The sequence below is a fragment of the Coregonus clupeaformis genome, chromosome 13 (assembly GCF_020615455.1).
Source record: "Coregonus clupeaformis isolate EN_2021a chromosome 13, ASM2061545v1, whole genome shotgun sequence".
In the NCBI taxonomy this organism is placed as follows: domain Eukaryota; kingdom Metazoa; phylum Chordata; class Actinopteri; order Salmoniformes; family Salmonidae; genus Coregonus; species Coregonus clupeaformis.
The window spans coordinates 6,233,234-6,377,412 of NC_059204.1; the positions used below are offsets into that span (position 1 = coordinate 6,233,234).

Sequence of the window (144,179 nt, forward strand, 5' to 3'; positions counted from 1 at the left end):
GAAGTGTCGAGTTTATTGATATCTCTCTTTTGCTATCTCGGTTGCTATCTCTACTTGTTTTTTTGTTTGGAAGAATGCTATGTGTAGCTAGTGGAGTCAATGGAATGGCATCAAACACATCAAAGCCGTGGTTTCCATTGACTCCATTCCAGACGTTATTATGAGCCGTCCACTGGTGTAGCTACAGTGAATGAGTGTATTGTTGCTTCACTTAATTAAGTGAAGTGGTATGAAAAAAAAGTTTTTGTAAAATATGTACATTATGTCTATATGTGTTTATAGAGCTTCTGTTTTTCTGCTCGTTAAGAAGAACGAGATTTGAGTCTGGAGGATTTGATGTGGGTGTGTCATGTTCGCTTTATCGTATTGGAACATGTTTACATCTACATCATCAGCAAGCTGTCAAACTATCAGTAAATAAAGCACAAGCTGCTACAAACTGTTTATCAGTCCCCAAAATCACTAGCTAGCTAAGTTCCATCTCTGTGTTTGTCAATAACGCTAGCTAGTACAAGTAGCAAGCCCGTTAGCTAAATCAGCTTATCAAGTCACTGGTGAGTGGCGAAGTGTGTCCTTCGGTGCCGTTTTGTTTTACAACTTTCTCACTATCTATTACCAGAGTGTGTCAGTCTGGCATCAGTGTTTCATCGGGAATCATATTACTAAACAGTCTAGCGGCGGGACCAAAGATGCACACAAATGGGTTTTGAATTTTCAAATATTGACAACTGGCAGTTGGGAGTGATCACTATCAAACACATCAACAAGTCGCCATGCCATAAACAGCCTAGGGGCCAAGTGGATCAGACCCTTTTTTTCAATTTTCGCATAAAATGACATACCCAAATCTAACTGCCTGTAGCTCAGGACCTGAAGCATGGATATGTATATTCTTGATACCATTTGAAAGAAAACACTTGGAGGTTTGTGGAAATGTGAAATGAATGTAGGAGAATATAACACATTAGATCTGGTAAAAGATAATACAATCAAAAAACATGGGTTTTCTATTTATTTCTTTGTTCCATCATCTTGACCGCATAGAGAAAGGCCACAATATATTATAATATATAAGGCGCAATTTAGATTTTGGCTAAATGTAAAAAAAAAAAAAAAAGATTTCAGAGGTTTAAAAACGGAACAACATTATTGGAAAATAATTTAGGTTCCATCCCCTGTGGTGACGTGTGTCCTTCGGTGCCGTTTTGTTTTTACAACTTTCTCACTATCTATTACCAGAGTGTGTCAGTCTGGCATCAGTGTTTCATCAGGAATCATATTACTAAACAGTCTAGCGGCGGGACCAAAGATGCACACAAATGGGTTTAGAATTTTGGAATATTGACAAGTGGCAGTTGGGATGAAGCACCCATCGTCTCAATTCTCATTTTGCCCAAAACAGGCAGACTGGAGTGATCACTATCGAACACATCGGCAAGTGGCCACTCCATAAACGGCCCAGGTGCCAAGTGTTCTTTCAACATAACATTGGTATTGTGTTGTTTTATGTTAACAAGTCCGAGGCGCTGTGTGATGGGCAGGTCTGGAGGTTGGCAGCTATGATGGGATAGAGTGCAAACAGCGCTTTGCCCTTTTAAGTCATAATTAAAAAGCCTTCATAAAACCTTAACACATTACTTATAATCAGCAGCTGTCAAAAAGTACTTCTACAAAACTCGGCCTAGACCCCAAAGACCAAAGCAGAAGCAGGAGCACAGTGGCCAGGAACAACTCCTAGGCCTAGAGGAAGAAACCTAGAGAGGAACCAGGCTCAGAGGGAGGCCCGGGGCAGTTGTTTGGGAGTGCATATTACTATAATAGCATCACACTATATTGTTGCTGTCCATATAACCATATGCTACTAATAAATTAGTGCTACTCTCCTGCACCACACACACCCTTCGTTCCTTCTGGTCCCATCTCTCCTTCAGCAGCCCGCAAAGCAGACTACAGACAGAAATTCTCTCTCCCTCCGGTAGGGTGGGGCCAGAGACCAGGGTGGCAGACGGTGCTCGGGTTGGGGTGTGGGGTTTTAGCATAGACTGAAGGTAGGGAGGGGCAGTTCCTCTTGCTGCTCCGTAGGTAAGCACCATAGTCTTGTAGTGGATGTGAGCTTCAACTGAAGCCAGTGGAGTGTGCGGAGGAGTGGGGTGACATGGGAGACTTGGGAAGGTTGACCACCAGGCGGGCTGCAGCGTTCTGGATACGTTCCAGGGGGTTGATGGCACAAGTGAGGAGCCCAGCCAACAGCGAGATGCAGTAGTCCAGAAGGGGAGAGGACAAGTGCCTGGATTAGGACCTGTGCCACTTCCTGTGTGGGTATGGTCGTACTCTATGGAGTCACTGGTTTGACGTCTGAAGAGAATGACAGGGTGTTGTCCAGGGTCACGCCAAGTTTCTTTGCACAACTGTGATGGAGATGGCTTTGAGCGGGTAAGCCTTCCCCGGGAGGAAGAGAAGCTCCGTCTTGTTGAGCTTGAGGTGGTGGTGGGTCAGTGTCATCTGCATAGCAATGACAAGAGAAGGTAGAAAATAGTTTCCTAGGGTTAGAGCCAAAGCTTGACATTTAGAGTGATGAAAGTGGCTTTAGCAGCGGACACAGAGGAAGAGAAGGTAGAGGAGTGAGTGAAAGGATGATAGGTCCTCCGGAAGTTTAGTTTTTCTCCATTGTCACTCAGCTGCCCGCAGCCCTGTTCTGTAAGCTTCGCAATGATCACTCAGCCACGGAGCAGGAAGGGAGGGCAGAGCCGATCGGGAGGAAAGGGGACAGTGCGAGTCATACGATGTGGAAAGGGAGGAGAGTAGGATCGAAGAGGCAGAATCGGAGACAGGAGGAGAAGGATTTAGCAGAAGGGGAGAGATGATAGGATAGAAGAGGAGTGAATAGTGGGAGAGAGAGAGAGACCATCTGGGTAGGGGCTGAGTGGTTTGGGTTGAAGGAAGGGAGACGAAAAGGCAACAAAGTAGTGATCAGAGACCTGGAGGGGTTGCAGTGAGATTAGTAGGAGAACAGCCTCTAGTAAAGATGAGGTCAAGCGTAATGCCTGCCTTTGTGAGTTGGAGGTGACTGGAAGGGTGAGGTCGAAAGAGGCAAGGAGGGGAAAGAGTGAGTTGGAAAGAAATGAATCGAAGGCAGATATCGGGAGGTTGAAGTCTCCAAATACTAGAGCGGTGAGCCATGAAAATGATCTTATCAAGGTGTCCAGATCATTGAGGAACTATCTAAGGGTACCTGGTGGGCAATAGATGACAACAATTTCAAATGAGAGATGGACAGGTGAGAGAGGGAGAAAATAGTAAATCTCCACTTAGGAGAAATGAGTAGTTCTGTGCCACCACCGCGACGACCAGATGCTCTAGGATTATGAGAGAACACATAGTCTGATGAAGACAGAGCAGCTGGAGTAGCAGTGTTCTCTGGGGTGATTCAAGTCTCCGCCAGCCAAAGGTTAAGGGACTATTAACTCAGCATGTAGGGAAAATGTGGGGGAAATGCGCAACACAACTTCCAGAAAAACAGTTGCTTTCTAACTAGGGATTTCATGGCTAATTGAGGTAAAACAGTAATTCTGATCATACAGTAGATTATGCATTTGTAGAACTACACATTGACATATCCAACCCAAAGCAGGAGACTTTAAAATTCTTAGTAGTCGCCAAAGAGAATGTCTTAATGGCCCAGCTCAAGACTGTGCTGTTGTCACGAACGTTGACTGATGACTCGTGGAACCAAGGCGCAGCATGATAAGCGTACATTTTATTTAGTACACAACACACGAACAAAACAACAAAACGAACTATACGTGAAGTCCTGAGGTTAACAACACAAACTTTACGGAACAAGATCCCACCCGACTAGTGCCAAACAGGCTGCCTAAGTATTGTCCCCAATCAGAGACAACGAGCTACAGCTGCCTCTGATTGGGAACCACCCTGGTTAACATAGATCTAAACGATCTAGAACTAAACATAGAAAATAAAACATAGAAACTCCACACCCTGGCTCAACATTTAAGAGTCCCCAGAGCCAGGCGTGACAGTCCCCCCAAGCGCGGACTGCGACCTCGCCACACAAACACAACAGGTGGGGCCGGGTGGGCATTCCGCCTCGGAGGCCGCTGGCCGGAGCTGGACTGGGCACCGGTGGAGCGGTTGTTCTGGCTCCGGAGTGGATCCGCTGACTGGAGTTGGACCGGAACCTGGTGGAGTGGATTGCTCTGCGACGCGCACCACTGGCTTGGTGCGAGGGGCAGGAACAGGCGGACCGGGCTGGCGACGCCACCACTGGCCTGGTGCGAGGAGCAGGAACAGGCCAGACCGGGCTGGCGACACCACCACTGGCTTGGGTGCGAGGGGCAGGAACAGGTCTGACCTGGCTGGCGGCACGCACCACTGGCTTGGTGCGAGGGGCAGGAACAGGCCGTACCGGGCTGGCGCGTCACCACTGGCTTGGTGTGAGGGGCAGGAACAGGCCGGACCCGGGCTGGCGGCCGCGCACCACTGGCTTGGCGCGAGGGACAGGAACAGGCCGGACCGGGCTGGGAACACGCACCACTGGCTGGTGCGGGGAGCAGGAACAGGCCGGGCTGGACTGGGAATCACGCACCACTGGCTTGTGCGGGAGCCGAGCGGGCCGGGCCGGACTGTGGAGCGGACTGGAGGCCTGGAGCGAAGAGCTGACACAACCCGTCCTGGCTGAATGCCTACTTCCGGGCTGTGCACTCTCGTACTGGCGCTACAGCACGTGGCACTGGCGCAGGATATACGGGACCGAGGAGGCGTACTGGAGACCACGAGCGTTGAGCCGCACACGCCGTCCTGTTTGAATGCCCATCTTTGCACAACACGTGCGTGGTGCTAGCACAGGGCGTACAAGACTGTGCCGGAACACTCGCGGCATAGTGCCGTGGCTCCGCATAACACGGAGCCTGCCCAGTCACACGCTTCCTAGCCTGAGTACGGGGAGTTGGCTCTGCTCTAACCCTAGGCTCCGCCAACCCCCTTTTAGCCCCCCCAAAAAAATTATTGGGGCTGTCTCTCGGGCTTCCTCCTAGGCCGTACCCTCTGCGTTGCCGCTGCTCCTCTCTATACGCCTCCACGTCTCCTCCCAAGGACGGTGATCCATTCCGGCCTGAATCTCCTCACAAGTCCAGGATCCCCTCCCGTCCAGGATCTCCTCCCAGGTCCAGGCTGTCTGTTCCTGGACACGCTGCTTTAGTCCTCTTTTGGTGGGATCTTCTGACTGACGTTGACTGATGACTCGTGGAACCAAGGCGCAGCGTGATAAGCGTACATTTTATTTAGTACACAACATACGAACAAAACAACAAAAGCGAGCGATACGTGAAGTCCTGAGGTTAACAACACAAACCTTTCCGGAACAAGATCCCACCCCGACTAGTACCAAACAGGCTGCCTAAGTATGGTCCCCAATCAGAGACAACGAGCTACAGCTGCCTCTGATTGGGAACCAACTGGCCAACATAGATCTAAACGATCTAGAACTAAACATAGAAAATAAAACATAGAAACTCCACACCCTGGCTTAACATTTAAGAGTCCCCAGAGCCAGGGCGTGACAGCTGTTCAGAAAAGGACCTCTATTAATTCAGGTCTCATGTCCTCCTGATCTGACGACACCTGTATATAGCTTTGTTTGTTCTCTGTGTCCTATGTTCTCTGTGTTTGGATTGCTTTCATTATTTATGTATTTTTTTAACAAACGTTTTGCACCTTGGGTGTGAGAAATGCAAATGAATTATTATTATTACTACACTGCTCAAAAAAATAAAGGGAACACTTAAACAACACATCCTAGATCTGAATGAATGAAACAATCTTATTAAATACTTTTTTCTTTACATAGTTGAATGTGCTGACAACAAAATCACACAAAAATTATCAATGGAAATCAAATGTATCAACCCATGGAGGTCTGGATTTGGAGTCACCCTCAAAATTAAAGTGGAAAACCACACTACAGGCTGATCCAACTTTGATGTAATGTCCTTAAAACAAGTCAAAATGAGGCTCAGTAGTGTGTGTGGCCTCCACGTGCCTGTATGACCTCCCTACAACGCCTGGGCATGCTCCTGATGAGGTGGCGGATGGTCTCCTGAGGGTTCTCCTCCCAGACCTGGACTAAAGCATCCGCCAACTCCTGGACAGTCTGTGGTGCAACGTGGCATTGGTGGATGGAGCGAGACATGATGTCCCAGATGTGCTCAATTGGATTCAGGTCTGGGGAACGGGCGGTCCATAGCTTCAATGCCTTCCTCTTGCAGGAACTGCTGACACACTCCAGCCACATGAGGTCTAGCATTGTCTTGCATTAGGAGGAACCCAGGGCCAACCGCACCAGCATATGGTCTCACAAGGGGTCTGAGGATCTCATCTCGGTACCTAATGGCAGTCAGGCTACCTTGGCCGAGCACATGGAGGGCTGTCGCGGCCCCCCAAAAGAAATGCCACCCCCACACCATGACTGACCCACCGCCAAACCGGTCATGCTGGAGGATGTTGCAGGCAGCAGAACGTTCTCACGGCGTCTCCAGACTCTGTCACGTCTGTCAAATGTGCTCCAGTGTGAACCTGCTTTCATCTGTGAAGAGCACAGGGCGCCAGTGGCGAATTTGCCAATCTTAGTGTTCTCTGGCAAATGCCAAACGTCCTGCACGGTGTTGGGCTGTAAGCACAACCCCACCTGTGAACGTCGGGCCCTCCTACCACCCTCATGGAGTCTGTTTCTGACCGTTTGAGCAGACACATGCACATTTGTGGCCTGCTGGAGGTCATTTTGCAGGGCTCTGGCAGTGCTCTTCCTGCTCCTCCTTGCACAAAGGCGGGAGGTAGCGGTCCTGCTGCTGGGTTGTTGCCCTCCTACGGCCTCCTCCACGTTTCCTGATGTACTGGCCTGTCTCCTGGTAGCACCTCCATGCTCTGGACACTACGCTGACAGACACAGCAAACCTTCTTGCCACAGCTCTCATTGATGTGCCATCCTGGACGAGCTGCACTACCTGAGCCACTTGTGTGGGTTGTAGACTCCGTCTCATGCTACCACTAGAGTGAAAGCACCGCCAGCATTCAAAAGTGACCAAAACATCAGCCAGGAAGCATAGGAACTGAGAAGTGGTCTGTGGTCACCACCTGCAGAACCACTTCTTTATTGGGGGTGTCTTGCTAATTGCCTATAATTTCCACCTGTTGTCTATTCCATTTGCACAACGGCATGTGAAATGTATTGTCAATCAGTGTTGCTTCCCTAAGTGGACAGTTTGATTTCACAGAAGTGTGATTGACTTGGAGTTACATTGTGTTGTTTAAGTGTTCCTTTAATTTTTTTGAGCAGTGTATTATTATTCAATCAAATCAAATGTTATTTGCCACATGCGCCAAATACAACAGGTGTAGACATTACTGTGGAAATGCTTACTTACAGCCCTTAACCAACAATGCATTTATTTTTTAATAAAAAGTAAAATATAAAAACAACAAAAAAGTGTTGAGAAGAAAAGAGCAGAAGTAAAATAAAATAACAGTAGGGAGGCTATTGTCACGAACGTTGAGAGACGGTCGGACCAAGGTGCAGCGTGAAAAGCGTACATGTTTATTAACTCAAATAAACATACAACAAGACAACAACGTAACGTGAAGTCCAAAGGGCTATACACATACCAGCCTAACAGGAACAACATCCCACAATGCACAGCAGGCAATGGGCTACTTAAGGATGATCCCCAATCAGAGACAACGATTGGGAATCACACCCGCCAAACCTAGCACTGCAACATAGAAATAGACTAACTAGAACATAAACATAGAATATATAACATAGAAACTCACGCCTGACCAAACCAACTAAAGACAACAGGCCTCTCAAGGCCAGGGTGTGACAGTACCCCCCAAAGGTGCGTACTCCGGCCGCACCAACCTGACTCATTAGGGGAGGGTCCGGGTGGGCTTTCAACCTCGGAGGCGGATCCGGCTCCGGGCGTGACGACCTCTTCCTCTCTGCCTCCCCGTTGCGCCCCTGGTCTAGTCTGGACCTCGGCGCGATGCTTCCCCCTCTCCCTTCCTCCCACGATGCACCAAGCCATGTCTGGACCCTGGTGTGGGAGACCCCGAATCTGGAGAGGGGCTGACGTCTGGGCCTGGATCGGCAAACCTCCCGCGATGAACCAAGCCCTGTCTGGACCCTGGTGTGGGAGACCCCGAACCTGGAGAGGGGCTGACGTCTGGGCATGGATCGGCAATTCCCCCACGATGCATCAAGCCCTGTCTGGACCCTGGTGTGGGAGGCCCGACCCTGGAGAGGGCTGACGTCTGGGCCTGGATCGGCAATCCCCCACGATGCGCCAAGCCCTGTCTGGACCCTGGTGTGGGAGGCCCCGACCCTGGAGAGGGGGCTGACGTCTCCGTCTGGAGTGGAGCCGCTGACCGGAGCTGAACAGGACCCCGGTGGAGCGGAATACTCTGACTCCGGAATGGAGCCGCTGACCGGAGCTGGATCAGGCACCGGTGGAGCCGGATTGCTCTGGCTCCTGAGTGGAGCAGCTGACCGGGGGCTGGACTGGGCACCGGTGGAGCGGACTCTCTGGCTCCCGGAGTGGAGCTGCTGACCGGAGCTGGACTGGAACCCGGTGGAGCGGAATGCTCTGGCTCGAGTGGAACCGCTGACCGGAGCTGGACTAGGCACCGGTGGAGCGGACTTCTCTGGCTCGGAGTGGAGCCGATGACCGAGCTGGACTGGACGCCGGTGGAGCGGAATGCTCTGACTCCGGAATGGAGCCGCTGACCGGAGCTGGATCAGGCACCGGTGGAACAGGCCGGGCTGGACTGGGGACACACACCACTGGTCTGGTGCGAGGAGCAGGAACAGGCCGGGCCGGACTGGGGACACGCACCACTGGTGTGGTGCGAGGAGCAGGCACGGGCCGTGCCGGACTGGATACACGCACCACTGGCTTGTGAGGAGCACTGGTGACACAGTGCGTAGAACCGGAACAGGATATACTGGACCGTGGAGGCGTACTGGAGGTCTGGATTGTACAGCTGGCACAACCCGTCCTGGCTGAATGCCCACTTTTGTACGACACGTGCGGGCGCTGGCATAGGACGCACTGGGCTGTGAACGCGCACTGGCGACACAGTGCGTAGGACTGGCGCATGATATACTGGACCGTGAAGGGCGCACTGGAGACCAGGAGCGTTGAGACGGCACAAACCGTCCTGGCTGGATGCCCACTTTTTGTACGACACGTGCGGGGCGCTGGCACAGGAAGCACTGGGCTGTGAACGCGCACTGGCGACACAGTGCATATCTCCGCATACCTAGGTTCTTCTATGAACACACGTTCCTTCTGTTGCCTGACCAGCTCCTCTCTCCTTGCCTCCACTACTTCCTTCTCACTTTGAGCCTGATGTAGCACCTCCCTCTGAACGGATAACTCCTGCTCCCTCTGATCTAACAGCCCCGTAACGTGGTGGCCTCCTCTCTGACTCTCGATCTGCAGGTCTTGGAGGACCTCGAAAATAGCGGCCTCCTCCTCACTAGTCAGCCCCTTTCCCGGCCTCCTGCTGCCTCTTCGTCCACCCCGTGAGCCCCCAAAAAAATTATCTTGGGGCTGCTTCTCGGGCTTCCTCTTCGGCCGGCACCCGTTGATGTCGCCCGTTGATCCTCTCCTACCCGGGCTTTCTCCTTCATTGCCCTAACGTAACGGACAGCCTCCTCCTCGTGATTTACCCCCAACCGAGGAGGACATCACCTCCCGAGTGGCGCAGTGGTCTAGGCACTGCATCGCAGTGCTAGCTGTGCCACTAGAAATCCTGGTTCGAATCCAGGCTCTGTCGTAGCCGGCCATGACCGGGAGACCCATGGAGCAGCGCACAATTGGCCCAGTGTCGACCAGGGTAGGGGAGGGAATGGCCGGCAGGGGATGTAGCTCAGTTGGTAGGCATGGCGTTTGCAACGCCAGGGTTGTGGGTTCGATTCCCACGGAGGGCCAGTATGAAAAAAATCTAAATAAAAAAATTACGTATGCACTCACTAACTGTAAGTCGCTCTGGATAAGAGCGTCTGGTAAATGACTAAAATGTAAAAATCTACCAACTTAGCCTCCCGCTGTGTCCGGGGTGTTTGTTCCTCCTGGCCACACGGCTTGGTCTTCGTTTGGTGGGATCTTCTGTCAGGACGTTGAGAGACGGGTCGGACCAAGGTGCAGCGTGAAAAGCGTACATGTTTATTAACTCAAATAAACATACAACAAGACAACAACGTAACGTGAAGTCCAAAGGGCTATACACACCCAGCCTGACAGGAACAACATCCCACAATGCACAGCAGGCAATGGGCTACTTAAGGATGATCCCCAATCAGCTGGTAGAGCATGGCGCTTGTAACGCCAAGGTAGTGGATTCGATCCCCGGGACCACCCATACACAAAAAAATAATAATATGTAAGCACGCATGACTGTAAGTATATTTGGATAAAAGCATCTGCTAAATGGCATATTATTATTATTATATTATAAAAACAACAGGCCTCTCAAGGCCAGGGCGTGACAGCTATACACAGGGGGTACCGGTGCAGAGTTAATGTGCCGGGGGCACCGGCTAGTTGAGGTAGTTGAGGTAATATGTACATGTGGGTAGAGTGAAAGTGACTATGCATAAATAATTAACAGAGTAGCAGCAGCGTAAAAAGATGGGGTGGGGTGGGGTGGGGCAGTGCAAATAGTCCGGGTAGCCATGATTAGCTGTTCAGGAGTCTTATGGCTTGGGGGTAGAAGCTGTTGAGAAGCCTTTTGGACATAGACTTGGCGCTCGGTGCCGCTTGCCATGCGGTAGCAGAGAGAACAGTCTATGACTAGGGTGACTGGAGTCTTTGACAATTTTGAGGGCCTTCCTCTGACACCGCCTGGTATGAGGTCCTGGATGGCAGGGAAGCTTGGCCCCAGTGATGTACTGGGCCGTACACACTACCCTCTGTAGTGCCTTGCGGTCGGAGGCCGAGCAGTTGACATACCAGGCGGTGATGCAACCAGTCAGGATACTCTCGATGGTGCAGCTGTATAACTTTTTGAGGATCTGAGGACCCATGCCAAATCTTTTCAGTCTCCTGAGGGGGAATAGGCTTTGTCGTGCCCTCTTCACGACTGTCTTGGTGTGTTTGGACCATGATAGTTCGTTGGTGATGTGGGCACCAAGGAACTTGAAGCTCTCAACCTGTTCCACTACAGCCCAGTCGATGAGAATGGGGGATATGAGTTGTCTTGATGATTCCATATACCAAACAATGACATAATTCTAAACACATCACTTCCCTGTGTTATTCAGGTGAGTGTTTTGGCCCAAAGTGTTTGGCCCAGGTGTGTCCATCCCTGTGGGAGAGAAAGTCTCCATCCTAGTGGTGGAGAAATGCTACTACAGCTGTAGGATCTTAATTTAAACCAGTCTCCTACAGCATGAAAATTATCCTGCAGCAAAAGGAAATGTGAATTATTATGTGGATGAGGTGATCCAATTAAGATCCTAAATCTGGACATGGACACCTTTATGTCAGCCCACCCCTCCATGATGACTTCACCATAGAGATCCTATTATTATACCGTATTATACATGTCATTCAGTGTTTCAGTGTTTCCCAAAGTGTCAACAACATTTTGTTTTTTGCCCTGATTCATCTAATCAAAGGCTTGATGATGAGTTGATTAGCTGAGTCAAGTGTGTTGTTGCAATAACTAAAATGTGCATCCCTTTGGGTCCCGGGACCAGGATTGGGAATCACTGATGTAACTCTATTGGCTCCACTAATGGCCAGCAGGTAGAGATGTTGGAGTATATAAGCCTGTTGTCTCTGCCCAGGTACTCACAGTAGACGTGGGCTGTCAGGTCCACCATATCACCTGAGGAGGTGGGTTCAACTTTACATCCGTTACATGATAAACAGTGGCTTTAGTAGTTGACGGTGTTGATGGAGTTGTTGACATTCTGGTATTTAGTTTGATGTCTGAAGTGAGTGGTTTAACCCTTTTTTAGCAGCTGGTATCGAATGTGGTAACATTTAATAAAGTAAAAAAACAATTTAAATATAAAATGCATTTATTTTATTTATATTTAATTATTTTTAATGTCGTTTTTGATTAACTTGGATAATTCTCTTTGCACTAACGATGCTTCAATGATGCTTGTGTCAACAGGGGAATTAATACACAGTTATGAATGTCTTTATTTTTATAATAATGTATTAATTGATAATGTATTTCCCCAGATTACTACCAGCCAGAGGGAACCGTTACCACCACCAGTCAGGATGAGCTCCCTGACCTCTGACGTTAACCAGACAGAGAACATCAACACCATCATCCGACCCCCTTACTTCTTCATCAGTGGTTTCATAGCCATCCCCCACATGAAGTACTACTACGTCTTCCTCTGTTTTGTATACATCATCTCTCTGGTTAGTCCATAGCTCTGGTCCAGGGTGTTACTAACTAGCTCTGGTCCAGGGTGTTACGTGCGGCTAGCATCAGCTAGTTGGTCCAGTTGATACATTCGAAAGTTGTTCACTTTCCTATAGGAGTAAAACTTAAGAAAACCTAATATACATTTCAGCTGAACTATGTTGGGGCCCGTAGCACAACCCATAGTCACTGGCCTAATGCATGTACCTGTATTTCCATTTTGGTTCATTTCTGCTGTGTGTGTGTGTCTGTGTGTGTGATTGGGTCTAGGTGAGCAACGCCTTCGTCATGACTGGCATCTACGTGGACCGTAGTCTCCACAGGTAATCAGACCTCTTTTATCTCTTTAACATACTACAGTATAATACTTCCTTTATAGACATGTGTGGGAACACGTCCTACTCCCCAATCTCCTTTACATGACATTTATATTAATATTGTTAGATATTTATGTTATGATCTTACCTTACAGCCCCAAGTACATTGCTGTGTTCAACCTGGCCTTCACAGACGTGTGTGAGAGCACGGCCCTGGTCCCCCAAGCTGCTGGATATGTTCCTGTTCAGCAGACAGCTCATCTCCCTACAACCAGTGCCTCACTAGCCTCTTCTTCATCTTCCTCTTCCTCACCATGCAGTCCTTCAACCTCACCATCCTCTCCTATGACAGGCTGGTGGCCATCTGCTGCCCACTCAGGTCTCAGATAATAAATCAAATCATTAACTAAATTAAAATTCAAAAGCCTACATTATGTGACCCTTATGGGATAAATAAAGTATTTTTAATTGAATGATTTGATTTATTTGACAATTTATTCAAAACTATTTTGTAAATGTATTAAATAAAAAATATGTTTTAACACACCATATGTATCCATATGGATACACTGTATTTAAAATATATAGAAGGATATAGTTACCTGGCAGCGGAGCCACCTTCATCACAGAGGTTTACCCAGGGTGAGGCTTGGCCATTGCACTCGGGCCGTGCTGACTCCTGCAAGTTCCCCAAATGTGGGAATCTCGACTGAATAATTATAAAACCATTGAGGATAATAACACGATAAAGTTGAACATATTATTATTTCCCACAGAGATCCTGTTAAATTACTAGAGGGGCTATGTCATCAACCCTCAAAGTTCCATTCTAGTGTTCTTTCCAGGTACCACATGATGGTGACTCACAGGTCCATGCTCCGGCTGACTGGGGCTGCCTGGACGTTTGCTGTGTTGATGGTGTTGATCTCTGTGGGCCTCATCACCCGCCTCTCTTTCTGTAGGTTAGTATGTACCATGTTGTAGTGCAATGACTCTACAGCAAAGCATAGCTTCTGTGAATATAGCTTAATCTGATAAATCAAATCAAACTTTAGTTCAAGTGAATTTAAAATTGCAAAACACTTCACAGTAGACCAATCAAATAAAGGAGATAAAAATAAGAATGTGATGTTGTTGTTGTCATCTGTCAGGTTGTTGTAAAGGTTAAGTTTAAATGATGTCTTTGACTCAGTGCTGTAAAAAAAAAAAAATTTACTCAGTTCCTCTTGAATGTGAGACTAATTCCAACAGATAAGGAGGTGAACCTGTAGCCGAAAGGTCACGGGTTTGTAACCCTGGAGAAAACATGAGCAGAAGACACATTTCTGTTGTTCGCTCTAATATCTGTATAATGTATTGTATTGTAGGTCTCTGGTGATCAACAGCTACTTCTGTGACCATGGTCCCCTGTTCTATCTGGCAGCCCCCTGTTCTGATGTGTTACCTAACCTGATGATGGCGTATATCAATCCCTGTATAGCCCTCTATCTCCCCATGGTCTTCATCATATCATCCTACATCTGTATCACACACGCCCTGTTCACCATCACATTGCCCCAGGACAGGTGAGAAGTAATCCTGATTGGTATCAGTAAGTCAAGTCAAGACATTAAGTAGCCTTGTCCAAGCCAGAACGGCCTATATACTGATTGGTGTGAGGTCTCAGAAATATGTTGTTAGAGGGATGGACTTGTTAGAGCGATAAATACTGGGAAATATTGAGAATACAATTAAACTTACTGGATAGATGATCACATACGGGCGGCAGGTAGCTTAGTGGGTAAGAGCGTTGTGCCAGTAACCGAAAGGTCGCTGGTTCTAATCCCCGAGCCGACTAGGTGAAAAATCTGTCGATGTGCCCTTGAGCAAGGCACTTAACCCTAATTGCTCCTATAAGAGCGTCTGCTAAATGACTGTAAATGTAATACTGTACTGGTACACATTCTCTCACTCTCTCCCTCTCCACCTCTCTCTCCTCTCTCTCTCTCTCTCTCTCTCTCTCTCTCTCTCTCTCCCCCTCTCAGACTCAGAGCCATTAAGACATGCAGCTCACACCTAATTCTGGTGGCCATATTCTACTTGCCTGTTATTTTAACATACCTCCTCCAATCCTTCATACCAACCAACGTCCGGATCATCAACCTCTCCCTGACCTCGGTACTGCCACCCATGCTCAATCCCATCATATACGTTCTGAAGACGGAGGAGTTTAAGGTATCGGCCAAGAAGCTGCTCAGAAGAGGGGCCCAGAGAGCTGTGGCGCCGGTGAAATTAACATGAAGTACTTGAATTATTTTTCTTCAAAATAAAATATTTATATTATGTCTATAAGCCTTTATAGCCATTAAGAAATAACAAATATCAGTGTGACATCATGATTTAATGTATTTATTTAATGTATATTTAGATATTCTTATATTTAGAACAGTGGCGGTCCATGCTGTTTAAGATGAGGGAGGATGATTATTTATTTATGAACATGGCCTTATTTCTATTACAGCGTACAGGATGACTGTCATTCATATTCCATTTACCCAGATCAATGTAACATCAATAGGTTTAGGCTACTACATGATACTCAAATATTTCCTATACCCATCATGAGGTTGCTACAACCTAGCCTACGAATGAAAGTTTACAACGCAGGTGCACAGGTCGAGAGAACATTTTGAGTAATCAGTGGTTGAGAGAACATTTTGAGTAATCAAGGTGACCGACAGTGACACATTCAATACCTCCTTGCACACTCTTGCCTGCATCTAGCTGATCTAGGGTGTAATCATTAGTCCAACAGTTGCAACGAGAGTTTCTATTGGACAAATTCAGGTATGTTTATCCCGTTTCGTTCCGTTTGCTTCCGTTTAAGAAATGTTTTTCAACAGAATCGGCGGAATGAATACACCCTAATCACACGCAAACACAGTTCACTTTCATAGCAGCCACATACAAACAGCATGATCACTTTGCTCGTTGTAGAATTCGAGCACACACAGCCTACATCGTTGTCACCATATTAGCTAACGTTATAGTCAAGATAGCTACTAGATCTAACCCGTTAGTGAACCTGCTACAATCATGCAGTACAGTGTACAGTCAGCAGGCAGTTTAGCAGTTACACCAGTGGGCCCCCGGTGGCAATAAATTAATAAAACCAAAAGCCTTACCTTGACTTGGAAGAGTTCCAGTGTTGGATAGCCACTGCCAGCTAGCTAACATAGCATACATCTAGGTTTGGTATTGAAGTCAATGTACCCAGAGGTGGACGGAAACTAGCTGTCTTCCGGCTACACCATGGTGCTACCCTACAGAGAGCTGCTGTAGACATTCATTGCAAAACAGTGTGTTTTAATCAATTATTTGGAACGTGAAGTTTTATCTAAAAAGGAGGATGGTCATCCCCTTCCTCCTCTGAGGAGCCTCCACTGATTTAGAAGTACTTGAAGTGTCGAGTTTATTGATATCTCTCTTTTGCTATCTCGGTTGCTATCTCTACTTGACTTTTTGTTTGTTTTTTGTTTGGAAGAATGCTATGTGTAGCTAGTGGAGTCAATGGAATGGCATCAAACACATCAAAGACGTGGTTTCCATTGACTCCATTCCAGACGTTATTATGAGCCGTCCACTGGTGTAGCTACAGTGAATGAGTGTATTGTTGCTTCACTTAATTAAGTGAAGTGGTATGAGAAAAATGTTTTTGTAAAATATGTACATTATGTCTATATGTGTTTAAAGAGCTTCTGTTTTTCTGCTCGTTAAGAAGAACGAGATTTGAGTCTGGAGGATTTGATGTGGGTGTGTCATGTTCGCTTTATCGTATTGAACATGTTTACATCTACATCATCAGCAAGCTGTCAAACTATCGTAAATAAAGCACAAGCTGCTACAAACTGTTTATCAGTCCCCAAAATCACTAGCTAGCTAAGTTCCATCTCTGTGTTTGTCAATAACGCTAGCTAGTACAAGTAGCAAGCCACGTTAGCTAAATCAGCTTATCAAGTCACTGGTGAGTGGCGAAGTGTGTCCTTCGGTGCCGTTTAGTTTTACAACTTTCTCACGATCTATTACCAGAGTGTGTCAGTCTGGCATCAGTGTTTCATCGGGAATCATATTACTGAACAGTCTAGCGGAGGGACCAAAGATGCTCGCGAAGGGGTTTACAATTTTGGAATATTGACAAGTGGCAGTTGGGATGAAAGCACCCATCGTCTCAATTCTCGTTTTGCCCAAAACAGGCAGACTGGAGTGATCACTATCAAACACATCGGCAAGTGGCCACTCCATAAACGGCCCAGGTGCCAAGTGTTCTTTCAACATAACATTGGTATTGTGTTGTTTTATGTTAACAAGTCCGAGGCGCTGTGTGATGGGCAGGTCTGGAGGTTGGCAGCTATGATGGGATAGAGTGCAAACAGCGCTTGCCCTTTTAAGTCATAATTAAAAAGCCTTCATAAAACCTTAATACATTACTTATAATCAGCAGCTGTCAAAAAGTACTTCTACAATAACCCGGCCTAGACCCCAAAGACCAAGCAGAAGCAGGAGCACAGTGGCCAGGAACAACTCCCTAGGCCTAGAGGGAAGAAACCTAGAGAGGAACCAGGCTCAGAGGGGAGGCCCGGGGCAGTTGTTTGGGAGTGCATATTACTATAATAGCATCACATATATTGTTGCTGTCCATATAGCCATATGCTACTAATAAATTAGTGCTACTCTCCTGCACCACACACACCCTTCGTTCCTTCTGGTCCCATCTCCCTTCAGCAGCCCCGCAGCAGACTACAGACAGAAATTAGCTGCTAGCTAAATCTGGTCAAACACATCTTTCTCTCAAGTGTACTGAGACTAATGTTTGTGTTATACATTGTCCCTGCTCAAATAAACCTAATAAAAATATATAATAATAATATTAACTGTCAGGAAGGCAGAGTGTCTGTCATCGTTTAAAGAGATTCGCCAGTGCTTTAGTTTTACTTTTTAGCCAGTCGTTCTAAAAGTAGTGCCCACGAGCCAAAAGGGGTCCCCGGATATTGCGCACTACGTCACATCCTGTATGTGCAGATATGTGCACCACGTCACTGGTCTTTCTCTCTCTCTCGCTCTGCTGTGGGTGCATGATGTGCCTCTTGCTAGATGTCACTCATATGGAGAGTGGCTGAAGCTCATTGGTTGAACTCGAATCGAAGCGCTGGACCACGTGGAGGAAAATGTACATTTAACATTTTAGTCATCTACCAGATGCTCTTATCCAGAGAGACTTACAATTAGTGTATTCATCTTAAGATAGCTAGTGGAACAATCACATCATAGTCATAGTAAGTAAATGTTTCCTCAGTAAAGTAGCTATCAGCAAAGTCAGTGCTAGTAGGGAGGGGGGATGAGGGTGGGGGGTTGAGGGGTGGGGGGGGTTGAGGGGGGGACTGCCCTCCGGTAGGGGTGGGAGGGCCAAGAGACCAGAGGTGGCAGAACGGAGTGCTCGGGTTGGGGTGTAGGGTTTTAGCATAGACTGAAGGTAGGGAGGGGCAGTTCCTCTTGCTGCTCCGTAGGTAAGCACCATAGTCTTGTAGTGGATGTGAGCTTCAACTGGAAGCCAGTGGAGTGTGCGGAGGAGTGGGGTGACATGGGAGAACTTGGGAAGGTTGACCACCAGGCGGGCTGCAGCGTTCTGGATACGTTCCAGGGGGTTGATGGCACAAGTGAGGAGCCCAGCCAACAGCGAGATGCAGTAGTCCAGAAGGAAGAGGACAAGTGCCTGGATTAGGACCTGTGCCACTTCCTGTGTGAGGTATGGTCGTACTCTATGGAGTCACTGGTTTGACGTCTGAAGAGAATGACAGGGTGTTGTCCAGGGTCACGCCAAGTTTCTTTGCACAACTGTGATGGAGATGGCTTTGAGCGGGTAAGCCTTCCCCGGGAGAAAGAGAAGCTCCGTCTTGTTGAGCTTGAGGTGGTGGTGGGTCGAGTGTCATCTGCATAGCAATGACAAGAGAAGGTAGAAAATAGTTTCCTAGGGTTAGAGCCAGAAGCTTGACATTTAGAGTGATAGAAAGTGGCTTTAGCAGCGGACACAGAGGAAGAGAAGGTAGAGGAGTGAGTGAAAGGATGATAGGTCCTCCGGAAGTTTAGTTTTTCTCCATTGTCACTCAGCTGCCCGCAGCCCTGTTCTGTAAGCTCGCAATGAGTCACTCAGCCACGGAGCAGGAAGGGAGGGCAGAGCCGGTCGGGAGGAAAGGGGACAGTGCGAGTCATACGATGTGGAAAGGGAGGAGAGTAGGATCGAAGAGGCAGAATCAGGAGACAGGAGGGAGAAGGATTTAGCAGAAGGGAGAGATGATAGGATAGAAGAGGAGTGAATAGTGGGAGAGAGAGAGAGAGACCATCTGGGTAGGGGCTGAGTGGTTTGGGTTGAAGGAAAGGGAGACAGAAAAGGCAACAAAGTAGTGATCAGAGACCTGGAGGGGGTTGCAGTGAGATTAGTAGGAGAACAGCCTCTAGTAAAGATGAGGTCAAGCGTAATGCCTGCCTTGTGAGTTGGAGGTGACTGGAAAAGGGTGAGGTCGAAAGAGGCAAGGAGGGGAAAGAGTGAGTTGGAAAGAAATGAATCGAAGGCAGATATCGAGAGGTTGAAGTCTCCAAATACTAAGAGCGGTGAGCCATGAAAATGATCTTATCAAGGTGTCCAGATCATTGAGGAACTCTCTAAGGGTACCTGGTGGGCAATAGATGACAACAATTTCAAATGAGGAGATGGACAGGTGAGAGAGGGAGAAAATAGTAAATCTCCACTTAGGAGAAATGAGTAGTTCTGTGCCACCACCGCGACGACCAGATGCTCTAGGATTATGAGAGAACACATAGTCTGATGAAGACAGAGCAGCTGGAGTAGCAGTGTTCTCTGGGGTGATTCAAGTCTCCGCCAGGGCCAAAAGGTTAAGGGACTAATTAACTCAGCATGTAGGGAAAATGTAGGGGGAAAATGGCGCAACACAACTTCCAGAAAAACAGTTGCTTTCTAACTAGGGATTTCATGGCTAATTGAGGTAAAACAGTAATTCTGATCATACAGTAGATTATGCATTTGTGAACTACACATTGACATATCCAACCCGAGAGCAGGAGACTTTAAAATACTTAGTAGTCGCCAAAGAGAATGTCTTTATGGCCCAGCTCAAGACTGTGCTGTTGTCACGAACGTTGACTGATGACTCGTGGAACCAAGGCGCAGCATGATAAGCGTACATTTTATTTAGTACACAACACACAAACAAAACAACAAAGCGAACGATACGTGAAGTCCTGAGGTTAACAACACAAACCTTTACGGAACAAGATCCCACCCCGACTAGTGCCAAACAGGCTGCCTAAGTATTGTCCCCAATCAGAGACAACGAGCTACAGCTGCCTCTGATTGGGAACCACCCTGGCCAACATAGATCTAAACGATCTAGAACTAAACATAGAAAATAAAACATAGAAACTCCACACCCTGGCTCAACATTTAAGAGTCCCCAGAGCCAGGGCGTGACAGTCCCCCCGGGGCCGGGTGGGCATTCCGCCTCGGAGGCGGATCCGGCTCTGGGCGTGACCACCACTTTCTCTCCACCTCCCGTTGCGCCCCTGGTCTGGTCTGGCACCGCTGACTGGAGCTGGACCCGACGACGGTGGATCGATCTGTACAGGCTCCGGACTGTAGCCGCTGGCCGGAGCTGGACTGGGCACCGGTGGGAGCGGATTGCTCTGGCTCGGAGTGGATCCGCTGACTGGAGTTGGACCGGACCCTGGTGGGCGGATTGCTCTGGCTCGGAGTGGAGCAGCTGACCGGTGCCGGACCAGGCACCGGTGGAACAGGCACGGGCCGTGCCGGACTGGACACACGCACCACTGGCTAGGTGCGGCGAGCAGGAACGGGCCGGACCGGGCTGACGACGCCGCACCACTGTCTTGGTGCGGGGAGCAGGAACGGCCGGACCAGGCTGACGCGCGCACCACTGGCTTGGTGGGGGAGCAGGAACAGGCCGGACCGGGCTGGCGACGCGCACCACTGGCTTGGTGCGAGGAGCAGGAACAGGCCAGACCGGGCTGGCGACGCGCACCACTGGCTTGGTGCGAGTGGCAAAAACAGGTCTGACCGGGCTGGCGACGCGCACCACTGGCTTGGTGCGAGGGGCAGGAACAGGCCGGACTGGGCTGGCGACGCGCACCACTGGCTTGGTGCGAGGGGCAGGAACAGGCCGGACCGGGCTGGCGACGCGCACCACTGGCTTGGCGCGAGGGACAGGAACAGGCCGGACCGGGCTGGGAACACGCACCACTGGCTTGGTGCGGGAGCAGGAACAGGCCGGGCTGGACTGGGAACACACACCACTGGCTTGGTGCGGGGAGCCGAAGCGGGCCGGGCCGGACTGTGGAGGCGGACTGGAGGCCTGGAGCGAAGAGCTGACACAACCCGTCCTGGCTGAATGCCTACTTCCGGGCTGTGCACTCGTACTGGCGCTACAGCACGTGGCACTGGCGCAGGATATACGGGACCGAGGAGGCGTACTGGAGACCACGAGCGTTGAGCCGGCACACGCCGTCCTGTTTGAATGCCCATCTTTGCACGACACGTGCGTTCCTGGACACGCTGCTTGGTCCTCTTTTGGTGGGATCTTCTGTCACGAACATTGACTGATGACTCGTGGAACCAAGGCGCAGGCGTGATAAGCGTACATTTTATTTAGTACACAACACACGAACAAAACAACAAAACGAACGATACGTGAAGTCCTGAGGTTAACAACACAAACCTTTACGGAACAAGATCCCACCCCGACTAGTGCCAAACAGGCTGCCTAAGTATGGTCCCCAATCAGAGACAACGAGCTACAGCTGCCTCTGATTGGGAACCAACCTGGCCAACATAGATCTAAACGATCTAGAACTAAACATAGAAAATAAAACATAGAAACTCCACACCCCTGGCTTAACATTTAAGAGTCCCCAGAGCCAGGGCGTGACAGCTGTTCAGAAAAGGACCTCTATTAATTCAGGTCTCATGTCCTCCTGATCTGACGACACCTGTATATAGCTTTGTTTGTTCTCTGTGTCCTATGTTCTCTGTGTTTGGATTGCTTTCATTATTTATGTATTTTTTAACAAACGTTTTGCACCTTGGGTGTGAGAAATGCAAATGAATTATTATTATTACTACACTGCTCAAAAAAATAAAGGGAACACTTAAACAACACATCCTAGATCTGAATGAATGAAACAATCTTATTAAATACTTTTTTCTTTACATAGTTGAATGTGCTGACAACAAAATCACACAAAAATTATCAATGGAAATCAAATGTATCAACCCATGGAGGTCTGGATTTGGAGTCACCCTCAAAATTAAAGTGGAAAACCACACTACAGGCTGATCCAACTTTGATGTAATGTCCTTAAAACAAGTCAAAATGAGGCTCAGTAGTGTGTGTGGCCTCCACGTGCCTGTATGACCTCCCTACAACGCCTGGGCATGCTCCTGATGAGGTGGCGGATGGTCTCCTGAGGGTTCTCCTCCCAGACCTGGACTAAAGCATCCGCCAACTCCTGGACAGTCTGTGGTGCAACGTGGCATTGGTGGATGGAGCGAGACATGATGTCCCAGATGTGCTCAATTGGATTCAGGTCTGGGGAACGGGCGGTCCATAGCTTCAATGCCTTCCTCTTGCAGGAACTGCTGACACACTCCAGCCACATGAGGTCTAGCATTGTCTTGCATTAGGAGGAACCCAGGGCCAACCGCACCAGCATATGGTCTCACAAGGGGTCTGAGGATCTCATCTCGGTACCTAATGGCAGTCAGGCTACCTTCGGCGAGCACATGGAGGGCTGTGCGGCCCCCAAAAGAAATGCCACCCCACACCATGACTGACCCACCGCCAAACCGGTCATGCTGGAGGATGTTGCAGGCAGCAGAACGTTCTCCACGGCGTCTCCAGACTCTGTCATGTCTGTCAAATGTGCTCAGTGTGAACCTGCTTTCATCTGTGAAGAGCACAGGGCGCCAGTGGCGAATTTGCCAATCTTAGTGTTCTCTGGCAAATGCCAAACGTCCTGCACGGTGTTGGGCTGTAAGCACAACCCCCACCTGTGAACGTCGGGCCCCTCATACCACCCTCATGGAGTCTGTTTCTGACCGTTTGAGCAGACACATGCACATTTGTGGCCTGCTGGAGGTCATTTTGCAGGGCTCTGGCAGTGCTCTTCCTGCTCCTCCTTGCACAAAGGCGGAGGTAGCGGTCCTGCTGCTGGGTTGTTGCCCTCCTACGGCCTCCTCCACGTTTCCTGATGTACTGGCCTGTCTCCTGGTAGCACCTCCATGCTCTGGACACTACGCTGACAGACACAGCAAACCTTCTTGCCACAGCTCTCATTGATGTGCCATCCTGGACGAGCTGCACTACCTGAGCCACTTGTGTGGGTTGTAGACTCCGTCTCATGCTACCACTAGAGTGAAAGCACCGCCAGCATTCAAAAGTGACCAAAACATCAGCCAGGAAGCATAGGAACTGAGAAGTGGTCTGTGGTCACCACCTGCAGAACCACTTCTTTATTGGGGTGTCTTGCTAATTGCCTATAATTTCCACCTGTTGTCTATTCCATTTGCACAACGGCATGTGAAATGTATTGTCAATCAGTGTTGCTTCCTAAGTGGACAGTTTGATTTCACAGAAGTGTGATTGACTTGGAGTTACATTGTGTTGTTTAAGTGTTCCTTTAATTTTTTTGAGCAGTGTATTATTATTCAATCAAATCAAATGTTATTTGCCACATGCGCCAAATACAACAGGTGTAGACATTACTGTGAAATGCTTACTTACAGCCCTTAACCAACAATGCATTTATTTTTTAATAAAAAGTAAAATATAAAAACAACAAAAAAGTGTTGAGAAGAAAAGAGCAGAAGTAAAATAAAATAACAGTAGGGGAGGCTATTGTCACGAACGTTGAGAGACGGGTCGGACCAAGGTGCAGCGTGAAAAGCTTTCAACCTCGGAGGCGGATCCGGCTCCGGGCGTGACGACCTCTTCCTCTCTGCCTCCCGTTGCGCCCCTGGTCTGGTCTGGACCTCGGCGCGATGCTTCCCCTCTCCTTCCTCCCACGATGCACCAAGCCATGTCTGGACCCTGGTGTGGGAGACCCCCGAATCTGGAGAGGGGCTGACGTCTGGGCCTGGATCGGCAAACCTCCCGCGATGAACCAAGCCCTGTCTGGACCCTGGTGTGGGAGACCCCGAACCTGGAGAGGGGCTGACGTCTGGGCATGGATCGGCAATTCCCCCCACGATGCATCAAGCCCTGTCTGGACCCTGGTGTGGGAGGCCCCGACCCTGGAGAGGGGCTGACGTCTGGGCCTGGATCGGCAATCCCCCCACGATGCGCCAAGCCCTGTCTGGACCCTGGTGTGGGAGACCCCGACCCTGGAGAGGGGCTGACGTCTGGGTCTGGAGTGGAGCCGCTGACCGGAGCTGAACAGGACCCCGGTGGAGCGGAATACTCTGACTCCGGAATGGAGCCGCTGACCGGAGCTGGATCAGGCACCGGTGGAGCGGATTGCTCTGGCTCCTGAGTGGAGCAGCTGACCGGGGGCTGGACTGGGCACCGGTGGAGCGGACTGCTCTGGCTCGGAGTGGAGCTGCTGACCGGAGCTGGACTGGAACCCGGTGGAGCGGAATGCTCTGGCTCCGGAGTGGAACCGCTGACCGGAGCTGGACTAGGCACCGGTGGAGCGGACTTCTCTGGCTCCGGAGTGGAGCCGATGACCGGAGCTGGACTGGACGCCGGTGGAGCGGAATGCTCTGACTCCGGAATGGAGCCGCTGACCGGAGCTGGATCAGGCACCGGTGGAACAGGCCGGGCTGGACTGGGGACACACACCACTGGTCTGGGTGCGAGGAGCAGGAACAGGCCGGGCCGGACTGGGGACACGCACCACTGGTGTGGTGCGAGGAGCAGGCACGGGCCGTGCCGGACTGGATACACGCACCACTGGCTTGTGAGGAGCACTGGTGACACAGTGCGTAGAACCGGAACAGGATATACTGGACCGTGGAGGCGTACTGGAGGTCTGGATTGTACAGCTGGCACAACCCGTCCTGGCTGAATGCCCACTTTTGTACGACACGTGCGGGGCGCTGGCATAGGACGCACTGGGCTGTGAACGCGCACTGGCGACACAGTGCGTAGGACTGGCGCATGATATACTGGACCGTGAAGGCGCACTGGAGACCAGGAGCGTTGAGCCGGCACAAACCGTCCTGGCTGGATGCCCACTTTTGTACGACACGTGCGGGCGCTGGCACAGGAAGCACTGGGCTGTGAACGCGCACTGGCGACACAGTGCATATCTCCGCATACCTAGGTTCTTCTATGAACACACGTTCCTTCTGTTGCCTGACCAGCTCCTCTCTCCTTGCCTCCACTACTTCCTTCTCACTTTGAGCCTGATGTAGCACCTCCCTCTGAACGGATAACTCCTGCTCCCTCTGATCTAACAGCCCCGTAACGTGGTGGCCTCCTCTCTGACTCTCGATCTGCAGGTCTTGGAGGACCTCGAAAATAGCGGCCTCCTCCTCACTAGTCAGCCCTTTCCCGGCCTCCTGCTGCCTCTTCGTCCACCCCGTGAGCCCCCCAAAAAAATTATCTTGGGGCTGCTTCTCGGGCTTCCTCTTCGGCCGGCACCGTTGATGTCGCCGTTGATCCTCTCCTACCCGGGCTTTCTCCTTCATTGCCCTAACGTAACGGACAGCCTCCTCCTCGTGATTTACCCCCAACCGAGGAGGACATCACCTCCCGAGTGGCGCAGTGGTCTAGGCACTGCATCGCAGTGCTAGCTGTGCCACTAGAAATCCTGGTTCGAATCCAGGCTCTGTCGTAGCCGGCCATGACCGGGAGACCCATGGAGCAGCGCACAATTGGCCCAGTGTCGACCAGGGTAGGGGAGGGAATGGCCGGCAGGGATGTAGCTCAGTTGGTAGAGCATGGCGTTTGCAACGCCAGGGTTGTGGGTTCGATTCCCACGGAGGGCCAGTATGAAAAAAATCTAAATAAAAAAATTACGTATGCACTCACTAACTGTAAGTCGCTCTGGATAAGAGCGTCTGGTAAATGACTAAAATGTAAAAATCTACCAACTTAGCCTCCCGCTGTGTCCGGGGTGTTTGTTCCTCCTGGCCACGCGGCTTGGTCTTCGTTTGGTGGGATCTTCTGTCAGGAACGTTGAGAGACGGGTCGGACCAAGGTGCAGCGTGAAAAGCGTACATGTTTATTAACTCAAATAAACATACAACAAGACAACAACGTAACGTGAAGTCCAAAGGGCTATACACACACCAGCCTGACAGGAACAACATCCCACAATGCACAGCAGGCAATGGGCTACTTAAGGATGATCCCCAATCAGCTGGTAGAGCATGGCGCTTGTAACGCCAAGGTAGTGGATTCGATCCCCGGGACCACCCATACACAAAAAAATAATAATATGTAAGCACGCATGACTGTAAGTATATTTGGATAAAAGCATCTTCTAAATGGCATATTATTATTATTATATTATAAAAACAACAGGCCTCTCAAGGCCAGGGCGTGACAGCTATACACAGGGGGGTACCGGTGCAGAGTTAATGTGCCGGGGCACCGGCTAGTTGAGGTAGTTGAGGTAATATGTACATGTGGGTAGAGTGAAAGTGACTATGCATAAATAATTAACAGAGTAGCAGCAGCGTAAAAAGATGGGGTGGGGTGGGGCAGTGCAAATAGTCCGGGTAGCCATGATTAGCTGTTCAGGAGTCTTATGGCTTGGGGGTAGAAGCTGTTGAGAAGCCTTTTGGACATAGACTTGGCGCTCCGGTACCGCTTGCCATGCGGTAGCAGAGAGAACAGTCTATGACTAGGGTGACTGGAGTCTTTGACAATTTTGAGGGCCTTCCTCTGACACCGCCTGGTATAGAGGTCCTGGATGGCAGGAAGCTTGGCCCCAGTGATGTACTGGGCCGTACACACTACCCTCTGTAGTGCCTTGCGGTCGGAGGCCGAGCAGTTGACATACCAGGCGGTGATGCAACCAGTCAGGATACTCTCGATGGTGCAGCTGTATAACTTTTTGAGGATCTGAGGACCCATGCCAAATCTTTTCAGTCTCCTGAGGGGGGAATAGGCTTTGTCGTGCCCTCTTCACGACTGTCTTGGTGTGTTTGGACCATGATAGTTCGTTGGTGATGTGGGCACCAAGGAACTTGAAGCTCTCAACCTGTTCCACTACAGCCCAGTCGATGAGAATGGGGGATATGAGTTGTCTTGATGATTCCATATACCAAACAATGACATAATTCTAAACACATCACTTCCCTGTGTTATTCAGGTGAGTGTTTTGGCCCAAAGGAGTGTTTGGCCCAGGTGTGTCCATCCCTGTGGGAGAGAAAGTCTCCATCCTAGTGGTGGAGAAATGCTACTACAGCTGTAGGATCTTAATTTAAACCAGTCTCCTACAGCATGAAAATTATCCTGCAGCAAAAGGAAATGTGAATTATTATGTGGATGAGGTGATCCAATTAAGATCCTAAATCTGGACATGGACACCTTTATGTCAGCCCACCCCTCCATGATGACTTCACCATAGAGATCCTATTATTATACCGTATTATACATGTCATTCAGTGTTTCAGTGTTTCCCAAAGTGTCAACAACATTTTGGTTTTTTGCCCTGATTCATCTAATCAAAGGCTTGATGATGAGTTGATTAGCTGAGTCAAGTGTGTTGTTGCAATAACTAAAATGTGCATCCCTTTGGGTCCCCGGGACCAGGATTGGGAATCACTGATGTAACTCTATTGGCTCCACTAATGGCCAGCAGGTAGAGATGATAGAGTATATATAAGCCTGTTTTCTCTGCCCAGGTACTCACAGTAGACGTGGGCTGTCAGGTCCACCATATCACCTGAGGAGGTGGGTTCTACTTTACATCACGTTACATGATAAACAGTGGCTTTAGTAGTTGACGGTGTTGATGGAGTTGTTGACATTCTGGTATTTAGTTTGATGTCTGAAGTGAGTGGTTTAACCGTTTTTAAGCAGCTGGTATCGAATGCGGTAACATTTAATAAAGTTAAAAAAACAATTTAAATATAAAATGCATTTATTTTATTTATTTTTAATTTACGTTTTTGATTAACTTGGATAATTCTCTTTGCACTAACGATGCTTCAATGATGCTTGTGTCAACAGGTGAATTAATACACAGTTATGAATGTCTTTATTTTTATAATAATGTATTAATTGATAATGTATTTCCCCAGATTACTACCAGCCAGAGGGAACCGTTACCACCACCAGTCAGGATGAGCTCCCTGACCTCTGACGTTAACCAGACAGAGAACATCAACACCATCATCCGACCCCCCTTACTTCTTCATCAGTGGTTTCATAGCCATCCCCCACATGAAGTACTACTACGTCTTCCTCTGTTTTGTATACATCATCTCTCTGGTTAGTCCATAGCTCTGGTCCAGGGTGTTACTAACTACCTGGTCCAGGGTGTTACTAACTAGCTCTGGTCCAGGGTGTTACTAACTAGCTCTGGTCCAGGGTGTTACGTGCGGCCAGCATCAGCTAGTTGGTCCAGTTGATACATCTCGAAAGTCGTTCACTTTCCTATAGAAGTAAAACTTAAGAAAACCTAATATACATTTCAGCTGAACTATGTTGGGGCCTATAGCACCACCCATAGTCACTGGCCTAATGCATGTACCTGTATTTCCATTTTGGGTCATTTCTGCTGTGTGTGTGTATTGGGTCTAGGTGAGCAACGCCTTCGTCATGACTGGCATCTACGTGGACCGTAGTCTCCACAGGTAATCAGACCTCTTTTATCTCATTAACATAATACAGTATAATACTCCCTTTATTGGACATTCTATATTTTTGAAGTTCCCTGGCCTTCAGAGACATGTGTGGGAGCCCTTCTCCCCAATCCCCTTTACATGACATTTATATTTTATATTAATATTATTAGGTATTTATGTTATGATCTTACCTTACAGCCCCAAGTACATTGCTGTGTTCAACCTGGCCTTCACAGACGTGTGTGAGAGCACGGCCCTGGTCCCCAAACTGCTGGATATGTTCCTGTTCAGCAGACAGCTCATCTCCTACGACCAGTGCCTCACTAGCCTCTTCTTCATCTTCCTCTTCCTCACCATGCAGTCCTTCAACCTCACCATCCTCTCCTATGACAGGCTGGTGGCCATCTGCTGCCCACTCAGGTCTCAGATAATAAATCAAATCATAAACTAAATCTCGACTGAATAATTATAAAACCATTAAGGATAATAACACGATAAAGTTGAACAGATTATTATTTCCCACAGAGATCTTATTAAATTACTAGAGGGGCTATGTCATCAACCCTCAAAGTTCCATTCTAGTGTTCTTTCCAGGTACCACATGATGGTGACTCACAGGTCCATGCTCCGGCTGACTGGGGCTGCCTGGACGTTTGCTGTGTTGATGGTGTTGATCTCTGTGGGCCTCATCACCCGCCTCTCTTTCTGTAGGTTAGTATGTACCATGTTGTAGTGCAATGACTCTACAGCAAAGCATAGCTTCTGTGAATATAGCTTAATCTGTTAAATCAAATCAAACTTTAGTTCAAGTGAATTTAAAATTGCAAAATACTTCACAGTAGACCAATCAAATAAAGGAGATTAAAAAAACTGTCAACCTGTTTGAGTGTGTCAAGAACTGCAACTTACTGTTTACTTAGTTACATTTTACCAAATCACTCCAGTTACATAGATTTACAGTGGCTTGCGAAAGCATTCACCCGCCTTGGCATTTTTCCTATTTCGTTGCCTTACGACCTGGAATTAAAATTGATTTTTGGGGGTTTGTATCATTTGATTTACACAACATGCCTCCCACTTTGAAGATGCAAAATATTTTTTCTTGTAAAACAAACAAGAAATAAGACAAAAAAACCAGTTAGTGTCAAGAACTGAAACGCTGCTGGGTTTTTCACACTCAACAGTTTCCCGTGTGTATCAAGAATGGTCTACCACCCAATGGACATCCAGTCAACTTGACACAACTGTGGGAAGCATCTGAGTCAACATGGGCCAGCATCCCTACTGAACACTTTCGATACCTTGTAGAGTTAAATCATATCAAAACTTTAGTTCAAGTGCATTTAAAAATCGCAAAACACTTTACAGTAAAAACCAATAAAACAAAGGAGATAAAAATAAGAATGTTATGTTGTTGTTGTCATCTGTCAGGTTGTTGTAAAGGTTAAGTTTAAATGATGTCTTTGACTCAGTGCTGTAAAGTTGATGGCTCAATGTTGTCATTAACTCAGTTCCTCTTAAATGTGAGACTAATTCCAACAGATAAGGAGGGTGAGCCTGTAGCCGAAAGGTCACGGGTTTGTAACCCTGGAGAAAACATGAGCAGAAGACACATTTCTGTTGTTCGCTCTGATATCTGGACAATAAAAATGTTGTATAATGTATTGTATTGTAGGTCTCTGGTGATCAACAGCTACTTCTGTGACCATGGTCCCCTGTTCCGTCTGGCGGCCCCCCTGTTCTGATGTGGTCCCTAATCTGATGATGGCGTATATCAACCCCTGTGTAGCCCTCTATCTCCCCATGGTCTTCATCATATCATCCTACATCTGTATCACACACGCCCTGTTCACCATCACATTGCCCCAAGACAGGTGAGAAGTAATCCTGATTGGTATCAGTAAGTCAAGTCAAGACATTAAGTAGCCTTGTCCAAGCCAAAACGGCCTATATACTGATTGGTGTGAGGTCTCAGAAATATGTTGTTAGAGGGATGGACTTGTTAGAGCGATAAATGCTGGGAAATATTGAGAATACAGTTAAACTTACTGGATAGATGATCACATACTGTACTGGCACACATTCTCTCTCCCTCCACCTCTCTCTCTCTCTCTCTCTCTCTCTCTCTCTCTCTCTCTCTCCACCTCTCTCTCTCTCTCTCTCTCTCTCTCTCTCTCTCTCTCTCTCTCTCTCTCTCTCTCTCTCTCTCTCTCTCTCTCTCTCTCTCTCTCTCTCTCTCTCTCTCTCTCTCTCTCTCTCTCTCTCTCTCTCTCTCTCTCTCTCTCTCTCTCTCTCTCTCTCTCTCTCCCAGACTCAGAGCCATTAAGACATGCAGCTCACACCTAATACTGGTTGCCATATTCTACTTGCCTGTTATTTTAACATACGTCCTCCAAACCCTCGTACCAACCAACGCCCGGATCATCAACCTCTCCCTGACCTCGGTACTGCCACCCATGCTCAACCCCATCATATACGTTCTGAAGACGGAGGAGTTTAAGGAATCGGCCAAGAAGCTGCTCAGAAGAGGGGCCCAGAGAGCTGTGGCGCCGGTGAAATTAACATGAAGTACTTGAATTATTTTTCTTCAAAATAAAATATTTATATTATGTCTATAAGCCTTTATAGCCATTAAGAAATAACAAATATCAGTGTGACATCATGATTTAATGTATTTATTTAATGTATATTTAGATATTCTTATATTTATAACAGTGGTGGTCCATGCCGTTTAAGATGAGGGAGGATTATTGTTTTTTTATGAGCATGGCCTTATTTCTATTACAGTGTACAGGATGACTGCCATTCATATTCCATTTACCCAGATCAATGTAACAGCGATAGGTTTAGGCTACTACATGATACTCAAATATTTCCTATACCCATCATGAGGTTGCTACAACCTAGCCTACGAATGAAAGTTTACAACGCAGGTGCACAGGTCGAGAGAACATTTTGAGTAATCAGTGGTTGAGAGAACATTTTGAGTAATCAAGGTGACCGACAGTGACACATTCAATACCGCCTTGCACACTCTTGCCTGCATCTAGCTGATCTAGGGTGTAATCATTAGTCCAACAGTTGCAAACGAGAGTTTCTATTGGACAAATTCAGGTATGTTTATCCCCGTTTCGTTCCGTTTGCTTCCCTTTAAGAAATGTTTTTCAACAGAATCGCGGGAATGAATACACCCCTAATCACACGCAAACACAGTTCACTTTCATAGCAGCCACATACAAACAGCATGATCACTTTGCTCGTTGTAGAATTCGAGCACACACAGCCTACATCGTTGTCACCATATTAGCTAACGTTATAGTCAAGATAGCTACTAGATCTAACAGCGTTAGTGAACCTGCTACAATCATGCAGTACAGTGTACAGTCAGCAGGCAGTTTAGCAGTTACACCAGTGGGCCCCGGTGGCAATAAATTAATAAAACCAAAAGCTTACCTTGACTTGGAAGAGTTCCAGTGTTGGGATAGCCACTGCCAGCTAGCTAACATAGCATACCTCTAGGTTTGGTATTGAAGTCAATGTACCCAGAGGTGGACGGAAACTAGCTGTCTTCCGGCTACACCATGGCGCTACCCTACAGAGAGCTGCTGTAGACATTCATTGCAAAACAGTGTGTTTTAATCAATTATTTGGAATGTGAAGTTTTATCTAAAACGGAGGATGGTCCTCCCCTTCCTCCTCTGAGGAGCCTCCACTGATTTAGAAGTACTTGAAGTGTCGAGTTTATTGATATCTCTCTTTTGCTATCTCGGTTGCTATCTCTACTTGTTTTTTTGTTTGGAAGAATGCTATGTGTAGCTAGTGGAGTCAATGGAATGGCATCAAACACATCAAAGCCGTGGTTTCCATTGACTCCATTCCAGACGTTATTATGAGCCGTCCACTGGTGTAGCTACAGTGAATGAGTGTATTGTTGCTTCACTTAATTAAGTGAAGTGGTATGAAAAAAAGTTTTTGTAAAATATGTACATTATGTCTATATGTGTTTATAGAGCTTCTGTTTTTCTGCTCGTTAAGAAGAACGAGATTTGAGTCTGGAGGATTTGATGTGGGTGTGTCATGTTCGCTTTATCGTATTGAACATGTTTACATCTACATCATCAGCAAGCTGTCAAACTATCGTAAATAAAGCACAAGCTGCTACAAACTGTTTATCAGTCCCCAAAATCACTAGCTAGCTAAGTTCCATCTCTGTGTTTGTCAATAACGCTAGCTAGTACAAGTAGCAAGCCACGTTAGCTAAATCAGCTTATCAAGTCACTGGTGAGTGGCGAAGTGTGTCCTTCGGTGCCGTTTTGTTTTTACAACTTTCTCACTATCTATTACCAGAGTGTGTCAGTCTGGCATCAGTGTTTCATCGGGAATCATATTACTAAACAGTCTAGCGGCGGGACCAAAGATGCACACAAATGGGTTTTGAATTTTCAAATATTGACAACTGGCAGTTGGGAGTGATCACTATCAAACACATCAACAAGTCGCCATGCCATAAACAGCCTAGGGGCCAAGTGGATCAGACCCTTTTTTTCAATTTTCGCATAAAATGACATACCCAAATCTAACTGCCTGTAGCTCAGGACCTGAAGCATGGATATGTATATTCTTGATACCATTTGAAAGAAAACACTTGGAGGTTTGTGGAAATGTGAAATGAATGTAGGAGAATATAACACATTAGATCTGGTAAAAGATAATACAATCAAAAAAACATGGGTTTTCTATTTATTTCTTTGTTCCATCATCTTCGAAACGCAAGAGAAAGGCCACAATATATTATAATATATATAGGCGCAATTTAGATTTTGGCTAAATGTAAAAAAAAAAAAAAAGATTTCAGAGGTTTAAAAACGGAACAACATTATTGGAAAATAATTTAGGTTCCATCCCCTGGTGGTGACGTGTGTCCTTCGGTGCCGTTTTGTTTTTACAACTTTCTCACTATCTATTACCAGAGTGTGTCAGTCTGGCATCAGTGTTTCATCAGGAATCATATTACTAAACAGTCTAGCGGCGGGACCAAAGATGCACACAAATGGGTTTAGAATTTTGGAATATTGACAAGTGGCAGTTGGGATGAAAGCACCCATCGTCTCAATTCTCATTTTGCCCAAAACAGGCAGACTGGAGTGATCACTATCAAACACATCGGCAAGTGGCCACTCCATAAACGGCCCAGGTGCCAAGTGTTCTTTCAACATAACATTGGTATTGTGTTGTTTTATGTTAACAAGTCCGAGGCGCTGTGTGATGGGCAGGTCTGGAGGTTGGCAGCTATGATGGGATAGAGTGCAAACAGCGCTTGCCCTTTTAAGTCATAATTAAAAAGCCTTCATAAAACCTTAATACATTACTTATAATCAGCAGCTGTCAAAAAGTACTTCTACAATAACCCGGCCTAGACCCCAAAGACCAAGCAGAAGCAGGAGCACAGTGGCCAGGAACAACTCCCTAGGCCTAGAGGGAAGAAACCTAGAGAGGAACCAGGCTCAGAGGGGAGGCCCGGGGCAGTTGTTTGGGAGTGCATATTACTATAATAGCATCACATATATTGTTGCTGTCCATATAACCATATGCTACTAATAAATTAGTGCTACTCTCCTGCACCACACACACCCTTCGTTCCTTCTGGTCCCATCTCCCTTCAGCAGCCCCGCAGCAGACTACAGACAGAAATTAGCTGCTAGCTAAATCTGGTCAAACACATCTTTCTCTCAAGTGTACTGAGACTAATGTTTGTGTTATACATTGTCCCTGCTCAAATAAACCTAATAAAAATATATAATAATAATATTAACTGTCAGGAAGGCAGAGTGTCTGTCATCGTTTAAAGAGATTCGCCAGTGCTTTAGTTTTACTTTTTAGCCAGTCGTTCTAAAAGTAGTGCCCACGAGCCAAAAGGGGTCCCCGGATATTGCGCACTACGTCACATCCTGTATGTGCAGATATGTGCACCACGTCACTGGTCTTTCTCTCTCTCTCTCGCTCTGCTGTGGGTGCATGATGTGCCTCTTGCTAGATGTCACTCATATGGAGAGTGGCTGAAGCTCATTGGTTGAACTCGAATCGAAGCGCTGGACCACGTGGAGGAAAATGTACATTTAACATTTTAGTCATCTACCAGATGCTCTTATCCAGAGAGACTTACAATTAGTGTATTCATCTTAAGATAGCTGGTGGAACAATCACATCATAGTCATAGTAAGTAAATGTTTCCTCAGTAAAGTAGCTATCAGCAAAGTCAGTGCTAGTAGGGAGGGGGGATGAGGGGTGGGGGGGTTGAGGGGTGGGGGGATGGGGGTTGAGGGGGGGACTGCCCTCCGGTAGGGGTGGGAGGGCCAAGAGACCAGAGGTGGCAGAACGGAGTGCTCGGGTTGGGGTGTAGGGTTTTAGCATAGACTGAAGGTAGGGAGGGGCAGTTCCTCTTGCTGCTCCGTAGGTAAGCACCATAGTCTTGTAGTGGATGTGAGCTTCAACTGGAAGCCAGTGGAGTGTGCGGAGGAGTGGGGTGACATGGGAGAACTTGGGAAGGTTGACCACCAGGCGGGCTGCAGCGTTCTGGATACGTTCCAGGGGGTTGATGGCACAAGTGAGGAGCCCAGCCAACAGCGAGATGCAGTAGTCCAGAAGGGGAGAGGACAAGTGCCTGGATTAGGACCTGTGCCACTTCCTGTGTGAGGTATGGTCGTACTCTATGGAGTCACTGGTTTGACGTCTGAAGAGAATGACAGGGTGTTGTCCAGGGTCACGCCAAGTTTCTTTGCACAACTGTGATGGAGATGGCTTTGAGCGGGTAAGCCTTCCCCGGGAGGAAGAGAAGCTCCGTCTTGTTGAGCTTGAGGTGGTGGTGGGTCGAGTGTCATCTGCATAGCAATGACAAGAGAAGGTAGAAAATAGTTTCCTAGGGTTAGAGCCAGAAGCTTGACATTTAGAGTGATAGAAAGTGGCTTTAGCAGCGGACACAGAGGAAGAGAAGGTAGAGGAGTGAGTGAAAGGATGATAGGTCCTCCGGAAGTTTAGTTTTTCTCCATTGTCACTCAGCTGCCCGCAGCCCTGTTCTGTAAGCTCGCAATGAGTCACTCAGCCACGGAGCAGGAAGGGAGGGCAGAGCCGGTCGGGAGGAAAGGGGACAGTGCGAGTCATACGATGTGGAAAGGGAGGAGAGTAGGATCGAAGAGGCAGAATCAGGAGACAGGAGGGAGAAGGATTTAGCAGAAGGGAGAGATGATAGGATAGAAGAGGAGTGAATAGTGGGAGAGAGAGAGAGAGACCATCTGGGTAGGGGGCTGAGTGGTTTGGGTTGAAGGAAAGGGGAGACAGAAAAGGCAACAAAGTAGTGATCAGAGACCTGGAGGGGGGTTGCAGTGAGATTAGTAGGAGAACAGCCTCTAGTAAAGATGAGGTCAAGCGTAATGCCTGCCTTGTGAGTTGGAGGTGACTGGAAAAGGGTGAGGTCGAAAGAGGCAAGGAGGGGAAAGAGTGAGTTGGAAAGAAATGAATCGAAGGCAGATATCGGGAGGTTGAAGTCTCCAAATACTAAGAGCGGTGAGCCATGAAAATGATCTTATCAAGGTGTCCAGATCATTGAGGAACTATCTAAGGGTACCTGGTGGGCAATAGATGACAACAATTTCAAATGAGGAGATGGACAGGTGAGAGAGGGAGAAAATAGTAAATCTCCACTTAGGAGAAATGAGTAGTTCTGTGCCACCACCGCGACGACCAGATGCTCTAGGATTATGAGAGAACACATAGTCTGATGAAGACAGAGCAGCTGGAGTAGCAGTGTTCTCTGGGGTGATTCAAGTCTCCGCCAGGGCCAAAAGGTTAAGGGACTAATTAACTCAGCATGTAGGGAAAATGTAGGGGGAAAATGGCGCAACACAACTTCCAGAAAAACAGTTGCTTTCTAACTAGGGATTTCATGGCTAATTGAGGTAAAACAGTAATTCTGATCATACAGTAGATTATGCATTTGTGAACTACACATTGACATATCCAACCCAAAGCAGGAGACTTTAAAATTCTTAGTAGTCGCCAAAGAGAATGTCTTAATGGCCCAGCTCAAGACTGTGCTGTTGTCACGAACGTTGACTGATGACTCGTGGAACCAAGGCGCAGCATGATAAGCGTACATTTTATTTAGTACACAACACACGAACAAAACAACAAAACGAACTATACGTGAAGTCCTGAGGTTAACAACACAAACCTTTACGGAACAAGATCCCACCCCGACTAGTGCCAAACAGGCTGCCTAAGTATTGTCCCCAATCAGAGACAACGAGCTACAGCTGCCTCTGATTGGGAACCACCCTGGCCAACATAGATCTAAACGATCTAGAACTAAACATAGAAAATAAAACATAGAAACTCCACACCCTGGCTCAACATTTAAGAGTCCCCAGAGCCAGGGCGTGACAGTCCCCCCCCAAAGGCGCGGACTGCGACCTCGCCACACAAACACAACAGGGTAGGGGCCGGGTGGGCATTCCGCCTCGGAGGCCGCTGGCCGGGAGCTGGACTGGGCACCGGTGGAGCGGATTGTTCTGGCTCCGGAGTGGATCCGCTGACTGGAGTTGGACCGGACCCTGGTGGAGTGGATTGCTCTGGCGACGCGCACCACTGGCTTGGTGCGAGGGGCAGGAACAGGCCGGACCGGGCTGGCGACGCGCACCACTGGCTTGGTGCGAGGAGCAGGAACAGGCCAGACCGGGCTGGCGACACGCACCACTGGCTTGGTGCGAGGGGCAGGAACAGGTCTGACCTGGCTGGCGACGCGCACCACTGGCTTGGTGCGAGGGGCAGGAACAGGCCGGACCGGGCTGGCGACGTGCACCACTGGCTTGGTGTGAGGGGCAGGAACAGGCCGGACCGGGCTGGCGACGCGCACCACTGGCTTGGCGCGAGGGACAGGAACAGGCCGGACCGGGCTGGGAACACGCACCACTGGCTTGGTGCGGGGAGCAGGAACAGGCCGGGCTGGACTGGGAACACGCACCACTGGCTTGGTGCGGGGAGCCGGAACGGGCCGGGCCGGACTGTGGAGGCGGACTGGAGGCCTGGAGCGAAGAGCTGACACAACCCGTCCTGGCTGAATGCCTACTTCCGGGCTGTGCACTCGTACTGGCGCTACAGCACGTGGCACTGGCGCAGGATATACGGGACCGAGGAGGCGTACTGGAGACCACGAGCGTTGAGCCGGCACACGCCGTCCTGTTTGAATGCCCATCTTTGCACAACACGTGCGTGGTGCTAGCACAGGACGTACAAGACTGTGCCGGAACACTCGCGGCACAGTACGTGGCTCCGCATAACACGGAGCCTGCCCAGTCACACGCTTCCTAGCCTGAGTACGGGGAGTTGGCTCTGCTCTAACCCTAGGCTCCGCCAACCACCCTTTTAGCCCCCCCCAAAAAATTATTGGGGCTGTCTCTCGGGCTTCCTCCTAGGCCGGTACCCTCTGCGTTGCCGCTGCTCCTCTCTATAGCGCGCCTCCACAGTCTCCTCCCAAGGACGGTGATCCATTCCGGCCTGAATCTCCTCACAAGTCCAGGATCCCCTCCCGTCCAGGATCTCCTCCCAGGTCCAGGCTGTCTGTTCCTGGACACGCTGCTTGGTCCTCTTTTGGTGGGATCTTCTGTCACGAACGTTGACTGATGACTCGTGGAACCAAGGCGCAGCGTGATAAGCGTACATTTTATTTAGTACACAACATACGAACAAAACAACAAAACGAACGATACGTGAAGTCCTGAGGTTAACAACACAAACCTTTACGGAACAAGATCCCACCCCGACTAGTGCCAAACAGGCTGCCTAAGTATGGTCCCCAATCAGAGACAACGAGCTACAGCTGCCTCTGATTGGGAACCAACCTGGCCAACATAGATCTAAACGATCTAGAACTAAACATAGAAAATAAAACATAGAAACTCCACACCCTGGCTTAACATTTAAGAGTCCCCAGAGCCAGGGCGTGACAGCTGTTCAGAAAAGGACCTCTATTAATTCAGGTCTCATGTCCTCCTGATCTGACGACACCTGTATATAGCTTTGTTTGTTCTCTGTGTCCTATGTTCTCTGTGTTTGGATTGCTTTCATTATTTATGTATTTTTTAACAAACGTTTTGCACCTTGGGTGTGAGAAATGCAAATGAATTATTATTATTACTACACTGCTCAAAAAAATAAAGGGAACACTTAAACAACACATCCTAGATCTGAATGAATGAAACAATCTTATTAAATACTTTTTTCTTTACATAGTTGAATGTGCTGACAACAAAATCACACAAAAATTATCAATGGAAATCAAATGTATCAACCCATGGAGGTCTGGATTTGGAGTCACCCTCAAAATTAAAGTGGAAAACCACACTACAGGCTGATCCAACTTTGATGTAATGTCCTTAAAACAAGTCAAAATGAGGCTCAGTAGTGTGTGTGGCCTCCACGTGCCTGTATGACCTCCCTACAACGCCTGGGCATGCTCCTGATGAGGTGGCGGATGGTCTCCTGAGGGTTCTCCTCCCAGACCTGGACTAAAGCATCCGCCAACTCCTGGACAGTCTGTGGTGCAACGTGGCATTGGTGGATGGAGCGAGACATGATGTCCCAGATGTGCTCAATTGGATTCAGGTCTGGGGAACGGGCGGTCCATAGCTTCAATGCCTTCCTCTTGCAGGAACTGCTGACACACTCCAGCCACATGAGGTCTAGCATTGTCTTGCATTAGGAGGAACCCAGGGCCAACCGCACCAGCATATGGTCTCACAAGGGGTCTGAGGATCTCATCTCGGTACCTAATGGCAGTCAGGCTACCTTCGGCGAGCACATGGAGGGCTGTGCGGCCCCCAAAAGAAATGCCACCCCACACCATGACTGACCCACCGCCAAACCGGTCATGCTGGAGGATGTTGCAGGCAGCAGAACGTTCTCCACGGCGTCTCCAGACTCTGTCACGTCTGTCAAATGTGCTCAGTGTGAACCTGCTTTCATCTGTGAAGAGCACAGGGCGCCAGTGGCGAATTTGCCAATCTTAGTGTTCTCTGGCAAATGCCAACGTCCTGCACGGTGTTGGGCTGTAAGCACAACCCCCACCTGTGAACGTCGGGCCCTCATACCACCCTCATGGAGTCTGTTTCTGACCGTTTGAGCAGACACATGCACATTTGTGGCCTGCTGGAGGTCATTTTGCAGGGCTCTGGCAGTGCTCTTCCTGCTCCTCCTTGCACAAAGGCGGAGGTAGCGGTCCTGCTGCTGGGTTGTTGCCCTCCTACGGCCTCCTCCACGTTTCCTGATGTACTGGCCTGTCTCCTGGTAGCACCTCCATGCTCTGGACACTACGCTGACAGACACAGCAAACCTTCTTGCCACAGCTCTCATTGATGTGCCATCCTGGACGAGCTGCACTACCTGAGCCACTTGTGTGGGTTGTAGACTCCGTCTCATGCTACCACTAGAGTGAAAGCACCGCCAGCATTCAAAAGTGACCAAAACATCAGCCAGGAAGCATAGGAACTGAGAAGTGGTCTGTGGTCACCACCTGCAGAACCACTTCTTTATTGGGGGTGTCTTGCTAATTGCCTATAATTTCCACCTGTTGTCTATTCCATTTGCACAACGGCATGTGAAATGTATTGTCAATCAGTGTTGCTTCCTAAGTGGACAGTTTGATTTCACAGAAGTGTGATTGACTTGGAGTTACATTGTGTTGTTTAAGTGTTCCTTTAATTTTTTTGAGCAGTGTATTATTATTCAATCAAATCAAATGTTATTTGCCACATGCGCCAAATACAACAGGTGTAGACATTACTGTGAAATGCTTACTTACAGCCCTTAACCAACAATGCATTTATTTTTTAATAAAAAAGTAAAATATAAAAACAACAAAAAAGTGTTGAGAAGAAAAGAGCAGAAGTAAAATAAAATAACAGTAGGGAGGCTATTGTCACGAACGTTGAGAGACGGGTCGGACCAAGGTGCAGCGTGAAAAGCGTACATGTTTATTAACTCAAATAAACATACAACAAGACAACAACGTAACGTGAAGTCCAAAGGGCTATACACATACCAGCCTAACAGGAACAACATCCCACAATGCACAGCAGGCAATGGGCTACTTAAGGATGATCCCCAATCAGAGACAACGATTGGGAATCACACCCGGCCAAACCTAGCACTGCAACATAGAAATAGACTAACTAGAACATAAACATAGAATATATAACATAGAAACTCACGCCCTGACCAAACCAACTAAAGACAACAGGCCTCTCAAGGCCAGGGTGTGACAGTACCCCCCCAAAGGTGCGTACTCCGGCCGCACCAACCTGACTCATTAGGGGAGGGTCCGGGTGGGCTTTCAACCTCGGAGGCGGATCCGGCTCCGGGCGTGACGACCTCTTCCTCTCTGCCTCCCCGTTGCGCCCCTGGTCTAGTCTGGACCTCGGCGCGATGCTTCCCCTCTCCTTCCTCCCACGATGCACCAAGCCATGTCTGGACCCTGGTGTGGGAGACCCCGAATCTGGAGAGGGGCTGACGTCTGGGCCTGGATCGGCAAACCTCCCGCGATGAACCAAGCCCTGTCTGGACCCTGGTGTGGGAGACCCCGAACCTGGAGAGGGGCTGACGTCTGGGCATGGATCGGCAATTCCCCCACGATGCATCAAGCCCTGTCTGGACCCTGGTGTGGGAGGCCCCGACCCTGGAGAGGGGGCTGACGTCTGGGCCTGGATCGGCAATCCCCCCACGATGCGCCAAGCCCTGTCTGGACCCTGGTGTGGGAGGCCCCGACCCTGGAGAGGGGCTGACGTCTGCGTCTGGAGTGGAGCCGCTGACCGGAGCTGAACAGGACCCCGGTGGAGCGGAATACTCTGACTCCGGAATGGAGCCGCTGACCGGAGCTGGATCAGGCACCGGTGGAGCGGATTGCTCTGGCTCCTGAGTGGAGCAGCTGACCGGGGCTGGACTGGGCACCGGTGGAGCGGACTGCTCTGGCTCCGGAGTGGAGCTGCTGACCGGAGCTGGACTGGAACCCGGTGGAGCGGAATGCTCTGGCTCCGGAGTGGAACCGCTGACCGGAGCTGGACTAGGCACCGGTGGAGCGGACTTCTCTGGCTCGAGTGGAGCCGATGACCGGAGCTGGACTGGACGCCGGTGGAGCGGAATGCTCTGACTCCGGAATGGAGCCGCTGACCGGAGCTGGATCAGGCACCGGTGGAACAGGCCGGGCTGGACTGGGGACACACACCACTGGTCTGGTGCGAGGAGCAGGAACAGGCCGGGCCGGACTGGGGACACGCACCACTGGTGTGGTGCGAGGAGCAGGCACGGGCCGTGCCGGACTGGATACACGCACCACTGGCTTGTGAGGAGCACTGGTGACACAGTGCGTAGAACCGGAACAGGATATACTGGACCGTGGAGGCGTACTGGAGGTCTGGATTGTACAGCTGGCACAACCCGTCCTGGCTGAATGCCCACTTTTGTACGACACGTGCGGGGCGCTGGCATAGGACGCACTGGGCTGTGAACGCGCACTGGCGACACAGTGCGTAGGACTGGCGCATGATATACTGGACCGTGAAGGCGCACTGGAGACCAGGAGCGTTGAGACGGCACAAACCGTCCTGGCTGGATGCCCACTTTTGTACGACACGTGCGGGGCGCTGGCACAGGAAGCACTGGGCTGTGAACGCGCACTGGCGACACAGTGCATATCTCCGCATACCTAGGTTCTTCTATGAACACACGTTCCTTCTGTTGCCTGACCAGCTCCTCTCTCCTTGCCTCCACTACTTCCTTCTCACTTTGAGCCTGATGTAGCACCTCCCTCTGAACGGATAACTCCTGCTCCCTCTGATCTAACAGCCCCCGTAACGTGGTGGCCTCCTCTCTGACTCTCGATCTGCAGGTCTTGGAGGACCTCGAAAATAGCGGCCTCCTCCTCACTAGTCAGCCCTTTCCCGGCCTCCTGCTGCCTCTTCGTCCACCCCGTGAGCCCCCCCCAAAAAAATTATCTTGGGGCTGCTTCTCGGGCTTCCTCTTCGGCCGGCACCGTTGATGTCGCCGTTGATCCTCTCCTACCCGGGCTTTCTCCTTCATTGCCCTAACGTAACGGACAGCCTCCTCCTCGTGATTTACCCCCAACCGAGGAGGACATCACCTCCCGAGTGGCGCAGTGGTCTAGGCACTGCATCGCAGTGCTAGCTGTGCCACTAGAAATCCTGGTTCGAATCCAGGCTCTGTCGTAGCCGGCCATGACCGGGAGACCCATGGAGCAGCGCACAATTGGCCCAGTGTCGACCAGGGTAGGGGAGGGAATGGCCGGCAGGGATGTAGCTCAGTTGGTAGAGCATGGCGTTTGCAACGCCAGGGTTGTGGGTTCGATTCCCACGGAGGGCCAGTATGAAAAAAAATCTAAATAAAAAAATTACGTATGCACTCACTAACTGTAAGTCGCTCTGGATAAGAGCGTCTGGTAAATGACTAAAATGTAAAAATCTACCAACTTAGCCTCCCGCTGTGTCCGGGGTGTTTGTTCCTCCTGGCCACACGGCTTGGTCTTCGTTTGGTGGGATCTTCTGTCAGGAACGTTGAGAGACGGGTCGGACCAAGGTGCAGCGTGAAAAGCGTACATGTTTATTAACTCAAATAAACATACAACAAGACAACAACGTAACGTGAAGTCCAAAGGGCTATACACACACCAGCCTGACAGGAACAACATCCCACAATGCACAGCAGGCAATGGGCTACTTAAGGATGATCCCCAATCAGCTGGTAGAGCATGGCGCTTGTAACGCCAAGGTAGTGGATTCGATCCCCGGGACCACCCATACACAAAAAAATTAATATGTAAGCACGCATGACTGTAAGTATATTTGGATAAAAGCATCTGCTAAATGGCATATTATTATTATTATATTATAAAAACAACAGGCCTCTCAAGGCCAGGGCGTGACAGCTATACACAGGGGGGTACCGGTGCAGAGTTAATGTGCCGGGGGCACCGGCTAGTTGAGGTAGTTGAGGTAATATGTACATGTGGGTAGAGTGAAAGTGACTATGCATAAATAATTAACAGAGTAGCAGCAGCGTAAAAAGATGGGGTGGGGTGGGGTGGGGCAGTGCAAATAGTCCGGGTAGCCATGATTAGCTGTTCAGGAGTCTTATGGCTTGGGGGTAGAAGCTGTTGAGAAGCCTTTTGGACATAGACTTGGCGCTCCGGTACCGCTTGCCATGCGGTAGCAGAGAGAACAGTCTATGACTAGGGTGACTGGAGTCTTTGACAATTTTGAGGGCCTTCCTCTGACACCGCCTGGTATAGAGGTCCTGGATGGCAGGAAGCTTGGCCCCAGTGATGTACTGGGCCGTACACACTACCCTCTGTAGTGCCTTGCGGTCGGAGGCCGAGCAGTTGACATACCAGGCGGTGATGCAACCAGTCAGGATACTCTCGATGGTGCAGCTGTATAACTTTTTGAGGATCTGAGGACCCATGCCAAATCTTTTCAGTCTCCTGAGGGGGAATAGGCTTTGTCGTGCCCTCTTCACGACTGTCTTGGTGTGTTTGGACCATGATAGTTCGTTGGTGATGTGGGCACCAAGGAACTTGAAGCTCTCAACCTGTTCCACTACAGCCCAGTCGATGAGAATGGGGGATATGAGTTGTCTTGATGATTCCATATACCAAACAATGACATAATTCTAAACACATCACTTCCCTGTGTTATTCAGGTGAGTGTTTTGGCCCAAAGGAGTGTTTGGCCCAGGTGTGTCCATCCCTGTGGGAGAGAAAGTCTCCATCCTAGTGGTGGAGAAATGCTACTACAGCTGTAGGATCTTAATTTAAACCAGTCTCCTACAGCATGAAAATTATCCTGCAGCAAAAGGAAATGTGAATTATTATGTGGATGAGGTGATCCAATTAAGATCCTAAATCTGGACATGGACACCTTTATGTCAGCCCACCCCTCCATGATGACTTCACCATAGAGATCCTATTATTATACCGTATTATACATGTCATTCAGTGTTTCAGTGTTTCCCAAAGTGTCAACAACATTTTGTTTTTTGCCCTGATTCATCTAATCAAAGGCTTGATGATGAGTTGATTAGCTGAGTCAAGTGTGTTGTTGCAATAACTAAAATGTGCATCCCTTTGGGTCCCCGGGACCAGGATTGGGAATCACTGATGTAACTCTATTGGCTCCACTAATGGCCAGCAGGTAGAGATGTTGGAGTATATAAGCCTGTTGTCTCTGCCCAGGTACTCACAGTAGACGTGGGCTGTCAGGTCCACCATATCACCTGAGGAGGTGGGTTCAACTTTACATCACGTTACATGATAAACAGTGGCTTTAGTAGTTGATGGTGTTGATGGAGTTGTTGACATTCTGGTATTTAGTTTGATGTCTGAAGTGAGTGGTTTAACCCTTTTTTAGCAGCTGGTATCGAATGTGGTAACATTTAATGAAGTAAAAAAACAATTTAAATATAAAATGCATTTATTTTATTTATATTTAATTATTTTTAATGTACGTTTTTGATTAACTTGGATAATTCTCTTTGCACTAACGATGCTTCAATGATGCTTGTGTCAACAGGGGAATTAATACACAGTTATGAATGTCTTTATTTTTATAATAATGTATTAATTGATAATGTATTTCCCCAGATTACTACCAGCCAGAGGGAACCGTTACCACCACCAGTCAGGATGAGCTCCCTGACCTCTGACGTTAACCAGACAGAGAACATCAACACCATCATCCGACCCCCCTTACTTCTTCATCAGTGGTTTCATAGCCATCCCCCACATGAAGTACTACTACGTCTTCCTCTGTTTTGTATACATCATCTCTCTGGTTAGTCCATAGCTCTGGTCCAGGGTGTTACTAACTAGCTCTGGTCCAGGGTGTTACGTGCGGCTAGCATCAGCTAGTTGGTCCAGTTGATACATTCGAAAGTTGTTCACTTTCCTATAGGAGTAAAACTTAAGAAAACCTAATATACATTTCAGCTGAACTATGTTGGGGCCCGTAGCACAACCCATAGTCACTGGCCTAATGCATGTACCTGTATTTCCATTTTGGTTCATTTCTGCTGTGTGTGTGTGTGTCTGTGTGTGTGTATTGGGTCTAGGTGAGCAACGCCTTCGTCATGACTGGCATCTACGTGGACCGTAGTCTCCACAGGTAATCAGACCTCTTTTATCTCTTTAACATACTACAGTATAATACTTCCTTTATAGACATGTGTGGGAACACGTCCTACTCCCCCAATCTCCTTTACATGACATTTATATTAATATTGTTAGATATTTATGTTATGATCTTACCTTACAGCCCCAAGTACATTGCTGTGTTCAACCTGGCCTTCACAGACGTGTGTGAGAGCACGGCCCTGGTCCCCAAGCTGCTGGATATGTTCCTGTTCAGCAGACAGCTCATCTCCTACAACCAGTGCCTCACTAGCCTCTTCTTCATCTTCCTCTTCCTCACCATGCAGTCCTTCAACCTCACCATCCTCTCCTATGACAGGCTGGTGGCCATCTGCTGCCCACTCAGGTCTCAGATAATAAATCAAATCATTAACTAAATTAAAATTCAAAAAAGCCTACATTATGTGACCCTTATGGGATAAATAAAGTATTTTTAATTGAATGATTTGATTTATTTGACAATTTATTCAAAACTATTTTGTAAATGTATTAAATAAAAAATATGTTTTAACACACCATATGTATCCATATGGATACACTGTATTTAAAATATATAGAAGGATATAGTTACCTGGCAGCGGAGCCACCTTCATCACAGAGGTTTACCCAGGGTGAGGCTTGGCCATTGCACTCGGGCCGTGCTGACTCCTGCAAGTTCCCCAAATGTGGGAATCTCGACTGAATAATTATAAAACCATTGAGGATAATAACACGATAAAGTTGAACATATTATTATTTCCCACAGAGATCCTATTAAATTACTAGAGGGGCTATGTCATCAACCCTCAAAGTTCCATTCTAGTGTTCTTTCCAGGTACCACATGATGGTGACTCACAGGTCCATGCTCCGGCTGACTGGGGCTGCCTGGACGTTTGCTGTGTTGATGGTGTTGATCTCTGTGGGCCTCATCACCCGCCTCTCTTTCTGTAGGTTAGTATGTACCATGTTGTAGTGCAATGACTCTACAGCAAAGCATAGCTTCTGTGAATATAGCTTAATCTGATAAATCAAATCAAACTTTAGTTCAAGTGAATTTAAAATTGCAAAACACTTCACAGTAGACCAATCAAATAAAGGAGATAAAAATAAGAATGTGATGTTGTTGTTGTCATCTGTCAGGTTGTTGTAAAGGTTAAGTTTAAATGATGTCTTTGACTCAGTGCTGTAAAAAAAAAAAATTAACTCAGTTCCTCTTGAATGTGAGACTAATTCCAACAGATAAGGAGGTGAACCTGTAGCCGAAAGGTCACGGGTTTGTAACCCTGGAGAAAACATGAGCAGAAGACACATTTCTGTTGTTCGCTCTAATATCTGTATAATGTATTGTATTGTAGGTCTCTGGTGATCAACAGCTACTTCTGTGACCATGGTCCCCTGTTCTATCTGGCAGCCCCCTGTTCTGATGTGTTACCTAACCTGATGATGGCGTATATCAATCCCTGTATAGCCCTCTATCTCCCCATGGTCTTCATCATATCATCCTACATCTGTATCACACACGCCCTGTTCACCATCACATTGCCCCAGGACAGGTGAGAAGTAATCCTGATTGGTATCAGTAAGTCAAGTCAAGACATTAAGTAGCCTTGTCCAAGCCAGAACGGCCTATATACTGATTGGTGTGAGGTCTCAGAAATATGTTGTTAGAGGGATGGACTTGTTAGAGCGATAAATACTGGGAAATATTGAGAATACAATTAAACTTACTGGATAGATGATCACATACGGGCGGCAGGTAGCTTAGTGGGTAAGAGCGTTGTGCCAGTAACCGAAAGGTCGCTGGTTCTAATCCCCGAGCCGACTAGGTGAAAAATCTGTCGATGTGCCCTTGAGCAAGGCACTTAACCCTAATTGCTCCTGTAAGTCGCTCTGGATAAGAGCGTCTGCTAAATGACTGTAAATGTAATACTGTACTGGTACACATTCTCTCACTCTCTCCCTCTCCACCTCTCTCTCGCTCTCTCTCTCTCTCTCTCTCTCTCTCTCTCTCTCTCTCTCTCTCCCCCTCTCAGACTCAGAGCCATTAAGACATGCAGCTCACACCTAATTCTGGTGGCCATATTCTACTTGCCTGTTATTTTAACATACCTCCTCCAATCCTTCATACCAACCAACGTCCGGATCATCAACCTCTCCCTGACCTCGGTACTGCCACCCATGCTCAATCCCATCATATACGTTCTGAAGACGGAGGAGTTTAAGGTATCGGCCAAGAAGCTGCTCAGAAGAGGGGCCCAGAGAGCTGTGGCGCCGGTGAAATTAACATGAAGTACTTGAATTATTTTTCTTCAAAATAAAATATTTATATTATGTCTATAAGCCTTTATAGCCATTAAGAAATAACAAATATCAGTGTGACATCATGATTTAATGTATTTATTTAATGTATATTTAGATATTCTTATATTTAGAACAGTGGCGGTCCATGCTGTTTAAGATGAGGGAGGATGATTATTTATTTATGAACATGGCCTTATTTCTATTACAGCGTACAGGATGACTGTCATTCATATTCCATTTACCCAGATCAATGTAACATCAATAGGTTTAGGCTACTACATGATACTCAAATATTTCCTATACCCATCATGAGGTTGCTACAACCTAGCCTACGAATGAAAGTTTACAACGCAGGTGCACAGGTCGAGAGAACATTTTGAGTAATCAGTGGTTGAGAGAACATTTTGAGTAATCAAGGTGACCGACAGTGACACATTCAATACCTCCTTGCACACTCTTGCCTGCATCTAGCTGATCTAGGGTGTAATCATTAGTCCAACAGTTGCAAACGAGAGTTTCTATTGGACAAATTCAGGTATGTTTATCCCCGTTTCGTTCCGTTTGCTTCCGTTTAAGAAATGTTTTTCAACAGAATCGGCGGAATGAATACACCCCTAATCACACGCAAACACAGTTCACTTTCATAGCAGCCACATACAAACAGCATGATCACTTTGCTCGTTGTAGAATTCGAGCACACACAGCCTACATCGTTGTCACCATATTAGCTAACGTTATAGTCAAGATAGCTACTAGATCTAACCCGTTAGTGAACCTGCTACAATCATGCAGTACAGTGTACAGTCAGCAGGCAGTTTAGCAGTTACACCAGTGGGCCCCGGTGGCAATAAATTAATAAAACCAAAAGCCTTACCTTGACTTGGAAGAGTTCCAGTGTTGGATAGCCACTGCCAGCTAGCTAACATAGCATACATCTAGGTTTGGTATTGAAGTCAATGTACCCAGAGGTGGACGGAAACTAGCTGTCTTCCGGCTACACCATGGTGCTACCCTACAGAGAGCTGCTGTAGACATTCATTGCAAAACAGTGTGTTTTAATCAATTATTTGGAACGTGAAGTTTTATCTAAAAAGGAGGATGGTCATCCCCTTCCTCCTCTGAGGAGCCTCCACTGATTTAGAAGTACTTGAAGTGTCGAGTTTATTGATATCTCTCTTTTGCTATCTCGGTTGCTATCTCTACTTGACTTTTTGTTTGTTTTTTGTTTGGAAGAATGCTATGTGTAGCTAGTGGAGTCAATGGAATGGCATCAAACACATCAAAGACGTGGTTTCCATTGACTCCATTCCAGACGTTATTATGAGCCGTCCACTGGTGTAGCTACAGTGAATGAGTGTATTGTTGCTTCACTTAATTAAGTGAAGTGGTATGAGAAAATGTTTTTGTAAAATATGTACATTATGTCTATATGTGTTTAAAGAGCTTCTGTTTTTCTGCTCGTTAAGAAGAACGAGATTTGAGTCTGGAGGATTTGATGTGGGTGTGTCATGTTCGCTTTATCGTATTGAACATGTTTACATCTACATCATCAGCAAGCTGTCAAACTATCGTAAATAAAGCACAAGCTGCTACAAACTGTTTATCAGTCCCCAAAATCACTAGCTAGCTAAGTTCCATCTCTGTGTTTGTCAATAACGCTAGCTAGTACAAGTAGCAAGCCACGTTAGCTAAATCAGCTTATCAAGTCACTGGTGAGTGGCGAAGTGTGTCCTTCGGGTGCCGTTTAGTTTTTACAACTTTCTCACGATCTATTACCAGAGTGTGTCAGTCTGGCATCAGTGTTTCATCGGGAATCATATTACTGAACAGTCTAGCGGAGGGACCAAAGATGCTCGCGAAGGGGTTTACAATTTTGGAATATTGACAAGTGGCAGTTGGGATGAAAGCACCCATCGTCTCAATTCTCGTTTTGCCCAAAACAGGCAGACTGGAGTGATCACTATCAAACACATCGGCAAGTGGCCACTCCATAAACGGCCCAGGTGCCAAGTGTTCTTTCAACATAACATTGGTATTGTGTTGTTTTATGTTAACAAGTCCGAGGCGCTGTGTGATGGGCAGGTCTGGAGGTTGGCAGCTATGATGGGATAGAGTGCAAACAGCGCTTGCCCTTTTAAGTCATAATTAAAAAGCCTTCATAAAACCTTAATACATTACTTATAATCAGCAGCTGTCAAAAAGTACTTCTACAATAACCCGGCCTAGACCCCAAAGACCAAGCAGAAGCAGGAGCACAGTGGCCAGGAACAACTCCCTAGGCCTAGAGGGAAGAAACCTAGAGAGGAACCAGGCTCAGAGGGGAGGCCCGGGGCAGTTGTTTGGGAGTGCATATTACTATAATAGCATCACATATATTGTTGCTGTCCATATAGCCATATGCTACTAATAAATTAGTGCTACTCTCCTGCACCACACACACCCTTCGTTCCTTCTGGTCCCATCTCCCTTCAGCAGCCCCGCAGCAGACTACAGACAGAAATTAGCTGCTAGCTAAATCTGGTCAAACACATCTTTCTCTCAAGTGTACTGAGACTAATGTTTGTGTTATACATTGTCCCTGCTCAAATAAACCTAATAAAAATATATAATAATAATATTAACTGTCAGGAAGGCAGAGTGTCTGTCATCGTTTAAAGAGATTCGCCAGTGCTTTAGTTTTACTTTTTAGCCAGTCGTTCTAAAAGTAGTGCCCACGAGCCAAAAGGGGTCCCCGGATATTGCGCACTACGTCACATCCTGTATGTGCAGATATGTGCACCACGTCACTGGTCTTTCTCTCTCTCTCTCGCTCTGCTGTGGGTGCATGATGTGCCTCTTGCTAGATGTCACTCATATGGAGAGTGGCTGAAGCTCATTGGTTGAACTCGAATCGAAGCGCTGGACCACGTGGAGGAAAATGTACATTTAACATTTTAGTCATCTACCAGATGCTCTTATCCAGAGAGACTTACAATTAGTGTATTCATCTTAAGATAGCTAGTGGAACAATCACATCATAGTCATAGTAAGTAAATGTTTCCTCAGTAAAGTAGCTATCAGCAAAGTCAGTGCTAGTAGGGAGGGGGGATGAGGGGTGGGGGGTTGAGGGGGTGGGGGGGGTTGAGGGGGGGGACTGCCCTCCGGTAGGGGTGGGAGGGCCAAGAGACCAGAGGTGGCAGAACGGAGTGCTCGGGTTGGGGTGTAGGGTTTTAGCATAGACTGAAGGTAGGGAGTGGCAGTTCCTCTTGCTGCTCCGTAGGTAAGCACCATAGTCTTGTAGTGGATGTGAGCTTCAACTGGAAGCCAGTGGAGTGTGCGGAGGAGTGGGGTGACATGGGAGAACTTGGGAAGGTTGACCACCAGGCGGGCTGCAGCGTTCTGGATACGTTCCAGGGGGTTGATGGCACAAGTGAGGAGCCCAGCCAACAGCGAGATGCAGTAGTCCAGAAGGGAGAGGACAAGTGCCTGGATTAGGACCTGTGCCACTTCCTGTGTGAGGTATGGTCGTACTCTATGGAGTCACTGGTTTGACGTCTGAAGAGAATGACAGGGTGTTGTCCAGGGTCACGCCAAGTTTCTTTGCACAACTGTGATGGAGATGGCTTTGAGCGGGTAAGCCTTCCCCCGGGAGGAAGAGAAGCTCCGTCTTGTTGAGCTTGAGGTGGTGGTGGGTCGAGTGTCATCTGCATAGCAATGACAAGAGAAGGTAGAAAATAGTTTCCTAGGGTTAGAGCCAGAAGCTTGACATTTAGAGTGATAGAAAGTGGCTTTAGCAGCGGACACAGAGGAAGAGAAGGTAGAGGAGTGAGTGAAAGGATGATAGGTCCTCCGGAAGTTTAGTTTTTCTCCATTGTCACTCAGCTGCCCGCAGCCCTGTTCTGTAAGCTCGCAATGAGTCACTCAGCCACGGAGCAGGAAGGGAGGGCAGAGCCGGTCGGGAGGAAAGGGGACAGTGCGAGTCATACGATGTGGAAAGGGAGGAGAGTAGGATCGAAGAGGCAGAATCAGGAGACAGGAGGGAGAAGGATTTAGCAGAAGGGAGAGATGATAGGATAGAAGAGGAGTGAATAGTGGGAGAGAGAGAGAGAGAGACCATCTGGGTAGGGGCTGAGTGGTTTGGGTTGAAGGAAAGGGAGACAGAAAAGGCAACAAAGTAGTGATCAGAGACCTGGAGGGGGGTTGCAGTGAGATTAGTAGGAGAACAGCCTCTAGTAAAGATGAGGTCAAGCGTAATGCCTGCCTTGTGAGTTGGAGGTGACTGGAAAAGGGTGAGGTCGAAAGAGGCAAGGAGGGGAAAGAGTGAGTTGGAAAGAAATGAATCGAAGGCAGATATCGAGAGGTTGAAGTCTCCAAATACTAAGAGCGGTGAGCCATGAAAATGATCTTATCAAGGTGTCCAGATCATTGAGGAACTCTCTAAGGGTACCTGGTGGGCAATAGATGACAACAATTTCAAATGAGGAGATGGACAGGTGAGAGAGGGAGAAAATAGTAAATCTCCACTTAGGAGAAATGAGTAGTTCTGTGCCACCACCGCGACGACCAGATGCTCTAGGATTATGAGAGAACACATAGTCTGATGAAGACAGAGCAGCTGGAGTAGCAGTGTTCTCTGGGGTGATTCAAGTCTCCGCCAGGGCCAAAAGGTTAAGGGACTAATTAACTCAGCATGTAGGGAAAATGTAGGGGGAAAATGGCGCAACACAACTTCCAGAAAAACAGTTGCTTTCTAACTAGGGATTTCATGGCTAATTGAGGTAAAACAGTAATTCTGATCATACAGTAGATTATGCATTTGTGAACTACACATTGACATATCCAACCCGAGAGCAGGAGACTTTAAAATACTTAGTAGTCGCCAAAGAGAATGTCTTTATGGCCCAGCTCAAGACTGTGCTGTTGTCACGAACGTTGACTGATGACTCGTGGAACCAAGGCGCAGCATGATAAGCGTACATTTTATTTAGTACACAACACACAAACAAAACAACAAAACGAACGATACGTGAAGTCCTGAGGTTAACAACACAAACCTTTACGGAACAAGATCCCACCCCGACTAGTGCCAAACAGGCTGCCTAAGTATTGTCCCCAATCAGAGACAACGAGCTACAGCTGCCTCTGATTGGGAACCACCCTGGCCAACATAGATCTAAACGATCTAGAACTAAACATAGAAAATAAAACATAGAAACTCCACACCCTGGCTCAACATTTAAGAGTCCCCAGAGCCAGGGCGTGACAGTCCCCCCGGGCCGGGTGGGCATTCCGCCTCGGAGGCGGATCCGGCTCTGGGCGTGACCACCACTTTCTCTCCACCTCCCCGTTGCGCCCCTGGTCTGGTCTGGCACCGCTGACTGGAGCTGGACCCGACGACGGTGGATCGATCTGTACAGGCTCCGGACTGTAGCCGCTGGCCGGAGCTGGACTGGGCACCGGTGGAGCGGATTGCTCTGGCTCCGGAGTGGATCCGCTGACTGGAGTTGGACCGGACCCTGGTGGAGCGGATTGCTCTGGCTCCGGAGTGGAGCAGCTGACCGGTGCCGGACCAGGCACCGGTGGAACAGGCACGGGCCGTGCCGGACTGGACACACGCACCACTGGCTAGGTGCGGCGAGCAGGAACGGGCCGGACCGGGCTGACGACGCGCACCACTGTCTTGGTGCGGGGAGCAGGAACGGGCCGGACCAGGCTGACGACGCGCACCACTGGCTTGGTGGGGGGAGCAGGAACAGGCCGGACCGGGCTGGCGACGCGCACCACTGGCTTGGTGCGAGGAGCAGGAACAGGCCAGACCGGGCTGGCGACGCGCACCACTGGCTTGGTGCGAGTGGCAAAAACAGGTCTGACCGGGCTGGCGACGCGCACCACTGGCTTGGTGCGAGGGGCAGGAACAGGCCGGACTGGGCTGGCGACGCGCACCACTGGCTTGGTGCGAGGGGCAGGAACAGGCCGGACCGGGCTGGCGACGCGCACCACTGGCTTGGCGCGAGGGACAGGAACAGGCCGGACCGGGCTGGGAACACGCACCACTGGCTTGGTGCGGGGAGCAGGAACAGGCCGGGCTGGACTGGGAACACACACCACTGGCTTGGTGCGGGGAGCCGGAACGGGCCGGGCCGGACTGTGGAGGCGGACTGGAGGCCTGGAGCGAAGAGCTGACACAACCCGTCCTGGCTGAATGCCTACTTCCGGGCTGTGCACTCGTACTGGCGCTACAGCACGTGGCACTGGCGCAGGATATACGGGACCGAGGAGGCGTACTGGAGACCACGAGCGTTGAGCCGGCACACGCCGTCCTGTTTGAATGCCCATCTTTGCACGACACGTGCGTTCCTGGACACGCTGCTTGGTCCTCTTTTGGTGGGATCTTCTGTCACGAACATTGACTGATGACTCGTGGAACCAAGGCGCAGCGTGATAAGCGTACATTTTATTTAGTACACAACACACGAACAAAACAACAAAACGAACGATACGTGAAGTCCTGAGGTTAACAACACAAACCTTTACGGAACAAGATCCCACCCCGACTAGTGCCAAACAGGCTGCCTAAGTATGGTCCCCAATCAGAGACAACGAGCTACAGCTGCCTCTGATTGGGAACCAACCTGGCCAACATAGATCTAAACGATCTAGAACTAAACATAGAAAATAAAACATAGAAACTCCACACCCTGGCTTAACATTTAAGAGTCCCCAGAGCCAGGGCGTGACAGCTGTTCAGAAAAGGACCTCTATTAATTCAGGTCTCATGTCCTCCTGATCTGACGACACCTGTATATAGCTTTGTTTGTTCTCTGTGTCCTATGTTCTCTGTGTTTGGATTGCTTTCATTATTTATGTATTTTTTAACAAACGTTTTGCACCTTGGGTGTGAGAAATGCAAATGAATTATTATTATTACTACACTGCTCAAAAAAATAAAGGGAACACTTAAACAACACATCCTAGATCTGAATGAATGAAACAATCTTATTAAATACTTTTTTCTTTACATAGTTGAATGTGCTGACAACAAAATCACACAAAAATTATCAATGGAAATCAAATGTATCAACCCATGGAGGTCTGGATTTGGAGTCACCCTCAAAATTAAAGTGGAAAACCACACTACAGGCTGATCCAACTTTGATGTAATGTCCTTAAAACAAGTCAAAATGAGGCTCAGTAGTGTGTGTGGCCTCCACGTGCCTGTATGACCTCCCTACAACGCCTGGGCATGCTCCTGATGAGGTGGCGGATGGTCTCCTGAGGGTTCTCCTCCCAGACCTGGACTAAAGCATCCGCCAACTCCTGGACAGTCTGTGGTGCAACGTGGCATTGGTGGATGGAGCGAGACATGATGTCCCAGATGTGCTCAATTGGATTCAGGTCTGGGGAACGGGCGGTCCATAGCTTCAATGCCTTCCTCTTGCAGGAACTGCTGACACACTCCAGCCACATGAGGTCTAGCATTGTCTTGCATTAGGAGGAACCCAGGGCCAACCGCACCAGCATATGGTCTCACAAGGGGTCTGAGGATCTCATCTCGGTACCTAATGGCAGTCAGGCTACCTTCGGCGAGCACATGGAGGGCTGTGCGGCCCCCAAAAGAAATGCCACCCCACACCATGACTGACCCACCGCCAAACCGGTCATGCTGGAGGATGTTGCAGGCAGCAGAACGTTCTCCACGGCGTCTCCAGACTCTGTCATGTCTGTCAAATGTGCTCAGTGTGAACCTGCTTTCATCTGTGAAGAGCACAGGGCGCCAGTGGCGAATTTGCCAATCTTAGTGTTCTCTGGCAAATGCCAAACGTCCTGCACGGTGTTGGGCTGTAAGCACAACCCCCACCTGTGAACGTCGGGCCCTCATACCACCCTCATGGAGTCTGTTTCTGACCGTTTGAGCAGACACATGCACATTTGTGGCCTGCTGGAGGTCATTTTGCAGGGCTCTGGCAGTGCTCTTCCTGCTCCTCCTTGCACAAAGGCGGAGGTAGCGGTCCTGCTGCTGGGTTGTTGCCCTCCTACGGCCTCCTCCACGTTTCCTGATGTACTGGCCTGTCTCCTGGTAGCACCTCCATGCTCTGGACACTACGCTGACAGACACAGCAAACCTTCTTGCCACAGCTCTCATTGATGTGCCATCCTGGACGAGCTGCACTACCTGAGCCACTTGTGTGGGTTGTAGACTCCGTCTCATGCTACCACTAGAGTGAAAGCACCGCCAGCATTCAAAAGTGACCAAAACATCAGCCAGGAAGCATAGGAACTGAGAAGTGGTCTGTGGTCACCACCTGCAGAACCACTTCTTTATTGGGGGTGTCTTGCTAATTGCCTATAATTTCCACCTGTTGTCTATTCCATTTGCACAACGGCATGTGAAATGTATTGTCAATCAGTGTTGCTTCCTAAGTGGACAGTTTGATTTCACAGAAGTGTGATTGACTTGGAGTTACATTGTGTTGTTTAAGTGTTCCTTTAATTTTTTTGAGCAGTGTATTATTATTCAATCAAATCAAATGTTATTTGCCACATGCGCCAAATACAACAGGTGTAGACATTACTGTGAAATGCTTACTTACAGCCCTTAACCAACAATGCATTTATTTTTTAATAAAAAAGTAAAATATAAAAACAACAAAAAAGTGTTGAGAAGAAAAGAGCAGAAGTAAAATAAAATAACAGTAGGGAGGCTATTGTCACGAACGTTGAGAGACGGGTCGGACCAAGGTGCAGCGTGAAAAGCTTTCAACCTCGGAGGCGGATCCGGCTCCGGGCGTGACGACCTCTTCCTCTCTGCCTCCCCGTTGCGCCCCTGGTCTGGTCTGGACCTCGGCGCGATGCTTCCCCTCTCCTTCCTCCCACGATGCACCAAGCCATGTCTGGACCCTGGTGTGGGAGACCCCGAATCTGGAGAGGGGCTGACGTCTGGGCCTGGATCGGCAAACCTCCCGCGATGAACCAAGCCCTGTCTGGACCCTGGTGTGGGAGACCCCGAACCTGGAGAGGGGCTGACGTCTGGGCATGGATCGGCAATTCCCCCACGATGCATCAAGCCCTGTCTGGACCCTGGTGTGGGAGGCCCCGACCCTGGAGAGGGGCTGACGTCTGGGCCTGGATCGGCAATCCCCCACGATGCGCCAAGCCCTGTCTGGACCCTGGTGTGGGAGGCCCCGACCCTGGAGAGGGGCTGACGTCTGGGTCTGGAGTGGAGCCGCTGACCGGAGCTGAACTGGACCCCGGTGGAGCGGAATACTCTGACTCCGGAATGGAGCCGCTGACCGGAGCTGGATCAGGCACCGGTGGAGCGGATTGCTCTGGCTCCTGAGTGGAGCAGCTGACCGGGGCTGGACTGGGCACCGGTGGAGCGGACTGCTCTGGCTCCGGAGTGGAGCTGCTGACCGGAGCTGGACTGGAACCCGGTGGAGCGGAATGCTCTGGCTCCGGAGTGGAACCGCTGACCGGAGCTGGACTAGGCACCGGTGGAGCGGACTTCTCTGGCTCCGGAGTGGAGCCGATGACCGGAGCTGGACTGGACGCCGGTGGAGCGGAATGCTCTGACTCCGGAATGGAGCCGCTGACCGGAGCTGGATCAGGCACCGGTGGAACAGGCCGGGCTGGACTGGGGACACACACCACTGGTCTGGTGCGAGGAGCAGGAACAGGCCGGGCCGGACTGGGGACACGCACCACTGGTGTGGTGCGAGGAGCAGGCACGGGCCGTGCCGGACTGGATACACGCACCACTGGCTTGTGAGGAGCACTGGTGACACAGTGCGTAGAACCGGAACAGGATATACTGGACCGTGGAGGCGTACTGGAGGTCTGGATTGTACAGCTGGCACAACCCGTCCTGGCTGAATGCCCACTTTTGTACGACACGTGCGGGGCGCTGGCATAGGACGCACTGGGCTGTGAACGCGCACTGGCGACACAGTGCGTAGGACTGGCGCATGATATACTGGACCGTGAAGGCGCACTGGAGACCAGGAGCGTTGAGCCGGCACAAACCGTCCTGGCTGGATGCCCACTTTTGTACGACACGTGCGGGGCGCTGGCACAGGAAGCACTGGGCTGTGAACGCGCACTGGCGACACAGTGCATATCTCCGCATACCTAGGTTCTTCTATGAACACACGTTCCTTCTGTTGCCTGACCAGCTCCTCTCTCCTTGCCTCCACTACTTCCTTCTCACTTTGAGCCTGATGTAGCACCTCCCTCTGAACGGATAACTCCTGCTCCCTCTGATCTAACAGCCCCCGTAACGTGGTGGCCTCCTCTCTGACTCTCGATCTGCAGGTCTTGGAGGACCTCGAAAATAGCGGCCTCCTCCTCACTAGTCAGCCCTTTCCCGGCCTCCTGCTGCCTCTTCGTCCACCCCGTGAGCCCCCCAAAAAAATTATCTTGGGGCTGCTTCTCGGGCTTCCTCTTCGGCCGGCACCGTTGATGTCGCCGTTGATCCTCTCCTACCCGGGCTTTCTCCTTCATTGCCCTAACGTAACGGACAGCCTCCTCCTCGTGATTTACCCCCAACCGAGGAGGACATCACCTCCCGAGTGGCGCAGTGGTCTAGGCACTGCATCGCAGTGCTAGCTGTGCCACTAGAAATCCTGGTTCGAATCCAGGCTCTGTCGTAGCCGGCCATGACCGGGAGACCCATGGAGCAGCGCACAATTGGCCCAGTGTCGACCAGGGTAGGGGAGGGAATGGCCGGCAGGGATGTAGCTCAGTTGGTAGAGCATGGCGTTTGCAACGCCAGGGTTGTGGGTTCGATTCCCACGGAGGGCCAGTATGAAAAAAAATCTAAATAAAAAAATTACGTATGCACTCACTAACTGTAAGTCGCTCTGGATAAGAGCGTCTGGTAAATGACTAAAATGTAAAAATCTACCAACTTAGCCTCCCGCTGTGTCCGGGGTGTTTGTTCCTCCTGGCCACGCGGCTTGGTCTTCGTTTGGTGGGATCTTCTGTCAGGAACGTTGAGAGACGGGTCGGACCAAGGTGCAGCGTGAAAGCGTACATGTTTATTAACTCAAATAAACATACAACAAGACAACAACGTAACGTGAAGTCCAAAGGGCTATACACACACCAGCCTGACAGGAACAACATCCCACAATGCACAGCAGGCAATGGGCTACTTAAGGATGATCCCCAATCAGCTGGTAGAGCATGGCGCTTGTAACGCCAAGGTAGTGGATTCGATCCCCGGGACCACCCATACACAAAAAAATAATAATATGTAAGCACGCATGACTGTAAGTATATTTGGATAAAAGCATCTGCTAAATGGCATATTATTATTATTATATTATAAAAACAACAGGCCTCTCAAGGCCAGGGCGTGACAGCTATACACAGGGGGGTACCGGTGCAGAGTTAATGTGCCGGGGCACCGGCTAGTTGAGGTAGTTGAGGTAATATGTACATGTGGGTAGAGTGAAAGTGACTATGCATAAATAATTAACAGAGTAGCAGCAGCGTAAAAAGATGGGGTGGGGTGGGGTGGGGCAGTGCAAATAGTCCGGGTAGCCATGATTAGCTGTTCAGGAGTCTTATGGCTTGGGGGTAGAAGCTGTTGAGAAGCCTTTTGGACATAGACTTGGCGCTCCGGTACCGCTTGCCATGCGGTAGCAGAGAGAACAGTCTATGACTAGGGTGACTGGAGTCTTTGACAATTTTGAGGGCCTTCCTCTGACACCGCCTGGTATAGAGGTCCTGGATGGCAGGAAGCTTGGCCCCAGTGATGTACTGGGCCGTACACACTACCCTCTGTAGTGCCTTGCGGTCGGAGGCCGAGCAGTTGACATACCAGGCGGTGATGCAACCAGTCAGGATACTCTCGATGGTGCAGCTGTATAACTTTTTGAGGATCTGAGGACCCATGCCAAATCTTTTCAGTCTCCTGAGGGGGAATAGGCTTTGTCGTGCCCTCTTCACGACTGTCTTGGTGTGTTTGGACCATGATAGTTCGTTGGTGATGTGGGCACCAAGGAACTTGAAGCTCTCAACCTGTTCCACTACAGCCCAGTCGATGAGAATGGGGGATATGAGTTGTCTTGATGATTCCATATACCAAACAATGACATAATTCTAAACACATCACTTCCCTGTGTTATTCAGGTGAGTGTTTTGGCCCAAAGGAGTGTTTGGCCCAGGTGTGTCCATCCCTGTGGGAGAGAAAGTCTCCAACCTAGTGGTGGAGAAATGCTACTACAGCTGTAGGATCTTAATTTAAACCAGTCTCCTACAGCATGAAAATTATCCTGCAGCAAAAGGAAATGTGAATTATTATGTGGATGAGGTGATCCAATTAAGATCCTAAATCTGGACATGGACACCTTTATGTCAGCCCACCCCTCCATGATGACTTCACCATAGAGATCCTATTATTATACCGTATTATACATGTCATTCAGTGTTTCAGTGTTTCCCAAAGTGTCAACAACATTTTGGTTTTTGCCCTGATTCATCTAATCAAAGGCTTGATGATGAGTTGATTAGCTGAGTCAAGTGTGTTGTTGCAATAACTAAAATGTGCATCCCTTTGGGTCCCCGGGACCAGGATTGGGAATCACTGATGTAACTCTATTGGCTCCACTAATGGCCAGCAGGTAGAGATGATAGAGTATATATAAGCCTGTTTTCTCTGCCCAGGTACTCACAGTAGACGTGGGCTGTCAGGTCCACCATATCACCTGAGGAGGTGGGTTCTACTTTACATCACGTTACATGATAAACAGTGGCTTTAGTAGTTGACGGTGTTGATGGAGTTGTTGACATTCTGGTATTTAGTTTGATGTCTGAAGTGAGTGGTTTAACCGTTTTTAAGCAGCTGGTATCGAATGCGGTAACATTTAATAAAGTTAAAAAAACAATTTAAATATAAAATGCATTTATTTTATTTATTTTTAATTTACGTTTTTGATTAACTTGGATAATTCTCTTTGCACTAACGATGCTTCAATGATGCTTGTGTCAACAGGTGAATTAATACACAGTTATGAATGTCTTTATTTTTATAATAATGTATTAATTGATAATGTATTTCCCCAGATTACTACCAGCCAGAGGGAACCGTTACCACCACCAGTCAGGATGAGCTCCCTGACCTCTGACGTTAACCAGACAGAGAACATCAACACCATCATCCGACCCCCTTACTTCTTCATCAGTGGTTTCATAGCCATCCCCCACATGAAGTACTACTACGTCTTCCTCTGTTTTGTATACATCATCTCTCTGGTTAGTCCATAGCTCTGGTCCAGGGTGTTACTAACTAGCTCTGGTCCAGGGTGTTACTAACTAGCTCTGGTCCAGGGTGTTACTAACTAGCTCTGGTCCATGGTGTTACGTGCGGCCAGCATCAGCTAGTTGGTCCAGTTGATACATTCGAAAGTTGTTCACTTTCCTATAGAAGTAAAACTTAAGAAAACCTAATATACATTTCAGCTGAACTATGTTGGGGCCTATAGCACCACCCATAGTCACTGGCCTAATGCATGTACCTGTATTTCCATTTTGGGTCATTTCTGCTGTGTGTGTGTGTGTATTGGGTCTAGGTGAGCAACGCCTTCGTCATGACTGGCATCTACGTGGACCGTAGTCTCCACAGGTAATCAGACCTCTTTTATCTCATTAACATACTACAGTATAATACTTCCTTCATAGACATGTGTGGGAGCCCTTCTCCCCAATCTCCTTTACATGACATTTATATTAATATTATTAGGTATTTATGTTATGATCTTACCTTACAGCCCCAAGTACATTGCTGTGTTCAACCTGGCCTTCACAGACGTGTGTGAGAGCACGGCCCTGGTCCCCAAGCTGCTGGATATGTTCCTGTTCAGCAGACAGCTCATCTCCTACGACCAGTGCCTCACTAGCCTCTTCTTCATCTTCCTCTTCCTCACCATGCAGTCCTTCAACCTCACCATCCTCTCCTATGACAGGCTGGTGGCCATCTGCTGCCCACTCAGGTCTCAGATAATAAATCAAATCATTAACTAAATTCAAATTCAAAAAGCCTACATTATGTGACCCTTATGGGATAAATAAAGTATTTTTAATTGAATTATTTGATTTATTTGACAATTTATTCAAAACTATTTTGTAAATGTATTAAATAAAAAATATGTTTTAACACACCATATGTATCCATATGGATACACTGTATTTAAAATATATAGAAGGATATAGTTACCTGGCAGCGGAGACACCTTGATCCCAGAGGTTTACCCAGGGTGAGGCTTGGCCATTGCACTCGGGCCGTGCTGACTCCTGCAAGTTCCCCAAATGTGGGAATCTCGACTGAATAATTACAAAACCATTGAGGATAATAACACGATAAAGTTGAACAGATTATTATTTCCCACAGAGATCTTATTAAATTACTAGAGGGGGCTATGTCATCAACCCTCAAAGTTCCATTCTAGTGTTCTTTCCAGGTACCACATGATGGTGACTCACAGGTCCATGCTCCGGCTGACTGGGGCTGCCTGGACGTTTGCTGTGTTGATGGTGTTGATCTCTGTGGGCCTCATCACCCGCCTCTCTTTCTGTAGGTTAGTATGTACCATGTTGTAGTGCAATGACTCTACAGCAAAGCATAGCTTCTGTGAATATAGCTTAATCTGTTAAATCAAATCAAACTTTAGTTCAAGTGAATTTAAAATTGCAAAACACTTCACAGTGGACCAATCAAATAAAGGAGATAAAAATAAGAATGTGATGTTGTTGTTGTTGTTGTTGTTGTTGTCATCTGTCAGGTTGTTGTAAAGGTTAAGTTTAAATGATGTCTTTGACTCAGTGCTGTAAAAGTCTGATGGCTCAATGTTAACTCAGTTCCTCTTGAATGTGAGACTAATTCCAACAGATAAGGAGGTGAACCTGTAGCCGAAAGGTCACGGGTTTGTAACCCTGGAGAAAACATGAGCAGAAGACACATTTCTGTTGTTCGCTCTGATATCTGGACAATAAAAATGTTGTATAATGTATTGTATTGTAGGTCTCTGGTGATCAACAGCTACTTCTGTGACCATGGTCCCCTGTTCCGTCTGGCGGCCCCCTGTTCTGATGTGGTCCCTAACCTGATGATGGCGTATATCAATCCCTGTGTAGCCCTCTATCTCCCCATGGTCTTCATCATATCATCCTACATCTGTATCACACACGCCCTGTTCACCATCACATTGCCCCAGGACAGGTGAGAAGTAATCCTGATTGGTGTCAGTAAGTCAAGTCAAGACAGTAAGTAGCCTTGTCCAAGCCAAAACAGCCCATATACTGATTGGTGTGAGGCCTCAGAAATATGTTGTTAGAGTGATGGACTTGTTAGTGTGATAAATGCTGGGAAATATTGAGAAAGCAATTAAACTTACTGGATAGATGATCACATACTGTACTGGCACACATTCTCTCACTCTCCACCTCTCTCTCTCCACCTCTCTCTCTCTCTCTCTCTCTCTCTCTCTCTCTCTCTCTCTCTCTCTCTCTCTCTCTCTCTCTCTCTCTCTCTCTCTCTCTCTCTCTCTCTCTCTCCACCTCTCTCCCTCCACCTCTCTCTCTCTCTCTCTCTCTCTCTCTCTATCTCTCTCTCTCTCTCTCTCTCTCTCTCTCTCTCTCTCTCTCTCTCAGACTCAGAGCCATTAAGACATGCAGCTCACACCTCATACTGGTTGCCATATTCTACTTGCCTGTTATTTTAACATACCTCCTCCAACCCTTCATACCAACCAACGCCCGGATCATCAACCTCTCCCTGACCTCGGTACTGCCACCCATGCTCAACCCCATCATATACGTTCTGAAGACAGAGGAGTTTAAGGTATCGGCCAAGAAGCTATTCAGAAGAGGGGCCCAGAGAGCTGTGGCGCCGGTGAAATTAACATGAAGTACTTGAATTATTTTTCTTCAAAATAAAATATTTATATTATGTCTATAAGCCTTTATAGCCATTAAGAAATAACAAATATCAGTGTGACATCATGATTTAATGTATTTATTTAATGTATATTTAGATATTCTTATATTTAGAACAGTGGCGGTCCATGCCGTTTAAGATGAAGGAGGATGTTGTTTTTTTTTATGAGCATGGCCTTATTTCTATTACAGTGTACAGGATGACTGTCATTCATATTCCATTTACCCAGTTCAATGTAACATCAATAGGTTTAGGCTACTACATGATACTCACATTTTCTCTATACCCATCATGAGGTTGCTACAACCTAGCCTACGAATGAAAGTTTACAACGCAGGTGCACAGGTTGAGAGAACATTTTGAGTAATCAGTGGTTGAGAGAACATTTTGAGTAATCAAGGTGACCGACAGTGACACATTCGATACCGCCTTGCACACTCTTGCCTGCATCTAGCTGATCTAGGGTGTAATCATTAGTCCAACAGTTGCAAACGAGAGTTTCTATTGGACAAATTCAGGTATGTTTATCCCCGTTTCGTTCCGTTTGCTTCCGTTTAAGAAATGTTTTTCAACAGAATCGGCGGAATGAATACACCCCTAATCACACGCAAACACAGCTCACTTTCATAGCAGCCACATACAAACAGCATGATCACTTTGCTCGTTGTAGAATTCGAGCACACACAGCCTACATCGTTGTCACCATATTAGCTAACGTTATAGTCAAGATAGCTACTAGATCTAACGCGTTAGTGAACCTGCTACAATCATGCAGTACAGTGTACAGTCAGCAGGCAGTTTAGCAGTTACACCAGTGGGCCCCGGTGGCAATAAATTAATAAAACCAAAAGCTTACCTTGACTTGGAAGAGTTCCAGTGTTGGATAGCCACTGCCAGCTAGCTAACATAACATACCTCTAGGTTTGGTATTGAAGTCAATGTACCCAGAGGTGGACGGAAACTAGCTGTCTTCCAGCTACACCATGGCGCTACCCTATAGAGAGCTGCTGTAGACATTCATTGCAAAACAGCGTGTTTTAATCAATTATTTGGAACGTGAAGTTTTATCTAAAAAGGAGGATGGTCCTCCCTGGCAGTTACTGTTGTTTGTCCCTCTTGAGTCACAGTAGCAACAACATAGCCACTTCCTCAAATCTTTCATTCATTGTAAAGTTTTTTTGCCCAGGAGGTCTTTGTCGCGCAATTTTACATCTACATCATCAGCAAGCTGTCAAACTATCGTAAATAAAGCACAAGCTGCTACAAACTGTTTATCAGTCCCCAAAATCACTAGCTAGGTAAGTTCCATCTCTGTGTTTGTCAATAACGCTAGCTAGTACAAGTAGCAAGCCACGTTATCTAAATCAGCTTATCAAGTCACTGGTGAGTGGCGAAGTGTGTCCTTCGGTGCCATTTTGTTTTTACAACTTTCTCACTATCTATTACCAGAGTGTGTCAGTCTGGCATCAGTGTTTCATCGGGAATCATATTACTAAACAGTCTAGCGGCGGGACCAAAGATGCTCGCGAAGGGGTTTAGAATTTTGGAATATTGACAAGTGGCAGTTGGGATGAAAGTAACCATCGTCTCAATTCTCATTTTGCCCAAAACAGGCAGACTGGAGTGATCACTATCAAACACATCGGCAAGTGGCCACTCCATAAACGGCCTATGGGCCAAGTGTTCTTTCAACATAACATTGGTATTGTGTTGTCTTATGTTAACAAGTCCGAGGCGCTGTGTCTCTGGGCAGGTCTCTCACACTGTCTGGAGGTTGGCAGCTATGATGGGATAGAGTGCAAACAGTGCTCCCTTGGCATTATAATCCCGTGTTAGTGGGCATGATTATAATCTAAACCCAACCCTCATGTAAATCTTTTTAAAAAACTCTGTTTTTGGAATATACTGACTTGTTGACCCAAATTATCCTACTTACAGTTTTTAGTCAATTATGGTCCTGGAAAGTTTTTTTTTTGCGTTCACTTGCCCTTTTAAGTCATAATTAAAAAGCCTTCATAAAACCTTAATACATGACTTATAATCAGCAGCTGTCAAAAAGTACTTCTACAATAACCCGGCCTAGACCCCAAAGACCAAGCAGAAGCAGGAGCACAGTGGCCAGGAACAACTCCGTAGGCTTAGAAGGAAGAAACCGAGAGAGGAACCAGGCTCAGAGGGGAGGCCCGGGGCAGTTGTTTGGGAGTGCATATTACTATAATAGCATCACATATATTGTTGCTGTCCATATAGCCATATGCTACTAATAAATTAGTGCTACTCTCCTGCACCACACACACCCTTCGTTCCTTCTGGTCCATCTCCCTTCAGCAGCCCCGCAGCAGACTACAGACAGAAATTAGCTGCTAGCTAAATCTGGTCAAACACATCTTTCTCTCAAGTGTACTGAGACTAATGTTTGTGTTATACATTGTCCCTGCTCAAATAAACCTAATAAAAATATAAAATAATAATATTAACTGTCAGGAATGCAGAGTGTCTGTCATTGTTTAAAGAGATTCGCCGGTGCTTTAGTTTGACTTTTTAGCCAGTAGTTCTAAAAGTAGTGCCCACGAGCCAAAAGGGTTCCCCGGATATTGCGCACTACGTCACATCCTGTATGTGCAGATATGTAGGAGAACAGCCTCTAGTAAAGATGAGGTCAAGCGTAATGCCTGCCTTGTGAGTTGGAGGTGAATGGAAAAGGGTGAGGTCAAAAGAGGCAAGGAGGGGAAAGAGTGAGTTGGAAAGAAATGAATCGAAGGCAGATATCGGGAGGTTGAAGTCTCCAAATACTAAGAGCAGTGAGCCATGAAAATGATCTTATCAAGGTGTCCAGATCATTGAGGAACTCTCTAAAGGTACCTGGTGGGCAATAGATGACAACAATTTCAAATGAGGAGATGGACAGGTGAGAGAGGGAGAAAATAGTAAATCTCCACTTAGGAGAAATGAGTAGTTCTGTGCCACCACCGCGACGACCAGATGCTCTAGGATTATGAGAGAACACATAGTCTGATGAAGACAGAGCAGCTGGAGTAGCAGTGTTCTCTGGGGTGATTCAAGTCTCCGCCAGGGCCAAAAGGTTAAGGGACTAATTAACTCAGCATGTAGGGAAACTGTAGGGGGAAAATGGCGCAACACAACTTCCAGAAAAACAGTTGCTTTCTAACTAGGGATTTCGTGGCTAATTGAGGTAAAACAGTAATTCTGATCATACAGTAGAATATGCATTTGTGAACTACACATTGACATATCCATCCCAAAGCAGGAGACTTTAAAATACTTAGTAGTCGCCAAAGAGAATGTCTTTATGGTCCAGCTCAAGACTGTGCTGTTCAGAAAAGGACCTCTATTAATTCAGGTCTCATGTCCTCCTGATCTGACGACACCTGTATATAGCTTTGTTTGTTCTCTCTGTCCTATGTTCTCTGTGTTTGGATTGATTTCATTATTTATGTATTTTTTAACAGACGTTTTGCACCTTGGCTGTGAGAAATGCACTTTACAAATTAAATGAATTATTATTATTACTATTATTATTCAATCAAATCAAATCAAATGTTATTTGCCACATGCGCCGAATACAACAGGTGTAGACATTACTGTGAAATGCTTACTTACAGCCGTTAACCAACAATGCATTAATTTTTTTATAAAAAAGTAAAATATAAAAACACAAAAAAGAGCAGAAGTAAAATAAAATAACAGTAGGGAGGCTATTGTCACGAACGTTGAGAGACGGGTCGGACCAAGGTGCAGCGTGAAAAGCGTACATGTTTATTAACTCAAATAAACATACAACAAGACAACAACGTAACGTGAAGTCCAAAGGGCTATGCACATACCAGCCTGACAGGAACAACATCCCACAATGCACAGCAGGCAATGGGCTACCTAAGGATGATCCCCAATCAGAGACAACGATTGGGAATCACACCCAGCCAAACCTAGCACTGCAACATAGAAATAGACTAACTAGAACATAAACATAGAATATATAACATAGAAACTCACGCCCTGACCAAACCAACTAAAGACAACAGGCCTCTCAAGGCCAGGGCGTGACAGTACCCCCCCCCAAAGGTGCGTACTCCAGCCGCACCAACCTGACTCATTAGGGGAGGGTCCGGGTGGGCTTTCAACCTCGGTGGCGGATCCGGCTCCGGGCGTGAAGACCTCTTCCTCTCTGCCTCCCCGTTGCGCCCCTGGTCTGGTCTGGACCTCGGCGCAATGCTTCCCTTCTCCTTCCTGCCACGATGCACCAATTCATGTCTGGACCCTGGTGTGGGAGACCCCGAACCTGGAGAGGGGCTGACGTCTGGGCCTGGATCGGCAATCCCCCCACAATGCACCAAGCCCTGTCTGGACCCTGGTGTGGGAGGCTCCGACCCTGGAGAGGGGCTGACTTCTTGGTCTGGAGTGGAGCCGCTGACCGGAGCTGAACTGGACCCCGGTGGAGTGGACTGCTCTGGCTCACGGCCTGACCAAACCAACTAAAAACAACAGGCCTCTCAAGGCTAGGGCGTGACAGCTATACACAGGGGGGTACCGGTGCAGAGTTAATGTGCGGGGGAACCGGCTAGTTGAGGTAGTTGAGGTAATATGTACATGTGGGTAGAGTTAAAGTGACTATGCATAAATAATTAACAGAGTAGCAGCAGCGTAAAAAGATGGGGTGGGGTGGGGCAGTGCAAATAGTCCGGGTAGCCATGATTAGCTGTTCAGGAGTCTTATGGCTTGGGGATAGAAGCTGTTGAGAAGCCTTTTGGACATAGACTTGGCGCTCAGGTACCGCTTGCCATGCGGTAGCAGAGAGAACAGTCTATGACTAGGGTGACTGGAGTCTTTGACAATTTTGAGGGCCTTCCTCTGACACCGCCTGGTATAGAAGTCCTGGATGGCAGGAAGCTTGGCCCCAGTGATGTACTGGGCCGTACGCACTACCCTCTGTAGTGCCTTGCGTTCGGAGGCCGAGCAGTTGACATACCAGGCGGTGATGCAACCAGTCAGGATACTCTCGATGGTGCAGCTGTATAACTTTTTTGAGGATCTGAGGACCCATGCCAAATCTTTTCAGTCTCCTGAGGGGGAATAGGCTTTGTCGTGCACTCTTCACAACTGTCTTGGTGTGTTTGGACCATGATAGTTCGTTGGTGATGTGGACACCAAGGAACTTGAAGCTCTCAACCTGTTCCACTACAGCCCCGTCGATGAGAATGGGGGCTATGAGTTGTGTTGAGCAGGTAGCTTAGTGGTTAAGAGCGTGGTGCCAGTAACCAAAAGGTCGCTGGTTCTAATCCCTGAGCCAACTAGGTGAAAAATCTGTCGGTGTGCCCTTGAGCAAGGCACTTAACCCTAATTGCTCCTGTAAGTCGCTCTGGATAAGAGCGTCTGCTAAATGACAAAAAATAAATATAAATAATGATTCCATATACCAAACAATGACATAATTATAAACACATCACTTCCCTGTGTTATTCAGGTGAGTGTTTTGGCCCAGGTGAGTGTTTGGCCCAGGTGAGTGTTTGGCCCAGGTGAGTGTTTGGCCCAGGGGAGTGTTTTGGCCCAGGTGAGTGTTTGGCCCAGGTGAGTGTTTGGCCCAGGTGTGTCCATCCCTGTGGGAGAGAAATTCTCCATCCTAGTGGTGGAGAAATGCTACTACAGCTGTAGGATCTTAATTTAAACCAGTCTCCTACAGCATGAAAATTATCCTGCAGCAAAAGGAAATGTGAATTATTATGTGGATGAGGTGATCCAATTAAGATCCTAAATCTGGACATGGAAGAACTTGACTGGCCTGTACAGTGCCCAACCTCACTAATGCTCTTGTGGCTGAATGGAAACAAGTCCCAGCAGCAATGTTCCAACATCTAGTGGAAAGCCTTCCCAGAAGAGTGGAGGCTGTTATAGCAGCAAAGGGGGGGAACAACTCCATATTAATGCCCATGATTTTGGAATGAGATGTTCAACATTACAAACTTTAGAAGCATTTTTTTCACCTCAAATACACTACAAGTTTTACATTTCCTACTTTGCAGGAAAATGCTCCTAAATCCTATATCTGGACATGGACACCTTTATGTCAGCCCACCCCTCCATGATGACTTCACCATAGAGATCCTATTATTATACAGTATTATACATGTCATTCAGTGTTTCAGTGTTTCCCAAAGGGTCAACAACATTTTGGTTTTTGCCCTGATTCATCTAATCAAAGGCTTGATGATGAGTTGATTAGCTGAGTCAAGTGTGTTGTTGCAATAACTAAAATGTGCATCCCTTTGGGTCCCCGGGACCAGGATTGGGAATCACTGATGTAACTCTATTGGCTCCACTAATGGCCAGCAGGTAGAGATGATAGGGTATATAAGCCTGTTTTCTCTGCCCAGGTACTCACAGTAGACGTGGGCTGTCAGGTCCACCATATCACCTGAGGAGGTGGGTTCAACTTTACATCACGTTACATGATAAACAGTGGCTTTAGTAGTTGACGGTGTTGATGGAGTTGTTGACATTCTGCTATTTAGTTTGATGTCTGAAGTGAGTGGTTTAACCCTTTTTTAGCAGCTGGTATCGAATGTGGTAACATTTAATACATGAAAACAATTTAAATATAAAATGAATTTATTTTATTTATTTTTAATTATTTTAAATTTACGTTTTTGATTAACTTGGATAATTCTCTTTGCACTAACGATGCTTCAATGATGCTTGTGTCAACAGGTTAATTAATACACAGTTATGAATGTCTTTATTTTTATAATAATGTATTAATTGATAATGTATTTCCCCAGATTACTACCAGCCAGAGGGAACCGTTACCACCACCAGTCAGGATGAGCTCCCTGACCTCTGACGTTAACCAGACAGAGAACATCAACACCATCATCCGACCCCCTTACTTCTTCATCAGTGGTTTCATAGCCATCCCCCACATGAAGTACTACTACGTCTTCCTCTGTTTTGTATACATCATCTCTCTGGTTAGTCCATAGCTCTGGTCCAGGGTGTTACTAACTAGCTCTGGTCCAGGGTGTTACGTGCGGCCAGCATCAGCTAGTTGGTCCAGTTGATAAAACTCAAAAGTTGTTCACTTTCCTATAGAAGTACAATTTAAGAAAACATAATATACATTTCAGCTGAACTATGTTGGGGCCTATAGCACAACCCATAGTCACTGGCCTAATGCATGTACCTGTATTTCCATTTTGGTTCATTTCTGCTGTGTGTGTGTGTGTCTGTGTGTGTGTATTGGGTCTAGGTGAGCAACGCCTTCGTCATGACTGGCATCTACGTGGACCGTAGTCTCCACAGGTAATCAGACCTCTTTTATCTCATTAACATAATACAGTATAATACTTCCTTCATAGACATGTGTGGGAGCACGTCCTACTCCCCAATCTCCTTTACATGACATTTATATTAATATTGTTAGATATTTATGTTATGATCTTACCTTACAGCCCCAAGTACATTGCTGTGTTCAACCTGGCCTTCACAGACTTGTTTGAGAGCACGGCCCTGGTCCCCAAGCTGCTGGATATGTTCCTGTTCAGCAGACAGCTCATCTCCTACGACCAGTGCCTCACTAGCCTCTTCTTCATCTTCCTCTTCCTCACCATGCAGTCCTTCAACCTCACCATCCTCTCCTATGACAGGCTGGTGGCCATCTGTTGCCCACTCAGGTCTCAGATAATAAATCAAATCATAAACTAAATTAAAATTCAAAAAGCCTACATTATGTGACCCTTATGGGATAAATAACGTATTTTTAATTGAATGATTAGATTTATTTGACAATTTATTCAAAATTATTTTGAAAAATGTATTAAATAAAAAATATGTTTTAACACACCATATGTATCCATATGGATACACTGTATTTAAAATATATAGAAGGATATAGTTACCTGGCAGCGGAGCCACCTTCATCACAGAGGTTTACCCAGGGTGAGGCTTGGCCATTGCACTCGGGCCGTGCTGACTCCTGCAAGTTCCCCAAATGTGGGAATCTCGACTGAATAATTATAAAACCATTGAGGATAATAACACGATAAAGTTGAACAGATTATTATTTCCCACAGAGATCCTATTAAATTACTAGAGGGGCTATGTCATCAACCCTCAAAGTTCCATTCTAGTGTTCTTTCCAGGTACCACATGATGGTGACTCACAGGTCCATGCTCCGGCTGACTGGGGCTGCCTGGACGTTTGCTGTGTTGATGGTGTTGATCTCTGTGGGCCTCATCACCCGCCTCTCTTTCTGTAGGTTAGTATGTACCATGTTGTAGTGCAATGACTCTACAGCAAAGCATAGCTTCTGTGAATATAGCTTAATCTGATCAATCAAATCAAACTTTATTTCAAGTGCATTTAAAATTGCAAAACACTTCACAGTAAACCAATAAAATGAAGGAGATTAAAAAAACAGAATGTTATGTTGTTGTTGTCAATTGTCAGGTTGTTGTAAAGGTTAAATTTAAATGATGTCTTTGACTCAGTGCTGTAAAGTTGATGGCTCAATGTTGTCATTAACTCAGTTCCTCTTGAATGTGAGACTAATTCCAACAGATAAGGAGGTGAACCTGTAGCCGAAAGGTCACGGGTTTGTAACCCTGGAGAAAACATGAGCAGAAGACACATTTCTGTTGTTCGCTCTGATATCTGGACAATGTATTGTATTGTAGGTCTCTGGTGATCAACAGCTACTTCTGTGACCACGGTCCCCTGTTCCGTCTGGCGGCCCCCTGTTCTGATGTGGTCCCTAACCTGATGATGGCGTATATCAATCCCTGTGTAGCCCTCTATCTCCCCATGGTCTTCATCATATCATCCTACATCTGTATCACACACGCCCTGTTCAACATCACATTGCCCCAGGACAGGTGAGAAGTAATCCAGATTGGTATCAGTAAGTCAAGTCAAGTCATTAAGTAGCCTTGTCCAAGCCAAAACGGCCCATATACTGATTGGTGTGAGGCCTCAGAAATATGTTGTTAGAGTGATGGACTTGTTAGAGTGATAAATGCTGGGAAATATTGAGAATACAATTAAACTTACTGGATAGATGATCACATACTGTATATATGTAGGTATACATACATACATACCTCTCTCCCTCCACCTCTCTCTCTCTCTCTCTCTCTCTCTCTCTCCCAGACTCAGAGCCATTAAGACATGCAGCTCACACCTAATACTGGTGGCCATATTCTACTTGCCTGTTATTTTAACATACGTCCTCCAAACCCTCGTACCAACCAACGCCCGGATCATCAATCTCTCCCTGACCTCGGTACTGCCACCCATGCTCAACCCCATCATATACGTTCTGAAGACGGAGGAGTTTAAGGTATCGGCCAAGAAGCTATTCAGAAGAGGGGCCCAGAGAACTGTGGCGCAGGTCAAACCAACATGAAGTACTTGAATTATTTATCTTCAAAATAAAATGTTTATATTAAGTCTATAAGCCTTTATAGCCATTAAGAAATAACAAATATCAGTGTGACATCATGATTTAATGTATTTATTTAATGTATATTTTGATATTCTTATATTTAGAACAGTGGCGGTCCATGCCGTTTAAGATGAGGGAGGATGATTATTTATTTATGAACATGGCCTTATTTCTATTACAGCGTATTGGATGACTATCATTCATATTCCATTCACCCAGCTCAAGGTAACAGCGATAGGTTTAGGCTACTACATGATACTCAAATATTTCCTATACCCATCATGAGGTTGCTACAACCTAGCCTACGAATGAAAGTTTACAACGCAGGTGCACAGGTTGAGAGAACATTTTGAGTAATCAAGGTGACCGACAGTGACACATTCAATACCGCCTTGCACACTCTTGCCTGCATCTAGCTGATCTAGGGTGTAATCATTAGTCCAACAGTTGCAAACGAGAGTTTCTATTGGACAAATTCAGGTATGTTTATCCCCGTTTCGTTCCGTTTGCTTCCCTTTAAGAAATGTTTTTCAACAGAATCGGCGGAATGAATACACCCCTAATCACACGCAAACACAGTTCACTTTCATAGCAGCCACATACAAACAGCATGATCACTTTGCTCGTTGTAGAATTCGAGCACACACAGCCTACATCGTTGTCACCATATTAGCTAACGTTATAGTCAAGATAGCTACTAGATCTAACGCGTTAGTGAACCTGCTACAATCATGCAGTACAGTGTACAGTCAGCAGGCAGTTTAGCAGTTACACCAGTGGGCCCCGGTGGCAATAAATTAATAAAACCAAAAGCTTACCTTGACTTGGAAGAGTTCCAGTGTTGGATAGCCACTGCCAGCTAGCTAACATAGCATACCTCTAGGTTTGGTATTGAAGTCAATGTACCCAGAGGTGGACGGAAACTAGCTGTCTTCCGGCTACACCATGGCGCTACCCTACAGAGAGCTGCTGTAGACATTCATTGCAAAACAGTGTGTTTTAATCAATTATTTGGAATGTGAAGTTTTATCTAAAACGGAGGATGGTCCTCCCCTTCCTCCTCTGAGGAGCCTCCACTGATTTAGAAGTACTTGAAGTGTCGAGTTTATTGATATCTCTCTTTTGCTATCTCGGTTGCTATCTCTACTTGTTTTTTTGTTTGGAAGAATGCTATGTGTAGCTAGTGGAGTCAATGGAATGGCATCAAACACATCAAAGCCGTGGTTTCCATTGACTCCATTCCAGACGTTATTATGAGCCGTCCACTGGTGTAGCTACAGTGAATGAGTGTATTGTTGCTTCACTTAATTAAGTGAAGTGGTATGAAAAAAAGTTTTTGTAAAATATGTACATTATGTCTATATGTGTTTAAAGAGCTTCTGTTTTTCTGCTCGTTAAGAAGAACGAGATTTGAGTCTGGAGGATTTGATGTGGGTGTGTCATGTTCGCTTTATCGTATTGAACATGTTTACATCTACATCATCAGCAAGCTGTCAAACTATCGTAAATAAAGCACAAGCTGCTACAAACTGTTTATCAGTCCCCAAAATCACTAGCTAGGTAAGTTCCATCTCTGTGTTTGTCAATAACGCTAGCTAGTACAAGTAGCAAGCCACGTTATCTAAATCAGCTTATCAAGTCACTGGTGAGTGGCGAAGTGTGTCCTTCGGTGCCATTTTGTTTTTACAACTTTCTCACTATCTATTACCAGAGTGTGTCAGTCTGGCATCAGTGTTTCATCGGGAATCATATTACTAAACAGTCTAGCGGCGGGACCAAAGATGCACACAAATGGGTTTTGAATTTTCAAATATTGACAACTGGCAGTTGGGAGTGATCACTATCAAACACATCAACAAGTCGCCATGCCATAAACAGCCTAGGGGCCAAGTGGATCAGACCCTTTTTTTCAATTTTCGCATAAAATGACATACCCAAATCTAACTGCCTGTAGCTCAGGACCTGAAGCAAGGATATGTATATTCTTGATACCATTTGAAAGAAAACACTTGGAGGTTTGTGGAAATGTGAAATGAATAATATAATATATATAGGCGCAATTTAGATTTTGGCCACTAGATGGCAGCAGTGTGTGTGCAAAGTTTCAGATTGATCCAGTGAAGCATTGCAATACTGGACTATTTTGTGTCAAGTCTGCCCAACTGTGCCGAATTGGTCAATTGATACATTTTCAAGTACATAACTATAGAGAACATAAAAAATGATATGGTAATACAAAATGTAAGTTTGCACACTCCCAGGAATGTCATACATGATGGATCATTAGCTTATACACTAACTTTCACACATCTAGATGGCCGGGCAGGGTTGGTGTGGAGACAGCAGGGGTTCAAACTGGACAACCCAGTTCCTACATTTGAATATAAAAATGGATTTCATCAAACAGAACTATGCTACGAGGATGGAATGTAAAGTGTATGCCTCATATCTATCAAAAATGGAGCATATATTTATACCAATCAGTCTTTATAGACTTTTATCCATAGCAAGGCCTAGGCAGCCACTATAGTGTCCAAAAATCTCTCCAAAATGTCACATTTATTAAGCATAGTTATTTTCATGCATATAACTTCTCAAAAAAGCCGTTTTATGACCAAAATCATATTCTTTAGTGTCGACAATAATTTGTTCATGTTTTCATGAGGGTTTTGAGATTAGGTCCCTGAATGGTCAAAAACCTAATCAAATAGAAGTATGTTTGTAGCACAAAATATCTTCCAGGTAGGCCCTCTCTCACTCTCTCTCATCATGTCACAAGCTGACAGGCTCCCAGAGGCAGGGCCATGAAAGGACCCAGCTCACTCAACTGCCCCTCGCCTCTCCAACAGCCATCAGCCCAGAACATCCTGAAGACAGAACATCAAAAACCAGAACATCCTGAAGACAGAACATTTAAAACCAGAATGTCCTGAAGACAGAACATCTAAAACCAGAACATCCTGAAGACAGAACATCTAAAACCAGAACATCCTGAAGACAGAACATCTAAAACCAGAACATCCTGAAGACAGAACATCTAAAACCAGAACATCCTGAAGACAGAGCATCTAAAACCAGAACGTCCTGAAGACAGAACATCTAAAACCAGAACATCCTGAAGACAGAACATCTAAAACCAGAACGTCCTGAAGACAGAACATCTAAAACCAGAACATCCTGAAGACAGAACATCTAAAACCAGAACGTCCTGGAGACAGAACATTTAAAACCAGAACATCCTGAAGACAGAGCATCTAAAACCAGAATGTCCTGAAGACAGAACATCTAAAACCAGAACATCCTGAAGACAGAACATCTAAAACCAGAATGTCCTGAAGACAGAACATCTAAAACCAGAACATCCTGAAGACAGAACATCTAAAACCAGAACATCCTGAAGACAGAACATCTAAAACCAGAACATCCTGAAGACAGAACATCTAAAACCAGAATGTCCTGACGACAGAACATCTAAAACCAGAACATCCTGTAGACAGAACATCTAAAACCAGAACATCCTGAAGACAGAACATCTAAAACCAGAACATCCTGAAGACAGAACATCTAAAACCAGAATGTCCTGAAGACAGAACATCTAAAACCAGAACATCCTGAAGACAGAACATCTAAAACCAGAACATCCTGAAGACAGAACATCTAAAACCAGAACATCCTGAAGACAGAACATCTAAAACCAGAACATCCTGAAGAAAGAGCATCTAAAACCAGAACATCCTGAAGACAGAACATCTAAAACCAGAACATCCTGAAGACAGAACATCTAAAACCAGAACATCCTGAAGAAAGAGCATCTAAAACCAGAACATCCTGAAGACAGAACATCTAAAACCAGAACATCCTGAAGAAAGAGCATCTAAAACCAGAACATCCTGAAGACAGAACATCTAAAACCAGAACATCCTGAAGAAAGAGCATCTAAAACCAGAACATCCTGAAGACAGAACATCTAAAAGAAGATCTGGGAATCCTTTCCTCCTCATGGAGCTTGTTGAAGGTGAGTTGAATATTCAATGTGATGTTTTTATATAGATACATATTATTTAAGAATGATATGTATTAAAAATGAAGGCTATTTATCCATTGAGCAGTAGCCATTGTTTTTATTCATAATATTTGTAGACAATAGCTTCTGCCCTCTTAGGTTCTATTTGACCCTCTTATTATATGAAAACCTCTCAGACTAGAAAGTATGATTAGAAAGTATGATTAGAAAGTATGATTAGAAAGTATGACAAACTATGATAAGAAACTATGAACAACTATGACGCCGTGTCTGTGTGTTTGTGAGTGATTATCTATTATATAATTGTGTAATATTACTCTATCTCTCAATGTATAACAATTCACTCAATGTATACCAAAGTAACACATATTTAACAACGTTTCAATGTTTTGTATTACAACAGTTCTGAAAGACAATGACATCCAATTTTTAGGGAATGATTAATACAATGTGCTACATAGTGTGCATCTGTGATAACTTTATGCAATAGATCTCTCTCTCTCTCTCTCTCTGTCTCTGTCTCTCTCTCTCTCTCTCTCTCTCTCTCTCTCTCTCTCTCTCTCTCTCTCTCTCTCTCTCTCTCTCTCTCTCTGTCTCTGTCTCTGTCTCTCTCTCTCTCTCTCTCTCTCTCTCTCTCTCTCTCTCTCTCTCTCTCTCTCTCTCTCTCTCTCTCTCTCTCTCTCTCTCTGTCTCTGTCTCTGTCTCTCTCTCTCTCTCTCTCTCTCTCTCGTCTCTCTCTCTCTCTCTCTCTCTCTCTCTGTCTCTGTCTCTGTCTCTCTCTCTCTCTCTCTCTGTCTCTCTCTCTCTCTCTCTCTCTCTCTCTCTGTCTCTCTCTCTCTCTCTCTCTCTCTCTCTCTCTCTCTCTCTCTCTCTCTCTCTCTCTCTCTCTCTCTCTCTCTCTCTCTCTCTCTCTCTCTCTCTCTCTCTTATGACTTCTAGGGAGTGTTTCCTAGATGCTGTGCTTCGGCATATGCATCGATTGGTCTTAGGTTTTTAGACTGGGTATCTGTAAAACACTTTGTGACAACTGCTGATGCAAAAAGGGGTTTTAAGAAATACATTTGGTTGATTGACAGTACAGACTTTTAGTACAGACATTTAACAATGTTATTATTATTATTATTTATTATTATTATTATTATTATTATTATTATGTTACAGGTGAGACATACTCAGAAATGTCAACATCTTGTCAAGTCAAAGCAGGGCCTTATGGGTAAACCTCCAGACTCCATGAGCTTGGAGGAGCTGACTGTGAGTGACGCTCTACGACCTCTTCTTCTCTCCCCAGACAATCATGTTCAGTAGCGCCAACTTACAAGAGTGGGTTTACAGGGCAGTGATGAAAACAGTTTACATGAGCGCTAATTCAAACATACAATGATATATATTTGATACAATTACCCATTCAAAACTGTTGTTACAAAATCACTTCTCATTGTGTACATTTCAAGGTTTCACACAAACATAAAACAACTATTTAGTTCATGTTTCTCGAACACACTGTTGAGTTTCCTGTTTACTAAAGAACAATCATTATGACAAAACACAAAACGTTGTAATAGAATCTGTATACATGTCATTCTATACTGAAAACAGCTACATTCTGAAAGATTTTGGTGTTGTTGATGTGATAACACCATTTTTATTCATGTCTCAATTTAGGATAATACCGTTTATTTTTATTTGACTTAAATTGTATTATTCATGTTGTTTCATATATAATATATATATATATATATATATATATATATATATATATATATATATATATATATATATTGAATATAATTCATATATATCTAATACACTAACAAGCAATGCAAGCAGATGTGGAATTAACCCCAAAACAGTTGTGTGTCTTTTTGGATCAAGAATTGATCAAGAATACCAATAGGTATGATCAGATCCTCTATCCTATTCAGCCAAAAAATGCAAATCCATAAACTCGAAACAATAAAACATTGAAAACCTTAACATGACTACTGGTGATGTCATTCTTTTTCGTCACCATCCATCAATAGTTGAATTGCATTATTTTTTTCTTTGTACATGCACCGAGTTTCCATGCACCTGGAGCCAATCAACGTGGTAAATGAAAAATACCCAAATAAAACATATGTGAAAAGATGTGGTCAAAGTAAAGCTTCACTGTTTATTTTATTATATTATTATAAATGTTTTGCTACAACAACCAGGTCTTCCTAACATTTGCCAGCTAGGGCTGTAAGTAGGGCTGTAACTAGGGCTGTAACTAGGGCTGTAAGTAGGGCTGTAACTAGGGCTGTAACTAGGGCTGTAACTAGGGCTGTAACTAGGGCTGTAAGTAGGGCTGTAAGTAGGGCTGTAACTAGGGCTGTAACTAGGGCTGTAAGTAGGGTTGTAACTAGAGCTGTAACTAGGGCTGTAACTAGGGCTGTAACTAGGGCTGTAACTAGGGCTGTAAGTAGGGCTGTAACTAGGGCTGTAACTAGGGTTGTAACTAGGGCTGTAACTAGGGCTGTAACTAGGGCTGTAAGTAGGGCTGTAACTAGGGCTGTAACTAGAGCTGTAACTAGGGCTGTAACTAGGGCTGTAACTAGGGCTGTAACTAGGGCTGTAAGTAGGGCTGTAACTAGGGCTGTAACTAGGGCTGTAACTAGGGCTGTAAGTAGGGCTGTAACTAGGGCTGTAACTAGGGCTGTAACTAGGGCTGTAAGTAGGGCTGTAACTAGGGCTGTAACTAGAGCAGTAACTAGGGCTGTAACTAGGGCTGTAACTAGGGCTGTAACTAGGGCTGTAAGTAGGGCTGTAAGTACGGCTGTAACTAGGGCTGTAACTAGGGCTGTAACTAGGGCTGTAACTAGGGCTGTAACTAGGGCTGTAACTAGGGCTGTAACTAGGGCTGTAAGTAGGGCTGTAACTAGAGCTGTAACTAGGGCTGTAACTAGGGCTGTAACTAGGGCTGTAACTAGGGCTGTAAGTAGGGCTGTAACTAGGGCTGTAACTAGGGCTGTAACTAGGGCTGTAAGTAGGGCTGTAACTAGGGCTGTAACTAGAGCTGTAACTAGGGCTGTAACTAGGGCTGTAACTAGGGCTGTAACTAGGGCTGTAACTAGGGCTGTAACTAGGGCTGTAAGTAGGGCTGTAACTAGGGCTGTAACTAGGGCTGTAACTAGGGCTGTAACTAGGGCTGTAAGTAGGGCTGTAACTAGGGCTGTAACTAGAGCTGTAACTAGGGCTGTAACTAGGGCTGTAACTAGGGCTGTAACTAGGGCTGTAAGTAGGGCTGTAACTAGGGCTGTAACTAGGGCTGTAACTAGGGCTGTAAGTAGGGCTGTAAGTAGGGCTGTAACTAGGGCTGTAACTAGAGCTGTAACTAGGGCTGTAAGTAGGGCTGTAACTAGGGCTGTAACTAGGGCTGTAACTAGGGCTGTAACTAGGGCTGTAACTAGGGCTGTAAGTAGGGCTGTAACTAGGGCTGTAACTAGAGCTGTAACTAGGGCTGTAACTAGGGCTGTAACTAGGGCTGTAACTAGGGCTGTAACTAGGGCTGTAACTAGGGCTGTAACTAGGGCTGTAAGTAGGGCTGTAACTAGGGCTGTAACTAGGGCTGTAAGTAGGGCTGTAACTAGAGCTGTAAATAGGGCTGTAAGTAGGGCTGTAACTAGGGCTGTAACTAGGGCTGTAACTAGGGCTGTAAGTAGGGCTGTAACTAGGGCTGTAACTAGGGCTGTAACCTAGGGGCTGTAACTAGGGCTGTAACTAGGGCTGTAACTAGGGCTGTAAGTAGGGCTGTAAGTAGGGCTGTAACTAGGGCTGTAACTAGGGCTGTAAGTAGGGCTGTAACTAGGGCTGTAAGTAGGGCTGTAACTAGGGCTGTAACTAGGGCTGTAAGTAGGGCTGTAACTAGGGCTGTAAGTAGGGCTGTAACTAGGGCTGTAACTAGGGCTGTAAGTAGGGCTGTAACTAGGGCTGTAACTAGGGCTGTAACTAGGGCTGTAAGTAGGGCTGTAACTAGGGCTGTAACTAGGGCTGTAACTAGAGCTGTAACTAGGGCTGTAACTAAGGCTGTAACTAGGGCTGTAACTAGGGCTGTAACTAGGGCTGTAACTAGGGCTGTAACTAGGGCTGTAAGTAGGGCTGTAACTAGGGCTGTAACTAGGGCTGTAAGTAGGGCTGTAACTAGAGCTGTAACTAGGGCTGTAAGTAGGGCTGTAACTAGGGGCTGTAACTAGGGCTGTAAGTAGGGCTGTAACTAGGGCTGTAACTAGGGCTGTAACTAGGGCTGTAACTAGGGCTGTAACTAAGGCTGTAAATAGGGCTGTAACTAAGGCTGTAACTAGGGCTGTAACTAGGGCTGTAACTAGGGCTGTAACTAGGGCTGTAACTAGGGCTGTAAGTAGGGCTGTAACTAGAGCTGTAAATAGGGCTGTAAGTAGGGCTGTAACTAGGGCTGTAACTAGGGCTGTAACTAGGGCTGTAAGTAGGGCTGTAACTAGGGCTGTAACTAGGGCTGTAACTAGGGCTGTAAGTAGGGCTGTAACTAGGGCTGTAACTAGGGCTGTAACTAGGGCTGTAAGTAGGGCTGTAAGTAGGGCTGTAACTAGGGCTGTAACTAGGGCTGTAAGTAGGGCTGTAACTAGGGCTGTAAGTAGGGCTGTAACTAGGGCTGTAACTAGGGCTGTAAGTAGGGCTGTAACTAGGGCTGTAAGTAGGGCTGTAACTAGGGCTGTAACTAGGGCTGTAAGTAGGGCTGTAACTAGGGCTGTAACTAGGGCTGTAACTAGGGCTGTAAGTAGGGCTGTAACTAGGGCTGTAACTAGGGCTGTAACTAGAGCTGTAACTAGGGCTGTAACTAAGGCTGTAACTAGGGCTGTAACTAGGGCTGTAACTAGGGCTGTAACTAGGGCTGTAACTAGGGCTGTAAGTAGGGCTGTAACTAGGGCTGTAACTAGGGCTGTAAGTAGGGCTGTAACTAGAGCTGTAACTAGGGCTGTAAGTAGGGCTGTAACTAGGGCTGTAACTAGGGCTGTAAGTAGGGCTGTAACTAGGGCTGTAACTAGGGCTGTAACTAGGGCTGTAACTAGGGCTGTAACTAAGGCTGTAAATAGGGCTGTAACTAAGGCTGTAACTAGGGCTGTAACTAGGGCTGTAACTAGGGCTGTAACTAGGGCTGTAACTAAGGCTGTAACTAGGGCTGTAACTAGGGCTGTAAGTAGGGCTGTAACTAGGGCTGTAACTAGGGCTGTAAGTAGGGCTGTAAGTAGGGCTGTAACTAGGGCTGTAACTAGGGCTGTAAGTAGGGCTGTAACTAGGGCTGTAACTAGGGCTGTAACTAGGGCTGTAAGTAGGGCTGTAACTAGGGCTGTAACTAGGGTTGTAAGTAGGGCTGTAACTAGGGCTGTAACTAGGGCTGTAACTAGGGCTGTAAGTAGGGCTGTAACTAGGGCTGTAACTAGGGTTGTAAGTAGGGCTGTGGCGGTCACGAAATTTAGTCCGCTGGTGCTCTCACGGCAATTGACCGTTAATTAACATAAACACATTTAGCATCTCCTGGCTTCCACGCAACTAGAAAGCCTTACATCCTGAGTGTATACAGTCATTGAGTGTGCAAAGCTGTCATCAAGGCAAAGGGGTGGCTACTTTGAAGAATCTCAAATATTAAATATAATTTGATTTGTTTAACACTTTTTTGGTTACTACATGATTCCATATGTGTTATTTCATAGTTTTGATGTCTTCACTATTATTCTACAATGTAGAAAATAAAGAAAAACCCTTGATTGAGTAGGTGTGTCCAAACTTTTGACTGGTAGTGTATATCTTTTTATTCCTTTCTTAGAGAAAAAAGAAGAATCAGCATTTTCATCCTTTTCAGGGTCCTATGGTAACCCGAAACCCCCATCAGTCTCCAAATCGCCGTCTTCAAGCTGTGAGGGCCTCAGACGTTGCCTTTTCCACGCTGGATCTCCAGGGCCTTCCAGGTTTGGTATCTTTTCTTTTCCATGATAGATCAACCTTCTTGACGTTAAGCCCAAGTTTTGCCTTGATGACAGTAGGGACCATCTTCGTAAATGTTCACGATGGTGGAAAAACTGTTGCACTTGTTTCATCATATCAAGCACCTTAAACCAATATCGCCACCTGAAGCTAAAGACAGGCACTAAGTAGTTGACCTCTGTGCATGCTTTTGAAAATACATACGAACTAACAGATTTGGTGGCATTCGAGCTATTGAATTCAGAACAACCTAAAATTGTCACTTTGGAGTCTGGAAAATGTAGAGAAAATGGCGCAGTACAGCTTCAAGAAAACAGTTGCTTTCAAACTAGGGATTTTGTGGCTAATTGAGGTAAGACAGTAATTCTGCTCATAGATTATGCATGTATGAACTACACATTGACACATCCAGCCCAAAGCGGGAAGTTTAAAAAATACTTAGTAGTCGCCAAAGAGAATGTCTTTAAGGCCCAGCTAAAGACTGTGCTGTTCAGAAAATGACCTCTATTAATTCAGTTCTCATGTCCTCCTGATCTGACGACACCTGTATATAGCTTTGTTTGTTCTCCATGTTCTATGTTCTGTGTGTCCTATGTTCTCTGTTTTGGATTGTTTTATTATTATTATTATTATTATTATTATTATTATTACTTCTATGAGTTGTCTTGATGATTCCATATACCAAACAACGACATAATTCTAAGCACATCACTTACAGTTCTACGGCTTACCTGTGTTATTCAGGTGAGTGTTTGGCCCAGGAGTGTTTGGCCCAGGAGAGTGTTTGGCCCAGGAGAGTGTTTGGCCCTGGAGAGTGTTTGGCCCAGGTTGTCGTTGGCCCAGGTGAGTGTTTGGCCCAGGTGAGTTTCCTTCACCTTACTCAGAGGAAACTGGGGTTATACTGCCACCCTGTGGCTAAGGGGTTATACTGCCACCCTGTAGCTAAGGGGTTATACTGCCACCCTGTGGCTAAAGTCTGTAACGTGGTACTGCGCACTAAAGGACCAGTGTTGAAATACACACGGGTGAATTTGATGGAAGAAGTCAAAAATAAGATGAAGAAAACCTATGATGGTGATATATTGAGTTTTATTATGTCAAAGTGAATAAAAGCACATTAAATGGTGCCCGTTAACTCTGCCACTACAGGAACTGAAGACTCCCTCTCTCTCTTGGCAGGCACACGCCCGTCCACCCTCCAACCAATTAATTACAAGCAGGTAGTGGTTGAAATGTGAATGTTGTAGTGTTTCAACACACACACACACACACACACACACACACCCAAACCACATGATTGATTTAGGGAAGAGATTCCTCCATTATTAGTCCAGATGCATCAGGAAAAGCCCAGAGGAAAAGGGCAAACAGTCCGAGTGAAGGTTCTGTCATACGAAATACTGTGACAAACAGTCTGTGCTCTAAGCAGTGTGATAGTATGTACTTTAACATTGTATTTTCCCACGACTTGTTGAATCTACAGCTTTATGTGTAATCTTGTGACCCACCAGTTACACAAAAAACCTGTGTTTCAACATGGACCCAGTCTTGGGCTGTGGCCCAAAAATATCAGTTGAGATCCACCATTTGGGAAGGACTGTCTTAGTCACGCTAACCAATTGCCTTCTTCCGATCATAACGTCAGTGGACAAAACTAAATGTTCATATGTCAGTTATCAGTCCAGATACATAATGAAACACCCGACCACTCTGCTCTTCTAAGCCGACTCTGTAGGCCTCTGCTTCATCAGCTGTTCCTTCCGGGCTTTCTGGAAGGTCATCATGCAGTCTTTGAAGGTCTGGACCTGGCTCTGGCACTTCCTCCAGTCCTGGTGCTCGGCCATGCACTCCTGGACAGCATAGTGCAGCTCCCCACAGCCTGTCCTGCTGATCATCTGGTCCACTGGGTCCTCCTCATCCTGGTCCTCGCTGGGGCGACGACTCCGGTCGTGGGGTGGAGGGGAGGCCATTACCTAAGGCAGCTCTGTCTGGGTGGGAGGGGATAGAGTGAAAGGGATTAGAGACAGAGGCTATGTCTTGAAAGATTCCAGGGGTGTATTCATTTGGAACCAAACGGCACCATTGCACAGTAATGAATACACCCCAGCACATTATGACAGAACTAAAGCAAAAATAATACTGCGATATTATCAAAAAGATACAATAAATAATCAAAAATAATATCCCGATATGTAACTATCGATTCCCCCCCCAGCATCACTAGTAAACAAGCGCTGTAACATGGTGTTATGGCCGTGTGGGAACACTAACCCTGGGCCTATAAAGGTGTGTAGTAATTGATTTGTATTATTTATCCCTGATATGAAAGACACGTTCCTTATGTTTCCAAAACAGTACCGCAAGTGATGCGTGTTAATGTTTACAGCAAGCGTCAGGGCTCGTAACGAAACACCCCCGGGTCAGAAGCTACCGTCAATAGGCGCTAAAGCAGTTTAGGGTCTGTGATTGGGGTACGTAATGGCTAGCTTTGGTCCATGCCCCTGTCGGATACACATTTCGTAGTCAAAATACTCAAGTCGTTTCTTTCGTATTTTGGAGAAACAACGACAGCTTGCACAAACAGAGAGAAGTTCGTCATCACACCAGTGACATCTATACTTTGGTGAGTAACGAAAGTATTATGAAGCCAGTCACTAAACAAAATCGGAAAGCTCATGTTAGCTAGCTAGCTAACATCAGCTCCCAAAAAATCACAAGCAACAGCCAATATTAGCCTAAAGTTAAACATTCGGGAACAGAAGTTTTCAGACATATCATAATCGTTGTCTCTCTTGAAAGCAGTACCTGGAATGTATATCATAGAGTTGAATACCTTCGCATTACCTCCGGTTGATTTCATAACATGGGGGACGTCTTTACAGAATGGATAGGGGGGGTTACATTTAAATGTACACGGTGTACTTTGGACGAGCGTCACTTAGGTTCCGCGTAGTATTATTTTGCTGTCACCTCCTGCTCACTGGACCTACTCCTGTGTTTCGGTCGTGGAAAGATATAAATTAACTTTGCTAAATATAAAGTCTATATTTAATTTCCCAGTGTGAACAAAATAAGAAAAACATGCAATTGTCATATTCTGAGGTATTTCTCAAATACAGTGTGAAATATAGGCCTATAAGCACTTGAGGGCAGTGAAGTGCAATCTAAAATGTTCCTCTCAGCTAAAATCCACAAACACAATGTAAAGCAAAGTAGGCTAAATAAGAATTTTTACTGCTCTAGTCCCTGTACTCAGAAACACTAGTTTAAAAACAGAATCAATGTGTTGTTTACGAAATGTATGATTGTCTGCCAGGTTGAACTGGTAATAATATTAGCTCTATTCATTACATTTATATTTGCTAGACCGCTAGGTTCTAAATGTTTCACCCCACTGAAATATAGGCTGCCCTAGGATATTTTTTCTTCGCCTTCTTCTTCTTCTTCTTCTTCTTTGGTATTGGGTTGCGGGTTCGCATCCAACTTTTAAGGTGGATACACCGCCACCTACTGTACTGGAGTGTGAGGCCAGTCACGGCCTTTCTACATTACATTTTCTTCATTAGTCCTGTTCCTTTAAGAATGTGAAATAGAGCCCTAGACACCACTACCCTCCCCTTTCCTCCCCCACTACACCACCCTCACCCCAACCCCATCCAGCCTCTCTAACCCTCCCACCACTACACCACCCTCACCCCAACCCCGTCCAGCCTCTCTAACCCTCCCACCACTACACCACCCTCACCCCAACCCCATCCACCCTCTCTAACCCTTTCACACAATCTCTCCCTATCTATGTCATACAGTTCACAAAATATCAACACATGTCCCACCGTTTCCTCCACTAAAACACTCATCACACAGACCTGTTTCATGTATCCCTCTCATCCACAACGTGGCATTCAAACCTGTGTGCCCAAACCCTAGTCTACTCCACACAACTTCCTCTCTCCTACATCCCATACTCAAACACCTCTTCCTTTACTGACCGGTGCACACAATAAAACTGCCTCCCCTTACTACTAGCATCCCACTCCCTTTGCCGAAGATCGAGACATTTTGCCTGGATCAAGGACTTGGCTTCCCTGCGGCCCGGCGGGACCTGAATATCTCCCCCCTCTCTCCCCCCAGCACTCTTAGCCTCCACATCGGCCTTCTCATTACCCTCCACACCCACACGGATCGGAACCCAGCAAAAGCTTACCACCACTCCCATCCTCTCCAATCCCATTAACAGCACCGTCATCTCCGTCTCCACGAACAAATCTTCCCCGATCCGAACTGCCCGTCTTCACACTACTCAACACTGCAGACCAATCAGAACAGATCAGATCACTACTCTGAGTGGTTTCACCTCCTCCTCCCATCTCAAACCTAGAATCGTGGCCATCAACTCGGCCGCATACACTGACACATAATCAGTTAATCGGGGGGGGGGGGTCATGACCCCAGTGAAAGTTGCGTCCCTGCCATATTCTACCGCCTTCTGCCTGGTTGCCCACCCGTACGCCCTCTGCTTACCCACTCCTCGCTCCCAGCATTCCCCAGTTGCCGTGACCGCTGGTTGTCCTTCTGAACCCTCTTTCAACCTCGCCCAGTACGCTAATGCAAGTTTGTCCCCCAGGGCTTCCTAAGAAAGATCTTTTCATTTCAGTATGCTAATCATGTAGCCTCGTAAAACCAAACGGATCTCGTGAGCTTTCATAAATGATTAGCGTAGCAGTCATCAGTCTGGTGACATGAGGCTACTAACAATTTCCTATTGCTGCACATCATCTTGAGGATTTAGCCCATATAAAAGCTCAAACCTCACGGGACACACTGTGCTGCTCTGTGTCCTTGCTGTTTAATCACTGGCTGACTGAAACAGAAAACAAACAACAGATAAATAATGCAATTCCAGAACTAACAGAAGACAACCATGTCATTCCAGAACTCAATGAAGGCAACATTATAATTCCATTCCAGAACTGTGTTAAGGCCATGGTATTCCAGAAGTCTCTTAACAACATCAACATTTTAGAAATGTCTAGACTTGTCAGGACCAGAGCCGTATACTAATATAGATTCATTAATATATGGCTCTGGTCTGGAGATAAGAATTCAGACAGTCATTGAAAAACAAACAAGTTTTATTAGTTTTCAAAAGCAGTTTTATAGCCTGGTCCCAGATCTGTTTCTGCTCTTGCCAACTCCATTGCTGTCATTGTCAAACCAAACATGTTTAGCATGAAAATTCCATAAGGAGTTGGCAAGACACCACAAAGAGACTGACACCCAGGCTAGCAATTTTGATGCAGTAGTTGATAAGATACTGTGCATTGCACCTTACACTCCAGAATGCTACGTTCTGATTGTCTGTGGACTTTCAACAACAATATTTCTTAATCTTCGTATTGATGATTCTGCTACTTTTACTGTAAACAGTGATATCAACTTAATTACGTAACAAAGACAAGTGTCTACTCTAGACTATAAAATAAGCTGTCTGAAAGAGGTTCGACAGCATTGTTACTTTGCACAACTGCATTCTACCTTGACTTAAATTCTCTTGCCTGAAAGACTGAAATGAAGAGCTTAGCATATCTACTGTCTCTGGTGGTGTTTGGCTGAGCCATACCACAAGGTAATTATCGTTCTCACAACTTTTCAGATACTAATGCTGACATTACCTTACTATATATAAAAAATTGGTAATGCTGTATATTTCTGCATTGTGATACACATTAATTTTGTTGAATAGAGTACTACAGTATGAGTCATAATACCCATAAAACCTAGCGGACAAACAGGGAAATGGTTCCAATAATTTCCCCACCATTCATTTTTCACATAGGGGATTTTAGAAACACTTAAAATAAGGGCTGTGTTTCTTGTAAGCTTACCTTGGCGTGACGTTTTGATAACCATGTAAATCTCTCTAGGACAAGGTGACTTTTATCAATATATTTGCCTGTAATATATTCGCCATTAAAAGAATGGCGCCGGAGGAGATGGCTGCCGTTTTACGGGCTCCTAACCAATTGTGCTATTTTGTGTGTTTTTTCACATTGTTTGTAACTTATTTTGTACATAATGTTGCTGCTACCGTCTCTTATGACCGAAAAGAGCTTCTGGACATCAGAACAGCGATTACTCACCTTGAACTGGGTGAAAATGTTTTCTGTAACGAATTTTACGCAAAGGATTTACGGCAGATTCCCGATCAGGCCCAAATCCCCGTCATTCGCATGAAGAGAAGATGCCGATACAGGGGACGCAGGTCCGGTTGTGAGAATTTGTCGGCGAGTGGGTAACCGACCTCTACCATCCGTCCTATTGGCCAACGTGCAATCATTGGAGAATAAACTGGATGAGCTCCGTTCAAGACTATCCTACCAACGGGACATTAAAAACTGTAATATCTTATGTTTCACCGAGTCGTGGCTGAATGACGACATGGATAATATACAGTTGGCTGGGTTTTCCGTGCATCTGCAAGACAGAACAGCTGCCTCCGGTAAGACATGGGGTGGCAGTCTGTGTCTATTTGTCAATAACAGCTGGTGAGCGAAATCCAATAGTCTCAAGGTTTTGCTCGCCTGAGGTAGAGTTCCTCATGATAAGCTGTAGACCACACTATTTAACAAGAGAGTTTTCGTCTATGTTTTTCGTAGCTGTCTATTTACCACCACAAAATGATGCTGGCGCTAAGACTTCTTCTTCAGTGGGGTTTATCGGCGGTTGGCATCCAACATTATGGTGCATTACCGCCACCTACCGTACTGGAGTGTGGGCCAGAGACAGGGAGAAAATAAATCCTACCTGCCAACCCCGTTTCTCTTGAAAAAGATAACAAAATATTTGAGACTATATCTAATGACACTCTACTCAATATATTTTTTAACTAATTTCCTGTATCCTCTTCTCCCTCATACTAAATCTCATCCTCTCTCTTTCACTCTGATACTGCCCACACTGTAGCAATACATGCTCTACAGTCTATTTCCTGACAATAATCACACTTTCCTGATGGATGCTTTCCTATCACGTTTAATGTCTTATTCAGCTGGCTGTGTCCCACCCTTAATCTTGTAAAAGTAGCCTCCTCTCTTCTGTCCCTTCCTGCCATCCTCCCCTCCCCGACATTCCTCTGTACCTGAAATAAATGCCTTCCCTTATTATCTCTATTCCACTGCTCCTGCCATCTCTGCACCATCACTGTATATATCAGTCTTTTTGCCTCTGCCTTGCTCATTGACACTTCAACATCAACATCCCCACTACTAAGTGCTTGTTTAGCCTGTTCATCTACCGCCTCGTTCCCCGCCACCCCCACATGGGCTGGGACCCAAGTAAATCTTATCTGAATACCCATCTGTTTAATCCTGCCATGGGTTTGTAGCACCTCATAAAGCAGGTCTTGTCTGCTACGTGAGCTAAAGGACCGGAGACTCATTAACACTGCACATGAATCAGAGCATATCACTACTCTGTCTGGCTTAACTTCCTCCACCCACTGCAAGGCCAACAGTATGGCCATCAGCTCCAGCGTATATACAGCCAGATGATCTGTAATACGTTTCCTGACTGCCACCCCACATTCCTGCACTTCAAATGCTGACCCGTTATGTCCTGTCCTTGGATCTTTTGAACCATCTGTGTAAATGGCCACAAAATCCTGATACACAGTTTCCAGATGTCTCTTAAAGAAATCAGCTGGATCAACACACTCCCTATCTTTCTGTAGTCTCTCCAACACTTCTAGATCAACTACTGGAGGCGGGAGTAGCCATGGTGGATTTACAGGAATAGCTACCGTTGGACTAAACTCCCTTCCATACAGTCCCATCTCCTTCGCCTGGGTATTACCCATCCACCCAAAGCTCGTGTTCTGTCTTCGCTCATGTTCCCAGCATGCCTGTAAAATCCCTTTCGCAGGATGAGAGACCCCATGTCCTTTTAGTTAGACCCAGTAATTCATTGCCAGCTGCTGTCTCCTAATCTGCACCGGCATATCCCCCATCTCCATCTGTAATGCAGCCACTGGGGAAGTCCGAAACGCCCCACTACATATTCTGAGTCCTTGCCCCTGTATGACATCTAGCCTTTCCAGTGAGGTCCGGGCTGCCGAACCATATGCTATACTGCCATAGTCTATTACAGATCGGATCAATGCAACATACATGGTCTTCAATGAGGAACGCCCAGCCCCCCCACTCCTTCCCCGTCAGACAGCGCATCACATTTAGCACCTTCTTACACTTTCCAACCACTTTCTTAATGTGTTCTGCCAAGGTCAGTCTGGTGTCAAAGTATACCCCAAGGATCCTGAAGGCCCCCACCCTCTCCAAGTTTCTCCCATATAACCTCAAGCATACCTCATCTCCCACCTTCCTCCTGGTAAAGAACACTGTTTGCGTTTTCTCTACAGAGAACCTGAATCCCCACATTAATGCCCACCGCTCTACCTCATCAATTGCTTCCTGCACCTTCCTGACTATGTATGGCACATTTCTTCCCCTCTTCCATAAGGCACCATCATCTTCAAATAACGACCTCCCTATATCCGGCTGTACCTGAGAGTAAATATCATTGATCATGATTGAGAACAACAGAGGACTAATCACGCTCCCCTGCGGTGTACCATTATCCACCAGGTAGCTGCCTGATAAAGACTTCCCCACCCTCACCTGGATAGTCCTTCCAAACAGGAAGTCCTTTATCCAGTTGTACATTCTTCCTCCTACCCCCATAATATCAAGCTTCATTAACAACCCCTCCTTCCACATCATATCATACGTCTTCTCCACATACAAAAAGACAGCTACAACAGTCTCCTTGTTCCCCTGAGCCTTCCTGACCTCTGCTTCTAAGCAGAGCACTGGATCCATAGTTCCCCTACCCTTCCTGAACCCACTCTGATGTGGCGTTACTAGCCCTCTGCTCTCCAGGAAGTAAGTTAGCCTCTCCGTAATCATACTTTCCATAGTCTTACATACATGTGATGTTAAAGCTTGGCCGATAGCTTGTTGGCTTCGTTGGATCCTTCCCAGGCTTCCGGATTGGTACCACTACTGCCTCCTTCCAACTGCCTGGTAGTTTCCCCTCCTCCCACACTCTGTTGTTCAACACCAATACCTTATCCAGTGCCTCATCACTAAGATGGGCCAACATAACATAGCACACCTCCTCTTAACCCGGATGCTTATAAGAAATCCTGCTATGCCCTCAGACGAACCATCAAACAGGCAAAGCGTAAATACAGGACTAAGATTGAATCCTGCTACACCGGCTCCGACGCTCGTCTGATGTGGCAGGGCTTGCAAACTATTATGGACTACAAAGGGAAGCCCAGCCACGAGCTGCCCAGTGACACAAACCTACCAGACGAGCTAAATGACTTCTATGCGCGCTTCGAGGAAAGCAACACTGAAGCATGCATGAGAGCACCAGCTGTTCCGGACGACTGTGTGATCACGCTCGCCGTAGCCGATGTGAGTAAGACCTTTAAACAGGTCCACATTCACAAGGCCGCAGGGCCAGACAGATTACCAGGAAGTGTACTCCAAGCATGCGCTGACCAACCTGGCAAGTGTCTTCACTGACATTTTCAACCTGTCCCTGGCCGAGTCTGTAATACCTACATGTTTGAAGCAGACCACCATAGTCCCTGTGCCCAAGAACCCCAAGGTAACCTACCTAAATGACTACTGACCCGTAGTACTCACATCTGTAGCCATGAAGTGCTTTGAAAGGCTGGTCATGGCTCACACCAACACCATCATCCCAGAAACCCTAAACCCACTCCAATTTGCATACCGCCCCAACAGATCCACAGATGATGCAATCTCTATTGCACTCCACACTGCCCTTTCCCACCTGGACAAAAGGAACACCTACGTGAGAATGCTGTTCAGTGACTACAGCTCAGCGTTCAACACCATAGTGCCCTCAAAGCTCATCACTAAGCTAAGGATCCTGGGACTAAACACCTCCCTCTGCAACTGGGTCCTGGACTACCTGACGGGCCGCCCCCAGGTGGTAAGGGTAGGCAACAACACATCTGCCACGCTGATCCTCAACACGGGGACCCCTCAGGGGTGCGTGCTCAGTCCCCTCCTGTAATCCCTGTTCACCCATGACTGCGTGGCCGAGCATAACTCCAACACCCTCATTAAGTTTGTCGACGACACAACGGTGGGAGGCCTGATCACCGACCATGACGAGACAGCCTATAGGGAGGAGGTCAGAGACCTGAAAGTGTGGTGCCAGGACAAGTTTTATGGTTTGTTGGTTGAGTTGAATGACTGGAATTCCCTGTGTATAACTCTGGCACAGGACTAGTTCAGCTGAATGGGAAGCCTAGTGTTAGGAAGGCCCTAAATGTTTTTTAGTTTTTGTTTCGTAAGTCAATGCTGAGGCCAAGGTCTCTTTTCCAGATAAGCCCTGTTTAGCACAACAATACACATCAAAATACAATAAACACATTAAACTACACATCTGTATACACATTAAAATATATTATTATACACAACAATACACGAAAAGTTAAACACATTAATAAAAAACAGACACATTCTTCGGTAAAAAGGTCCCCTAACAACTGTCTGAAATGCCCAATTCCTCCAATTTTTTTTAAGTGCACTGGAGATCTTTCTACACCTAAGTTGCAAAACAAACTAAAAGTAGATCTACCTAACTCAGTGGAGATAAGATCGAAGGGATCTCCAGAGTTCCCCTGGTCTGGTATCTGGTCGTCACAAGTTTCCACAGCCATAAAGTCATAAATCCCGCCTATTTCTAAAATGTCTCTTCTTAAAATGTAATTTTAAACCATAACCTTAACCGCACTGCTAAACTTATGCCTAAACCTGACCTTAAATTAAGACCAAAAGCAAATGTTAGTGGAAACCCTGGTATCTCGTACATATAATTTAACAGCTGTTGAACTTTAGTTTTAGTTCTTTCGTTTTCAGGGAATAGATTCTGGGGTTGAGACAGGGCGGGACGCAGGTCTGGTTTGGGGTTTGACGTTCTCTAGTAACCCCTCACCCGACCATGAAAATAGTCAGAACCGGAAAGAAAAATACTGCCACAAGAATAAGGTGGCCAGCACTTTCATGCGCTTTCATGCGACTCTCAACGCTTTTCATCCTGAACACAGCGATTAGAATACTCACATATGATAGAAGGATAACGGGCCAAGGAGGATAACCAGGATCAGGACTGAAGCCCTGGTCCATTGCATTACATCTAAACATGCCAGCCTAAACACCGGCGCGTAGAAGCACCAGATTAAACTGAAGATACACAACATACTCGTGAGAGAGAGAACAGTCTGCAGCACCCGGCCTCACCCTACTAGAATCTGAAGTCAAATGTCTACTGTTTGCTGATGATCTGGTGCTTCTGTCCCCAACCAAGGAGGGCCTACAGCAGCACCTAGATCTTCTGCACAGATTCTGTCAGACCTGGGCCCTGACAGTAAATTTCAGTAAGACAAAAATAATGGTCTTCCAAAAAAGGTCCAGTTGCCAGGACCACAATTACAAATTCCATCTAGACACCGTTGCCCTAGAGCACACAAAAAACTATACATACCTCGGCCTAAATATCAGCGCCACAGGTAACTTCCACAAAGCTGTGAACGATCTGAGAGACAAGGCAAGAAGGGCCTTCTATGCCATCAAAACACACTGCCCACAAAATGATGTGGAAACTGAGCTGCACTTCCTAACCTCCTGCCAAATGTATGACCATATTAGAGACACATATTTCCCTCAGATTACACAGACCCACAAAGAATTCCAAAACAAATCCAATTTTGATAAACTCCCATATCTACTTGGTGAAATACCACAGTGTGCCATCACAGATTTGTAACCTGTTGCCACAAGGTGGACGAAGATAGATCGAGGGAGAGGAAGAGAGAGAGCTATATTTGGTGGACAGAGAGAGATGGAGGTAGAGTGAGAGGTGGACGGAGAGGGAGAGAGAGAGGTGGACGGAGATAGATGGAGGGAGAGGTAGAGAGAGAGCTATATCTTGTGGACGGAGAGAGATGGAGGTAGAGGTAGAGAGAGAGAGGTAGAGGTAGAGGGAGAGAGAGAGAGATGGAGGTAGAGGTAGAGGTAGAGAGATGGAGGTAGAGGTAGAGGGAGAGAGATGGAGGTAGAGGTAGAGGTAGAGAGATGGAGGTAGAGGTATAGGTATGGAGGTATAGGTATAGAGAGAGAGAGAGAGAGAGAGAGAGAGAGAGGGGGGAAAAAAAAAAAAAAAGAGGGAGAGAGAGAGAGAGAGAGAGAGAGAGAGAGAGAGAGAGAGAGAGAGAGAGAGAGAGAGAGAGAGAGAGAGAGAGAGAGAGAGAGAGAGAGAGAGAGAGAGAGAGAGAGAGAGAGAGAGAGAGAGAGAGAGAGAGAGAGAGAGAGAGAGAGAGAGAGAGAGAGAGAGAGAGAGAGAGAGAGAGAGAGAGAGAGAGAGAGAGAGAGAGAGAGAGAGAGAGAGAGAGAGAGAGAGAGAGAGAGAGAGAGAGAGAGAGAGAGATTTTATTGGTCACATAAACATATTTAGCAGATGTTATTGCGGGTGTAGCGAAATGCTTGTGTTCCTAGCTCCAGCAGTGCAGTAATATCTAATCATTCACAACAATACACACAGATCTAAAACTAAAAGAATGGAATTAAGAAATATATAAGTATTAGGACGAGCAATGTTGGAGTCCGGAGTATAAATATGTATATTTAATTTTACTTAACTAGGCAAGTCAGTTACATTTTAGTCATTTAGCAGACGCTCTTATCCAGAGCGACTTACAGTTAGTGAGTGCATAAATGTTCATACTTGCCCCCCATGGGAATCGAACCCACAACCCTGGTGTTGCAAGCACCATGCTCTACCAACTGAGCTACACGGGACCACTAGTTTAGAACTAATTCTTATTTACAATGACGGCCTACCCCGGCCAAACCCGGACGACACCGGCCAAACCCGGCCAAACGTGCGCCGCCCTATGGGACTCCCAATCACGGCCGGTTGTGATACAGCCTGGAATCGAACCAGGGGGTCTGTAGTGACGCCTCGAGCACTGAGATGCAGTGTCTTAGACCGCTGCGCCTCTCAGGAGCCCATATGTGATGGGATGTATAGACCGTATAGACATTATGGACAGTATGTGGATAGAATATTGAGTATATCTGTAGAATACGTAGGATAGAATAGAATATATATACAGCAATAGTTGAATAGGATGGACTTGACTAGAATACAGCGCATTCGGAAAGTATTCAGATCCCTTGACTTTTTCCACATTTCGTTACGTTACAGCCTTATTTTAAAAATGATTACATAATTTTTTCCCTTATCAATCTACACACAATACCCTATAATGGCAAAGAAAAACTGTTTAGAATTTTTTGCTAATTTATATTTTTAAGAAACGGAAATATCACATTTACATAAGTATTCAGACCCTTTACTCAGTACTTTGTTGAAGCACATTTACAGACATGAATCTTCTTGGGTATGACACTACAAGCTTGGCACACCTGTATTCGGGGAGTTTCTCCCATTCTTCTCGGCAGATCCTCTCAAGCTCTGTCAGGTTGGATGGGGAGCGTTACTGCACAGCTATTTTCAGGTCTCTCCAGAGATGTTAGATCGGATTCAAGTCCGGGCGCTGGCTGGGCCACTCAAGGACATTCAGAGACTTGTCCCGAAGCCACTCTTGCGTTGTTTTGGTTGTGTGCTTAGGGTTGTTGTCCTGTTGGAAAGTGAACCTTTGCCCCAGTATGAGGTCCTTGAGCGCTCTGGAGCAAGTTTTCATCAAGGATCTCTCTGTACTTTGCTACATTCATCTTTGCCTCGATCCTGACTAGTCTCCCAGTCCCTGCCGCTGAAAGACATCCCCACAGCATGATGCTGCCACCACCATGCTTCACCGTAGGGATGGTGCCAGGTTTCCTCCAGACGTAACGCTTGGCATTTAGGCCAAAGAGTTCAATCTTGGTTTCATCAGTCCAGAGAATCTTGTTTCTCATGGTCTGAGAGTCTTAAGGTGCCTTTTGGCAAACTCCAAGCGGGCTGTCGTGCCTTTTACTAAGGAGCGCCTTCCATCTGGCCACTCTACCATAAAGGCCTGATTGGTGGAGTGCTGCAGAGATGGTTGTCCTTCTGGAAGGTTCTCCCATCTCCACAGAGGAACTCTAGAGTTCTGTCAGAGTGACCATCAGGTTCTTGGTCACCTCCCTGACCAAGGCCCTTCTCCCCCGATTGCGCAGTTTGGCCGGGCGGCCAGCTCTAGGAAGAGTCTTGGTGGTTCCAAACTTCTTCCATTTAAGAATGATGGAAGCCACTGTGTTCTTGGGGACCTTCAATGCTGAAGACATTTTTTGGTATCCTTCCCCAGATCTGTGCCTCCACACAATCCTGTCTCGGAGCTCTACAGACAATTCCTTCGACCTCATGGCTTGGTTTTTGCTCTGACATGCACTGTCAACTGTGGGACCTTATATAGACAGGTGTGTACCTTTCCAAATAATGTCCAATCAATTGAAGGTACCACAGGTGGACACCAATCAAGTTGTAGAAACATCTCAAGGATGATCAATGGAAACAGGATGCACCTGAGCTCAATTTCAAGTCTCATAGCAAAGGGTCTGAATACTTATGTAAATAAGGTATTTCTGTTTTTAATTTTTAATACATTTGCAAACATTTCTAAAAACCTGTTTTCACTTTGTCATTATGGGGTATTGTGTGTAGATTGATGAGGATAAAAATATATTTTAGAATAAGGTTGTAACATAACAAAATGTGGAAGAAGTCAATGGGTCTGAATACTTTCTGAATGCAATGTACATGATGAAAACAGTATGTAAACATAATTAAAGTGACCAATGTTCCATGTCTATGTACATAGGGCAGCAGCCTCTGAGGTGTTGAGTAACCGGGTGGTAGCCGGCTAGTGACAGTGACTAAGTTCAGGGCAGGATACTGGATGGAGGCCGGCTTGAGATAGAAGCTGTTTTTCAGTCTCTTGGTCCCGCAGCTGTACTGACCTCGCCTTCTGGATGATAGCGGGGTGAACAGGCCGTGGCTCGGGTGGTTGATGTCCTTGATGATCTTTTTGGCCTTCCTGTGACATCGGGTGCTATAGGTGTCCTGGAGGGCAGGTAGTGTGCCCCCGGTGATGCGTTGGGCAGACCGCACCACCTTCTGGAGAGCCCTGCGGTTGCGGGCGGTGCAGTTGCCGTACCAGGCGGTGATACAGCCCGACAGGATGCTCTCAATGGTGCATCTGTAAAAGTTTGTGAGGGTCTTAAGGGCCAAGACAAATTTCTTCAGCCTCCTGTTGCGCCTTCTTCACCACACTCTCTGTGTGGGTGGACAGCCCACACGATAATGTAACTCAGTTGAAATGGTGATTTAATCACCAAATACATTGCTTGATTAATCAGCACTATTGTGCTAAGCCTTCCCATGTTTTGCTAAAAGTGCACCCTATGAAAAACAAAGGCAACCACATATAGCCTGTATCTTTCAATCTTATTTAAATTCCAGCACTTTAAAAATACTCTATATCCTAGGCCTACCTACTGTGGAATAGTCCTATTCTACTCTGTAGTCTAGGCCTACTTACTGTGGAATAGTCCTATTCTACTCTGTAGTCTAGGCCTACTGACTGTGGAATAGTCCTATTCTACTCTATAAACTAGGCCTACTTACTGTGGAATAGTCCTATTCTACTCTGTAGTCTAGGCCTACTTACTGTGGAATAGTCCTATTCTACTCTGTAGTCTAGGCCTACTTACTGTGGAATAGTCCTATTCTACTCTGTAGTCTAGGCCTACTGACTGTGGAATAGTCCTATTCTACTCTGTAGTCTAGGCCTACTTACTGTGGAATAGTCATATTCTACTCTATAAACTAGGCCTACTTACTGTGGAATAGTCCTATTCTACTCTGTAGTCTAGGCCTACTTACTGTGAAATAGTCCTATTCTACTCTATAAACTAGGCCTACTTACTGTGGAATAGTCCTATTCTACTCTATAGTCTAGGCCTACTTACTGTGGAATAGTCCTATTCTACTCTATAAACTAGGCCTACTTACTGTGGAATAGTCCTATTCTACTCTATAAACTAGGCCTACTTACTGTGGAATAGTCCTATTCTACTCTATAAACTAGGCCTACTTACTGTGGAATAGTCCTATTCTACTCTATAAACTAGGCCTACTTACTGATATGAATTACAGACTAGTCGACCTTAGTGTTGATGGTCCTGGTCTGTCTGTTGGCTGTCTTCCAGGGCAGTTTCAGGTTTTGTCAGAGATGGTCTCTCTGTCTCTCTGTTTCTCTGTCTCTCTGTCTCTCTGTCTCTCTCTCTCTCTCTCTCTCTCTGTCTCTCTGTCTCTCTGTCTCTCTCTCTCTCTCTCTCTCTCTCTCTCTCTCTCTCTCTCTGTCTCTCTGTCTCTCTGTCTCTCTGTCTCTCTGTCTCTCTGTCTCTCTCTCTCTCAGCCCCCAGCTGTCCCCAAGAGACGGAATTTAAAATGGCAAATAAACTCTCCAAGTTGTGGAAGTTATCGTGAGAGTTATCGTGATAGTTTAATTTAAATAATTGTTGTTTTTCTACCGTTCTGCTCTTGATTAGCAAGGTTGTCGTTCACAATAATTGTAGACCAAGTTAGATGTATAATTGTATAAACAGCACATAGACCAACAGAGCGCCGCGACTTATCAAACCCTGAAGCCCTGAGACAGTTTATGACATTGATCAAAACAGACAACGATTGGTCAATTGATCGATAGAAAGATAAGCCCTTTATTGTGTAATTGATTTGCTGGTTGATTGATCATTTTTTATTTATTTTGTAAGTTAGAACAGATTGTTGTTTGCAATGACGACTTGTCAGAAAGAAGAGTACAGTGGCGATTTGATACACTGCTCTCTGCGTAGAGTGTATGACGACAAGTGTGTTTGGTGACTGGCTGCGGCCTTCTTCCATGGTTGCACTGCCACACCCAGTTCTCCTGTGTGACACAAATAAACAGACAGAATGGTCGATACGATGGATAAATAATTTGATTGATTGATTTTCTATATATGATTTGATTAATTTGATATAGGCCTACTGCACAGACCCCATAGAGTGTGTGGATGGAATGCATGTGTGTTTGGTAACTGGCTGTTATAGCTGCACTGCACATCCCCTTCTCCAGGGACCTGAAGGACACTCTTAATAAGTTGGTTAATAACTGACACCTGTGTGTGTGTGTGTGTGTGTGTGTGTGTGTGTGTGTGTGTGTGTGTTATGTGTATAAAAGAGAGAGACCATAATTCAACTTGTCATTATGAGGTCAATTGATAGTATATATACAGTCAGGGAAAAAAGTATTTGATCCCCTGCTGATTTTGTACGTTTGCCTAACTGACAAAGACATGATCAGTCTATAATTTTAATGGTAGGTTTATTTGAACAGTGAGAGACAGAATAACAACAGAAAAATCCATAAAAACGCATGTCAAAAATGTTATAAATTGATTTGCATTTTAATGAGGGAAATAAGTATTTGACACCCTCTCAATCAAAAAGATTTCTGGCTCCCAGGTGTCTTTTATACAGGTAACGAGCTGAGATTAGGAGCACACTCTTAAAGGGAGTGCTCCTAATCTCAGTTTGTTACCTGTATAAAAGACACCTGTCCACAGAAGCAATCAATCAATCAGATTCAAAACTCTCCACCATGGCCAAGACCAAAGTGCTCTCCAAGGATGTCAGGGACAAGATTGTAGACCTACACAAGGCTGGAATGGGCTACAAGACCATCGCCAAGCAGCTTGGTGAGAAGGTGACAACAGTTGGTGTGATTATTCGCAAATGGAAGAAACACAAAATAACTGTCAATCTCCCTCGGCCCGGGGCTCCATGCAAGATCTCACCTCGTGGAGTTGCAATGATCATGAGAACGGTGAGGAATCAGCCCAGAACTACACGGGAGGATCTTGTCAATGATCTCAAGGCAGCTGGGACCATAGTCACCAAGACAACAATTGGTAACACATTACGCCGTGAAGGACTGAAATCCTGCAGCGCCCGCAAGGTCCCCCTGCTCAAGGAAGCACATATACAGGCCCGTCTGAAGTTTGCCAATGAACATCTGAATGATTCAGAGGAGAACTGGGTGAAAGTGTTGTGGTCAGATGAGACCAAAATGGAGCTCTTTGTCATCAACTCAACTCGCCGTGTTTGGAGGAGGAGGAATGCTGCCTATGACCCAAAGAACACCATCCCCACCGTCAAACATGGAGGTGGAAACATTATGCTTTGGGGGTGTTTTTCTGCTAAGGGGACAGGACAACTTCACTGCATCAAAGGGACGATGGACGGGGCCATGTACCGTCAAATCTTGGGTGAGAACCTCCTTCCCTCAGCCAGGGCATTGAAAATGGGTTGTGGATGGGTATTCCAGCATGACAATGACCCAAAACACACGGCCAAGGCAACAAAGGAGTGGCTCAAGAAGAAGCACATTAAGGTCCTGGAGTGGCCTAGTCAGTCTCCAGACCTTAATCCCATATAAAATCTGTGGTGGGAGCTGAAGGTTTGAGTTTGCAAATGTCAGCCTCAAAACCTAATGACTTGGAGAAGATCTGCAAAGAGGAGTGGGACAAAATCCCTCCTGCGATGTGTGCAAACCTGGTGGCCAACTACAAGAAACGTCTGACATCTGTGATTGCCAACAAGGGTTTTGCCACCAAGTACTAAGTCATGTTTTGCAGAGGGGTTAAATACTTATTTCCCTCATTAAAATGCAAATCAATTTATAACATTTTTGACATGCGTTTTTCTGGATTTTGTTGTTGTTATTCTGTCGCTCACTGTTCAAATAAACCTACCATTAAAATTATAGACTGATCATTTCTTTTTCAGTGGGCAAACGTACAAAATCAGCAGGGGATCAAATACTTAATTCCCTTACTGTACAGTGGGAAAAAAAAGTATTTAGTCAGCCACCAATTGTGCAAGTTCTCCCACTTAAAAAGATGAGAGAGGCCTGTAATTTTCATCATAGGTACACGTCAACTATGACAGACAAAATGAGAAAAAAAAATCACATTGTAGGATTTTTTATGAATTTATTTGCAAATTATGGTGGAAAATAAGTATTTGGTCAATAACTAAATTTTCTCAATACTTTGTTATATACCCTTTGTTGGCAATGACACAGGTCAAACGTTTTCTGTAAGTCTTCACAAGGTTTTCACACACTGTTGCTGGTATTTTGGCCCATTCCTCCATGCAGATCTCCTCTAGAGCAGTGATGTTTTGGGGCTGTCGCTGGGCAACACGGACTTTCAACTCCCTCCAAAGATTTTCTATGGGGTTGAGATCTGGAGACTGGCTAGGCCACTCCAGGACCTTGAAATGCTTCTTACGAAGCCACTCCTTCGTTGCCCGGGCGGTGTGTTTGGGATCATTGTCATGCTGAAAGACCCAGCCACGTTTCATCTTCAATGCCCTTGCTGATGGAAGGAGTTTTTCACTCAAATTCTCACGATACATGGCCCCATTCATTCTTTCCTTTACACGGATCAGTCGTCCTGGTCCCTTTGCAGAAAAACAGCCCCAAAGCATGATGTTTCCACCCCCATGCTTCACAGTAGGTATGGTGTTCTTTGGATGCAACTCAGCATTCTTTGTCCTCCAAACACGACGAGTTGAGTTTTTACCAAAAAGTTATATTTTGGTTTCATCTGACCATATGACATTCTCCCAATCCTCTTCTGGATCATCCAAATGCACTCTAGCAAACGTCAGACGGGCCTGGACATGTACTGGCTTAAGCAGGGGGACACGTCTGGCACTGCAGGATTTGAGTCCCTGGCGGCGTAGTGTGTTACTGATGGTAGGCTTTGTTACTTTGGTCCCAGCTCTCTGCAGGTCATTCACTAGGTCCCCCCGTGTGGTTCTGGGATTTTTGCTCACCGTTCTTGTGATCATTTTGACCCCACGGGGTGAGATCTTGCGTGGAGCCCCAGATCGAGGGAGATTATCAGTGGTCTTGTATGTCTTCCATTTCCTAATAATTGCTCCCACAGTTGATTTCTTCAAACCAAGCTGCTTACCTATTGCAGATTCAGTCTTCCCAGCCTGGTGCAGGTCTACAATTTTGTTTCTGGTGTCCTTTGACAGCTCTTTGGTCTTGGCCATAGTGGAGTTTGGAGTGTGACTGTTTGAGGTTGTGGACAGGTGTCTTTTATACTGATAACAAGTTCAAACAGGTGCCATTAATACAGGTAACGAGTGGAGGACAGAGGAGCCTCTTAAAGAAGAAGTTACAGGTCTGTGAGAGCCAGAAATCTTGCTTGTTTGTAGGTGACCAAATACTTATTTTCCACCATAATTTGCAAATAAATTCATTAAAAATCCTACAATGTGATTTTCTGGATTTTTTTCTTCTCAATTTGTCTGTCATAGTTGACGTGTACCTATGATGAAAATTACAGGCCTCTCTCATCTTTTTAAGTGGGAGAACTTGCACAATTGGTGGCTGACTAAATACTTTTTTTCCCCACTGTACACTGAGTGAACAAAACATTTGGAACACCATCCTAATATTGAGTTAGCGCATCCCCCCCTCCCCCCCCTCCCTTTTACCCTCAGACCAGCCTGAATCTATCAGGGCATGGACTCTACAAGGTGTCGAAAGCATTCCACAGGGATGCATTAACACCTTCCTAATATTGAGTTAGCGCTCCCCCCTCTCCCTTTTTCCCTCAGAACTGCCTCAACTCGTCGGGGCATGGACTCTACAAGGTGTCGAAAGCGTTTCACAGGGATGCTGGCCCCATGTTGACTCCGATGCCTCCCACAGTTGTGTCAAGTTGACTGAATGTCCTTTGGGTGGTGGACCATTCTTGATACACATGGGAAACTGTTGCGCGTGAAAAACCCAGCGGTGTTGCAGTTCTTGACACACTCAAACCGGTGCGCCTGGCACCTACTACCATACTCCGTTCAAAGGCACTTAAATCTTTTGTCTTGCCCATTCACCCTCTGAATGGCACATGTACAGAGTGCCTCGCTGTCAGGTCAGGGGTCGTTCGACCGCACAGTCCTCTTTATACTCACTGAAGAGTGAATCAAAGCATGGTCAGGCTTTACGACCGCCCCAGTAGAGCCCTTTGACTTCATTGATGGCACCTTAGGCCTGTGTGTGTGTGAGGGTGTGTGTGTGAGGATGTGTGTGTGTGTGTGTGTGTGTGTGTGTGAGAGAGAGAGAGAGACACTCTCAAGTAGAGCCAGGTTCCCAGTGTTCAAAACACAGGCAGGTCTTATGATCGTCCCATTCAAGGCCTTTGACTGCACGGAAGCCCTGGGTTTAACTCTAGTCTGGTTCCCAGTGGTTAAACCACACAGGGTCACACCACCCACCGTGAGAATATTGATTAGATGAAAACTCATTGTTTACTTTACCTCAGGGAGAGAGAGAGGGAGGATGAGAAAGTGATAGAGAGAGAGGTGGAGGGAGAGAGAGACAGAGAAAGAATTCAAAGCACCATGTCTATTTAAAGAGCGACTGCCTTTAAAAAGCAACGAATCCCTTTGAAAACGGCCTATGTGGCATCAATATGAGTCAGAAACATTTATTCTAGTGTCAAAATTGACTGAAAAGTGTAAATATGATAATTTTGGTCATAAAGTCAGTCTTGTCTAAAACTGAGTTTGGAACATCCGTCACAATGGGTAAATGAAGGTTGGGTTTTGATTTGATTTGCCCACTGACATGAGGTGAACAGCTGCGGTGATTTCTCTCTATCCAATAGCACAGACAGAGAGCCAGACCTGCCCAGCAGCTCCAACTTTGTTTACATAAGACTTGTCGCACATTTTTTTACTTGAGAAATACGGCACCAAACATTTTAGAAAAACTCCTCTGCAAAAATGTCAAAATTAATTACAGATTTCCTGAGTTATCTTACATTCATTCTGGGGATTTTGAGGAAGTGAAATAGGCTTACGTGTCTACAGTGTCTCGTGGGGGACAAACATCATTAGCTAAACGCGGAATTGGTCAGGAAACGCACCTCCAAGACTGAAATCTCATTTTTCGAATGAACAACAGAAAAACACAAATGCCAATCTGCGTGTTCAGTGGCTCTTTGATGACATATTGAAGGGTCCTGTCCTATGATATGATGACATGTTGTTGGGTCCTGTCCAATGATATAATGACATATTGAAGGGTTCTGTCCTATGATATAATGACATATTGAAGGGTCCTGTCCTATGATATGATGACATATTGAAGGGTCCTGTCCTATGATATGATGACATATTGAAGGGTCCTGTCCTATGATATGATGACATGCTGAAGGGTCCTGTCCTATGATATGATGACATATTGAAGGGTTCTGTCCTATGATATGATGACATATTGAAGGGTCCTGTCCTATGATATAATGACATATTGAAGGGTCCTGTCCTATAATATGATGACATGTTGTTGGGTCCTGTCCTATGATATAATGACATATTGAAGGGTCCTGTCCTATGATATAATGACATATTGAAGGGTTCTGTCCTATGATATAATGACATATTGAAGGGTCCTGTCCTATAATATGATGACATGTTGTTGGGTCCTGTCCTATGATATAATGACATATTGAAGGGTCCTGTCCTATAATATGATGACATGTTGTTGGGTCCTGTCCTATGATATAATGACATATTGAAGGGTCCTGTCCTATGATATAATGACATATTGAAGGGTCCTGTCCTATGATATGATGACATATTGAAGGGTCCTGTCCTATGATATAATGACATATTGAAGGGTCCTGTCCTATGATATGATGACATATTGAAGGGTCCTGTCCTATGATATAATGACATATTGAAGGGTCCTGTCCTATGATATAATGACATATTGAAGGGTCCTGTCCTATGATATAATGACATATTGAAGGGTCCTGTCCTATGATATGATGACATGTTGTTGGGTCCTGTCCTATGATATAATGACATATTGAAGGGTCCTGTCCAATGATATAATGACATATTGAAGGGTCCTGTCCTATGATATGATGACATGTTGTTGGGTCCTGTCCAATGATATAATGACATATTGAAGGGTCCTGTCCTATGATATAATGACATATTGAAGGGTCCTGTCCTATGATATAATGACATATTGAAGGGTCCTGTCCTATAATATGATGACATGTTGAAGGGTCCTGTCCTATGATATAATGACATATTGAAGGGTCCTGTCCTATGATATAATGACATATTGAAGGGTCCTGTCCTATGATATAATGACATATTGAAGGGTCCTGTCCTATGATATGATGACATGTTGAAGGGTCCTGTCCTATGATATAATGACATATTGAAGGGTCCTGTCCTATGATATAATGACATATTGAAGGGTCCTGTCCTATAATATGATGACATGTTGAAGGGTCCTGTCCTATGATATAATGACATATTGAAGGGTCCTGTCCTATGATATAATGACATATTGAAGGGTCCTGTCCTATAATATGATGACATGTTGAAGGGTCCTGTCCTATGATGCAGATTACTGCTGCTGTTACAGCATCTCTCCTTACTTTTTCTGATTAGTAAGGCCACAGGTGTGTTTCGTGTTAATCACAATTACAATTACACACACACACACAATACAAACACACACACAGTAAGGACTCTGTATGGTGTAAACCTTAGGAAGACCAGTGGTTAACCTCCCCTCTGTCCAACAGTAAGGACTCTGTATGGTGTAAACCTTAGGAAGACCAGTGGTTAACCTCCCCTCTGTCCAACAGTAAGGACTCTGTATGGTGTAAACCTTAGGAAGACCAGTGGTTAACCTCCCCTCTGTCCAACAGTAAGGACTCTGTATGGTGTAACCCTTAGGAAGACCAGTGGTTAACCTCCCCTCTGTCCAACACTAAGGACTCTGTATGGTGTAACCCTTATGAAGACCAGTGGTTAACCTCCCCTCTGTCCAACAGTAAGGACTCTGTATGGTGTAAACCTTAGGAAGACCAGTGGTTAACCTCCCCTCTGTCCAACAGTAAGGACTCTGTATGGTGTAACCCTTAGGAAGACCAGTGGTTAACCTCCCCTCTGTCCAACAGTAAGGACTCTGTATGGTGTAAACCTTAGGAAGACCAGTGGTTAACCTCCCCTCTGTCCAACAGTAAGGACTCTGTATGGTGTAAACCTTAGGAAGACCAGTGGTTAACCTCCCCTCTGTCCAACAGTAAGGACTCTGTATGGTGTAACCCTTAGGAAGACCAGTGGTTAACCTCCCCTCTGTCCAACAGTAAGGACTCTGTATGGTGTAACCCTTAGGAAGACCAGTGGTTAACCTCCCCTCTGTCCAACAGTAAGGACTCTGTATGGTGTAACCCTTAGGAAGACCAGTGGTTAACCTCCCCTCTGTCCAACAGTAAGGACTCTGTATGGTGTAACCCTTAGGAAGACCAGTGGTTAATCTCCCCTCTGTCCAACAGTAAGGACTCTGTATGGTGTAACCCTTAGGAAGACCAGTGGTTAACCTCCCCTCTGTCCAACACTAAGGACTCTGTATGGTGTAACCCTTAGGAAGACCAGTGGTTAATCTCCCCTCTGTCCAACAGTAAGGACTCTGTATGGTGTAAACCTTAGGAAGACCAGTGGTTAACCTCCGTAACGAGTAATAAGACCTCACTGATATTGCATCCGGGATTATTATTTTTTCCCATCCAGGGCATGTATTTACATAGCATCTCAGAGTAGGCATGCTGATTTTAGGATCAGTTTAGCCCTTTTGAATCATAATGAATAGGAAGGGGAACCTGATCCTAGATCAACACTCCTCCTCTTGGATGTTTTGTGAATACGGGCCCCTGGACTATTCTTCCATACTGGACACTTTTTTTGACAACCTGTTGTTGGATAGTCATGATGCTACGTGATGCAGTGGTTAAGTAGTCGTTATAAAACATGAACATCCAAAGCTGTTGATTTACATTCTTTAAAAGTTAGTATTCTAGCAAGATCGTTTTATCCAATCTGACAGTTTAAAAAAAAAAAGTACCATAAAGATAATAATATATTCAATAGAATGTCATATTCTACTCGTTTGTCGACCGCAATCTGCAAATGTACTGACAGCTCAGACAGCACAGTTCGAAAAGACGAAGGAAAGGGTGAGAGATATAGTGATAGACGGGGTGAGAGATATAGTGATAGACGGGGTGAGAGATATAGTGATAGACAGGGTGAGAGATGTAGTGATAGATGGGGTGAGAGATGTAGTGAGAGATGAGGTGAGAGATGTAGTGATAGACAGGGTGAGAGATGTAGTGAGAGATGAGGTGAGAGATGTAGTGAGAGATGAGGTGAGAGATATAGTGATAGATGGGGTGAGAGATATAGTGATAGACGGGGTGAGATATATAGTGATAGACGGGGTGAGAGATGTAGTGATAGACGGGGTGAGATATATAGTGATAGACGGGGTGAGAGATGTAGTGATAGATGGGGTGAGAGATGTAGTGAGAGATGAGGTGAGAGATATAGTGATAGATGGGGTGAGAGATATAGTGATAGACGGGGTGAGAGATGTAGTGATAGACGGGGTGAGATATATAGTGATAGACGGGGTGAGAGATATAGTGATAGATGGGGTGAGAGATGTAGTGATAGATGGGGTGAGAGATGTAGTGATAGATGGGGTGAGAGATGTAGTGATAGATGGGGTGAGAGATGTAGTGATAGACGGGGTGAGAGATATAGTGATAGACGGGGTGAGAGATGTAGTGATAGACAGGGTGAGATATGTAGTGATAGATGAGGTGAGAGATGTAGTGATAGATGGGGTGAGAGATGTAGTGATAGATGAGGTGAGAGATGTAGTGATAAACAGGGTGAGAGATGTAGTGATAGATGAGGTGAGAGATGTAGTGATAGATGGGGTGAGAGATGTAGTGATAGATGAGGTGAGAGATGTAGTGATAAACAGGGTGAGAGATGTAGTGATAGACGGGGTGAGAGATGTAGTGATAGATGGGGTGAGAGATGTAGTGATAGACGGGGTGAGAGATGTAGTGATAGACGGGGTGAGAGATGTAGTGATAGATGGGGTGAGAGATGTAGTGATAGACGGGGTGAGAGATGTAGTGATAGATGAGGTGAGAGATGTAGTGATAAACAGGGTGAGAGATGTAGTGATAGACGGGGTGAGAGATGTAGTGATAGATGGGGTGAGAGATGTAGTGATAGACGGGGTGAGATATATAGTGATAGACGGGGTGAGAGATGTAGTGATAGACGGGGTGAGATATATAGTGATAGACGGGGTGAGAGATGTAGTGATAGATGGGGTGAGAGATGTAGTGAGAGATGAGGTGAGAGATATAGTGATAGATGGGGTGAGAGATATAGTGATAGACGGGGTGAGAGATGTAGTGATAGACGGGGTGAGATATATAGTGATAGACGGGGTGAGAGATATAGTGATAGATGGGGTGAGAGATGTAGTGATAGATGGGGTGAGAGATGTAGTGATAGATGGGGTGAGAGATGTAGTGATAGATGGGGTGAGAGATGTAGTGATAGACGGGGTGAGAGATATAGTGATAGACGGGGTGAGAGATGTAGTGATAGACAGGGTGAGATATGTAGTGATAGATGAGGTGAGAGATGTAGTGATAGATGGGGTGAGAGATGTAGTGATAGATGAGGTGAGAGATGTAGTGATAAACAGGGTGAGAGATGTAGTGATAGATGAGGTGAGAGATGTAGTGATAGATGGGGTGAGAGATGTAGTGATAGATGAGGTGAGAGATGTAGTGATAAACAGGGTGAGAGATGTAGTGATAGACGGGGTGAGAGATGTAGTGATAGATGGGGTGAGAGATGTAGTGATAGACGGGGTGAGAGATGTAGTGATAGATGAGGTGAGAGATGTAGTGATAGACGGGGTGAGAGATGTAGTGATAGATGGGGTGAGAGATGTAGTGATAGATGGGGTGAGAGATGTAGTGATAGACGGGTTGAAAGATGTAGTGATAGACGGGGTGAGAGATGTAGTGATAGATGAGGTGAGTATCACAAAAACGAGTCCTATATCGACATAACCTGAAAGGCCGCTCAGCAAGGAAGAAGCCACTGCTCCAAAACCGCCATAAAAAAGCCAGACTACGGTTTGCAACTGCACATGGGGACAAAGATTGTACTTTTTGGAGAAATGTCCTCTGGTCTGATTAAACAAAAATAGAACTGTTTGGCCATAATGACCATCGTTATGTTTGGAGGAAAAAGGGGGAGGCTGGCAAGCCTATGAACACCATCCCAACCGTGAAGCATGGGGGTGGCAGCATCATGCTGTGGGGGTGCTTTGCTGCAGGAGGGACTGGTATACTTCACAAAATAGATGGCATCATGAGGAAGGAAAATGATGTGGATATATTGAAACAACATCTCAAGACATCAGTCAGGAAGTTAAAGCGTGGTCGCAAATGGGTCTTCCAAATGGACAATGACCCCAAGCATACTTCTAAAGTTGTGGCAAAATGGCTTAAGGACAACAAAGTCAAGGTATTGCAGTGGCCATCACAAAGCCCTGACCTCAATCCTATAGAAAATTTGAGGGCAGAACTGAAAAAGCGTGTGCGAGCAAGGAGGCCTACAAACCTGACTCAATTACACCAGCTCTGTCAGGAGGAATGGGCCAAAATTCACCCTACTTATTGTGGGAAGCTTGTGGAAGGCTACCCAAAACGTTTGACCCAAGTTAAACAATTTAAAGGCAATGCTACCAAATACTAATTGAGTGTATGTAAACTTCTGACCCCCTGGGAATGTGATGAAAGAAATAAAAGCTGAAATAAATCATTCTCTCTACTATTATTCTGACATTTCACATTCTTAAAATAAAGTGGTGATCCTAACTGACCTAGAACAGGGGATTTTTACTAGGATTAAATGTCAGGAATTGTGAAAAACTGAGTTTAAATGTATTTGGCTAAGGTGTATGTCAACTTCCGACTTGAACTGTAGATGTTAAGGTCGACAGACGGGGTGAGTGATAGAGATGTTAAGGTTGACAGACTGGGTGAGTGATAGAGATGTTAAGGTCGACAGACGGGGTGAGTGATAGAGATGTTAAGGTCGACAGACTGGGTGAGTGATAGAGATGTTAAGGTCGACACACTGGGTGAGTGATAGAGATGTTAAGGTCGACAGACTGGGTAAGTGATAGAGATGTTAAGGTCGACAGACGGGGTGAGTGATAGAGATGTTAAGGTCGACAGACTGGGTGAGTGATAGAGATGTTAAGGTTGACAGACTGGGTGAGTGATAGAGATGTTAAGGTTGACAGACTGGGTGAGTGATAGAGATGTTAAGGTCGACAGACTGGGTGAGAGATAGAGATGTTAAAGTTGACAGACTGGGTGAGTGATAGAGATGTTAAGGTTGACAGACTGGGTGAGTGATAGAGATGTTAAAGAAATGAAGGCAGAGAAAAGATGAGTCAAGGGTTTACATAAGTCAAGGACCGCCTCAGCCTGACAATGTCAACAGTCATTCATCTTTTCTTTCTTCATCTTCCTCCTCTGTTCTTTTTTTCTGCTGGTCTCAGCCTAAATCCTTAGAAAGTCACTCAGCTGGAGAAAACCATTTACCTGGAGAGAGAGAGAGGGGAGAGAGAGAGAGAGGGAAAGAGAGAGGGGGGGAGAGAGAGGGAAAGACAGGGTAGATGGAGAGAGAGAGAGAGAGATGGAGGGAGGGAGTATAGAAAGTCGAGAGAGAGAAAGAGAGAAGGAAAGGTAAAGCGGAAAGGGATATGTAGGGTACGTGTCGTCCTGAGAGGGAGAAGGAGAGAGGAGAGGAGAGGAGAGGAGAGGAGAGGAGAGGAGAGGAGAGGAGAGGAGAGGAGAGGAGAGGAGAGGAGAGGAGAGGAGAGGGAGAGGAGAGGAGAGGAGAGGAGAGGAGAGGAGAGGAGAGGAGAGGAGAGGAGAGGAGAGGAGAGTAGGAGATACAGTGAGGGGAAAAAGTATTTGATCCCCTGCTGATTTTGTACGTTTGCCCACTGACAAAGACATGATCAGTCTATAATTTTAATGGTAGGTTTATTTGAACAGTGAGAGACAGAATAACAACAACAAAAATCCAGAAAAACGCATGTCAAAAATGTTATAAATTGATTTGCATTTTAATGAGGTAAATAAGTATTTGACCCCTCTGCAAAACATGACTTAGTACTTGGTGGCAAAACCCTTGTTGGCAATCACAGAGGACAGACGTTTCTTGTAGTTGGCCACCAGGTTTGCACACATCTCAGGAGGGATTTTGTCCCACTCCTCTTTGCAGATCTTCTCCAAGTCATTAAGGTTTTGAGGCTGACGTTTGGCAACTCGAACCTTCAGCTCCCTCCACATATTTTCTATGGGATTAAGGTCTGGAGACTGGCTAGGCCACTCCAGGACCTTAATGTGCTTCTTCTTGAAACACTCCTTTGTTGCCTTGGCCGTGTGTTTTGGGTCATTGTCATGCTGGAATACCCATCCACAACCCATTTTCAATGCCCTGGCTGAGGGAAGGAGGTTCTCACCCAAGATTTGACGGTACATGGCCCCGTCCATCATCCCTTTGATGCAGTGAAGTTATAATAATAATAATAATATGCCATTTAGCAGACGCTTTTATCCAAAGCGACTTACAGTCGTGCGTGCATACATTTTTGTGTATGGGTGGTCCCGGGGATCGAACCCACTACCTTGGCGTTACAAGCGCCGTGCTCTACCAGCTGAGCTACAGAGGACCACAGTTGTCCTGTCCCCTTTGCAGAAAAACACCCCCAAAGCATAATGTTTCCACCTCCATGTTTGACGGTGGGGATGGTGTTCTTGGGGTCATAGGCAGCATTCCTCCTCCTCCAAACACAGCGAGTTGAGTTGATGCCAAAGAGCTTGATTTTGCTCATCTGACCACAACACTTTCACCCAGTTCTCCTCTGAATCATTCAGATGTTCATTGGCAAACTTCAGACGGGCCTGTATATGTGCTTTCTTGAGCAGGGGGACCTTGCGGGCGCTGCAGGATTTCAGTCCTTCACAGCGTAGTGTGTTACCAATTGTTTTCTTGGTGACTATGGTCCCAGCTGCCTTGAGATCATTGACAAGATCCTCCCGTGTAGTTCTGGACTGATTCTTCACTGTTCTCATGATCATTGCAACTACACGAGGTGAGATCTTGCATGGAGCCTCAGGCCGAGGGAGATTGACAGTTCTTTTGTTTCTTCAATTTGCGAATAATCGCACCAACTGTTGTCACCTTCTCACCAAGCTGCTTGACGATGGTCTTGTAGCCCATTCCAGCCTTGTTTAGGTCTACAATCTTGTCCTTGACATCCTTGGACAGCTCTTTGGTCTTGGCCATGGTGGAGAGTTTTGAATCTGATTGATTGATTGCTTCTGTGGACAGGTGTCTTTTATACAGGTAACAAGCTGAGATAATAATCTCTTGCACATCTAGCATTCCAGTGTTAATACTATTGTAATTATTTTGCACTATAGCCTATTTATTGCCTTACCTCCATAACTTGCTACATTTGCACACACTGTATATATATTTTCTGTTGTATTTTTGACTTTATGTTTTTTTCCCCATATGTAACTCTGTGTTGTTTTTATCACACTGCTTTGCTTTATCTTGGCCAGGTCGCAGTTGTAAATGAGAACTTGTTCTCAACTGGCTTACCTGGTTAAATAAAGGTGAAATAAATAAATAAATAAAAAGCTGAGATTAGGAGCACTCCCTTTAAGAGTGTGCTCCTAATCTCCGCTCGTTACCTGTATAAAAGACACCTGGGAGCCAGAAATCTTTCTGATTGAGAAGGGGTCAAATACTTATTTCCCTCATTAAAATGCAAATCAATTCATAACATTTTTGACATTTTTTTGTTGTTATTCTGTCTCTCACTGTTCAAATAAACCTACCATTAAAATTATAGACTGATCATGTCTTTGTCAGTGGGCAAATGTACAAAATCAGCAGGGGATCAAATCCTTTTTTCCCTCACTGTTATGTGTCTCTTTGAGAGAGATAGAGGAGATATATGTCTATCAACCTATTTAAACTGACATCCTCTCATATCTTAAATGTAATGGGCCGCGATCCAAATGGCACCCTTTTCCTATGTTTGACCAGAGCCCGGGGTCTGATCAAAAGTAGTGCACTATGTAGGGAATAGGGTGCTGTTTGGGATGCATCCGAGGGATATGTAAAGACGTCTTAAACTGATGATCTCAACAAAGGGTCAGACTGAACGTATTCTGTTGTCTAATTGATGATCTCAACAAAGGGTCAGACTGAACGTATTCTGTTGTCTAATTGATGATCTCAACAAAGGGTCAGACTGAACATACTCTGTCTAATTGATGATCTCAACAAAGGGTTAGACTGAATGTCCTCTGTTGTCTTTCAGATGAATTCATCCCTATCATACACACAGCTTCAGACAGTGACAACATTACAATACGTAACAATCTCTTTTCCAGTAGTCATGTCTTCACTTTTACAGTGTTCGTCTCTGTTCCAATATCCCCACTTTACAATGTTGGTCTCTGTTCCAATATCCCCACTTTTATTTAGTACTTTATTGGGTTTATTTCAGAAGGACAATGCACATGTATGAATATTGCTGTAAAAGTGCCAGATTTAGCCAGCCCCTCTAAATTATAATTACATCAAAGTAATGAACTATGAATGTTGATTGATTAACTGTCCACCTCCATATTCCAATAGGAATGTCTGCTCTTTGAAAAGAAACCCTCTGAGAATGGTAGAAATGTCTTTAAAACTCTGGGAGGTGCTTATGGCTGTTCTGCCTTCTTGTCAAATCAGTTTGATATGCATACAACAGAACTAGAATCCCTATCAAGTGTTAGGGGGCCGTCAAGCTGTCAGAGATATGCCCCTTCTACAAACTACACTGCTCAAAAAAATAAAGGGAACACTTAAACAACACAATGTAACTCCAAGTCAATCACACTTCTTTGAAATCAAACTTTCCACGTAGGAAGCAACACTGATTGACAATCAATTTCACATGCTGTTGTGCAAATGGAATAGACAACAGGTGGAAATTATAGGCAATTAGCAAGACACCCCCAATAAAGGACTGGTTTTGCAGGTGGTGACCACAGACCACTTCTCAGTTCCTATGCTTCCTGGCTGATGTTTTGGTCATCCAGGATGGCACATCAATGCGAGCTGTGGCAAGAAGGTTTGCTGTGTCTGTCAGCGTAGTGTCCAGAGCATGAAGGCGCTACCAGGAGACAGGCCAGTACATCAGGAGACGTGGAGGAGGCCGTAGGAGGGCAACAACCCAGCAGCAGGACTGCTACCTCCGCCTTTGTGCAAGGAGGAGCAGGAGGAGCACTGCCAGAGCCCTGCAAAATGACCTCCAGCAGGCCACAAATGTCCATGTGTCTGCTCAAACGGTCAGAAACAGACTCCATGAGGGTGGTATGAGGGCCCGACGTCCACAGGTGGGGGTTGTGCTTACAGCCCAACACCGTGCAGGACGTTTGGCATTTGCCAGAGAACACCAAGATTGGCAAATTCGCCACTGGCGCTCTGTGTCCTTCACAGATGAAAGCAGGTTCACACTGAGCACATGTGACAGATGTGACAGAGTCTGGAGACGCCGTGGAGAACGTTCGGCTGCCTGCAACATACTCCAGCATGACCGGTTTGGCGGTGGGTCAGTCATGGTGTGGGGTGGCATTTCTTTGGGGGGCCTCCATGAGGTAGCCTTACTTGTGAGACCATATGCTGGTGCGGTTGGCCCTGGGTTCCTCCTAATGCAAGACAATGCTAGACCTCATGTGGCTGGAGTGTGTCAGCAGTTCCTGCAAGAGGAAGGCATTGATGCTATGGACTGGCCCGCCCGTTCCCCAGACCTGAATCCAATTGAGCACATCTGGGACATCATGTCTCGCTCCATCCACCAATGCCACGTTGCACCACAGACTGTCCAGGAGTTGGCGGATGCTTTAGTCCAGGTCTAGGAGGAGATCCCTCAGGAGACCACCCGCCACCTCATCAGGAGCATGCCCAGGCGTTGTAGGGAGGTCATACAGGCACGTGGAGGCCACACACACTACTGAGCCTCATTTTGACTTGTTTTAAGGACATTACATCAAAGTTGGATCAGCCTGTAGTGTGGTTTTCCACTTACATTTTGAGTGTGACTCCAAATCCAGACCTCCATGGGTTGATACATTTGATTTCCATTGATAATTTTTGTGTGATTTTGTTGTCAGCACATTCAACTACGTAAATAAAAAAGTATTTAATAAGATTATTTCATTCATTCAGATCTAGGATGTGTTATTTTAGTGTTCCCTTTTTTGAGCAGTGTATTTATATGATGCGTACTATCTTGAAGCTTCAAATGAGAAACACCTTCAGGGAGAGGAGATAAGAGATGTGCAGTGACTCGTAGTGTCTGTGTCTCTGTAATAGTCAGACTGAATGTAAATCTCCAGCCTGTTCATTAATTAACGAGGGTCAGACCTTGCTAAGCGCCTGCAGATCAGAGCCAGATGCAACACTCAGAGATCGTCTCAGTTTCCTAATAGACGGAATGACCTGATTAATTGATTAGTGGAGTGCATTTAATATGGCTTGAGAGAAACAGAAACCCAGAGAGAGAGAGAGAGAGAGAGAGAGAGAGAGACACACACACACAGACAGAGACACACACACACAGACAGAGACACACACACATAGACAGACTATATATCTTTATTTTTCATGGTTATGCTTTCACTTATTTAGCAGTTTCTCAACATTTTCAGCAGGCAATGTCTTGGAGCAGAAAGAACACGAACATGGTGATTGTCTCCTATTTGCCACTTTGTCAAGCTACATTTGTCTTCCCATTAGCTGTGAAGTTACTGTGACACTGTGAGGCAGACACAATGCATAGCAGTAGAGAAAAAGGAAGAAGAAGAGGAAGAAGAAGAGGAAGAAGAAGAAGAAGAAGAAGAAGAAGAAGAAGAAGAAGAAGAAGAAGAAGAAGAAGAAGAAGAAGAAGAAGAAGAAGAAGAAGAAAATAATAATATGCCATTTAGCAGACGCTTTTATCCAAAGCGACTTACAGTCATGCGTGCATACATTTTTTTTTTTGTGTATGGGTGGTCCCGGGGATCGAACCCACTACCTTGGCGTTACAAGCGCCGTGCTCTACCAGTTGAGCTACAGAGGACCAAGAAGAAGAAGAAGAAGAAGAAGAAGAAGAAGAAGAAGAAGAAGAAGAAGAAGAAGAAGAAGAAGAAGAAGAAGAAGAAGAAGAAGAAGAAGAAGAAGAAGAAGAAGAAGAAGAAGAAGAAGAAGAAGAAGAAGAAGAAGAAGAAAACTAGGAGGAGGAAAAGTGCATTACCATTATCTCTCCCAGGTGAAAGGGAATGTGGTTCATGAGAAAGAGAGAATCAAAAGGTTAAGTGAAACTAGATAGTTTCATGTTGTTGGGTGCAATCGTTTATTGCACTGAGGGAAATACTGTATGGTGCTGATCTCTGCCTAGTTGACCACTGGTACTGAAACGGACAGCTGTGTGTGAGAGAGGGAAGTATCTGAGAGGTCAAAGTGATTTTACCCAGTCACAGTCCTTATCACTCAGACCCCACCTCTCCACCCCCCCATCCCCGAGAGACCGGTCCTACTGAATCCCGTTTGACCTTGTCATTAAAAACCAAACAGCTGCAGTCATCTGTCTGCAGAGACCGTTAATTAACTGTGGCGCGCCGCAAGCCGATGGGTTTATGGTCTATAGCCATTCTCCTGGTCTTAGTCACGGCTCTGATGAGATTAAACCACAGGGGGTGGGTGGCACCTTAATTGGGGTGACGACGGGCTCGTGGTAATGACTGGAGCGGAATCAGTGGAATGGTATCAAATGCGTGGTTTCCAGGTGTTTGATGCCATTCCATTTACTCCTTTCCAGACATTATTATGAGCCGTCCTCTCCTCTGCAGCCTCCACTGGATTAAACTATATTCCGTTATGCCATAATCACCGATACCTCTCCCGTCCCGCCACCCGCCGAGGTACTGGCGCCTTTAGGTGGTGTTGAAACGTTCTCCTCTCCCGTCCCGCCACCCGCCGAGGTACTGGCGCCTTTAAGTGGTGTTGAAACGTTCTCCTCTCCCGTCCCGCCACCCGCCGAGGTACTGGTGCCTTTAGGTGGTGTTGAAACGTTCTCCTCTCCCGTCCCGCCACCCGCCGAGGTACTGGTGCCTTTAGGTGGTGTTGAAACGTTCTCCTCTCCCGTCCCGCCACCCGCCGAGGTACTGGTGCCTTTAGGTGGTGTTGAAACGTTCTCCTCTCCCGTCCCGCCACCCGCCGAGGTACTGGTGCCTTTAGGTGGTGTTGAAACGTTCTCCTCTCCCGTCCCGCCACCCGCCGAGGTACTGGTGCCTTTAGGTGGTGTTGAAACGTTCTCCTCTCCCGTCCCGCCACCCGCCGAGGTACTGGTGCCTTTAGGTGGTGTTGAAACGTTCTCCTCTCCCGTCCCGCCACCCGCCGAGGTACTGACGCCTTTAGGTGGTGTTGAAACGTTCTCCTCTCCCGTCCCGCCACCCGCCGAGGTACTGGCGCCTTTAGGTGGTGTTGAAACGTTCTCCTCTCCCGTCCCGCCACCCGCCGAGGTACTGGCGCCTTTAGGTGGTGTTGAAATGTTCTCCTGTTCTTAAGCTCGGTTGGTAATGTGACGGAGATGTTTCTCCCCCGAAGAAGTGATTCAGCGTTTCTCAAACTTTGCAGAATGTCCCTCAGAATGCCCTAACGACCGTAGAATGGGTTCCATAGATTATTCATCATCAAGTTCCATTACTCATTTCTTTGGGGGATAGGCCTACTGTTAGTTATGATCGTGCTATTTAGGAACTGCAGAGTAGGTTTAGTCTCATAGGCTTCGCCTCCTGGCATCTACTGGTGAGTTATGTTGCCTAGGGATGTCTCTCTGTCGCTCTCTCTACTGTTCTGCACATGGCTCACTGTTCAACAGAAAGAGGCATCACATTCACAGAACTCTACTGTTCCGCACATGGCTCACTGTTCAACAGAAAGAGGCATACATTATGTTAGTTTTACAATAGGCTACATTATGTTAGTTTTACAATAGGCTACATTATGTTAGTTTTACAATAGGCTACATTATGTTAGTTTTACAATAGCCTACATTATGTTAGTTTTACAATAGCCTACATTATGTTAGTTTTACAATAGCCTACATTATGTTCGTTTTACAATAGCCTACATTGTTAGTTTTACAATAGCCTACATTGATAGTTTTACAATATTTTAACATTTTAGTCATTTAGCAGACGCTCTTATCCAGAGCGACTTACAGTTGGTGAATGCATACATTTTCATACTGGCCCCCCGTGGAAAACGAACCCACAACCCTGGCGTTGCAAACGCCGTGCTCTACCAACTGAGCTACACGGGACTAGTTTATTTATTTTTAATTTTATTTCACCTTTATTTAACCAGGTAAGAAGCCAGTTGAGAACAAGTTCTCATTTACAACTGCGACCTGGCCAAGATAAAGCAAAGCAGTGCGATAAAAACAACAACAACACAGAAGTTACATATGGGGTAAAACAAAACATAATGTCAAAAATACAACAGAAAATCTATATACAGTGTGTGCGAATGTAGTAAGTTATGGAGGTAAGGCAATAAATAGGCTATAGTGCAAAATAATTACAAATAGTATTAACACTGGAATGATAGATGTGCAAGAGATGATGTGCAAATAGAGATACTGGGGTGTAAATGAGCAAAATAAATAACAATATGGGGATGAGGTAGTTGGGTGGGCTAATTTCAGATGGGCTGTGTACAGGTGCAGTGATCGGTAAGGTGCTCTGACAACTGATGCTTAAAGTTAGTGAGGGAGATAAGAGTCTCCAGCTTCGGATATTTTTGCAATTCGTTCCAGTCATTGGCAGCAGAGAACTGGAAGGAATGGCGGCCAAAGGAGGTGTTGGCTTTGGGGATGACCAGTGAGATATACCTGCTGGAGCGCATACTACGGGTGGGTGTTGCTATGGTGACCAATGAGCTAAGATAAGGCGGGGATTTGTACACTACTTGTATCCTACATTATGTTAGTTTTACAATAGGCGACATTATGTTAGTTTTACAATAGGCGACATTATGTTAGTTTTACAATATCGTACATTATGTTAGTTTTACAATAGGCTACATTATGTTCATTTTACAATATCGTACATTATGTTAGTTTTACAATATCGTACATTATGTTAGTTTTACAATAGGCTACATTATGTTAGTTTTACAATAGCCTACATTATGTTCGTTTTACAATAGGCTACATTATGTTAGTTTTACAATAGGCTACATTATGTTAGTTTTACAATATCGTACATTATGTTAGTTTTACAATAGGCTACATTGTTAGTTTTACAATAGGCTACATTATGTTAGTTTTACAATAGGCTACATTATGTTAGTTTTACAATAGGCTACATTGTGTTAGTTTTACAATAGGCTACATTATGTTAGTTTTACAATATCGTACATTATGTTAGTTTTACTATAGCCTACATTATGTTAGTTTTACAATAGGCTACATTATGTTAATTTTACAATAGGCAACATTATGTTAATTTTACAATAGGCTACATTATGTTAATTTTACAATAGGCAACATTATGTTAATTTTACAATAGGCTACATTATGTTAGTTTTACAATAGGCTACATTATGTTAATTTTACAATAGGCAACATTATGTTAATTTTACAATAGCCTACATTATGTTAGTTTTACAATAGGCTACATTGGTGGTTTGTAGCTTGCTATGTTTATGTTGTCTGTTTGAACCACTCCCAAACAAGGATTTCCTTCACGAGAAAAATAATAATAATATGCCATTTAGCAGATGCTTTTATCCAAAGCGACTTACAGTCATGCGTGCATACATTTTTTTTTTTGTGTATGGGTGGTCCCGGGGATCGAACCCACTACCTTGGCGTTATAAGCGCCGTGCTCTACCAGCTGAGCTACAGAGGACCACAAAATAAAGTTATTGTAATCTAATCTAATGAGAAGTTAAGTCCTTTGCATTGTATGTGATTTAGGGAAATTATTATTATTATTAAATGGCCATGCGTTTCCTTATTACTGTCAGTTCACAAAGGTAAAGGGTTGTCAGAAATCACGACACATGGGAGTATATGACGTCAGCTTAACACGTGGGGATTGGTCCACCCTCATGACGCGGTAAATTTACACAGGCTGCTCTACACACACGGATGCAAACGTGGAAAGCCTACACATACTTTCATCCATCTCTTTCTCTCTTTCTCACTCTCCCCTTTTCTCACTGTCTCTCTCTCTCTCTCTCACACACACACACACACACACACACACACACACACACACACAGTGTCTGTCATTAGTTATTGATGCATCGAGAGAGAAAAAACCCATCTGTGAGAAATTAAAGAGCCATCCTCTCTCGCATCAACAGGCTCTCACAGTCTCTCGTCAGAATTAGACATTCATCCATGTTTCTCAAACATCAAATTTCGAAGTTGTTTAAGATTAAGTCTAGGCATTAACGCCGAAATATTAAGGTTATGCATTAACTCCGAATGGTTAAGTAAAGGGGTAAGGTTTGGGATAGGCTTAAATCAAAAATCTAAAAAAACAAAACATCCTGGCACTGGATTCGAACATGCAACCTTCGGCACCAGAGGTTTTCACGTCATCTCCCGACGTCCCCAGACATGGATGGATGTCGAATACTGACTTGTATCACGGGTGACCTGGCTGCTCACATACAGAGGCGAAACATACTGCCATTAATAATTGTTTTAATAATAGATACCTTTTCTACTGTTATTCCAGTTTATACATGTACTTTTCTGTATCTTCATACTGATACAGTAGTTCAGAATAATCTGTAGAAGGAACTCAAACTATTTATTCTGTTGTGAAGCTAGTCACTCAACTAAAGCGGCCTAGAGTACATTTATATTTTAATGGAAGATAACCATGTTCTCTTTTGTGTTGTAAATGGTATATTTACAGAAATGTAAATTCACAGATATGTACAAAGGTCCATATTGATCACTTCTCTTGAACGCACAATGTATTGTCCCTCTTGAATAATGAAGTGTGTTGCTTTCCAATGTCATTGGCTACATATTATAAGCAACTACAGTTGATATCAGTTGAGAACAAACTGATACTAATTGTTCATCCGTTCATGAAACAGTTTACTCTGTACATTAAAAAAAAAAACGGTTGATAATGGCATAGATTGAGGAGTGGACGTTGAACGTTAAACGGCGACGTTAGCCAACCGGGGATCAGAGTCCTGCTCGTACCGGTAATGGTAGACTTCCATCTGGTCGCGGCACGCATCGCGGATGTTGTTGAGCCACCGTTTGATTCCTCTCCGGTTTAGATAAAGCACCATGAGGAACACTATCCCGATCAGCGCCAGGACTATCCCCAGGAACACGTAGGACACCGCCTCTAAGTTCTCATTGAGACAACCCACGTCCTCGCCGCGTAACCGCTCCAGTGGAATCCCCTTCTTGGCATCAGGCTCAGCGCATAGGAGGCGCGCAGCGTCCGCGCACTGAGAAGAGTTCTTTAACCAGAAGTAGAACGACTCAAGCTCACAGTTACACCTGAAAGGATTCAGTGACAAATAAATGCGCACTCTCTTGTGATGGTACAAACTAGATATGTTCTCCTTACCAATGTTCTCGATGGAGTTGTTGGTGAGAACTAAAGTGTGGAGGTTGAACGCGTCCAACCGCGAGATGGGTATGGTTTTCAACCGGTTGCCTGACAGCTCCAGCCGTTGGAGGTTGCGTAACGTTTCGGTACCCTGCAGCGCGTTGGAGAGCTGCGCCGCGGCTGGAGCAAGGAGCGAGTTGTTCAGGTAAAGAGAGCGGAGCTCCCCGAGACCGTGAAACGCTCGGTCTGAGATGTACACCAACGGGTTGTGGCTCAAATCCAGCAAATGCAACCTGGAGAGTCCCATGAAAGCGTCAGCCTCGATCACCACGATCCCGTTATGTGACAGTGAGAGGGTCGTTAGCTCGAGCTCCGTCCCGTTATTCGAGGAGAACGCTCCTCCCGGTAACGTTGAGATGTTGTTCCCCCTGAGTATTAACGTGGTCGCCCACGCCGGTATGTCACCCGATAACTCAGTGTGTTCGCCGTCCCGGCAGGTCACCGTCCCGGAGTCTCTGGCACAGATACAGGATAACGGGCACTCTTCCTCTGCTCTGACAGAAGAAACCAACAACAACAAAGACATAAACACCGCCTCGGCTGATAAACAAAAACACCGGCCTTTCAGAAAAGAAAGAACACCTCGTAAAACGTCACCACAATAATACTTCCATGTCTTTTTCCTCCACATGTTTACAGTAGGTCAGTAGATGTCTGTACAACGTCGTTTCGAAGGGGGAGACTTGGACACACTCCCCACTCTGAGGCCACAGGTCAACTAGTCTCGTCGGTCAGTTTGATTGAGAAAAAAAAAAACACTCAATAGTCTTTATTCTCCTTCGTTCCTTCTCTCTTCCCAAAAATGAGTCCGGTCTCTCTCTCTCCCTCCGGAGTTGTCGCGCAGTGAGGTGACAGTATGAGGTACAGTAGAATGTTGGCAGAGCTACGACGTGAGATGGTGGAAGAGGAAGAGGCTGCGGGTTATGGTGTGTGGACAGCAGCTTATTCTCTCTCTCATCTCTCCGCCCCCTCTCTCTGAGGTGTTTTTGACGTCTCCTTTAGTGAGTGACTGACTGAGTCAGACTGAGGAGAGATCCCTCTGACACTCTCACACAGAACGGGCATGTGAAGAGGACACGATCCAGACAACCGAGTGACTGACAGGCAGACAGACAGACTTTCCTGTTCTCTTCTCTCTTCCACCTCAACTCGTGAGAGAGATAGAGTGGAATCTTGTTTTCAGGTTACCAGAACAGAAGAGGAGACTTGACAGTTGACACAGGTCCTGGCTAGACACCTTAATTAAATCCAACCATTAGAGTGCTACCACTTCAACATACACCCCTAGCTTACCAACCTATTACCATTAACCTACAGATGCTAGTCTACTGTCTTTCTGTCAAATGCCAGTCAGTTGCCTCTATAGTGTAAGCCTAATAGTGTTACCATTGCTTTGCAGAGCCCTCGATTGTTGAATTGAAAAGTGATTAGCCATTATGTGACTGTGTCACAATGTCCCAACTGTCATAGCCTATTGCTTGGTATAAAGGGATGTGTTGGCCATGAATACTGGATGGTGTGTTTATATATCTGTTGTTGGCCATAGGGCTAGGATGCTGGGGTCAGCTCCAGGTCATCGCCATAGCAACAGCCTATTGATTATCTATATGAGGTCATCTATTCACCTATTCTCTATCATTATAGATTACCCATGTGATTTTAACAGTTGATTTAAAGTTCAATATATCTTCAGAAAGAGAAAGGTGAGGTGAAACTGTCACATATTAGATTAATTTAAGGCCTGAATGGATTATCTATAACAGGCCTTAATGGATGATCTACAACAGGCCTTAATGGATGATCTACAACAGGCCTTAATTGATGATCTATAACAGGCCTTAATGGATGATCTATAACAGGCCTTAATGGATGATCTACAACAGGCCTTAATGGATGATCTATAACAGGCCTGAATGGATGATCTACAACAGGCCTTAATGGATGATCTAGAACAGGCCTTAATGGATGATCTAGAACAGGCCTTAATGGATGATCTATAACAGGCCTTAATGGATGATCTATAACAGGCCTATTTCAACTATGTTCCCCTTAGGGCCCATGAAGGAATACAGGGGCTGAATGAATAAAGTAGGAGTGCTGATCTAAAATCAGTTTAGCCTTTGGAATCATATTGAATAAGATACACTTATTTTATATATACAGTACCAGTCAAAAGTTTGGACACACCTACTCATTCCAGGGTTTTTCTTTATTTTTTACTATTTTCTACATTTTAGAATAATAGTGAAGACATCAAAACTATGAAATAACACATATGGAATCATGTAGTAAGCAAAAAATTGTTAAACAAATCAAAATATGTTTTATATTTGAGATTCTTCAAAGTAGCCACCCTTTACCTTGACAGCTTTGCACACTCTTGGCATTCTCTCAACCAGCTTCATGAGGAATGCTTTTCCAACAGTCTTGAAGGAGTTCCCACATATGCTGAGCACTTGTTGTCTGCTTTTCCTTCACTCTGCGGTCCAACTCATCCCAAACCATCTCAATTGGGTTGAGGTCGGGTGATTGTGGAAGCCAGGTCATCTGATGCAGCACTCCATCACTCTCCTTGGTCAAATAGCCCTTACACAGCCTGGAGGTGTGTTTTGGGTCATTGTCCTGTTGAATAAACAAATGATAGACCCACTAAGCGCAAACTAGATGGGATGGCGTATCGCTGCAGAATGCTGTGGTAGCCATGCTGGTTAAGTGTGCCTAGAATTCTAAATAAATCACAGACCGTGTCACCAGCAAAGCACCCCACACCATAACACCTCCTCCTCCATGCTTCACGGTGGCAACCACACATCAAATCAAATCAAATTTTATTGGTCACATGCGCCGAATACAACTGGTGTAGACATTACTGTGAAATGCTTACTTACAGCCCTTAACCAACAATGCATTAATTTTTTTATAAAAAAGTAAAATAAAACAACAACAACAAAAAAGTGTTGAAAAAAACAGAGCAGAAGTAAAATAAAAGAACAGTAGGGAAGCTATATACAGGGGGGTACCGGGGCAGAGTCAATGTGCGGGGGCACCGGCTGGTTGAGGTATTTGAGGTAATATGTACATGTGGGTAGATTTAAAGTGACTATGCATAAATAATTAACAGAGTATCAGCAGCGGAAAAAGATGGGGTGGGGGTGGGGGTGGGGGGGGCAGTGCAAATAGTCCGGGTAGCCATGATTAGCTGTTCAGGAGTCTTATAGCTTGGGGGTAGAAGCTGTTGAGAAGCCTTTTGGACCTAGACTTGGCGCTCCGGTACCACTTGCCGTGCGGTAGCAGAGAGAACAGTCTATGACTAGGGTGACTGGAGTCTTTGACAATTTTGAGGGCCTTCCTCTGACACCGCCTGGTATAGAGGTCCTGGATGGCAGGAAGCTTGGCCCCAGTGATGTACTGGGCCGTACGCACTACACTCTGTAGTGCCTTGCGGTCGGAGAGCCCGAGCAGTTGCCATACCAGGCGGTGATGCAACCAGTCAGGATGCTCTCGATGGTGCAGCAGAACTTTTTGAGGATCTGAGGACCCATGCCAAATCTTTTCAGTCTCCTGAGGGGGAATAGGCTTTGTCGTGCCCTCTTCACGACTGTCTTGGTGTGTTTGGACCATGATAGTTCGTTGGTGATGTGGACTGTCGATAAGAACGGGGGCGTGCTCAGTCCTCTTTTTTTTTCTGTAGTCCACAATCATCTCCTTTGTCTTGGTCACGTTGAGGGAGAGGTTGTTGTCCTGGCACCACACGATCAGGCCTACCACTGTTGTGTCGTCGTAATGATGGTGTTGGAGTCGTGCCTGGCCATACAGTCATGGGTGAACAGGGAGTACAGGAGGGGACTGAGCACGCACCCCTGAGGGGCCCCCGTGTTGAGGATCAGCGTGGCAGATGTGTTGTTACCTACCCTTACCACCTGGGGGCGGCCCGTCAGGAAGTCCAGGATCCAGTTGCAGAGGGAGGTGTTTAGTCCCAGGAACCTTAGCTTAGTGATGAGCTTTGAGGGAACGGAGATCATCCGTTCACCTACTCTGCGTCTCATAAAGACACGGCGGTTGGCACCAAAAACCTCAAATTTGGACTCATCAGACCAAAGGACAGATTTCCACCGGTCTAATGTCTATTGCTCGTGTTTCTTAGCCCAAGCAAGTCTATTCTTCTTATTGGTGTCCTTTAGTAGTGGTTTCTTTGCAGCAATTCGACCATGAAGGCCTGATTCACGCAGTCGCCTCTGAACAGTTGATGTTGAGATGTGTCTGTTATTTGAACTCTGTGAAGCATTTATTTGAGCTGCAATTTCTGAGGCTGGTAACTCTAATGAACTTATCCTCTGCAGTAGAGGTAACTCTGGGTCTTCCATTCCTGTGGCGGTCCTCATGAGAGCCAGTTTCATCATAGCGGTTAATGGTTTTTGCGACTGCACTTGAATAAACTTTCAAAGTTCTTGAAACTTTCCGGATTGGCTGACCTTCATGTCTTAAAGTAATGATGGACTGTCGTTTATCTTTGCTTATTTCAAATCAAATCAAATCAAAATTGTATTTGTCACATACACGTATTTGAGCTGTTCTTGCCATAATATGGACTTTTACCAAATAGGGCTATCTTCTGTATACCAGCCCTACCTTGTCACAACACAGCTGATTGGCTCAAACGCATTAAGAAGGAAAGAAATTCCACAAATTAACTTTAACAAGGCAGACCTGTTAATTGAAATGCATTCCAGGTGACTACCACATGAAGCTGGTTGAGAGAATGCCAAGAATGTGCAAAGCTGTCATCAAGGCAAAAGGTGGCTATTTGAAGAATCTCAAACGTAAAATATATTTTAACTACATGATTCCATATGATTTGTTTAACTACATGATTCCATATGTGTAATGTGTTATTTCATTGTGTAGAAAATAGCAAAAAATAAAGAAAATCCCTGGAATGAGTAGGTGTGTCCAAACTTTTGACTGGTACTGTATATACATTTTCTATAACATTTTCCTTGTTTCAGGTCAACGTCGACAATTTTAATTGGCTGATGCCCATTTTGTAGACAGAGAAAAAGTTTAAACTTAAGCTATGTACCCGCTATGTTTTATGTTACCTTGTTTTATGTACAATTTGTTTACGACGTTGAACTGAAACAAGGAAAATATTATATGTAGATAAGTGTCTCTTATTCAATAGGATTTTAAAGGCTAAACTGATCCCAGATAAGTACTCCTGTTTTATTATTTGCTCCCCTTTGAAGTTACTCATCCAATAAACTACGTTTACCTTGTTGGTGCTTTTAGGGTTAATCGAACACCCTCGTTGGGTATTTCTTAAAATACACCGTAGGTCAACTTGGCCAGCAGAGAGATGAACCTCAGAATGCAACGTTTACTTTTGTTCCGCTTGGTCTGTAGAGTGTAGTGTCCCAATATTGCATGATGCATCCTTGACTAGGCTCCTACTTGCTACTGACAGACAACATTCAAAAAGGTATGTTTTCACATGTATAACAAAATCGCGTGTTTTTACTTATCCATTTCACACACATCCATGTGCATTTACGGGGAACATGTAAATGAGGTCTTTACAACGTTTAAGTGTATCGTAAATAAAATAAAATAAATAAAAAGTTGATGCGCCTTTATGGTCTTGTCAAATAGCTGTCATGTACCTCCATTACAATGGCTGCCAAGTGGCATACATACCTAAACCGGATCTGCGTGTACAGTAACAAAGGGGTTCGAGGCCCCTTCACATCAAGCTTTTTTGTTAAAGGGGCAGTGCAGTAAAAAATGAGATTTTCCCATTTTCTTTAATTATATTTCCACACCATGAGGTTGAAATAACACACTGAAATTGTGAAATGTATAATAATGGCCTTTTTGTACAAGAGCTGTTTGAAAGAAAATCCTGGAATTCCAGCCTGTTCAGGTGGGATGGAAGTTTTTGGTCCACATTATGATGTCACAATGTGATCTGATTATAATAGACCAATGACTGTCCATCTTTGGTAATGGGGTGGGCTCTAGTCCATTCTATCAGCCAATCAGGGCGGTGTATGTAAATATCTTACAATTTGTTTCCTAACGCCCACACGATCAGACTGAGCATTTCAAGGGCCAAAGGAGGAAATGAATGATAAAATATATATTTTGGAGTTATTTTCATAAAAAAAGAAACACAGTGATTTATTAGACATACAGTGAATATTTAAAAATGAAATTACAAAGACTGCATGGGGGCTTTACGGAAAAAAACTGTTCACTGCTGGCCCTCGATGCTCGATTCAAATAACCCATATGTGACAGAGTGGATGATTCTAATAACCCATATGTGACAGAGCGGATGATTCTAACAACCCATATGTGACAGAGCGGATGATTCTAATAACCCATATGTGACAGAGTGGATGATTCTAATAACCCATATGTGACAGAGCGGATGATTCTAATAACCCATATGTGACAGAGTGGATGATTCTAATAACCCATATGTGACAGAGTGGATGATTCTAATAACCCATATGTGACAGAGCGGATGATTCTGACAACCCATATGTGACAGAGCGGATGATTCTAATGATGGGTTTTATTTTTTAATTGGATTTGTATGTGATGAATAGCTTGGAAGGAATGCATTAATGAGGAGCACTGTACTGATATGGATTGTTTCACATAACAGGCTGATAAGAACACTCTCTCTTTGATGTCTGTGAAACTGTCCTTGAACCTGGCTACAGTGGATTTTGTGTATTCTCGGTGCTGACTCCGCAGGTTATTATCATAGCAACTATGCCTGGTAACAAATGGAACGGATTGGCTGAAATGGAGTCTGGACCACACTCAGTCCTTTGCTCTGGTTGGCCAACAGAAGAAGTGGAGGATTTCTGTCAGAGTATTTTAAGAAGAACTTAGAACAATGGATTAGTTAACTGAGTGCCCTGCGTGGTATTTCAGTGGACCCGTATATACGAACCTTCATACTTATCATACATACATTTTGCATATAATAAATTAAGCTTGGATTGAAGATCTCTTGATTCTTATTCCAATACCAGATTTGAATTACGCAATTTCTAACACTAATAACCCATATGTGACAGAGTGGATGATTCTAACAACCCATATGTGACAGAGCGGATGATTCTAATAACCCATATGTGACAGAGTGGATGATTCTAATAACCCATATGTGACAGCACTGATGATTCTAATAATTCATATGTGACAGAGCAGATGATTCTAATAACCCATATGTGACAGAGCGGATGAGTCTAATAACCCATATGTGACAGAGCGGATGAGTCTAATAACCCATATGTGACAGAGTGGATGATTCTAATAACCCCATATGTGACAGAGCGGACTACTCTAATAACCCATATGTGACAGAGTGGTTGATTCTAATAACCCCATATGTGACAGAGCGGATGATTCTAATAACCCATATGTGACAGAGCGGATGATTCTAATAACCCTATATGTGACAGAGTGGATGATTCTAATAACCCCATATGTGACAGAGCGGATGAGTCTAATAACCCATATGTGACAGAGCGGATGATTCTAATAACCCCATATGTGACAGAGCGGATGATTCTAATAACCCCATATGTGACAGAGCGGATGATTCTAATAACCCCATATGTGACAGAGTGGATGATTCTAATAACCCATATGTGACAGAGTGGATGATTCTAATAACCCATATGTGACAGAGTGGATGATTCTAATAACCCCATATGTGACAGAGTGGATGAGTCTAATAACCCATATGTGACAGAGTGGATGATTCTAATAACCCATATGTGACCGAGCGGATGAGTCTAATAACCCATATGTGACAGAGCGGATGATTCTAATTACCCCATATGTGACAGAGCGGATGAGTCTAATAACCCATATGTGACAGAGTGGATGATTCTAATAACCCCATATGTGACAGAGCGGACTATTCTAATAACCCATATGTGACAGAGTGGATGATTCTAATAACCCCATATGTGACAGAGCGGATGATTCTAATAACCCATATGTGACAGAGCGGATGATTCTAATAACCCCATATGTGACAGAGTGGATGATTCTAATAACCCCATATGTGACAGAGCGGATGAGTCTAATAACCCATATGTGACAGAGCGGATGATTCTAATAACCCCATATGTGACAGAGCGGATGATTCTAATAACCCCATATGTGACAGAGCGGATGATTCTAATAACCCCATATGTGACAGAGTGGATGATTCTAATAACCCATATGTGACAGAGTGGATGATTCTAATAACCCATATGTGACAGAGTGGATGATTCTAATAACCCCATATGTGACAGAGTGGATGAGTCTAATAACCCATATGTGACAGAGTGGATGATTCTAATAACCCATATGTGACAGAGTGGATGATTGTAATAACCCCATCTGTGACAGAGTGGATGATTCTAATAACCCCATATGTGACAGAGTGGATGATTCTAATAACCCATATGTGACAGAGCGGATGATTGTAATAACCCATATGTGACAGAGTTGATGATTCTAATAACCCCATATGTGACAGAGTGGATGATTCTAATAACCCCATATGTGACAGAGCGGATGATTCTAATAACCCCATATGTGACAGAGTGGATGATTCTAATAACCCCATATGTGACAGAGTGGATGAGTCTAATAACCCATATGTGACAGAGTGGATGATTCTAATAACCCATATGTGACAGAGCGGATGATTCTAATAACCCATATGTGACAGAGTTGATGATTCTAATAACCCCATATGTGACAGAGTGGATGATTCTAATAACCCCATATGTGACAGAGTGGATGATTGTAATAACCCCATATGTGACAGAGTGGATGATTCTAATAACCCCATATGTGACAGAGTGGATGATTCTAATAACCCATATGTGACAGAGCGGATGATTGTAATAACCCATATGTGACAGAGTTGATGATTCTAATAACCCCATATGTGACAGAGTGGATGATTCTAATAACCCCATATGTGACAGAGTGGATGATTGTAATAACCCCATATGTGACAGAGCTGATGATTCTAATAACCCCATATGTGACAGAGCGGATGATTCTAATAACCCCATATGTGACAGAGTGGATGATTCTAATAACCCCATATGTGACAGAGCGGATGATTCTAATAACCCCATATGTGACAGAGTGGATGATTCTAATAACCCCATATGTGACAGAGTGGATATGATTCTAATAACCCCATATGTGACAGAGTGGATGATTCTAATAACCCCATATGTGACAGAGTGGATGATTCTAATAACCCCATATGTGACAGAGTGGATGATTCTAATAACCCATATGTGACAGAGTGGATGATTGTAATAGAACATGTTGTACATGTGTAGCCTACATATCTATTTAATATGGCCTATATTGTAGGGCCGATTATTTATGTAGCAGTAGCCTATGTGTCGATCTGCAAGAGGGACTCCAACAAGAAGCCCCCCATTAAATGTATTCGTAATCTTCAATTGTAGGGATTTGGCTGCACTTTCCTTGGCAACACAACACAACACAACACAATACATGTCATTCTACATTTCAAAGGAAAAAATCTATATCTTTCCTGGGATTCAAACTTGCCACAAACAACAATCATTACCAGTAGCCAGGCTCCCTACACAGTGAAATATTCATCCCGTTGAAATGTAGCGTGTGTTTTAGTCAATTTGATAAGCAGATGGTGCCGTTTGACTTCTGTTATGGATGCTCTCATGGAAAAGTGTTTGATGACGTCCAGCTACGCCAATATTTATAATTGTTACGTTCTTCCTTTCTTTTTTTGTTTTTATATGTTACATTATCTAATGACCCCCCGGCATTGGCCATCTGGCAATTCTGGCAAATGCTAGATGGGCCGGACCACCTTTTTGTTGGGTGGGCTGGTCAAAATGGATTAGAAAAAGAATCTCTGTCTCGCTCTCCTTCGCTCGCTCTGTTTTCTTCTATTGACTTATATGTAGCCTAATATTTAAACTAATAAGGCAGGGGGAACACTTGACAGGCACTAATTTGAAAAATGTGGTTAAGACTGTTATAAGGTATTATGTAAGCCAACGGTCATCTATAGGGGATTCATTCAGTGATTTGCTTCTTTGTCTAATATGTGTTCATTCATTCACAACTAGGTAGGGTAACATTTTATATTAAGGATCAGTAATAAACCATTTCTAAGGCTTTTATAAATTGTGTTCAGCATTTATTAATCATTAGTCCCACATGAACAAACCCATTTACTAATCATTAGTAAAGTATTGTTGCAGTCCCTAATCTAAAGTGTGTGCTATTTATATTTCATAGATACTTTATAAATGTTTTGAGTGACAAATTTGTCACAAAAAAGATGGCGTGCCATTGGTGAACATTCCTGCAGTACCTGGTAAAATAATAAGCACACAATACAGGATGTTTAAGGAACTATATATATATATAACTGCCTTATAAATGGCTTATAACTGCCTTATAAATGGTTTATAACTGCCTTATAAATGGTTTATAACTGCCTTATAAATGGTTTATAACTGCCTTATAAATGGTTTATAACTGCCTTATAAATGGTTTAAAACTGCCTTATAAATGGCTTATAACTGCCTTATAAATGGCTTATAACTGCCATATAAATGGTTTATTATGGACCCTTTAAAATAAAGTGTAAACCTAGGGGGCTGCTGGGCCCAGTAGAGACAGTGTGGTTCCCTGGTCTGCTGGGCCCAGCAGAGACAGTGTGGTTCCCTGGTCTGCTGGGCCCAGCAGAGACAGTGTGGTTCCCTGGTCTGCTGGGCCCAGCAGAGACAGTGTGGTTCCCTGGTCTGCTGGGCCCAGCAGAGACAGTGTGGTTCCCTGGTCTGCTGGGCCCAGTGATGCAGCACAGACAGCCAAGCTGTGGAGGTAGGAAGAAAACAGAGCGAGAGAGAGAGACACACACTGACACAGATGTACTGCCAGTCCCTTAGTGTTTTGGCTCTACATTATATATATATATATAGTAATTAAGCCTTAGGATAGGGGGGACATGTATGACAGCCAGGCACTAATTTACAATATAAGTAGTTAGGTTTTTATAAGGTATTATGAGCCAATGGTCATCTATTAGCCATTTATTCAGTAATTTGTCTTCTTTATCTAATAAATGTGTTTATTCATTCATAACTAGGATGTTGATGGGCCCAGCAAAGGCAATGTGGTCGTCTGGTCGTCTGGTACCAGTGCTGTGGGAAAGGATGCTAGGCTTAGCAGAGGAGTAACAGACAGACAGACAGACAGACAGACGTACAGACAGACGTACAGACAGACAGACGTACAGACAGACAGACGTACAGACAGACGTACAGACAGACAGACATACAGACAGGCGTACAGACAGACGTACAGACAGACAGACAGACAGACAGACAGACAGACAGACAGACATACGTACAGACAGACATACATACAGCAGAGAAGATGCAGAGACAGTCTGCACATCAGGGAGGCAACATAGGCCCAGTTATAGTTGTGAGTTGAATCTCCAGTAATGTTTTTACATGTTGCATTTGTCTTAAACATGAGCTGGTTAAAGAGAGCTGTTTACTAAAGGGGAGGACTATGTTTCACCGGTCACTGGGGGCACACGGTGATGTGGGCTGATGTTGTCCCAGTCTGCCCCTGCCCCCAAGAGGGACAGGAATGGACCTTCCTGTGTGTGTGTGTGTGTGTGTGTGTGTGTGTGTTTGCATGCGTGACTGTTACTGAATGAGTTTCTATCCCCAGAGCTGCCAAACCATGTGTCACTTCTGTCTCTCGTATTTGTCTCCTAGATTGATCTCCCTCTCTCTCTCTCTCTCTCTCTCTCTCTCTCTCTCTCTCTCTCTCTCTCTCTCTCTCTCTCTCTCTCTCTCTCTCTCTCTCTCTCTCTCTCGCTGTGTAAGATGGATGTCTGCTTACATGGTAATGTGCCCTGTAGCCCCCCTTCTTTCGAAACCTTTACCTGAAGGTCATAAGTGCTGCAGGTTTCCATACGTCAAGTCTTGCAGCTTGATGTACAAGTACACCCCCTGGACAGGATGCTAGTTTATCGCAGGGCCTTACCCCCAATCTGCCATCACTAGCACATTAGAGGCTGCTGCTGCTGCCTATTGAAATCACTGGCCACTTTAAAGAAATGGAACACTAGTCACTTTAATAATGTTTACATATCTTGCACTACTCATCTCATATGTATATACTGCATTCTATTCTATAATATTCTACTGTATCTTAGTCCATGCCGCTCTGTCATTGCTTGTCCATATATGTATATTTTCTTGTTTTGTGTGTATTGGGTATATGTTGTGAAATTGTTAGATATTACTTGTTAGATATTACTGCACTGTCGGCGCTAGAAGCACAAGCATTTCGCTACATCCACTATAACATCTACTAAACACGTGTATGTGACAAATATGATTTGATTTGATTTGATTTGATCTACTTAATACTCTGTGCCAAGCATGGGTACCAGTTTTACAGTCTTTGGTATGATTGAACTCCCAGCCTTCCAAATTTCCCTCTAATCAGGGATGGATTCAGACCTTGGAACTAATGTGAGAAAAAAAAAATATGAGTGGAATCTCTTGTCAATTAGTGACTTGAATTTATAATGTAATTAATCAATTAGATGAATCAGTCAATTATCTACCAAACGTTAAGCCCTTCAGGCTTGTTTTTGAGTACCACTGGTACCTGCTTGTCTGTGCCAAAGCCTGGATAACAGAACTACAGTAGTATGTTCAGCTCATCCTCATTGAAAGCTGTAGTAGTCTACATGAAGCACGCAGGTACCTAATAGTGCTGCGGTCATCGTGTCTGCCTACCCTGCATACCCTGCATACCCTACCTACCCTACCTACCCTGCCTACCCTGCCTACCCTGCCTATCCTGCCTACCCTGCCTACCCTACCTACCCTACCTACCCTACCTACCCTGCCTACCCTGCCTACCCTGCCTATCCTGCCTACCCTGCCTAACCTACCTACCCTGCCTACCCTGCCTACCCTGCCTACCCTACCTACCCTACCTACCCTGCCTACCCTGCCTACCCTGCCTATCCCTGCCTACCCTGCCTACCCCTACCCTGCTACCCTGCCTACCCTGCCTACCCTGCCCTGCCTACCCTGCCTACCCCTGCCCTGCCCTACCCTGCCTACCCCCTACCCTGCCTACCCTGCCTACCCCTGCCTACCCTGCCCTCCCCTGCCCTACCCCTGCCTGCCCTGCCCTGCCTTCCCTACCTACCCTGCCTACCCTGCCTACCCTGCCTACCCTGCCTACCCTGCCTACCCTACCCACCCTACCTACCCTGCCTACCCTGCCTACCCTGCCTGCCTACCCTGCCCTACCCTGCCCTGCCTACCCTGCCTACCCTGCCTACCCTGCCTACCCTGCCTACCCTCCCCTGCCCTGCCTACCCTGCCTACCCTGCCCTGCCTACCCTACCCTGCCTCCCCTGCCTACCCTACCTACCCTGCCTACCCTGCCTACCCTGCCCTGCCCTGCCCACCCTGCCTACCTGCCTACCCTGCCCTGCCTACCCCTGCCCCGCCCACCCTGCCTCCCCTGCCTACCCTGCCTACCCTGCCTACCCTGCCTACCCTGCCTACCCTGCCTACCCTGCCTACCCTGCCTACCCTGCCTACCCTGCCTACCCTGCCTACCCCCACCTGCCCTGCCTGCCTGCCCTGCCCACCCCTGCCTACCCTGCCTACCCTGCCTACCCTGCCTACCCTGCCTACCCTGCCTACCCTGCCTACCCTGCCTACCCTGCCCCTGCCTGCCCTGCCTACCCTGCCTACCCTGCCTACCCTGCCTACCCTGCCCTACCTACCCTGCCTACCCTGCCTACCCTGCCCTGCCCTACCCTACCCCTGCCTACCCTGCCTACCCTGCCTACCCTGCCTGCCCTGCCCTGCCTACCCTGCCTACCCTGCCCTACCCTGCCTACCCTGCCCTACCCTGCCTACCCTGCCCACTGCCTGCCCTGCCTACCCTACCCTACCCTGCCTGCCACTCCTGCCCTGCCTACCCCTACCTACCCTGCCTACCCTGCCTACCCCTGCCTACCCTGCCTACCCTGCCTACCCTGCCTACCCTACCTACCCTGCCTACCCTGCCTACCCTGCCTACCCTGCCTACCCTGCCTACCCTGCCTGCCCTGCCCTGCCTGCCCACCCTGCCTACCCCTGCCTGCCTACCCTGCCTACCCTGCCTACCCTGCCTACCCTGCCTACCCTGCCTACCCTGCCTACCCTGCCTGCCCTGCCTGCCTACCCTGCCTGCCCCTGCCTACCCTGCCTGCCCTGCCCTGCCTACCCTGCCTGCCCTGCCTACCCTGCCTACCCTGCCTACCCTGCCTACCTGCCTGCCTACCCTGCCTACCTGCCCTGCCTGCCCTGCCTGCACCCTGCCTACCCTGCCCACCCTGCCTACCCTGCCTACCCTGCCTACCCTGCCTACCCTGCCTACCCTGCCTACCCTGCCTGCCTGCCTACCCTGCCTACCCTACCCTACCTACCCTGCCTACCCTGCCTACCCTACCTACCCTGCCTACCCTGCCCACTCCTGCCCTGCCCTGCCTACCCTGCCTACCCCTGCCTACCCCTGCCTACCCTGCCTACCCTGCCTACCCTACCTGCCACCCTGCCTACCCTGCCTGCCCTGCCCTGCCCTACCCTACCCACCCTGCCCTGCCTACCCTGCCCTACCCTGCCTACCCTGCCTACCCTGCCTACCCTACCTGCCCTACCCTACCCTGCCTGCCCTCCCTGCCCCACCCTGCCTACCCTGCCCTACCCTGCCTGCCCTGCCTACCCCTACCCCTGCCCTACCTACCCTGCCCTACCCTACCTACCCTGCCTACCCTGCCTACCCTACCTACCCTGCCTCACCCTGCCTACCCTGCCTACCCTGCCTACCCTGCCTGCCCTACCCTGCACCCTGCCTGCCCTGCCTACCCTACCCTACCCTGCCTACCCTACCCTACCCTGCCTACCCTGCCTACCCTACCCTGCCTGCCCTGCCCTACCCTGCCCTGCCCTGCCTACCCTGCCTCACCCTGCCTACCCTGCCTACCCTACCTGCCCTGCCTACCCTGCCTACCTCCACCCTGCCTACCCTGCCTACCCTACCCTGCCTGCCCTGCCCTGCCCTGCCCCTGCCCTGCCCTCCCTACCCTACCCTGCCTACCCTACCTACCCTGCCTACCCTGCCTGCCCCTGCCTGCCCTGCCTACCCTGCCCTGCCTGCACCTGCCTGCCCTACCCTCACCCTGCCTACCTGCCTGCCCTGCCACCCTGCCCACTCCTGCCCTACCCTACCCTGCCTACCCTGCCTACCCTGCCCTGCCCTGCCTACCCTGCCTACCCTGCCCCTACCCTGCCTGCCCTGCCTGCCCTGCCTACCCTGCCTACCCTGCCTACCCTGCCCTGCCACCCTACCTACCCTGCCTACCCTGCCTACCCTGCCCACCCTGCCCTGCCTACCCTGCCTGCCCTACCCCCTGCCCTGCCCTACCCTGCCCTACCCTGCCTACCCTGCCCCCCTGCCTACCCCTGCCTACCCTGCCTACCCTACCTACCCTGCCTACCCTGCCTACCCTACCCTACCCTACCCTGCCTACCCTGCCTGCCCTGCCACTGCCCTACCCTACCCTACCCTACCCTACCCGCCTACCCTGCCTCCCTGCCTACCCTGCCTACCCTGCCTACCCTGCCTGCCCTACCTACCCTGCCTGCACCCCTACCTCCACCCTGCCTACCCTGCCTACCCTACCCTACCCTGCCTACCCTGCCTCACCCTGCCCCTACCCTGCCTACCCTACCTGCCCCTGCCTGCCCTACCTGCCTGCCCACCCTGCCTACCCTGCCTGCCCTACCCTACCCTGCCCTACCCCTGCCTACCCTACCTACCCTACCCTGCCCTACCTACCCTGCCTGCCCTGCCTACCCTACCGTGCCCACCCTACCCTGCCTGCCCTACCCTACCCTGCCTGCCCTGCCCTACCCTGCCCTGCCTACCCCCTGCCCACCCTGCCTACCCTGCCTGCCCTACCCTACCCTCCCGTACCCTACCCTGCCCTGCCTACCCTGCCTGCCCTGCCCACTCCCTGCCTCACCCTGCCCTACCTGCCCTGCCTACCCTGCCTACCCTGCCTACCCTACCCTACCCTGCCTACCCTGCCCTACCCTGCCTACCCTGCCTACCCTACCTACCCTGCCTACCCTGCCTACCCTACCCTACCCTACCCTGCCTACCCTGCCTACCCTACCTACCCTGCCTACCCTGCCTACCCTACCCTACCCTGCCTACCCTGCCTACCCTGCCTACCCTGCCTACCCTCCCTACCCTACCTACCCTGCCCACCCTGCCTACCCTGCCTACCCTTCAGTGTTATTTCAACCACACATCTGGTTAATACTCCCTTCAGTGTTATTTCAACCAGACATCTTTTTCATACTCTCTTCAGTGTTATTTCAACCAGACATCTGGTTAATGCTCTATTCAGTGTTATTTCAACCAGACATCTGGTTAATACTCTCTTCAGTGTTATTTCAACCAGATATCTGGTTAATACTCTCTTCAGTGTTATTTCAACCAGACATTTGGTTTGTGACCCCATCCTCTCAAGTCTTTTAATGTGTCTCATTCTGCTTATCAGGGCACAACAGAGCTCACCCACCTCCCCCCTCTCTGTCTCTCGCCCCCTCTCTCTCCCTATCACAGAAACCCTCCCGCCCACTCAGTCCACAACCCTCCCGCCCACTCAGTCCACACCACTGTGGGCTATTGTTTTCTACCTGGTGAATGTGTCTCAGCGTCAGATGAAGTGACTATTGCATCTGGTGGTACTGTTGAGCTGTCTAGATAGATTCATACTATACTGAACAAAAATATAAACCCAACATGCAACAATTACACCCGTGGTGGAGCCAGGCCCAGCCAATCAGAATGAGTTTTTTTCCCCATAAAAGGGCTTTATTACAGACAGAAATACTCCGACCCCACTGCGGTTGTGAGGCTAGTTGGTCTGCGGTTGTGAGTCCGGTTGGAGGTACTGCCAAATTCTCTAAAATTATGTTGGAGGCGGCTTATGGTAGAGAAATGAACATGACATTCTCTGGCAACAGCTCTGGTGGACATTCCTGCAGGCAGCAGGTCAATTGCACGCTCCCTCAAAACTTGAGACATCTGTGGCATTGTGTTGTGCGACAAAACGGCACATTTTAGAGTGGCCTTTTATTGTCCACAGCACAAGATGCACCTGTGTAATGATCATGTTGTTTAATGAGCATCTTGATATGCCACACCTGTCAGGTGGATGGATTATCTTGGCAAAGGAGAAATGCTCACTAACAGGGATGTAAACGAATTTGTCCACAACATTTGAGAGAAATAAGCTTTTTGTGAGTATGGAACATTTCTGGGATCTTTTATTTCAGCTCATGAAACATGGGGACCAAACACTTTACATGTTGGGTTTATATTTTTGTTCAGATACATGCTAGATAGGTTATTGTAGCGCTGTCTAGATAGATAAATACTAGATAGGTTTTCGGTGGCAGGCGAGTGGCAGGTAGCGTAGTGGTTAAGAGCGTTGGGCCAGTAACCGAAAGGTTGCAGGTTTGAATCCCAGAGACGGCAAGGTGAAAACATTTGCTGTTCTGCCCTTGAGCAAGGCAGTTAACCCCCAACAACAACTGTTCCCCTGGCGACGATGATGTCGATCAAGGCAGCCCCCCCTGCACCTGTCTGATTCGGAGAGTTGGGCTAAATGCGGAAGACACGTTCCCTTTTTTCTATTGTAGAGTTGTCTAAAAATATACTTACTAGATAGGTTAAGTCAGACTCTTTGTTGTGGAAAATAATCACTATACTTTATTACAAATCTAAATACTTCCAGAGTTTTTGTAGAATTAAGAATGACTTTATTACAATTTCAACAAAGCCGATGCGTCTGCAGAGTAGCACCCTTTTTCTCTCTCTCTCGCCCAGTTATATATCCCATCCATATCTCCTCTAGCTCAAAACCCCTCCCTCTTCAGTTTCCCGCTCTCTATCGCTCCGCCCACTTCCTTTGTCTATGATGGCGGCTAAATTCGACTTTCATTCAGTTCAGAATCAATAGTAATACAATCAATCAATCCCTTATCTTGCAAAAACACCTCATGTTTAGTTTAAACTCTGTTCAACACCAGCTCTCCCGGGCTCGACCTGAAGACTGATTGTTGGACATGACAGGTCCCTACTTTAATCTTTCAAACATACACAAACCCCACCCCCTCATGCTGTAATCAATCAAGAAGATAGCCAATGAGAGACAAAGGTTTAGCCTGAACTCTGTTCAACTCTGGCGCCGAGAGAGACAAAATGCCACAGGCTAGTTTCAGTCCCTACTAAGATAGGACAACCATGGATTTAAGTAAGAGCAATCAATTCGACCCTAGGTCAGATTCCCACTTTACCCACACACACACACACACACATTGAAAAAACCCAATTAAGTACCTGGTCCAGCAACAAAGAATTCTAACTATGTTCGTGATTAACCCAGTTTTATCTCATAGTCCACTAAAAAATCTCCATCATCTTCAATGATGGCTGATCCAGCGTTTATTGCATGAGGTCACTGGACTCTCTCTGCCTGCCAACATGTCCTGGTAAGACTGACAGGCAATAACCCTGTCGTTAGGCAAGGTAGGCAGTATTACTACTGACAGCACTTATCCCAAAGACCAACACTAACAGACCCACTTCGAGACACACAAACCCTCCAACCCAAAAAGTCCTGTGGTGTTGATGGTATCCTCAATGAAATGATAAAATATACAGACCACAAATTTCAATTAGCTATACTTAAACTCTTTAACATCATCCTTAGCTCTGGCATCTTCCCCAATATTTGGAACCAAGGACTGATCACCCCAATCCACAAAAGTGGAGACAATTTTGACCCCAATAACTGCCCAATAACTACCGTGGAATATGCGTCAACAGCAACCTTGGGAAAATCCTCTGCATTATCATTAACAGCAGACTAGTTCATTTCCTCAGTGAAAACAATGTACTGAGCAAATGTCAAATTGGCTTTTTACCAAATTACCGTACGACAGACCACATATTCACCCTGCACACCCTAATTGGCAAACAAACAAACCAAAACAAAGGCAAAGTCTTCTCATGCTTTGTTGATTTCAAAAAAGCTTTTGACTCAATTTGGCATGAGGCTATACAAATTGATGGAAAGTGGGGTTGGGGGAAAAACATACGACATTATAAAATCCATGTACACAAACAACAAGTGTGCGGTTAAAATTGGCAAAAAACACACACATTTCTTTCCACAGGGCCGTGGGGTGAGACAGGGATGCAGTTTAAGCCCCACCCTCTTCAACATATATATCAACGAATTGGCGAGGGCACTAGAACAGTCTGCAGCACCCGGCCTCACCCTACTAGAATCTGAAGTCAAATGTCTTCTGTTTGCTGATGATCTGGTGCTTCTGTCACCAACCAAGGAGGGCCTACAGCAGCACCTAGATCTTCTGCACAGATTCTGTCAGACCTGGGCCCTGACAGTAAATCTCAGTAAGACAAAAATAATGGTGTTCCAAAAAGGTCCAGTTGCCAGGACCACAAATACAAATTCCATCTAGACACCGTTGCCCTAGAGCACACAAAAAACTATACATACCTCGGCCTAAACATCAGCGCCACAGGTAAATTCCACAAAGCTGTGAACGATCTGAGAGACAAGGCAAGAAGGGCCTTCTATGCCATCAAAAGGAACATACAATTTGACATACCAATTAGGATCTGGCTAAAAATACTTGAATCAGTTATAGAACCCATTGCCCTTTATGGTTCTGAGGTCTGGGGTCCGCTCACCAACCAAGAATTCACAAAATGGGACAAACACCAAATTGAGACTCTGCATGCAGAATTCTGAATTCCAATAAAGCCCTTAAAAATTTGAAAATTGAAATTGAAATTGAGAGAGAGAGAGAGAGAGAGATGCGCCAAATTAACTGCAGGTTTGTTTTTCCAAGAGGGTTATTAGAAGACCCCTATTCTTCCCCCAGTGTCTGAGAGGGCCAATCACACTAGGACATCTGCTCCCCATCTCCCCTCAGGACCCCGGCTCCAGGTGGTCTCCAGGGCTGTACTCTCTATCTGCCATGGACAGGACGCAGTAGCTTTAGATTTAGTGGCCGCTGGTGATCAGAGCTTGTTGCTGGGACATTGTCAGGGTGTGTTTGTTTGTTTGTGTGTGTGTGTGTGTGTGTGGGTGCGTGCCCGTGTGCGTGTGCGTGTGTGTGTGTGTGTTATGGCGGCGCTCTGCTTGGCTCGCGGCCCCACGGTTGACATTGAACCACGTAAATTGACTTACCCAAGGCTGCCCATCATCATCACCTAGCTGGTGTGTGTGATCAGCTGCACAACACCTTAGCAGTACAAGGCTCTCGTTTGTCATTTCCCTCATTACTGAGAGAACGCGTGCGGGAGGGGGTGGGGGGGTGGACAGAGAGAGAGAGATTATGAGCATGTGTGTATATTGTGCACATTGAGTACCTTGGAACTGCAGATCTCACTCATTTTTTGTTCCGTTCCCTCCACCCCTGGCAGCGCTACCCCCTCCTCCCCACTCTTTACCTCTCTCTCCTGGCTGTGGAATGAGTGATACACAGGAAAACGCTGAGTCACCATGTAACACTCAGAGACCCCCCCACCCACCCACAGATATAAAAGTGTCAG

General features: G+C 46.2%; 5 protein-coding genes and 6 pseudogenes across 10 annotated transcripts; 9 read left to right on the forward strand and 2 right to left on the reverse strand.

The window, feature by feature from the left end:
* The first annotated feature begins 12,282 nt into the window (after positions 1-12,282).
* On the forward strand, positions 12,283-15,062 carry LOC123492235 (olfactory receptor 145-like). The gene is given in 8 exon segments (XM_045224604.1): positions 12,283-12,461; positions 12,736-12,788; positions 12,938-13,001; positions 13,003-13,047; positions 13,049-13,161; positions 13,628-13,744; positions 14,150-14,347; positions 14,807-15,062. Coding segments are annotated over 8 exon segments (993 nt in total). The 5' UTR covers positions 12,283-12,314.
* Positions 13,377-13,503, forward strand: LOC123492248 (annotated as a pseudogene).
* Positions 15,063-28,143: 13,081 nt separating the features above from the next.
* LOC123492236 lies at positions 28,144-31,214 on the forward strand (annotated as a pseudogene).
* A 14,174-nt stretch (positions 31,215-45,388) lies between these two features.
* Positions 45,389-48,161, forward strand: LOC123492237 (annotated as a pseudogene).
* On the forward strand, positions 46,456-46,582 carry LOC123492249 (annotated as a pseudogene).
* A 13,066-nt stretch (positions 48,162-61,227) lies between the features above and the next one.
* Positions 61,228-64,056, forward strand: LOC123492238 (olfactory receptor 1361-like). Its single transcript, XM_045224605.1, has 6 exons — positions 61,228-61,406; positions 61,724-61,776; positions 61,922-62,143; positions 62,612-62,728; positions 63,172-63,369; positions 63,801-64,056. The coding sequence occupies exons 1-6, from the start codon at positions 61,260-61,262 to the stop codon at positions 64,054-64,056; spliced, it is 993 nt and encodes a 330-aa protein (XP_045080540.1). The 5' UTR covers positions 61,228-61,259.
* Positions 62,360-62,486, forward strand: LOC121580404 (annotated as a pseudogene).
* A 6,834-nt stretch (positions 64,057-70,890) lies between the features above and the next one.
* LOC121580073 (olfactory receptor 146-like) lies at positions 70,891-73,502 on the forward strand. The gene is made up of 6 exons (XM_045224606.1): positions 70,891-71,069; positions 71,348-71,400; positions 71,550-71,771; positions 72,240-72,356; positions 72,775-72,972; positions 73,247-73,502. Exons 1-6 carry the CDS (start codon positions 70,923-70,925, stop codon positions 73,500-73,502), a joined length of 993 nt encoding a protein of 330 aa, XP_045080541.1. The 5' UTR covers positions 70,891-70,922.
* LOC123492250 lies at positions 71,989-72,115 on the forward strand (annotated as a pseudogene).
* An 11,114-nt stretch (positions 73,503-84,616) lies between the features above and the next one.
* Positions 84,617-88,153, reverse strand: LOC121580124 (cytochrome c oxidase assembly factor 4 homolog, mitochondrial). 6 transcript variants are annotated; one of them, XM_041895182.1, is made up of 2 exons: positions 88,069-88,153; positions 84,617-85,535 (listed from the first exon to the last, which is right to left on the reverse strand). In XM_041895182.1, exon 2 carries the CDS (start codon positions 85,515-85,517, stop codon positions 85,266-85,268), a length of 252 nt encoding a protein of 83 aa, XP_041751116.1. In that variant the 5' UTR covers positions 85,518-85,535; positions 88,069-88,153; the 3' UTR covers positions 84,617-85,265. The 6 variants fall into 6 exon arrangements, with proteins under 6 accessions (XP_041751116.1, XP_041751114.1, XP_041751112.1 ...); XM_041895180.2 differs by lacking the exon at positions 88,069-88,153 and adding an exon at positions 87,752-87,877; XM_041895178.1 differs by lacking the exon at positions 88,069-88,153 and adding an exon at positions 86,381-86,456.
* A 34,295-nt stretch (positions 88,154-122,448) lies between these two features.
* On the reverse strand, positions 122,449-124,286 carry LOC121580126 (trophoblast glycoprotein-like). The gene has a single exon (XM_041895184.2). It carries the CDS (start codon positions 124,012-124,014, stop codon positions 122,917-122,919), a length of 1,098 nt encoding a protein of 365 aa, XP_041751118.1. The 5' UTR covers positions 124,015-124,286; the 3' UTR covers positions 122,449-122,916.
* Between the last annotated feature and the right edge of the window lie 19,893 nt (positions 124,287-144,179).

Excerpts from the sequence above, each read along its gene's own strand:
- LOC121580126 (XM_041895184.2), bottom strand. The coding sequence starts at position 124,014 with ATGTGGAGGAAAAAGACATGGAAGTATTATTGTGGTGACGTTTTACGA.
- LOC121580124 (XM_041895182.1), bottom strand. The coding sequence starts at position 85,517 with ATGGCCTCCCCTCCACCCCACGACCGGAGTCGTCGCCCCAGCGAGGAC.
- LOC121580073 (XM_045224606.1), top strand. The coding sequence starts at position 70,923 with ATGAGCTCCCTGACCTCTGACGTTAACCAGACAGAGAACATCAACACC. Across the intron at positions 72,357-72,774 it reads ACCCGCCTCTCTTTCTGTAG|GTCTCTGGTGATCAACAGCT; the intron begins GTTAGTATGTAC and ends ATTGTATTGTAG. Across the intron at positions 72,973-73,246 it reads ATCACATTGCCCCAGGACAG|ACTCAGAGCCATTAAGACAT; the intron begins GTGAGAAGTAAT and ends TCTCTCTCCCAG.
- LOC123492238 (XM_045224605.1), top strand. The coding sequence starts at position 61,260 with ATGAGCTCCCTGACCTCTGACGTTAACCAGACAGAGAACATCAACACC. Across the intron at positions 61,777-61,921 it reads GTGGACCGTAGTCTCCACAG|CCCCAAGTACATTGCTGTGT; the intron begins GTAATCAGACCT and ends CTTACCTTACAG. Across the intron at positions 62,144-62,611 it reads GCCATCTGCTGCCCACTCAG|GTACCACATGATGGTGACTC; the intron begins GTCTCAGATAAT and ends TGTTCTTTCCAG.